Source organism: Cheilinus undulatus, linkage group 5 (assembly GCF_018320785.1).
Source record: "Cheilinus undulatus linkage group 5, ASM1832078v1, whole genome shotgun sequence".
NCBI classification, from domain to species: Eukaryota; Metazoa; Chordata; class Actinopteri; order Labriformes; family Labridae; genus Cheilinus; species Cheilinus undulatus.
The window spans coordinates 50884713-51028891 of NC_054869.1; the positions used below are offsets into that span (position 1 = coordinate 50884713).

The 144179-nt window shown below is 39.8% G+C and overlaps 1 protein-coding gene across 3 annotated transcripts; it reads right to left on the bottom strand.

Moving 5' to 3' along the window:
- Positions 1–2412: 2412 nt before the first annotated feature.
- tnc (tenascin C) lies at positions 2413–93479 on the bottom strand. 3 transcript variants are annotated; one of them, XM_041786605.1, is made up of 23 exons: positions 93357–93479; positions 58917–59483; positions 53929–55149; positions 52039–52302; positions 51832–51947; positions 51175–51328; positions 44283–44552; positions 43775–43960; positions 40996–41085; positions 37830–38093; positions 30975–31250; positions 23670–23942; positions 20256–20378; positions 16177–16320; positions 14687–14806; positions 13671–13814; positions 12196–12326; positions 11968–12100; positions 11573–11724; positions 9452–9548; positions 6249–6410; positions 5859–6022; positions 2413–3704 (listed from the first exon to the last, which is right to left on the bottom strand). In XM_041786605.1, exons 2-23 carry the CDS (start codon positions 59398–59400, stop codon positions 3594–3596), a joined length of 5079 nt encoding a protein of 1692 aa, XP_041642539.1. In that variant the 5' UTR covers positions 59401–59483; positions 93357–93479; the 3' UTR covers positions 2413–3593. The 3 variants fall into 3 exon arrangements, with proteins under 3 accessions (XP_041642539.1, XP_041642540.1, XP_041642541.1); XM_041786606.1 differs by lacking the exon at positions 23670–23942; XM_041786607.1 differs by lacking the exons at positions 23670–23942; positions 30975–31250.
- Between the last annotated feature and the right edge of the window lie 50700 nt (positions 93480–144179).

Sequence of the window (144179 nt, forward strand, 5' to 3'; positions counted from 1 at the left end):
TTCAGTGCTGCTCCTCAGAAGAAAGTAGTCCCCTGTTTCATCTTACTGTTGTGTACATCAGTGATACTCTACGCGTGGCTCTTGAGCCACACGTGGCTCTTTTGGGACTATTTGTGGCTCTTTAATGTGTTAGTTTATAATATTATGCCCCCAACAAACCTTAAAAAAGGGAAACGTTGACCCAAGTAATTTTCCATTGCAAGTCACAATCAGTTTGTTTCCCACACACATACAGTAGCCTTCAGTTATTACACTTAATTGTCAACTTGTATTTTTGTCTGTATATTTCCATTGCCCCCTATTTGCAATTTTTTGTGCCTTTTTTCTATTTTTGCCCATTTTAATCCATATTTACAGCATAAGCCATTTTTGGTGCCAATTTCTGCCCATTTTACCCCCCCCCCTTTTTTTTTTTTTACCTTTTTCATCAGTTTTCGCCAATGTTATCATGCATTTTCCCCATTTTTTGCCATTAGATGCCACTTTCCCCCCATTTTTTCTCACTGGTTTGCAGCAATGTTTTTGGAGCTTTTTGACCATTTTTGCCACCTGTAACTTTTTTTTGGTCACTTCTCACCAGTGTTAGTTTTGGCAGCTATTTCTAATTTAAGTCTTAGTTTTAGTCTTTAAATGAAATGCATTTTTGTTTTAGTCACATTTTAGTCATTTCTGTCCTTTTTAGTTTTAGTCTAGTTTTAATCGACAAAAGCCAAAAAACATTGTAGTCTAGTTTTAGTCCATAAAAGTCCTCACATCATAGTCTTTTAACCTTGCAAAGCAGATGGATACGCCCGTTTCCTTGTTTTTCACTGGCGAATCCATCTTGCAAAGCTCCCATCTGAACCGTTAGGGCCAGGTCAGAAAGTGACAGGACCAATCAGCGACGAGGGGCAGTACTTTCAGCCGCAGCAGAGTCGTGACGTAAGTGAGCAGCAGCAAGAGCTGGTGCAGTTATGGAGGAAGAGATTAGTGTGGATGCTGCTAAAGCGCCAGTTTTATCAGAACTTGACAACATTTCTTTGTTAAAAGAACAACAAAGAACAGCAGTGAGTTGTTTTCTTTTCAAAAACGACAAAAGTCGAGTACTGACACGTCTATAGTCACTGTTGTTCGCGTTCTCAGTACACAGTAACATTTTCAACTAAGTAGATGCCATTTCCTGTATTCTAGTGCATTTTAACACCACATTAGCACCAGATAATCAAAACTGGTTCTGTGAAATATAGTTCTGGCTCAATATAGATCAAAAAAAGGCCCAATATAAAAGTCATTGCAACAGTAGTGTTTTGCCAACCAGGAGGGCACTTAAGCACCCAAGAGGGCAGTTTATCACGTTTTAACCAGCCAAGAGGGCAATTAAGTGTTTTTTTTCACCCAAGAGGGCAGTTTAGTGTGTTTTGCCAAGGAGGAGGGTACTTTAACATACCTTTTTGCCACCAAAGTGGGAAATTTATCATATTTTCACCAGCCAAGGGGGCAGTTTAGTGTGTTTTTTCTACCCAAGAGGGCAGTTTAGTGTGTTTTGCCAATCAGGAGGGCACCTTAGCGTGTGTTTTGGCTCTCGAGGGCACTTTAACATGAGTTTTGACTCCCAAGAGGGCACTTTAGTACGTGTTTGGCTCCCAAAAGGGCACTTTAACACGCATTTAACACTGCCCCCCCCCCCCCACCCCCCACCCCCGCACACCACTGTTCTTAGCCCCTGTGATATTTTGTGTGAATTCTGAGCATTACTTCTGGATCCTGGATCTGAATCCTGATTGAGCAATTCAGAGATTTAAATGCACTGTTCTTAAAACCATAGAATGCTTTTTTGTGATGTTGCAGATATGTATTTTAAAACTCAGATCTGAATCAAATAAAACATTTTTTTAGCATGCTGACATAGATTAAAACATTGGTTCTGAAACCCCATTGGGGACTGCCATCCATCCACCCACCCTTGCTCTCTGGTTTCTGTAGCCTTTTCAGTGATTGCATGCCCTGTCCCAATCACCCAAACATTACACAGGTAAATACTTTTGCGCTTCCATAGAGCAAAAGTTGGAAAGGGTCCCAAAAACAACAACCCGTACTATCCCACTTTTGGCACCCGAGTGCAGGTCCTGAGTGTGAGAACAGTGTGAATGTGTGTGACCTGCTGTGCCAAAGCACTGAGTAGTCAGACGGCTAGCAAATCATTGATACCATTGATTATCAGCTCGTCTTCATCCCTGAAACTGAAAATAAAACACCTGAACCATTTAGTTTAAAACAAACTGTTTTATTGTAATACAGTCGACAGAGAAACACCTGCTGTTCATCCAGTTATAAACAAACAAAACAAAATAAACTTAACTTACACAGGCATTCTTTAAAAGGTCAGTGGTTTAGTATGCTGCTGTAGCAGGGTGGGGGTTTGGGTTGGGACGGGGGTGGGGGGTGGGGGGGGTAACAACATTTACTAGTTCTCTAGATTTGGCCTGATCAAACACGATCATCAACATAAGCATAGAGACCCTACAATGTCGAATAAAATTCAATTGGAATTGACCTTTTTTCATGTTTTGTGTCAACAACATATAACATTCTCTTGAACCACATATATGCACTGTATTCACATTTTGCAAAGAGAAAGGAGAAAATGTGATCACCTCATTTCATTATATACTTAACAACAGGTCCTGCCTTGGATTCATTAAAGAAAGAAAATAAATTGAAGCTTTTCTTTAATCTTCTTTAGCTTTTTTCTTTTTTTAAAACACAATACTGTGGCTTTAGCATGATGCTTTCAAGCACTCACATAATAAATGGAAACATTTTCCATCCACTTGGATGTGGGATGTGGCAGGTAAAATACTTTGTCATACAAGTTTCTTTTGTTGGTGTTGGCTTGTTCTGCAGGAGATGAGGAAACCTGGGAGGGATAAAGTGACAGACGAGTAAAGTTGCACAAAGACAAACAAATGGCATGTTAGATGGAGAAATCTGTCATCTGAGCAGTGCCATCTACAGAGTATCCCTTTTCAAATGTTTAATTCAGATACATGTACAGTTCTGTACAAGGAATAGAATTTCTATGACAATCCAGCTGAATTATCACTGTATTATCTGCTCAAGCAAAGAGGCCCTGAACCTAAACAAGACCAGATTGTTCTATAAACATCCTGTCCATTCTGTAAAACCCCAAACGTGGCTTGGATGTGAAATAGGGAACTGTATTAATTACTGTACACAACAAAATGCCCAAGCTCCACATTCTCCTCCCCACAAATGCTGCAACATAAGAGATGGAATCAGACTCAGGTGGGATGGGTTTGCTCTCTTTGGTGCGTGTAAAGAATCGGTGTGGGCTTGGTTTAAGTCCAGTTTGTAACATGCACATTGATTTCCGCACTTGTAGCATTTCCGCAACCGTATCACAGAGGGATGGGCTCATGGAGTCAATGCTGATCTGACAGTAAGTGGGAGGAGGGAAGGTGCGTTGGGCTCTTGGCAGTGGCTTTGGTCGCTGCAGGGTGTGTGGGTGTTGGAGTCGAGGTGGTTTATGGGGAGTCCAGACGGAGTAGTAGAAGTGTTGTTCTTGTTGTTCCTGTTGGTGATGATGGGTTTCTTTATGATCGTTTCCTTCTGCCTTCCAGGTTTCTGAAGTTGGATGGCCTGATCTTCATCTCAGCAAACTCGATTGAATGCTCGTGGCCTTTCCAGTGGAACCAGTTCACACCCTGGAGGAGGAGACAGGGAAATGACAGACGAATTAGAGACAGAGCCAGTGGCCAAAACGCATCAGAGAGGAAAATGCTGTAAGGATGTGAAAGTGTAGCGTCTAAAGAGGTTTTCACTTGAATCTGATTAATCTGACGTGCTAAATAGACTATTTCATATATCCATGTATAGGATATTCAGTCAGTTACAAATGTTTTTGGTATACAGGTGTTTATTTTATTTATGTGCATTGGAGCGACACAAAAAAAGCAGAAGAAAAAAGCCAAAATTGATCAATTGATTGATTGGTTGAATTAATATTTCTTCATTTAAAAACCATACATGCACTATGTTATCTCAAACAAAAATGCAACATTTTTTGGTAAAAAACTGTACATAAAGTTAAAATAATGAAAATAAACACTTGATAATAAAAATGTCTAAAAATTACAAAAACTAAAGAAATGCTGTAATTAATCATGATTAATCACAGCTGAGTGATGTGATTAACTAGATTAATTTTTTTAATCTATTAACAGGGGTCTTAAAAAGTCTTAAAAAGTCTAAAATCCAATAATTTGAATTTAAGGCCTAAAAAATGTCTAAAATTCTCTTAAAATCTCATCAAATCACTTAAATACGATTTTTAAAGGTCTTAAAAATGTATTATTAATGTATGATTACAACGGAATCGCGGAGTTGGCCAATAAAAACAGAATTTACAATTTAATGCGGAGATCGCGGAACTTGAATGAAATGCTGTGTTTTTTTAGAAAGAGGAACGTATATCCGAGGAATATGTCCCTGAGGGAACACTAAAGCAGGGCACAACTTGTCCCTCACTCACCCCGCCCCCTCCTACAATAACAGCATGTCAAAGCGGCTGCACGAAACACCCGCAAACATCACGTAGCCCCATACGGGCCCGTACCATTGGACTTAATGTTGAACCTTCAAGAAAACTCATCTGTGCTTTGAGTTATTTTACCTCACCACACCACCTGAGCGGTGTGCCTCACCTCACGCGAGGCACACCGCTCACCCTTAGGAGGCTCAAAATCAAGTCGGACGGATTCGAGATTTTATGAAGTCCTGCAGTCTAAATGATGTTAAATTCAAGTGACAGCTTAATAATTCATCCTGTAGATACTGTAGTTCCCTTTGGTTGCTTGACGTGCCAATACATGTCTGTATTAATGTAGCGCTCTGATATGAGGCAGATGGACAGCGAGGATGGAGAGAGATGAGGAGAGAACCGTTACAGTCAGGAGTAGAACAATGCAGCATCAAACTGCATGGACTGTTACAGACTGTGAGAGTAAAGAAAAGTTTAGGTAACAGGTTTACTATTAACCATTTAACTTTAATGTGACCTTCTTATTAAGTTACTATCACTCTGTGTTTGAGAGAACAGAAGGATTTCTTCATTTGCATTATAAATATCAGCTAGGATGTGATTATACACATGGATGTGTCTTAAAATGTTGGAAATATCTGACTGTTACACTGGTTATAATTATTTTATATCAGGGTTATCCAATCATCGGATTGTGGGCCAACTGTGACCCCATTCAATAAATTTAAGGTTATTTCTATTTAATTAGTAAACATTTGATTCATTCAAGACACTCTTTTTTCTGGTAAAATTAGTGGAAAGGTTAAAAACGGAATTCCAAAAAACATTATAATGGAAAAAACGGAATTTGGCAAAAAATAAAACAGATTTCATAGGGCCCTACATATGCTTTGCAAGTAATTCTGGACTTCTGATTTTCCTTCATGGCTTTTTTACTTTTTTGCCAGTATGGATGTGAAATGGGTCTTAAATGGTTTTTATTATGGGCTTTAAAAAAGTCTTAAAAAGTCTTAAATTTGACTTGTTGAAACCTGCAGAGATCCTGTATTTATAAAGCTGGTCTGTATTTAAACAGCAAGTCAATAACCATTAGTTAAGACAGTAGAAAAATCTAAAACTACACCAAAACAGTTTTGAATGTAAAATAATGGACTTTTAAGTGATAAAAGGGGTGTGATTAATCGTGATTAACTACAGAAATTCTGAGATAAACTGCAATTTTGAATTTTAATCCTTTGGCAGCCTTAACATTAAAAAATGCCTTCACCCTGATCTGTGAAACTCTCCCTTTTATGAAATGTGATGTATAAAACTGTACCTTGCTGTGACTGTTATCTCCATATCGTCCCATGAGATTGACACGGTGGCAGTTTTTATACCAGAAAGCTCCCTTGTAGGACAGGGCACAGTTGGTGACAGCGATGTCGTTGTCGTGGTCGTAGGTGGAGAATGGACGGCCATGATGGTAGGTCATTGAGTCGCCTGCAAAGACAGGGCAGAAAGAAAATTCAACAAATAAATCATGTGGTACTTTTTTACAGCTTTCAAGCTTACATTTAAAGGAAAATAGATTTGTGTAATTCATCAAAGCTGGATTTATTCAGGAAAAAATAACACATGTAGTCCCAAATTTCCTACTCAATTCATGAAAACTAAACAATAAGAAATTGTGTATTTTTCCTTGTAAAAGAAATCAATGTGAAGTGACCTGCTGTTCCGCTGTATCCTCCTACATGGACCTTGTAGCGTGTTCGTGGTTCAGACACAGAGAATTTGTCATACTGAGCGTAAGCTGTTTCTCCCTTATCTCTGAGGTCGACCCGCAGCTCATACTGGCCTCCAGCTGTTATCTTATGAAGGTTGGACAGACCTGAGAAAGGAGAGCAGTTATAAAAACAGGAGCCAAGCGTACATTTACACGTTATGATTACAGAACAAACAATTTAAAAAATGAAATAGTTTCAGTCCTGTTCTGAACAGTGTACTATGTCTGCCTTTGTCTACGAGCACGTGAAGCCAGCGGGTCAGAGGCCCCTAGGAAGACAGCAGTGTAGCTGCTGGTTTCATACCATTTTTTTAGGAGAAAGACCTTTTTTAATCTTAATTTATGACATTTTTTTATATTCTTTCAAAAATTATTAGAGGGCAATACACAAATTTGGTAAGAATGGTCCTCATTTATCAAACCAGTGCAGATTTTAGTGTAGAAGTTGTTTTACGACAAAGTCCACGTGCGTTTTATGAAACCTGCGTATCTGCCCAATAACAGTGTACGACTGAGCGTGTGTCCATAAATACGGCAGCTGAAAACAATCATCATTTAAAACTATAGACTGTAAAAAGAACTGGACAAAGCCTGTGTGACGTCAGCTGTCTGCTTACAATAGGCAGACTCAAACAGCTTTTGAAGCCAATCCACGGCCGCTTCCGTATTGAAATCCCTGTCTTAACCGAACTTTGGATCAACCTAACTGCAGACAAGCTCGACTTCCTGTCAGCTAGCAAGCATTCTGGTCTACAGAAACGTAGCTTCTGCCTGTCGAGCTATCTGTCAATCAGATGAGACGTGCCAATCAGTCCACAGTGAGGTTTTTCCTAACTATAATCTAAACTACTGTGATACAAAAAAATTAATTCCCCATACAGTGAGAGCACATGAAGACCTAAGCTAATGAGACACGTTTGGTTTTTTGAACCAGTTTGTTTCTTGTTTGGCGGCTTTTTAAAGAAGTCATGAACACTTTAAAGAAACCCTGCATGATCAGACAAGTTCATTTTGTTGAATAGATATTTGTATCTCTAGTGTGTATATTGAACTAAAAACTCACTAGATATCTGCATTTTGAGTAAATTGGAGTTTATAAACTCACCAGGAGGCCATCATGTTTTGGTCCATGCTGGTAGTGTGACATCACATCACAACGCTTCCTGTGCAGTAACCACTGTTTCAGACGTTTTTTCTGCTTGCAGCTGTTGCTGCCATAACAGCTTCATACCAGACACTAGTTTGCTGCGTGTTGGTTTTGTCTCCCTGCTGTCAAAGCTCTGTCATTCCTCCTAAGTTTTACTCAGTGAACCTCCCTACAAGTGACTGGATTCTGTGTATAGTGGAAGCATGCTGGGAGCTTTTCAAAATGAAAGCATTATGTACATACAAAGGGAGTTTCTCCAAAGAAATGCTAAACCGTGCTTTCATACTGTGATGACCTATACCTGAACAGGGTGTGCAGATGGTTGAGTGGTTTAAGGCGCTACCTATGTACTAGGCAGCCTGGGGCCCTTAACTGCATGTCTCTTCCCACTCTCTTGCTTGTTTCCGAGTCTATCCACTGCCTTTCCTCTGTCCAAAAAATGTATGAAAACGCCCAAAAATAAATAATAAAAAAAACCTTTACCTGAATGGTGTGGAAACAGAAAGCTGCATAAAGAGTAGACGTTTGGGGTGCAACTTTATTAAACAGATGCATTTTAGCTCATGGCCTTCATCTTGTTCATCACGAAATGGATTTCAAACATATTCTACTGATGTGGATTTAAATATTTGCTACAACATGGTACATATGGCTCTGTATTCATCATTTTCCTGTCTAGATGGACAGATAACTTCTCATTGTGCAAATATAAAATAGAAGAGACCTCAAATTTGCAGCCCTCTGAGATGCAGCCCTAACATTGGCTGCCAGTCTGAAACAGCGGTTACTGCATAGAAATGGCGAGGAGCGCTATGGCTAAGTGACATCACAGTACCAGTGCAGACCAAAACATGGCGGCCGGCCTCCTGGTGAGTTCATAAACTCCAAGTTACTTAAAATGCTTTTATCTAGTGAGTGTTTTGGTTCAATATAAGGTGCATAACAAATGTATTAGACCACCCTAACCCTAACCAAAGTAAGGTTTATGCCACAGCTGCCCTAAATTAACAGCATTGGTAATTACCAAAATCATTTTCTATGTTTCTGCAATGGTTAATACACCAGTATGTAGAAGCTCTTTAACCCAAATGATATTTTTAATGCTAAAATAGAATTATTATTGTTATCCATGAATTTTCAAATTTACTGATTTACAAAAAAAAAAAAAAAAAATAGTAAAGCACATTAATATTTCTTGATTAATATTCAAATTATAGTTATTTACTTGCATTCCTGAACAGAAAAAATGAGTGTTGAATTAGTGGTTTAATGTTATGCTTGATTCATTTCTGACTTCTCAGAGAAGCCCAGTGAATTCGGTTGAAATCTCTCATTCCTGTTCAAAACGGTTACACGTGGAGAGCTCACTGAAAATGAAAGAGTCAACATTAAAGCACTTCATGATGCTGGATGGTCTCTGTGACAGATATGACAGGTGGTCTAATAAATTTGTTAAGCACTGTACATACTAGAGATACAAATATCCAACAAGATGAACTTGTCTGATCATGCAGGGTTCCTTTTAACATTTTTTTCAGCTGAACACTGAGGTATCTGACTGAATTAAGATAAAACACATCAGTGCTGGTGTTATTTTTGACAGTTGCACCAAACTGAAAAAAAAATATGCATTTTACAACTTTTAATTAGCTCAAACCAACATCTGCTTTAAAAAATCTTGTCTGAGAAGGCAGTGCTTATGTGATGTACCGATGGTAGGTTTCTACTTTATCATCACATTTCTGAAGATCTCATGTAACAGTTATCTTTAAAGTAGGTTATCAGACACCTGATGACTTTGGTGAGGACTACCCCACCATCTTCATGTTAACTAATGTTTGAACAAGCTGTTTACCCCTGTTCTTCTGCTGGTCAACTACCAGTTACCATCTATGAGCTAGAAACCATGCTATTATTGTGTTCTCTACAGTGAAGTGCTGCATATTAACAGTTGAATACATAGATTACTTTGTGTGCGATGATGTTTGCTCATAATTACCCAGCCAGAACTCATCATTCATGTCACCAAAGCCAGCAGTGTAATTCTTCCAGTTGCGGAAAAACTCCAATTTCCCACTCTGACGTCTGAGGAAAACCTGCAGGTCAGAGGACAGAAGTGAGACATTTACCCACATTTATTTTCAAAAGCCAATGAACATCAAGCAAGCACTCTATTTCAACTGAAAAATCAAAAAATAATAGAAAACTTAATTTGTTTGTTAAGACTCAAATGTATTATACAGCAGCATTACCAAAGAAAAATCAATTTTTCATTTTCCATTTAGTCAGTATGAATTCATATTAAACTACATTTTGTCAAATGGTTATATTTTGCAAACTGCAGCTGTTTGCATAAAGTAACACTACTTTGAAAATATAAGTCAACATCCATCTATACACCCAGCAGACAGCAGCAATTTTATTCATTCAGACTTTTGGATAACAGACTATCTAAACTTCACTTAAACCTTATTTTGATACATGTGTGTTTAATTCATCATGGCTAAATGTGATCACAAGCTAATTACTAATGTGTGGGGCTTTGATAGGTGACTGTACAGTGGCCCAGCAGGTTCATTTTCTTTGCTCAGAAACAAATGTCTGCTGTGTCACTTTCCTTTCTATGACAGACATCGTTAAAACCAATGAGCCTCATTTAGCCATTCCTAAGACCCTCTTACACAGTTTTAAAGAAGATTCTGACATTCAGCAAAGTTTTCTTCTTTCTTTTTTGTTCTTAGTTATGAATAAAATCTCAGAGAACTCCAGAGAACTCTGACATTTGAATGCTGATATGTAAGGTTATACAGATAATCCTGAAATCATCAGCTCTCAGATGTGTTTTACATTAAGAATGGCAATAAAAGAGAATTTGAAATTCTAGTTTATTGCAGTTTTTTTTTAACATGAAGAAATACATATAAATTATATGCAAAATACACAACTTAAATATGGTCAGTTATTAATTAAACATGCAGTCTTTATTTTTAGCTGCAAAATATTAAGTTACGAATATAAATGTGGCACGTTTCAGAGTTTTATGGTTAGACACTTCTTTAAAGCAGTGGTTCTCAACCTTTTCAGCCCCGGACCCCCAAAATAAAGCTGCCAGAGACCGGGGACCCCAACTGTACCTGAAGGTGGCATTCAAGAATAGTCATGTGGAGACAAGGCCACCCATTAGGGGGGAAAACTGGGAGAGCTTTCTGGGGCCCAGCCAAACCGGGGTCCAGCAAAATCATGGTCCATTGTAAAGTTAAGCTGTGGTATTTTATATTTAACCTGAATAATAACCACTCTTATCAAAGACACAATTTTAATTCATTTGTGTAGTAAGGAGCCCTCTTAAAAATGTAAATCCTTTTGTTAAATACAGAAGTAGAATATGTTAAAAATACCTAAAATGGGTTAGTAATGGCAAAAAATAGATAAAAGTGGCAAAATACCAAAACAAATGGCAAAAATGGGTCAAAGTGGAAATAATGGGTACATTAAGTGGTAAAAGGGGGTTAAAAAGTGGCAAAAATTGGGATGAAAAATTGATATAAACCAGCAAAAAACGGTTAGCTGAGGCAGAAAAAGTCAGAAACTGGCAAAAATGGGCATATCACATTGTGAAATTTGTCTTAAAAAGTGGTAAAAGGGGTTAATCGCTGCAATAATGCGTCAACAGAGTCAACAATAGGCAGAGAGTGGCAAGATTTGGTTTAGAAGTGGCAAACACAGGCAGAAAAAAAGTGGTGGAAAGGGTTCAGACATGTTCTTATTTTTTTTAAGGCATCTGGAGACACCCTCTCAGTGTCTTGTGACCCCCAATGGGGTCCTGACCCCAAGGTTGAGAACTCCTGCTTTAAAACACTAAAAACCCATCTTCACACACAGATGTTCCATCATTTTAAACAGCCAGGTTTTAGAATTAATGTTAGTTTTAATAAATACTCACGATGAGAAAAAATAGATGAAAACAATTGGCAATAAGAATATTTAATGTAGGATGTAGATTACTCTTATTACTGAGCACGAATATGAAAAATCCGAGTAAGATCTCAGTGAATGATGTTATTAGACTCACTGTTAGTCTGTTAATATTTATTAGGATGCTTGCTGGCCGGTTACTTACGATCCATCCACCTCCATCCGTGGTCATGTCACAGTACACCTGAATGGGCTGGCTCTCATCTCCACCCACATAGATGGTATACACATCAGACGTGGTGTCACCATTCAGCAGGGCCTGAGAACAGTCTTTAGGATGTCTGTAGAGTACACCAGCTACACGAACACAAAGAAACACAACCATCAGTGCCCCAGAAAAGCCCAGCATGTAGTGAAAGACAGGTCATGGACCCCAGGCTGGGAACCAGTGGTCTACAATTTTCACTTCTTTAATAACTGAGCAACTTCCCATAAATGTTCCTTTTTTAAAACACATACAATTGAGATTTTTGATATATTTTCATTAAAACACACTAGGAACACACTGAAACCAGTCCCATGTTAGTATGGTCCACTTACTGGTAGTGAAAACAGTCGTGATGACTCGGCTTCTCTTTGGACCAGCAATAGCCTGCAGCTTGACAGAGTACTCTGTGGATGCGCTGAGCTGGGCCATGTTATAGGAGACTGCAGTAGGACTCAGGACCACCTCCTAGATTAAAGAGAAGCCCAAAGATTTTATTACCAAACAGAGTTCAGAATGGCTTGTACAAGCGTTTAATCAGATCTGTGGACTTCTGGACCCACCCGGACTGTGCCTTCTGCAGACTCAAAGCTGAGTATGTAGCCCGTGATGTCAGCGCGAGGAGGCTTCCAAGTCAGCAGACCGCTCTCAGTCTGGATGTTACTGGCTGCCAGGTCCTGTGGGGCGTCCACATCTGAAACACAGCAGCATTTTAGGTGATTTCATATGTTACAAAATCAGATATTTTGTCATTCCCTGTGAGCTGCTGCTCACATTCATTTAGGATGGCAGGATAGAGTTCTGTTAGACCAGTGTTACTCAACCCTGCTCAACCAAAGAGCCGAATTGTTGAAAAATACCTTTGCAAGAGCCACAATCTGAGTGGTGAAAGTGGCAAAAACTGGTTGAAGTAGCAATAAGTTAAAATTGTCCAAAAGTGGCAAAAACCTGGTAAAAAAATTAGAGAAAAAATGGGTGAAAACCAGTCAAGAGTTGCAAAAATGGGCAAAAAGGGAGGAAACAAGAAGTATTTAATGACAAAAGGTAGCTTTCATGGGTGAAACGTGGTGAAAGATGGTCCAAAAGTGGCAAAAACATGGCAAAAAAAGGAAACAAATGGTATTTTATAGCAAAATGTAGCTTAAATGGGCTAAAAATGGTGAAAAGGGCAAAATGTGAAAAAAGGGGCTGAAAGAAGAAACAAAAATGGGAAAAAGAGAGGAAACAAGTCATATTTAATGGCAAAGGCAGCTTAAATGGGTGAAAGTGGTGAAAAATGGTGAAAAGGGGCAAAAATGGGCAAAAATTGTCAGAAGGAAGTGTCAAAAATGGTCAAAAGAAGTTGGAAAAAAAGTGGTATTTAACAGCAAAGACAGCTAAATTTAATCAAAAAATGGCATAAATGGTACAATTAAGTTTGACAATAAAGCCTTCTGTATAAGTCTAGGAAACAAACTGATGAATGTGATTCATTTCTGAGGTCAAAGTTTCACTTTTCTAAGGTTTTCTTGGGAAATAATATTACAAATTAGGACACAAAACAGCCAAAAATCCTCACAAAAGAGACACACGTTGAGTATTACTGGGTTGGGGATAAGCTGCAATAAAAACAGCTAAGATCTGTGTGTTTTTTTTTTAAGTTTAACACACATTCAAGCCTGATAAAACTTTTTTTTTTTTAAATCTTTTTTTTTTAAATGAAACACACCTTATTATAGTGGCCTTCATGATAAACTTTACTCAGATGATCTTATTTGCCTTTAAAAATGTGCCGAACTATGATAAAAGTTAAGAGATGAGGGCATAAAGAGATAAATATCTACATGACTATCTTAACTGATGTTTATAATCATCAAAATAAGGTGTACAGACTCCATGATAATGGTTTTTTTTTTAATATTTCAAAAGCACTCAAATAAAGCAGACTTCAGAAACTGTACAACCTTAATTTGATGACTAGGTGTAGTTATTTTAGACGTCTGTAGAATCCCTCATGTACACAGTAATAACCGTGGCACTTTAAAGCAGGAGTCCTCACCAGTGGTGAACACAGTTGTAGTGGCTGCACTCTTGGCCAAGTCCCTCACAGCATAGACTTTAACTGTGTAGAAGGTTGCAGGGGTCAGAGAGCTCATTTCAAACTCCACCACGTTTCCTGAGACACGCTCCATCACTGGAGCCACTGGAACAAAACAATCAGACACACTGAGGATAAGCAGGATGAAAATGACTGAAACTTTTTTAACCCTCCTGTCGTGTTTCAGCCAACACTCATTATGTTCCCGGTCACATCTGACATTTACATTTTCTAAACTGTGGCACAAAATCACAACTTTTAGTTCCCAGTCAAAACTGACCAGTATGATTTACATAGTAAAAAATACAAGCCAAAATCTACACAGGAAAAACACAACTGTATTACTAAAGAGCAGAAGAAGCCGATGGGTCTCTCTTCTCTGCCTCTCCAGCTAACTTTTCTTCTTTGTGTGCTTGTTTTGCTGGCGTTTTCCTCTTCTTCGCTGGTTAATAGCAGTGAGAAAACATTCACACGACTGCTCACTATGAGGGTAAATACTTGTCACACTTGTTTGATTTTTTAAATGTTTCAGACGTATTCCTCGTGTGACTACGTGCACCAAATCCTGACCCTCAAACTGGGAACATTTTAAGACGAATACAAATCACTACTCATATCACTTAAAAAGCTCACAGAAAGCTCAGTGCACAAAAGTGTAGTCATCTTTAGCTTATGACATCAAAGATTTCATTATCTTAATGTTCCCTTTTTCTATTTTTATGGACTTTACTAGCGAAAAGCATGTTTTAAACAAGTTCTTTATGCTAACGCGGTAACTTTCAGTCTTTAATCCCAAAAAGAAGAAAGTTAACAAAAATACTTCAAGTTTAAAGTTGCACTTAAAAATGTGGCCAGTCACTGCCCTGCTTCATGTGATGTTCCTAATAGTTTTCAGTGCTTTTACCTTAACATTAGTACTCATTCATGTATCTGTGTGCTGTGTCTGTGTTAGATTTGCACGTGTTTAGATCGGGTACCTGAGTCGGCGCTGTACGTGATGACATATCCGTCCACTGTAGCGATGGCAGGCTGCCACAGCAGCAGAGCTTCCGTGTCGGTGATGTTTACTGCAGTCAGACCGCGGGGCTTATCCAGAGCTGGAACATGCACAGGGACACACATTTAGCTTTTAGCCTCATGGAAATTATAGAGCCAACAGAGCATTTTACCTTTCCCCAAAAAAGTACAAGTTCTCTAAAATAATTCTCTAAATCAGTGTTACTCAACCCTGCTCAACCAAAGAGCCAAACTGTTGAAAAATACCTTTACTTAAGCCTCATCTGAGTAGTGAGAAGGGGCAAAAATGGGTTAGAGTGGCAATAAAATAACTGAGAAGTGGCAACAATGGTAAAAAAAGTGACAAAAACTGGGTGAAAAGTAGCAAAAATTGGCTAAAGTGGCAATGGAAATAAGTTAAAGGTGGAAAAACAGTCAAGAATGGCAAAAGGTGGGCAAAAAGGAGCAAAAATTGGTTCAAAGAAGTTAAAGGTGGTAAAAGTGGCAAAAACTGGGTTAAAGTGGCAATAAAAATGAGTTAACATTTGTAACAATGGTCAATAGAAAATGGGTGAAATAGGGCAAATGTGGTCAAAAAGTGGCAAAATGACTGAAAAGTGTCAAAAATTGGTCAAAGTGGCAGTAAAACTAAGTTAGAGGGGGCAAAAAAATGGTCAAAAAAGTGACAAAGAATGGGTGTGAATTGACAAAAGGTGGCAAAAAACAGGTGAGAATGTGGCAAAATGGGTATAAAATGGCAAAAACTGGGTGAAAAGAAGCAAAAATTGGTTAAAGTGGCAATGAAAATAAGTTAAAGGTGGCAAAATGGTCAAAAAAGTGGCAAAAATGTGCAAAAGGAGCAAAAATGAGTTTAAAAAAAAAGTTGTAAAAGGTTAACTGGGTTAAAGTAGCAATAAAAATAAGTTAGAAAAAAGTCTAAACGAACATCCAAACCTAGGTGGGCAGGTGCTGAGCCAAAAAAGAGACTGACATGGAACAGAAAGACGACTCGCACACTGCTGGGCTCCAAAAATATAATTATTTACTGCACCAACGTGACGTTACGAGCCGAGTAGCTCTTCATCAGACTAAAGTGACAAGTGCAGAGCGCCTCATTATAAACAGGTGAAGGTAATCACATAGACAATCAAATGATCTGATTTAAGAATCATCACATGAACATGTTTCAAGGGCAAACAAAAAACCAGTCGACATACAACCCAGTGGTTATGTGCGATATTTACACTTTCAAATGCTCAAGATATAGTGCTTACTTGTTAACCTCATTATAGAGATAAGTAAAATGTAACAAGTCCTGCACATGTTACAAATGTGACTGCACATTTCACACAGGTAAACAGGCTAACATCTTACACTGCAGTCTCATAAAGCTGTGTAACCCAGCCAATGCACATCTGTACTGTTAGTCCTCATAATAACAAACATTTATGGTTGTATGAGGTTCACATACCTGTGGTGACGCTGTCCGATCCAGGCTCACTCTCCCTCTGACCTTTAACAGCAACCACGGTGACCTCATAGGTGACCCCAGGGGTCAGGTTGGGCAGCACAGTCTGAGACTCAGAGCCATCTACTGTTAGTGTCTTTGCAGTACCTGACAGACGACAAGAGAGAAGACTTAGGTGATTGTAACAAGAAAAAATACATTCTTTCAACAACGGGGTCAAAGTGTACAGAAATGTGATGCCGGGAGACCGTTAACTGCTATCTAAAAAGGATTTTTCAAGCTTTATGTTATGTTTTTAGTTGAGCGATAGGACAGAGGATAGAGTCTGAAACTGGGGAGGGAGAGAGGAAAAAGCCACAGGCTGCCTGTGAACCAATCCCCCACCGAAGGGTCAGCGCTCTTTTTTAACCCCACGTCCTCATATACCTGTTTGTTCAAATACATTTTTTCTCATGTGTTTGGCAGTTTATAATGGAAGTCATAAGATTAACTGGTTCACTGGTTTCAAAGCATTATGGTGCTTTTGATTTTAACAAGCATTTAAAAAAGGCTCAAAGATACATTATATTGCCAAAAGTATTCGCTCACCTGCCTTGACTCTCATATAAACTTAAGTGACATCTCATTCTTAATCCATAGGGTTTAATATGACGTCCATCCACCATCTTCACCTATAACAGCTTCAACTCTTCTGGGAAGGCTTTCCACAATGTTTAGAAGTTTGTTAATGGGAATTTTTGACCATTCTTCTAGAAATGCATTTGTCAGGTCACACACTGATGTTGGACGAGAAGGCCTGGCTCTCAGTCTCCACTCTAATTCATCCCAAAGGTGTTCTAGTGGGTTTAGGTCAGGACTCTGTGCAGGCCAGTCAAGTTCATCTACACCAAACTCTCTCATCCATGTCTTTATGGACCTTACTTTGTGCACTGGTGCACAGTCATGTTGGAACAGGAAGGGGCCATCCCCAAACTGTTCCCACAAAGAAGGGAGCATGGAATTGTCCAAAATCTCCTGGTATGCTGAAACATTCAGAGTTCCTTTCACTGGAACTAAGGGGCCAAGCCCAGCTCCTGAAAAACAAGCCCACACCATAATCCTCCCTCCACCAAACTTTACACTTGGCACAATGCAGTCAGACAAGTACCGTTCTCCTGGCAACCGCCAAACTCAGACTCCTCCATCAGATTGCCAGATGGAGAAGCGTGATTGGTCACTCCAGAGAACATGTCTCCACTGCTCTAGAGTCCAGTGGTGGCATGCTTTACACCACTGCATCCGACGCTTTGTATTGCACTTGGTGATTTATGGCTTGGATGCAGCTGCTCGGCCATGGGAACCCATTCCATGAAGCTCTCCACGCACTGTTCTTGAGCTAATCTGAAGGCCACATGAAGTTTGGAGGTCTGCGATTGACTCTGCAGAAAGTTGGCCACCTCTGCGCATCCGCTGACCCTGCTCTGTCATTTTACGTGGCCTACCACTTGGTGGCTGAGTTGCTGTCTTTCCCAACTGCTCCCACTTTGCTATAACACCACTGACAGTTGACTGTGGAATATTTAGGAGTGAGGAAATTTCACCACTGGACTTGTTGCACAGGTGGCATCCTATCACAGTACCACGCTGGAATTCACTGAGCTCCTGAGAGCGACCCATTCTTTCACAAATGTTTGTAGAAACAGACTGCATGCCTAGGCGCTTGATTTTTTTTTACACCTTTTTACACCTCTGTTTTAAGAGGCGCTAAAAATGAGAGGTAGGGTAAAAGTAAAAAAAAAAAAGTTTGCAAAATGGTTTAGGTTGTCAAAAGAAGTGGCACAAATGGGTAGCAAATTGGTTAAGTTGGTTAAAAATAACACAAATTAATAATTTCAACACCAATTTCAACCCAGTAATAGCTTGCCATGCTTTTCAGCTCTTAATGAGGTAACTGTGAGCCAGGATGCCAGCACCAATGCTACTGATCCAACACACATGCACTGATATCATCAATAAATCACATCTTGGGAGGTCCCATTCTCTGGGGTTTTTCAGGGGTCCAGCCAGATCTGTGGCCATGCCTGGTCAAAGTTCTTGCCATAAAGTTGTAGTAATAATAACTGCTCTAATTCAGGGGTTTTCAACCTTTCAGCCCGCAACCACCAAAACAAAAGTGTCAGAGATCGGGGACCCCCTCTGCACATTCAAGAGTAGTCATGTGGAGACAAGGCCGCCAATTAGGGGGAGAAAAATGGCCAAGCCAAACCAGGAGCAAGTAAATCATGGTCCATTGTAAAGTTAAGATGTGGTATTTTGTATTTAACATGAATCATAACCTATCTTATCCAAGAAACAAATATCTTTTTAATTCACTTTTACAGTAAGTAGCAGAATTAAAATACATTGGAAACTGGAGTTTAAAAGTTGCAGAAATGGGTTAGAAGAGCCAAAAAATGGATAAAAGTGGAAGTGGATATTAAGAGATAAAAGGGGATTAAAAAGGAGGATTAAAAAGGGGATTAAACAGTGGCTAAAATGGCATTAAAGTGGCAAAAACAGGAAATTTGGAGAAATGGGATGAAAAATTGATGTAAACTGGCAAAAAAGAGTTAGCTGAGACAGAAATAGGCAGAAACCAGTTACCACCTTTTTCTGCCTGCTTATGCCACTTCTAAACCAAATCTTGCCACTTTCTGCCTTATGTTGCCTCTGCTGACCCATTATTGCCTCTACCATGGCTCTAAAATGGGTCAATAATGGCAAAAAATGCAGGGAAGGGTGGTGAAATTAGAGTTTAAAAGTAGCAGAAATGGGTTAGAAGTGCCAAAATTTGGATAAAAGTGTCAGAAACATAACCAAATATGGCTAAAATGGGTTAAAGTGGCAAAAACGGACATATAAAGTGGTAAAAGGGGATTTGAAAAAAATGGCTGAAATTGTATTAAAGTATTAAAAACAGGTGGAAATTTGGTGAAATGGGATGAAAAATTGATATAAATTTGCAAAAAATGGTTGACTGAGGCAGAAAAAGGTAGAAAAGGGTTAAACTGGATAAAAATGGGCATTTTAATAGTAAAATCTGGCAAAAAAAAGTGGTAAAGAGGGGTTAATAGTGGCAATAATGTCAACAGAGCCAACAATATGCAGAGAGTGGCAAGAACAGGCAGAAAAAAAAGTGGTGGAAAGTGTTTAAAACTGAAAAAAAAAAACATGGTTTAAGTGGCAAAAATGTATTTAAAGTTGGCAAAATTGATGGGGAAAAAAGGGAAGACAATGGGTTGAAATCTGGTAAAACTGGTGTAAAGTGGCAACAGTATAAATTTAAAAAATATTCTTAGTTTTTTTAAGGCATCTGGAGACCCCCTCTTAGTGTCTCGCGCCCCAAACCTTGAGAACCAGTGCTCTAACTGTATGTTCTTGTTATTCTATTTTTTTTAATTCCCCTTGTGGGACTAATTGAGGTGTATCTTATTTTATTCCATCATTCATACCAATTAAGCCAAAAAAAATTAAGATCTGATTTTTGGTCCATATTTCCCAGCTATAGCAGAATCAACAGATGTGTTTTTAAACAAACAGCTGCTTACGTCTGGATGCTGGGGACCTCGATGACTCACTGATTTCTTGAGAACTTGATTACTGTATCATGATGGCAACTTAATTTATTAAAACTGAAAAAGCCTGATGTTTCAGGGCTCTTATTGTTATTTTTATTACTATTTTCATTACAGTTATTACTGCTGCTAATAATTCTTAATAATTCCTAAGCCCCTCATTAAATAGAAGTATCCATAACTCGTCACTAGGGGGCAGTATCAGCCAACAGTCAAAGCATAGAACCAGCTGAGTAGATAAAGCGGCACATGTCTATCCTGGGAAGGATCTCAATAACGACACGAGAATATGCAAATACTTAGCCCCACATCTACCTATCAGCAGAGATTAAAACTTTACATGTATTTTTTTTTTTAAGGAAATCACTGAGTTTAGAAGTTTGCTGTATTTCTGTAAATGTGGCTGTCTTCTGATTGAGTTTATCCTTTAGAGAACTTCATGGAGTTAAGTGACTGTGCAACAATAAAAGACCTTTGTGGGATACTTACCTCCATGAGCAGGCACATAGGTGACCCTGTAGCTGTCCACCCGGGCTCGTGGCACCACCCAGTGCACGGTGGCAGATGTGTCCGTGACATCAGAGAAGCGGATGCCTTTAGGCGGGCCGAGGTCTGGCACAAAAAAGAGGGAGGCAAGGACAGACAAAAAAAAAAAAAAAAAAAAAAGGTTTAGTCAACATGTGTACTTTCTTCTGAGCTGGTGAGGACTGCAGTGATGGGCATTTTATTTTCTGCTTTAGAGTGAAGCAGCAGACAAAAAGGCACACATATGTGGTTATTGCAGACAGGAGAGTTCCACCACTGAAAGGCACTGGTTTTAGGACAGAGCAGAGGGGAGAGAGAGCGTCAAAGAGAGAGGTAGACAGACAAAGGGGGCCAGGGGAGGCCCGGGCTCACAGACAGCGACCCTTCCCCGGCTAACAGCGAGCCACAGTATCTTGCGTGACAGACCTGAGGAGATTAACTTGCCCCCATTTCATGGCAACACAAAAGTGAAACATGCGCCACGCAACCCAAGAGTAAAGCCTTTGCCCCCAGGGAGGACAGGGGGCACAGCCATAGACACCCGTTCTATTGGACGCAGACAACACCCCCCCCCCACAACACATACACACATACACAAAAAATTACAAAGAGCCACTCTGACACATGGGGCCAGGCAGTCAAAAAAGACAACATTTGGAGGACGACTGGAAGACCACACAAAGAAAGGAGCAGGATGACGATCTGAGTGGAGGCTGATATGAGTTTTCAATGCCCTTCTGATAGCTCAGTCTGAGGCTGATATGATGCAGATTTTCAAACCCATGACAGTTCATCTTATGATAGAAAGTTAGCAGAAATGAGAGTTTGATTCAGCATTTTAATTTGAATCAAAATAAACTGAGAAAACAACGTCTTTTCTGTCTGCTTAGAGCATCTCTGCAGACAGCAGTGGTTCATGCCAAATAGTCTAGCAAAGCTCCTAACAGTACGATTGAGACGTGTCAGAGAAGGAAGACTGCTTTAACTTTTTATAAGCTATTTATCAGTGAATGTGAATTTAGGAAAGGCTTTGCTGTGTCTTTAATAGTCATCAGCTCTGCATTTTCATGGTTAAAGATAGATATCAATGCTTTTATGAGTCCAAATCCAAAAAAGCTGCAGCCAGTCTCCTCATGACCCAGACATTTAGACCAGTGGTTCTCACCGTTGGGGTCACAAGACACTGAGAGGGGGTCTCCTGATACCTTAAAAAATGAGGAAGATTTTTACATTTACATTCTTGTCAGTCAACCCGATGTCATCACTTTTTCCCCACCAATTTTGCTAACTTTAAATACATTTTTGACACTTAAAACCCATTTTTTGTCAGTTTAAACCATTTCCACCACTTTTTTTCTGCCTGTTTTTGCCACTTCTAAACCAAATCTAGCCACTCTCTGCCTATTGTTGGCTCTGCTGACACATTATTGCCATTATTATTGCCCTCTTTACTACTCTTTACACCACATTTGACAATTTGATATGCCCATTTTTGCCAGTTGAACCAATTTCTGCCTATTTCTGCCTCACTTAACCGTTTTTTTGCAAATTTATATCAATTTTTCATCCCATTTCATCAAATTTCCACCTGTTTTTACTACTTTAATGCGATTTCTTTTTTAATCCCCTTTTACCACTTAACCCTTTACCTTCTGAGCCGGCACCGGCGCTGCGTTTTATGTGTCTGGAGTATTATTACCGTGACTCTGTCAAAGTTTGTCAGATCAGAAAAATTTCAATGGTGTTGGAAAGCTGAGAATTGTGGGCATGCACACATATATTGTTCATTACAGTACCTGCAACCATATGACGTAGGCATTCATAGCAAAACACCGGAAGTATTACGAGACCGCTACACGGATTCTCAACACTGTAACTCCTTGAAAGTTTGCTCAATCTAAAAAAATTCCAACACTGACAGAGAGCTGAGAATCTGTGCTTTCAATTTTTTTCAATTTTTTTGCAATATAATGTGTGGTATATATATTATGGTAATGTCGAACAGCACCATGAAAATGGCAGCTTTGTCAGAAGACGAGTGAGAAAGGAGAGTGAAGGAAGAGAGTAAAAGGAGAGCGAGCGAGAGTGGTGTTTTGTTTTCAAAAAATAGCGTTAGATAGTGGCATTTGTGCGTGTCTGTCATGTGCAATAACAGTATATTACTTGAGAATGTTGACAATGCATTTTTCCACCTTTATTTGCACTATTTGTCACCTATGTATATAGTTATCTTTTGCACTGTGTTTTGCACATCCAGAGTCCTAGACTCAAAAAATGACTGCTGATTGTTCCAAACATGTATAGGTTCACATTTCAAATGTCCAATCAAAACTTCATGAGCAATAACAACATTTCTTCTCATAAAAGCCATGAAAGACAAATCTGTTTTTGTGTTTTTCTTCTTTTACACTGCTGACAATTTAGCCATTTTTGGTTATTGTTCCGCCACTTCTATCCAATTTTTGGCACCTCTAACCCACTTCTGCTACCTTTAAACTTCAATTTCACCACCTTTCCCTGCATTTTTTGCCATTATTAACCCATTTTAGAGCCATGGTAAAGGCAATAATGGGTCAGCAGAGGCAACAGAAGGCAGAAAGTGGCAAAAGCAGGCAGAAAAGGTGGTAGAAAGGGTTTTAAATGGACAAAAAAAGGGTTTTTATTTGCAAAAAAGTTCTAAAAATGGTGTTACGAGTGATGAAACGGGTTGATATTTGGAAAAACTGGTTTAAAGTGGCAACAGTGCAATTTTAAAAATATACATAGCTTTTTTTAAGACCCCCTCTCAGTGTCTCATGCCCCCCCCCAAAGTTGTGAACCACCGCTTTAAAGTAGTGATGCTTGAAACGTAGCTGCTTCATATCATTTATATCAAACCCATTTTTAAAAGAAGGGGGATCATCGGAAACCATATGTCAGCCATGTTCTGATGCAGCAGCAGTCTGTAGCCCTGGGATCAGCAGCATGTGGTCTCTCTGACTCCACAGTACCGGGTCCATCCTGTAAACCTGGTTTTGATGAAGGACCCCATGCTGCTTTCTGCTGGAACCACTCAAGAGCACCGATACAAAGGTTTGAAATACCGAACACCCAACAAACAGCTGTTGACACGAGGTAAACAATGAAGCCAGAACAGGACACCAGTGACTAACAGATAGACTTTGGGTTAACTCTCAGAAATTTAGACTGTTATGATTCTGTTACCAGGTTAGTCAACGAGACAGCTGGTATAAAGACAAATGTTAGCTCACATGTATTAAAGACCTTTGTCATGCTGTTACCATAGAGACATCCACATTTAACATTGACCACGTAGATAAGATCGCAGCAGTTAAGATGTCAGCTCATGTTTCTTGACTCCATCCTTTCACTGTGTACCTGTTCTGACCTGCTCCATTACAGACTTGGAGCGTTTCCCCAAAATGAGCCCAAAGATCTCCACTCTGTACTCCGTGTCCTCGCTGAGATCTGTGACAGCTGTGCTTCGCTCCTCCCCACCCAGCACCAGCTCTCTCGGTTGGCCTGGGCCCTCGGTCTCGCTGACCATTATGACAAAAGTGTCAAAGGCGTCCTCTTCAGCCGTCCAAGACAGCCTAAAGCTGTCCGGGGTGATGTCGGAGACTAGGAGAGCCTGCACCAATGGTTCAGCCTCTGAGCAACAAGGAAAAGTGCTTTGACATTTAAGGAATCTGAAGAGTTTATCAGTCAATATGTAAATACCAGCATTAGTCGTTTAAACGAAGAGTTTGCAGGACAGAAAGCAAAGAGTTTTACTGCATTCTTAAGAAAAAATTCAGAGGAAATGAACAGTAGGAAACATGCTTAAAGCAAAAAACAAACAAAAAATCATATCTTGTATAGAGTAGTAGCTGTTTCAATCACAATGTTAGAGAGTAAAAAGATATCTTGTTCTAAAGGACTGGGTGCTCCTGTCTGTTGTACTGGAAATTCATAAATCCAGGTCTAATTATGACAAGAAGCCTTTTTGCTTATTCAGCAATAAATGCCAAGCAAACAACTTCTGGATATTACCGTTTAGATTATTCAGTATCAGAACTTTCTGGGTTAACTATTGATTAATCTTTTTAAAAGCACAATTCATAACTGATTTTAACACTAGAATCGCCATGGATCTCTACATACCTAAAACAGTCAACGGGTCAAATTTACCTGTCGTTTAAGTGCTTTGATTTTCATATATAGCGCTGATCGAGGACTGTTAGTTAACCACTGACACTGAACAGCTTTTCAACCACAGATAGCCAACTAGATCACTGTTGGAAGATAATCCGTCATCTAGAAAATCGTCTTTGGACTGATTGCTAATCCTTAAACTTTCTCATCACCGTATTCTTCTTCATTAAAAGCACTGAGATTACCTTTTGACATTTATCAATGGTAAATGTCTTTTTTCCCAGTTGTATCCATGTTAAAGGTTGATCTATTGATTTCTGATTAGGCATGGTTGCAATAGAGAGAGGATATTTCCATTGCGGCATCTATTTATTGCTGGTATGAAATAAAACAGTAGGAAAATCAAGGCTTTCTTATGGGGTAAATTTGAACTGCATGGTGGTTCTAGATATATATCCATAGCAAAATGTAGGTTTAGATTATTTTTTATGACCCCAGGTGCTATTTGACAGACTTTTAGGAAAAGTCAAAGACTGATAGTCTTTAAAACTGTACCCACATCAAGTAAGATACAATTAAAGAACAGAAATTTAAGTTATATTTTTAACTTTTTAGGTCATTATTTTGAATTTTAGCTCATATTCTGACATTTTCAACTCGTAACTTCGGCTTTTTAATCCCATACTTTGACCTATTAGACTCACAATTCAAAATTTCAAGTCACATTTTGACTTTTAAACTCATGATTTAACTTTTTCTCCTATTTTGACATAAAAAATTCTTTATTTAACTTTTTATATCATATTTTGACCATTTAGATTCACAATTTAAAATTTAAAGTCCTATTTTACCTTTTCAACTCATTATCTTGGCTTTTAAATCCCATATTTTGTCCTTTTAAAATCATGATTTCATTTTTTTCTCATATTTTGACATTTATAATTTCTTAATTTTGACTTTTTCTATCATATTTTGACTGTTTAGATTCACAATTTTAAATTTAAGTCATATTTTAACTTTATTTTTTTCATTTATTTGAATTTTATCTCATATTTTGACATTTTCAACTCGTATCTTTGCCTTTTAATCCCATATTTTGACCTATCAGACTCACAGTTCAAAATTTCAAGTCACTTGTTGAATTTTAAACTCATGATTTATTTTTTTTTTCATATTTTGAAATTCAAAATTCTTAATTTTGACTTTTTATATGATATTTTGACTGTTTAGATTCACAATTCTAAATTTAAGGTTTTTTTTTTGTTTGTTTGTTTTACTTTTTAAGGCATTATTTAGATTTTTAGCCCATATTTTTCATTTCATAACTTTGGCTTTTTAATCCCATATATTGACCTATCAGACTCACAGTTCAAAATTTCAAGATTTCGATTTTTTATCTCATAGTCTGACTTTCCAAACCTATGACATCAACTTTGCACTCATATCTTGCTTTTAAAGGCACTATTTATCTATTTTCAATATCGTGTTCTGACCTTTTGAACTTATAAGTTGGACTTTTATCCCAGATTTTGAGCTTTAAAACTTATCATTTTTACTTTTCTGACTTTCTAAATGATTTATCATCAGTGCTGTTTTTTTATATTTTATATTATGCATTTTCTGCATTTTTACACTAAGGGTCCTTTACTTCCTGTCCGGATTAACACCTGCTTTCATAGAGTGTTGCAGGGAGGACACGTTTTTGTAGGCCAGCCCAGACGTTAGCATTGCTCAGGATCCACTGGCTAAAAACCTTTATATTTCTGTGAGTTTTTGGATTATTGCTGAAAAAAAGATTAGTGGTTATCCAGAGAACTTTCACAAACTTCTTTTGTGAAGCCATGATACAGTCAGGGAAAGTAAAAAGCTAAAGTTAGGCTCTTGTCTACATTTGGGAAATGCAGAGATTCTAGAGAGTTCTTGCAGCTGCCTGTCCTGGAGTAGTTCTCAAAGTCAGTGCAGTCACATAACTAGTTGCATACAGATGGGAGTGCGTGCTGGAGAAGCTGGTGGTTAAGCAGTCATTAGCAGGAGGAGATGCTGACAGACAGCGTGAAACTACAGCTGCTGGAGAAAAAGAAAGGTCTGTTTCTCCAGAGGATGAGTCTGCTGAAGCTAATTAGCCAGTGAAGCTTCCGGTAGCATAGATGGATGCATGGACTGGACAGAGCTTTAAAAGCAGCCTTGGATAGAAGCAGATATAAGTGGGCTCAGGAAAGCCTCAATAAAGCCCAGCGCCACTGCTCATTAAAACACTACACCAAATGTGAGGGTCTCAGGGGTCCTTGAACTAGCCTGAAACCCCCTTTTATATTGTGAGGAAAAAACGCATGAGGCATTTGTTTCGAGAAGAAGCGGTGGAAATGAGAAGCAGAGCAGACAAATCCGAGGGAGCTGTCACTCTTCATTAGCCGCCGGGCAGCTTTAGCTGGTCAGTGGAAGAGAGGGAGGGCCGCATCCATCAGCTAACATGTGCTAGCTTGCTACTGATTTCACCCTCCCTCCACCACCGTCCCATATCCCTCCACAACCCCCAAGGCCTGAGGGGAACACAATCCCCACTCACAAAAGCGAGCCTGTTACTGGAGGAGGTAAGCGACGGCGCCAGCTAACCTGCTGAAAATGGGGTCTGCAAGCAGAGCAGCTTCCAGTCTCGCCTGATAACTTTACGAGAGCAGCTTGTGGTCACATGAATCACAGCTGAGTTGAGCTTGTTCTGGGCACTGTCCACATTTCTTTGTGGTTCCATCAGTCAGTCGCTGTATTTAACTCCCTCTCAAAGTTTCCTCGCTCCTCTTTGAGACTTTATTTTTCCTACCTTCCTCCAGTAGAGTGACAAAAACCACCATGCATAGCATAATCAAATTAGTCAGCGCTTGTATTCACAAGTTTGGATGTTTTATTTATCAACTGATGCTAATGAAATATGTTAAGATGGTTTCACTAGTCATTAGCATGCAGACAATGGGCCGTGTTGAGCTCATGCCATTTTCTGCGTGGCCCCAGAAGCCCCTGGCACCCTAGCACCAGAGCCCAGGGGCAATGGCAGCATGAGAATGAAGAGCGGTCCAGGCTCGGGGGAAGTGGGGATGCATACAGAAGAGAGGCCTCACACAAACTGACAAAAGCGCCTCAGGGATTTTTTTGTCCTCTGTCAGTCCTCCCATCTTTCTTCCGCTTGACTGATCCTCATCAGTGAAATGCTGAATGATAATTTGGAAAAGTTGCACTCATAAAAAAATGTCAGCTGACCTAAAACTGGTTATTTTTGACCTTCTGCTGCAGTCAAACAGTTTCATAAGGTCACAGTGAGGATATCATCCTTAAAAAGGATTCTGTTTTGGTTACGCTGAGGATGCTCAGAGGCATCATTACAAGCATTTCACTGTTTATGGCCTTTTTATTAGGCATGCACCATAACTGACAGTATGCTAAAAGCTGATAATGACCAGGATTGGAGAAGAGGGTGGAACCAGCACACCTGTTGTGCCCCAGTTACAGAGCACACTGACCTGTTTTATGTGTTTCTGCTTGTTCACAAAATAAACCAGGTGCTCCTTCAGGCTGGACTCGTACCAGCAAAAAGACTGACAGCTTCAAGGTAGATCTGCCAGAGGACTTTAAGAGATTGAATAGGTTTGTGTGTCAGCTGTGACAAGCTCTGGTCCATTTCACCATCCCCAGCATGAAAAGGAAGGATGTGTGTAGTTTGGATAGCTGGGCAGGGGGGGATGTCATTGGCAGGTTTAGATTGTGTACACTGTCTAATCGGTTTACAACACTGAAAATAACATCAACCACAATGGCTGACAGATAGGTAGTCTTTGTGTGTGACTTTGACAAATGTTCTCTCAGTGCTAGTACTCAGAAAATATGAGCTTAGATTTGTGTTGATCATGTAGACCAGTGTTACTCAACCCTGCTCAACCAAAGAGCCAAACTGTTGTAACATACCTACAAGAGCCGCATCTAAGTGGTGAAAGGTGGCAAAAATGGGTTAAAGTGACAATAAAAAATAACTGAAATGTGGCAACAATGGTTAAAAAAGTGGCAAAAAATGGGTAAAAAGCTGCAAAAATGGGTTAAAGTAGCAATAAAAATGAGTTAAAGGTGGCAAAAATGGTCAAAGGAGTAGCAAAAGATGGGCAAAAAGGAGCAAAAGTGGGTTTAAAAAGAAGTTAAAGGTGGCAAAAACTGGTCAAAAAGTGGCAAAAATGGGTTAAAGTGGCAATGGAAATTTAACATTGGGAACAATAGCCAATAAAAATTGGTGAAAAGGGGCAAAAGTGGCAAAAATTGTCAAATGGTAGGAAAAGAAACATGAAAAGGGGCAAATATGGTTAAAAAAGTGGAAAATTGGGTGAAAAGGGGGCATTATGGATTAAAGTGGCAATAAAAATAAGGTAAATGTGGCAAAAATGGTCAAAAGAGTGGCAAAAGATGGGCAAAAAGGAGCAAAAGTGGGTTTAAAAGAAGTTAATGGTGGCAAAAAGTGGCAAAAATGGTTTAAAGTGGCAAAAAAGATAAGTTAAGTTGGCAACAATGGTCAATAAAAAAACAGGTGAAAAGGGTTAAAGAAGCAAAAAAAAATAAGTTAAAGGGGGCAAAAAATTGTCAAAAAAAGACAAAGAATGGGTGAGAATTGACAGAAAATGAGGCAAAAATGAGCATAAAGTAGCAAAGAGTGGCAAAAAAATGGGGGCAAAAGTGGCATTCAATGGCAAAAGGCAGCTTAAATGGATAAAAAGTGGCAAAAATGGAAAGGGGGGGTGCAAATAACATAAAGCAGTATAAAAGTCAGAAATGGATAAAAAAAAAAAAAGGTAGCAAAAAATCTTTAAAAGGGGCAAAAAATTGCAAATAAGGGTAGTTGAAATATACAGACAAAAAATAAAGTTTGACAATTAAAGCCTACTGCCAAACTTATTTATGTGACTTGCATTGGGTCATTCCTGAGGTCAAACTTTCCTTTTTAAAGGTTTTCTTGGGAAGTAATGTTTCAAATTAAGAAGTTAAAGAGCCACGAATCATCACAGAAGAGCCACATGTTGATTATCACTGATGTAGATGACCAAAGCAAGGCTTCGTTCTTAAGCATGGAGTAATGATGCACTAGCTGTCCAACCTTGCATTTGTGTACACGGCCTTCTGATGGCACACATTATTAACTAAAAGTCACGTGTGTCACTGGAAGACATCTCTAAAGTCCACACAAGAAAGCTCACACTGTACACAACTGACCTGATGTGTGGGATGTAAACTACAAGCATTGTAAAACTCAAAGTGTTACTGTTAATTCTGGGGTCACAGTAGATTAAATGTTTATTGTCAGTGGTAGTAAAATCAGCTCAGGCAACTGATGACCATTGTCAGAAGAAGTTGTGATCATGTTAACTGGTGACTTTCAGCCTTTCCGCATCCACAGACGATAAAGTTACAGCCACTGTTGAAAATGAAAAGTACTGCACTCTATGCAGTCACAGTGGTAAATCATACAGACCATATCAGATCATACCAGTCATGTACATACCGTAACCTGCATCCTCTCTGTGATAAAGAGATGTGACGGTATTTCTAAAGTTGGGCTGTATAAGGTTCTTGGCAGTAGTAGTGGCATTAGCCTCCAGACATTTCAGTGTGTGTTACCCTTTAAGGCTGAACAAACTAGGGGCACCAACCAGGAAGCTAGGCCATACAGATGGGTATAGATGCTCTGCATGATTTAGAAAGTTTTGGGTAAATATGGGCCTTAAGACTAACCTTGCAAAGCAGATGGATACACCCGTTTCCTTGTTTCTCACTCTGAATCCATCTTGCAAGTTTATAGTGCAGGAAATGCAAGAGTAGATTCAAATGGTTTCACATTTGTTTGTGCACTTTTTCTCTAGATTGTTCTCAGAGGAATTAAACTTCTGTTGAAACTCATTGCATTGGGAGCTTTCCTCCAAAAACGTACTTAAAAGGAAAATTCTAACAGTGAAAAAAGCAAGTGTTTATAGAACATCTACTAGACTCCATGTTACTTTAACAACCCAGTCCCATGGCAGTTCCTGAAATTGTGTGAATATAATGGAAATTTTAAAAGTGGAATCTTGCACAGTAAGATGTACTGTATGTGTTAAATCTCAAACAGATGTGTTTCAGATTTTCCTGCAGATACATACTCTTTTCAGTAAGCACGTCTGTGGTGATGCCATAAGTTAACAGCTTGGCAGCCGTAAAAAATTTTCTGTTCTGCCATTTTGAGTGTTCACATATGAAACCAAAGCTGCTGCTGGCGAAACTTATCCAAAGTAGACTAAGCCGATCTGTGCTGAGATGGATTTGTGTTATGATAAAATGGGGGTCTTCTGCATGTTAATATTTTGGAACTTATTAGCAAACTGCCATGTGACAAAGTTGCACTTATACACAGTGCAGAGCATGGCTGATTAAATAAAGCAACATCATTTGGAAAGGTTAAAGAGAAAACTGGTTATTCCACTTGGTTCAGCAGAGGAAGAAGGAACAGAGGAAAGGATGAGGCCCAGGTGTTGACGGCGTTGATACCTGTGATGGTGTCTGCAAACACAGGGTCTAAGAGGGCCCCCCTGTACTGCCCGTACAGATTGGCCCTGTACCAGGTGGTGGGGAAGAGGCCAGAGACGGCAAGGCTGCGAGCGCTGGCGGGCACTGTGTGGTTTTGCCACTCAGCACCCGTCTCTGCATCAGTAACCTCGATCAAAAAGGCTTCGAAAGCCCCGTCCTCAGCAGACCAAGTCAGGAGGAAGCTATCCCACGATACATCGCTGACTGTGACATTGGTCACCACAGGCTTCTCCTCCTCTGGGTGGTGACAAACACATCAACATGGAGTTACAAAGACTGGAACGACATACACAATGAAGACAAAAGGCTGGACTGAAACCATCACTGAATGATGGCAGCAGGGTTAATAAAACAGAATCAGCATCTTGTATCAGTCTAATCTTAAAAAAAAAAACATTCACACATCAAGAACACTCTTGTGACAAAATGTGAAACATAGAAAACAAACAAGACAAAGATTGTGCTCTAGAGGTTGAGTCCTCGCTGACACTGATGATCTCTCATTTGGATTTCAAACGTATAATTTTGCTGTCATGAGGGAGAAAAGAAGAAAGGCTTTCACTTTGTCTGGAGTGGAAATATTCCCTTATTTCCACTACAAAAGGCTAGAGGGGGAAACAAGCTCATTATTAAATACGCCTATAGCAATCTCCTCTGTATTTCCATATAAGTGGGAAGACTTAAAGGTAGAAACAGCAGGCAGACATGCTGATGCAGCTCGTGCACATTAATGGCTGTGAATGAGCCATTAACATTTGAAGCCACAGCGTAGCCCGGCCAGGATGGCAGAAGTACGCCGTCCACTTCAAACCTACAGGAAGCCACGTGCAGCAGTCTGTAAATGGAATCCATTCACTGTGCAAGCATTCAAAGAGCAGATTAGAAAGAGATGGAGATAGATGGTGCAGGTAAACATCAAGGCCTCCATTATCCTCTATTCCCTGTGTGGCAGAGTGGAGCACAAATGGGATGCTAGACAATGGAAATGTAATGGGAAAAAGAGGGTGGGGGGGGTGCTGGAATCAGCTGATCATCATAGGTGAAGCTGACATTGACAAGGATAATGCATTTACAGCACGATGATGTGTGATGAGTTTCTGCCCCTGTAGTGTGGTGAGAATCTGAGTCAGCATTGTGTTTAGAGCAGCAAGTCCAAAAGCTGAGATAAGCTGTTCTCTTCATTGTTGTAATGATAGGATACTGAAGTAAAACTACTTTAAATCCAGCTGTTTAAAAGGTAAGAAGAATTCACTGCCAGTAAACAATGAGCTAATGTGTAGATGTTGAGTAACAGCTCATTAGATTAAGTCTGGACTTTAAAGATGGCATACACGCTGTGAAAAAGAATTTGCCCCTTATATTCAAGAGTACCTGGATGCAGCCGAGGACCTCCCCTTCACACTGGAAGTCAGAAAATCGGCGCCATATCTCGTCTTTAAACACCGGAAGTCACTTGAACTTAGGGCTAAATGATTTGCAAAATAATCTAATTGCTTGTTCTCCAACTCTACTATCAGTTTGACAGAAGTATAACAAACCCACCTTTGTTTTTAGTGGACTGTAGCTGTGCTAGCTTCTTTCATTGTTGTTCAGAGCGTTTAGCTAAAGGGCAGAGGTATAAGAGGCTGCTATGGTTAGACGCTACCGCATGCTGTTAGTGAACCTAACTTTTCAGCTCGTCTTCGTGCTGGCTGTCACATGCAGTGGAAGATGAATGCCAAGACGGATCAAATGGTTTCCTCAGATATCAGTTTCTCATTCTGATAACTGTCATTTGATACACACTGATTTAACAGCAGGGCATTCATCTCAGGATGTGACTCAAGCATCTCATCCAGCCAGCATCTGTGCTTTTGTGTACCGCTGCCCAGATTGAGTCAGTGCATGCACCACAATGACCTTGCTTTTAACATACATGTGGGTTTTTTTCCAGGAAAATCAACGGCTCATGCAAGGTCATCTTAAGTCAATGCTTAAAATTTTTTTTTTTTTTAGATTTATTTTGGGCTTTTTAGTGCCTTTATGTCACAGAGGAGGACAGTGGATAGAGTTGAAAATGGGATGAGAGTGGGGAGAGACATGTGACAAAGGGCAGCAGACCGGATTCGGATCCAGGCCGTCCACATACATGGTTCATGGGCCTTAGACCGCCCGATGTTCAGAAATCTAAATTTGCTGAAAGAGTGCAGCAAATATTAAACACCAGAGTTAACAATCTAAGTTGTTACCAAATCCAGGTGTCTGTTGTTCTGTTTCTGCTCTCCAGACAGCAAAGACCAGTGATTTTCAAATGCACACCTGACATTAAGCCAAAATCTCAAGGTACATCATCTTCACATCAATGCAAAATTAAGTTAAATTTTCTTTTAGTATTTTTAGTTAATGTGTAGTTTTAGTAAGAATGCATGGTTGTTCAAATTCCATTTAAGAACCACTGAAGTATACAAACACATAGCGAATATTTATATTTTTGCAGTATACATTTTGGCCAAATCAGCTATTTTCAAAGTTGTTTGTTAAAGCAAGCTGGTTTTAAAAAAAATAAAAATAAAAATAAAAATAAAAATTTTTTTTGTCCCTGTGATAAAGTCATTTTTACATCAAACTATCCAAACAGCATGCTTATGAAACAGAGGTACAGCCAGAAAACACCAAAAAACTAAAGAAAATGTTGTTTTCTTAGAGGCTGACCATTTTTTTATACCTGTAAAGTTATAGTAATCACACATAGATGCACAAATTGCAAAGACACACCTAGACTCAGGGCACACTGAGAACCTCTGACATGGATCATGGACAATATTCCCACATTTTTGTAATGTCTTATTTGGGGTTGGAAACTCAGATGTAGTTATATCAAAATTTCAGGTTGTTAATCAAATAAAAATCAAGATGCTGGGAAGACATAACCTTGCAAAGCAGATGGATACGCCCGTTTACGTTTTTCTCATTGGTGAATCCATCTTGCAAAGCTCCCGTCTGAACCGTTTGGGCCCGGTTAGAAAGTGACAGGACCAATCAGCATAGAGGGGCAGTGCTGTCGGGCGTGGCAGAGTCGGAACGTAAGCAAGCAGCAAGAAGAGGCCGGTGCAATCATGGCAGAAGAGATTAGCGTGGATGCTGCTAAAGCACCAGTTCAATCAAAACTTGATGACATTTCTTTGTTAAAAGAATAACAAAGAACAGCAGTGAGTTGTTTTCAAAAATGACAAAAGTCATGTACTGACATGTCTACAGTCGCCATGGTTCCCGGTATGCAGTTCTCTAGGGAGTTTACACCTCAGTAACGGATATGACGTCACGTGTTTGTTGCTCTGATTGGCCCGTAAAGATATGACCGACAGAACGTTCATCCAATCAGCCTCCGAGTTTTTTTTTTCAAAGCCTCTGCCTTTTCCCAAACGCTAACTATAGGAGGTTTTCCAGATGGATGTGTGAAACAAATTCAGCTGGAGTGTCAGTTTAGTATGGCACGGCTAAGCAACACCAGCTGATGATGTCAGCACTGTGGAAGAGGAGCGGTTCATTGATGTCACTTCAGATTCAGCCCTGCAGCTTTAGATCAAGTCCAAACACTGTCTGCATTTTGGATTGGAGTGGAAAAGGAGAGCCCTGGACTCACTCCTCCCTTTTGCAACATCCTACCCATGTGTGTCTGCAGCTGCCTCAGTCAAGACTAAAAATCAAATCAAAGGCGGACATTTATGTCAATGAACTGAGAGTGAGAGTCTTGCAGCTGCACCCATGATTTAAGAATATCTAATAGCACTATATAATCTCACAGAAGTAACTGAAGTAACTTCAGGACTGGGAGTATTAATCTGAAAAGATGGTCATTAAGTTTTTATTTTCGTGGAATCTTCAGAGAATCTGAGGTTTGCTCTTTTAACAATGATGGTTCTTGTTGATATAGTCATTGGGGGTGTGGGGGCCTGAAAGTATTTCTGTCTGTCAAAAAGGGGGGCCCAACAGAAAAAGTTTGGGAACCACTGTTTTAGATGAAACAACAAAACAGAGACAGTTGTCAAATATGACTTTTATATGATGCACAACCTGGAATATGGCAGCTGCACATTATGATACAGTAATTTTGAGTTTCCTGCCCTGAGTGTGACATCTAGGACTATGGCTGACAGGAAAATAGTCTGTAAGTGAAAGTGATACTCTATGATGTCACTCCCCATTTGTCATTTTTCATATTATTACATTTTTTTCTCCCATTTTTTTCTTGTTTTCTTGACAAGAAACAACCTTAGTTGATTAATTTTTTTTCAGGGCAACAACAAACTTCACCTTCCACCTGACATCTCTCCTTCCATCCCTCCAGTAAAACCAGTATGATCTGTGTGCTCTGTGACAGGAGATGATAAAGAGTGAAGATTGGCCGGGCTGGTGGGGGATTAGAGGGCTGCTGATTTTGGGGGACAATGTTTTAACAGGAGTCCCAGCATGTGGCCTTTTATCTGACAGGCCCACGGTTCATCGTGGTCAAATCACACAAAACCAGAGGGGAGCAGGGCTCACGCCAACAATTATCACATGAATGAACATTGTGGAGGGCGCACACATGTCCATACCCCCCCGGATTCACTCTGATTCTTTTTCACCCCTCAGTCTCACACGATCACACAGACAATTCGACATTAGGTGTAGACAAATTTCCTTGTGCAATCATCTACCCACACACAGACACACACTCTCACACACTGACACCAACACATGCAGTTAGAAGTCTGTTCTGCTCTTGTTGGCAGAATAAAGCCAAAAAAAAAATGCAGCACAAAGCAGTTTTCTGCACTGCTCACCAATTTCCCCCTCATGCCATATCGATTTTTGCCAGTAGCCATGCGTTTAATGGGCACTCGTTGCATAACTTGGAGATTTGCTTGTAAAATGTTTGTCTTGGAGTCTCCCTGACCGCAGCAAGAAAAATATGCCACAATCACCTCATTTGTCTTTTCTTGTTTTAGTTTAAAAAAATGGGAGAAATTAAAAAAAACTCATGCTATAATTGAGCCTTGGGGAAGGAGGGGAGGGGGAATAAGATGGAGTGACTTACATTGAGAGGGTAACAATGAATTCAATTCATTGCCGTGGTTTGGCTGCAGTACTGAAGGACAAAAAAATGAACCTTTGGTTAATGAGTACCTCTCTTATTCCCTCAGCCTGAGCCACCAGCTAGACCCTCTGTGGAAACAGTGGGTTACATTCAGAAAAGTTTCTGTTCCAGTTATACTGTAAAGGGGACCCCCATTGTACCTGAAGGTGGTTGAACACAGCCATGCACAATCAAGAATAGTCATGTGCAGACATGGGGGGGGTAAATGGGAGGGATGTACCGATCCACTTTTTTCCAGTTCCGATTCCAATAAATATGTATACTGACACTGATTCCGATAAACAGTGTTTTACAAATTTATTGGACCACCTGTCATATTTGTCTCAAAGCTCATCCAGCATCATGAAGTGCTTTAATGCGGACTCTTTTATTTTCAGTCAGCTCTCCACGTTTTACCATTTTGAACAGGAATGAGGAATTTCAAACTGGATTCACCCAAATATGAGCTGGCTCACTGGGATTCTCTGAGAAGTCAGAAATAAATCAAGCATAACATTCAACCACTAAAACTCATTTTCTGTTCAGGAATGCAATCAAATAACTATAATTTGACATATTCATCAAGAAATATTAATGTGCTTTACTATTTTTGCAGTTTTTTTGTAAATCAGTAAATTTGAAAATTCATGGATAACAATAATAATTTTATTTTAGCATTAAAAATATCATTTGGGTTAAAGAGCTTCTACATATTGGTGTATTAACCATTGCAGAAACATAAAAAATGATTTTGGTAATTATCAATGCTGTTAATTTAGGGCAGCTGTGGCATAAACCTTAACTTGGTTAGGGTTAGGGTGGTCTAATAAATTTGTTTAGCACTGTACTTCTCTTCCCTGAGATCACAGACAATCCCATTTTCTTAAAACAAGCTTGATGTTATATGAAGTTGTGTCTACAGCTGCGGTTGCCAACCTTTTTTTCCACTAATCTAAGATGAGGTGAGGACGTCCCAGGACCCACGTGAAAAAAGTGTTGTAATGCTGTCAAAAAACATCAATCTGAATTGTTTTTATCCTTTATAGAAGAAAAATGTATGCCAAAACATCTTTGTATGAACTACTAAGTGTTTTATCATGATTTTAGATGGTATCAGTGAACCTTATTTTAACAACCTCAAATCAGACAGAACCTGCAGACCACTGTTTTACACTCAGGTAGTCTGTGGTAAGTTTACCCTGGATTGTCATGACTTCACGTACACTATTAAAGAAATCAAGAGGATTTTTACTTCCAAAACCACCCTGTTGAACTCAATGGTAAAGAGAATAGAAAAAGAAGAACCTGAAGCTTGAGTTTCCAGAGGAAATCCTCTGGATAGCACACCTTCAATAGTCTGTATGCAGAGAGCTTTCCTTTCAAAGAAACTGGTTTAACTAATAATAGTCCCTGACCATGGATGGAGGCACAGGTAACTAAAACAGCATTTCTGGGAAACTAAAACTATCTGCATCACTACCTCTAAAAGTGAGCAAGGGAAAAAGATGTTGTACTTTGCATGAGTCACTGAACTAAATGGGAATATTCTAACATGTGCAGACTTAGAGCATCTGTAAAAAGTTTGTACAAGGTTGGAAATAATACCAAGCCAGTAACCGTAATCCTTTCCTCCCAAATACTAGAGACATAATAATATTTTAAACAAGTCCCATGGCTTTAAACAAAACATTTTAGACGCTAGGTGTGCTTTCACTGACCTGTGGGGGCTGAGATTGAGGTGGGTGCACTGGTCCTGCGGCCCCTCTCAGCAGTGATGCTAATGGTGTACAACATGCCGGGTGTAAGGCTCCTCAAAGTGTGAGACTCAGAACTGCCAGGGACCACTTCCTCATCCCTGTGGCCGTCAGCTGACACATAAACCAATCTGTAGGAGTCCAGTTTGGCTAGGGGGCGCTTCCACTCCAACATCATGGTGGTCTCTGTCACCTCTGCAACAGTCAGGTCCTTGGGAGCATCCAGCGCTAATGGGAGCAGCAGGGGAGAAAGGAGGGGGTGGTCATGAGGTTGGAAAAGATTCAGATTATACAAAACAATAGTTTGAATTCTTTATTCTTATTCTTTATTAAAGGAAAACTGAGCAAAAGGAAAGAAAATATTCTAAATCTTTCAGTCATATCTGGATTTTTTTTGCATGCATATTTTTTTTTACTTATTTTTACTTTTTACTTGTGTTTTTATCGTTGCTTGTCGCTGTTGTAAGGACGAGAAGCCACTATCATTTCTCTGTGTTCACAAGGGAGTGGCAAAACTGTAATTCTTTAACATTTTCTTGATTTCAAATCCTGCTACTATAAAAGGAGTCTGTCTGTCTGTCTTGATTTGCCCGCCACACCGGTGCTCCAATTGGGTGTACTGGTTCAAAAATGGCGCCATAATACAAAAAATCAGTATGTACTAATTTTTGATAAACCCCAAAATTGTTTTGCCAGTTTGCACCCCTCCCCATCCCCCGTTATTTGCCCTGATCTATGACATGCTGACATAAGGTGACATATTACATCACTTCCTGTTTGTAAAGTTGCTGTGATCAAGCTAAAGTTAAAAAGCTTACACTGTTCTACTTTTTATCACTGATTTTTTTTTTTTAAGATTTTTTTTGGGCATTTTTGTGCCTTTATTTTGATAGTGGAGGTCAGTGAGTCAGAAACAAGGATGAGAGCAGGAGAGAGACATGCGGTAAGGGGCTTCAGGCTGGATTTGAACCCAGGCATGTCCGTGTACATGGGGCGTGCCTTAAACCACGAGGCCACCTGCGCCCCCCAGAATTATGATTTTTTTCAAAATATTTTTTCAGAAGAGACAATAAGCATAAATTTCTATGCGTGACACAGAGTATGGCTTTAGATGCCACAGTTTAGAAGCACAGTATGAAAAGTCCAATACTAGGGGACTATCAAAACAAAAGATGATCGTTAGGGTCGGGGAATCATGGGAGTCTTTCTCCGTTACTCCATAACAGTGTGGCCCCACTAGACAGTTCCAAACTAGGTAGAGATGAGCTTCTTAGCTCCGCCCTTTTCTCCTTACTGATGAACTGAGAACTCTGTCAGATTAACTACACTCCAGAGCTGAGCAGGCGTTTGATACTACTTAATTGGAAATTGTCCTGTGGGGCCACACCGTTATGGGGTTGTGTGTGGGTTCAACTCAGCAGTGGGAGCTTTGGTGACAGAGAATAATCATGGTCTGTAACACCACATTATGTAATAACGCCACATTATGTAATAACCCTAACCATAGGACTTAGTGTGGGCTCAAGGTATGCCCTATCCAACTACCTTGCCCTAACTTTAACTGCTTAGTGACTTATGCCTAAACCTAACCCCCCTTCAGGTTTCTAGACTAAACATCTAACCTTAACCCTAGGACTTAAGGTGGGCTCCAGGGTATACCCTACTACCTTGTCCTAACCCTAACCGCTTAGTGGCTTATAAAATGCAGCGTTATTACATAATGAATTGAAAATGTATTAAATTGTTACACAATGCAGCGTTATTACATAATGTGGCGCTACATGGTCCATCACATATAAGCAGCACAAAACATCAATGGGATACACCAGGGGTGTCAAACTCAAGGCCCGCAAGATGATCTCATATTTCTGTTATAACTGGCCCATCAGTCTGAGGTCTGCAGATTTCCTCAAGTATAAAAATGTAAACTTATCATTGATGATTTAAAATATCCTTTTCAAGTCATAAAATCTGAAAAAGTAAGGAGTAAAAATAATTAGATAAGAAGGCAGGAATGTGGGAAAAGAAAATAATTTGTGTTTTAATTTCACATTTTCACTTTGCATCTCAAACTTTAGATTTTGATTTTTTATTTCATTTTTTTGAGCATTTCAACTCATAATTTTGACTTCTTGTATATTTTGAGCTTTAAGATTCATAATTCCACATTTTAAGTGATATTTTGACCTTTTTAACCAAGTATTTTGTGTTTTATCTCATATTTTAAACTCAAACTTTGACTTTATAATCCCATAGCTTGACTTTTCATACTCACAATCTAATAATTTGAATCATATATTGACTTTTAATTTCATGATGACAATTTTTTTTTTTTTTTTAGCAGATGGCATTTTTGCTTTCCCTCATCAAATACACAATCCAACAACTCCAAAACGCTATCGTGGACAAGTTGTGATTTGCACAGTCACCACGCTATGAAATAATAACCTATAAGTATGTAACATTATGTCACATGAAGCAAATACTCAGAACTATTTCTTGAGTAATCCACTGGGCGGAGTAACACAGTGCAGCAGCCATGTCTGGAGTGTAGTTCCGGCTTTGCATTCAACTTTAAAACATCTCCGTCTAGTAATGTTCCATGATTATTTCATAGCGGGGTGAATGTGCAGGTCACAACTTGTCCACGAGAGTGTTTTGGAGTTGTTGGATTGTGTATTTGATGAGTTTGATGACGGAAAGCAAAAATTCTGTCTGCTAACATAGTGTTCACGGTGCATCTGGCATAACAGTCCCCCCGATCTAGAAACAGCTTGCACCGACAACTAAAAGAAACGGACCTATTACTAAGACTATAGGAATTATGGCAATGGGCGAATTTGCCAAAATGTTGAAGTATCCCTTTAAAGCAGTTTTTAATGTAACATCTAGGACCCTCTCAGCACATGTTTTTCATGTCATGATACCCACCATGACAACACACTTCCTGTAACTACACTATAAAGATAAGGGATTTATCTGGCTCTGAAAGTTACTGGGAATATTTCAGTTAATGTAAAAACTCAAAACATATATTAAGATTTTTAAGTCATTTTTACTTTTTTTTTTTTGACGTTTCAGATTGAAAACTCTTCATACTGACTCACATCTGAAAGTGAAAGCATCTTACCTGTCACTGCGTTGGTGGTTGTCGGAAGACTCTCTCGCTCATCCTTCACTGCTGTCACACCCATGCCATACTCTGTTCCCGGCCTCAGACCTGCATAACCAGGCAGATAGAGGAATTAAAAGCTAGGTCATGTTTAGTGTGTCACCATGAACGATGGGGAGGCTCTGTTGTCAAGTGACCAGCTGTTTTGACTAATGGCTAGGATGCCTGTGGCACGCATAAAAACGCTCTCATGTGGCTGATTGCACAATAGATTGCAGCCTAATTGTATTTCATGGTAAGCCTGTGCTCACTGTGTGTTGTATTTCCATTGATGGCTCTATAGGGCCCTTGTCGCGGAGCAGGAACACTACTTGCTATGATACAGCAGGCTCTGGAGGCCCTCTGGTCTCCACAATTAAGCCCTCTCTCAGCCTGATTGCCTCTAATTCCTTTATTAACTCCCACAGAGGTCATCACACACAGAGTCTTGCAGCATGAAATTACACCTAATGCCCAGGAAACTCATTATCAATAAAATCATGAGCGTGAAGGCAATTACAGATAATAACTGTGTGAAAGAAGTGCTGAGGTGTGTGGGGCGGAGGGAGACGTCGGCTGAATGGACACAGAGCTTTATTTTCATGAGATGGGCCCCCCAAGGACAAAGAATTGGTCCAGACAAAGACACTATGAGGACGTTTTTTTGGAAGCTTTTTTTTTCTGTGATGCCTAATCCTACCATGCTGCAGAACACAGCGTCGAAAGAAACGGGATAAAAAAAAAAAAAAACATCCGCCTCAAAGCATGGCTTTATAATGTCAGCGGAGCAGATAGATGAAACACACCCGCCTTTCTCCCTTAAACAAGATCTCACAGTGAAACAAGTGGCAGTGTTATTCAATTTAAAGTCTGAATGCCAAACCCCCCTGGGTGGTTTTCTCATAAAGTGGCTCTTTTGTTGACGAGCAAACATTTCACAACACTAAACAAAGGCAACCCATTTTGGAAATGAGCAGGCTGAGTATAACACTGACCATTTAGGCACAACAAACACTTGCGCACAGAATTAAGAGAATAAACACTTCACACTGTAGTTTTTTTCCCACAGACGCTTTTCAGCTGTGTCATTTGGATGCAAAGTGGTAAAGTGCCGGTGTGAACCCAAGCAGACAAAAGCATGAACACTCTGAGTATGTCCGCTATGAAGCAGACTAATGGTTTCCACTTAGCAAGACTTGGTTGTATTTAACTCTACTTCTAACTATTGTGGTCTGGACCTAAATGGTCCTGGCATGGTACGGGGCTGCGGGGTTAAAAATTAGTTAAACTAGAGCAACTGAAGTATCCCTAAAGTCCTAACACTCAAATATAAAAACAATCCTGTATCACATTCAAAGAGATTAGGGATGTTCAGATATCATTTTTTCCTTCCCGATAGGATTCCGATACCAAGGTGTTGGGTGTCGGCCGCTACTGAGTACTGATCCAATACCAGTGTGAACTTTCTGAACTAACAGTGCAGACTAGCAAATTATTTAAGACCTATATTTGACTCAGAACATGGCTCAACAAATCAGATCATAATGTACAGCATCTCTGTGACCTTAAAGTTGTTTTTCTGCTGGTTATTGAGTGTTACTGCTAAATATCAAAATAAAATAATACAAGGGGCTGCATCACAGGCTCTCTCTATCTCTCTCTTTATATCGTGCTCTATCCAGGCTGCATGATGTGATTACAGAACAGCCTGCAACTGACTGACAGACCCTCAGAAAGAGTAAATCTGGTGGTTAGCATTTGCATTAGCAGCGAGCTAGTGGTAATAAACGATCGTAATTTGATTAAATGGATAAAAAAAGATGTTCAATGTCGCAATTACTGGTGTGGATCTAATAATTAAAGTCCCCAAAAGTCACAGGAGTTCCAGGCTTGCTGAAAATGCTGCTGCAAAGGATTCAAGTGCACCAATGGGAAGGAACAACGCCTAGCTTCAAGAGGAAAAACAAGTAAGAGGCAACGATTTCTGGTTCAAAAGTTATTTAACTTTTGTTAAACTGTGTCACTTCTTGTAATGTATGACAGCGCCGGGCTGGAAGGCATTTTAATGATCACTTTCAGAGAAAAACTGTCACACAGACAGCATTCTTTGCTGCTGCAGTGGGTCCTTCTTCACTGCTCTGAAATGGTAGCCCATGCATGCAGTGCTTACTTGCAGCGAAGAAGAATTGATAGCCGGTTTACAGCGCTAACACGTAGCATGGCTAAAGGTAGCAAAATATCAAGCTTAACTAAACGGTGCATAAACTTGTGTACTCACCGATAACAATACCTGCATTTTAATTAGTATCAGACATATTTCCCATACTGGTATCAGAATTGGAACAACCATGTCAAAGACTTTAATTATAATGGACTCACTGGTGACCTCATGAAGAGATATTATAATCACCAGTGAGTCCATTATAATTAAATACACTATTTCCTTTGTTTATGACCCTAATGCAGAAGTGGAGAAATTCATGAACAACTTTCTAACTTTTTTAACAAAAACTTAACATTGCAGGCTGTTTTAAAAAACTCAAGAACCACTGATAAATGATACTGATTTAATCCATCAGCAAACGAAAGACCGTTGGCTATTGAAGCTTAATACTTTATACATAAACTAGTAGTTTTATCAATTATTTTCACTGGCAATTGACCATGGTACAAGCAGGTTAATGCCCTTTGAGGTGTCCAGTTATGAGGGATTAATGAACTTCACAGAGGCATGTGATATATACACGTTTTTTTTTACCTGTGATCTTGGCCTGGGTGATGTCCCTTGGTCCTGGTGGGAACAGCAGCTCTCCATGTTCGCCTCCAGACAGAGGGCCGTATTTAATGCGGTAGTTTTCTACGTGAGCCTGGCTGTTCTTCCACTCCAGGGTGATGCTCTCATCTGTCAGCTCCACTGTCTGCAGGTCCGTGGGGGCATCAAGGTCTAAAACACAGGAACTGACTTTAGATATATCCCTAAACCTGCAGGCATGAACCTAGAGTAGTTCTTTTCTGAGATTTCATCACTTATTTATTCTTGGGAGCACATGTGGTCCCACACACATCCAGGGTATCCTCCCTTGTAAATGCAAAGCCATATATAGTGTGTGTGGTCCAGCCCCCCACCCCCAGCTGACACACAGCTCATTAAACCTGCTATAATGATGGTTGGGACTGTTTTTCATCCAGGAAGAGGGTTGTAATATTTGATGTAAAATTCAGGTAGATGTAATTTTTCCCTCGAGCACAGCACTAAATCTTATTACCTGTGAGGAATGACTCATAGACGGGAGTGCTGGTCCGTTCTCCTCTACGAGCGGTCAGAGACACCTCATACTGGGTGTCGGGGTTAAGGCCACCCAGGTGGTACTGGGTGTCAGTAGATGACAGTTCCACTATGTTACGATCAGCAGGGTTAGAGCTGGGACCATATGCAACGCTGACCCCGTCCACCTCAGCCACAGGCTGGAACCATGTCACCAGCGCCGTGGTGTCAGTCACATCACGCACGTTCACCTGGCTGGGGGCATCGATCCCTGCAAATGTAAGAAAACAAAGCTGGCTGTTAAAGGAGCATACGAACAACTCAGCAACAAAAGCAGCCAGGCTGCAGGCCACTCTGCCTTTGGAACATTTCATATAAAACTCCCCACTAAGAGGGCATAAGATTCAGCTTTCCTGCTGTTAATGTCTGCTTTAAACTGTGTATGAGTCTTTAAGGATGATGATTTACAGTTGCACCACTAGGAACAGCAGTTCCAGCAGAAATAATGGGGAATAATTATTAATAAGTTCATTAATGCCCCATGTTTGATACTTTATTTTACCTCTCAATTTCCTATTAGACATTAACAGATTGTGATACTTCAACATGTTGCTATTACACCTTTGTACTTGTTTGTTTTTGCTACTCTGCTATTTTGCCTCCTAGTGGTTTCACATTGCATCATGACACTGGGGAAGCTGAGGTAGCTCAGCATGTGAACACACAGCACATGTACACCGCCACAGGCTTGCACGGCACTGTTCAGCTCCTACGTCACAGATTGTCACTATCTTCGCCCCCATCATGCCTCAGTCACCACCTTTGCATGCTGCTTCCATGTGCAACACATTGAAGATGAGGTGAACACTAGAAGGGCCAGAATTACAAACCTACTAGAAAGACTCCATCTCATACTATAGATACCCAATACAAACAGAAATACATTTATTGTGTTGGGATATCCTTTTTATAATTAATACAAAAATGCACACTTCAACTAGATCATGTAGACACACAGCAAACTGTAATCATTTTATATAAAACACCTGTGTTTGCAATACAGAATAAGAAAAACAACTGCTTTTATCTGGTTTGATGATTAAACATTCAGTTTGATCCCCCTTTACACTTAAATAGTAATATCCAACTATCATTCATAAAAATATTCATTGAAAATATATTTTAGGAGTGATATTGTTGTCCTGATCACCTCAGGGTTTGAGTGTGACGTTTCTGATTAATACTGCCATTCTGTAACCACCTACTTTCATTAATTTTACCAATATTTTCACTCTTACAGCACAGAGATATTTCCTCAGTTTTTGTTAAAAAAAAAAAAAGCAACGGTCAACAACACTTTCTGGGGTTTTCTATGCAGGAGGAATCATTTCTTTAGCCTTAAAAACAACATTCTGAGTGAAAATATAGACACTTGAGGGAAAAGTCAGGCACCAGCAGTGTTGTAACTTTCAATTCAGCAAAGTTTTACGTGTTATAAATGTGAAAACAGTCATAATATCTGCCATAGTCTTACTAGTGTTGCCCCATAGATATCAAGCTTTCCAGTGTGAAAATGTAAGCACTAACACAACACAAGCAAGAGATGGTGTTTGTCTAACTTCTGACTGACTTCTTCTTTGCTTTAAGTGAAAATAGTAATTGAAAGATGGGCAAAAATATATATTAGAGATATTCTTATGATCAGATTTTTCAAATCAGTATTTTCCAAAGTGATCTGCTGTGTTTATGTCCAGTCCATGTTTGTCACTATCTCCACTGGCAGATCAGGGGTGTAAAAACTCTGTCCCAATATTCTACTTCTACTTGTGACACTGCTGGGGAGGTGTAACATGGGTGTAAATATTTCTCAATATTTTGGCAAAGTTTTGACTATTAAGTTTAACCTCACCTGCTATTTAAAGAAAACTTAATGAGTCCTTTATGGCAGTGGTTCTCAACCTGGGGGTCAGGTCAGGACCCCATCAGGGGCGTGAAACACTAAGGGGGGTTGCCAGATGCTTTAAAAAAATGGAAGATGCTGCTGAAGTGATTTTTTCTCACCCAGTTTCGTTACGGTTATTTGCCACTTTTCATCAGTTTTGCACAATTTGGACCCATTTTTGCCACCTTGCTCCATTTTTTGCCAGATTTTAACCCATTTTCATCCCTTTTAAGCAATAATTTTTGCCACTTTTAACTCATTTTTGCCACTCTTAACCCATTTTATCAATTTTAAACCCTTTACACCATTTTTCACTACCTATTATACCACTTCTAAACCAATTCTCGCCACCAAAATTTCACCGTTTAATATTCCCATTTTAACCAGTTTAACCCATTTCTGCTAATTTCTGCCAATTTATCTGCCCCAGTTAAGCCATTTTTGCCAGTTTAATGAATGTTTTCCTATCAGTGTCTAATACTGCTGCATAGGGGTTTACCTCAGTTAACTGGAAGCCTGGTGCCTCTGATTCAGAGTTCTTTGTATGACCATGTGGGACACTGAGATGCACAGTGAAATGTTAGTATTTCACAACATCAGTATCACAAGACACAGGCTTCAAATTCAGAATAAGACTGGCTAGAAATGCATGCATGTTGTTATTTCAGCAAAGTTGATGAGAAAGATCACAGTCGTCCCGCCTATATGAGGTCATTTTGACAGTTTACAGTTGAAACCCAGGGGCCATGACGGGCACCTTTTCACTAATAAAACTGATTAGTCACATGCAAGCAACTCCAGGAAAAGTCAGCCCTCTGTGCAGACTTGATAAAACACCAAATCTGCATTTCAGCTTAACACTGTTGTGTCGTCTGGCTGAGAGGCTGACAGGGTTTCTACGGGTGTCATGATACCGTTCCCCTGGGAGGCTGGTGTCCCTCTGAGCCTGACTGGTGCCTCCCACACATGCCGGGTTCAGCTGGGGGCGGAGAAGTGGAGTGGAGAGGGACTTGCCTCACAGTGAGGCCCCTGAGCATGCAAATCCCACAACATGATCTCACAAGCTAGAGTAAAGTGAGACTTCGGGAGAGCCTAAGTGACACAGTGAACTCTAAACCTTCTAATCCAGTAGTGACACGTGGATGCTAAGGACTGTAGAAAGTTTTGGAGTGACGTTACCCTGAAGCGGTCTTCTGCAGACAGTAGTCTGCGGTGGCAGCCATTCTGGAAACGCTGTCTCAGAATAACTTTCAGTCAACATGATAACACACAAGGAGATGGATCAGAGGTTTACCTTTAACCCTCTAACACAGGGGTGTCAAACTCAAGGCCCTGGGCCAAATCTGGCCCTTGGTGCAGTTTTACCCGGCCCCCAGGATCACATCCTATTTTAGTTAGAACTGACCCGCAGGTCTCAGGTCTGCAGATTCCCAACAGTATAGAATTGTAAATTTAACCTTGAGTATTTAAAATATCCATTAAGTCATAAAAATGTGAAAAAGTACAGAATAAAAATAATAAAAATAATAATAATAATATCTCAAAATTCTGACTTAAACTTAGCATGTTGACTTTTTATCTCATACTGTGAACTTTTAGATTACAATTTAAAATTTCAAGACCATGATTTCAAATTTAATCTCATATTTTGCCCATTAAAATGCCTAACTTTGACTTTTAAGCCTATATTTTGACTTTTTAAACTCACAGTTAAGAACTTCATCTCATATTTTAACCTTTAAGATTCGCAATCTTAAATTTCAAGTTATATTTTGACCTTTTAAACTCATTATTTTTTATTTAATCTCATAATTTGACCTTTTAAACTCGTGACTTTACTTTCTATCTCATATATTTGCCTTTTGAAAACATTATTTTGACTTATGATTTTGTGTTCTGACCCTTTTCACTAATTATTTTGACTTTTTATCTCAGAATTTGAGCTTTTAAACTTATCATTTGACCTGTTTTTAATCTCAAAATCCTTTATCATCAGTTTTTCTCCCCCTTAATTAACTTCCTGTGAACATGAGGTTTACAGGTTATGGTTAAATGTTGACCCTGTTGGGCCCTCATGTTAGACCTAAATTCAGATTTCGGCCCTTGCTGTGGTTTATTTGACACTCAGTTACAAAATAAAAAAAAATTATCCCTTTAGTTTAACTGTATAAAAACAGTTTCATAAAAATGCCAAAAATACCAAGTCCAACTTTGTACTCAACACACCTTTCCTTTAAGTGATCTTTAGATGGTCTATTCTCACTGCTGTCTGCACAAAATACACAAAGGTGACGATACATCACTGTTAACATTGCACGCATACTTCTGTATACTCCATGATCATTAATTTAAGCTAATGCTGACGGTAACAAACCATTGAATCTGCTTCGCTGATAGAGTTTTCCAGGGGTAACAGCCAGCTCAGTTTGAGAGCCGATGTAGCTCTCAGTCTACGGAGCCAGCTCCTGAGGCTTACTTTGACAGAAAATACACATTTCACCAATAAAACAAGAGCATCACTCATGCCTAAAACACACTTTTAATAGTCAAGCGGTTTGTGGTGGACAGTAGAAGTCCAGAATTTAGGCCTATCTTTTTTATTGATCCCCAGCTCCCTCCTCAGAGTGCCAACGGCCTTTGGCATTTACAGCCTGAACAGACAATATAGATATCTTATAACGTGCCAATAGAGCTGGAATTCATATCTCCTTTTATTACCCTTGCTAAATCACAACAATGCAATGAAATTTAATGAGATAATCAGTCAGGGTTGACATGTTAGGCTGTTTCCAATACTCCGCTGGGAGCTGTAAGATGAATTACCCTGATATAAATATGGTGTTGAGCTGCTTTTGCGTTTAGCAGCTCTAAGGGAAATTTTATTTGAGAAAATCTATTAAAAATTCCTAAAGAAATGATTCTTTCAATCTGCAGCACAGGGCCACAAGAGTGAAAAAAACTAGATTATTCTCCTATAAATGTTTTTTTGAATGTAAAGAGGATAAATGCAAGGTTGAGACAACCAAAACCTTTTGTTACCAGTAGCATCATTAATTTAAAGGATCTGTTCTCATTTCAACTGCTATTGGGTTCCTTGTTTTGTCATAAATCAGGTCTATTCAACCAATCTGCCAAGAGAGTCCCTGGAAGTGAATTGATTTATTGACAGAAGTGTATTCATCTCTACTGGAAGCTCAAACTATTGGACCTACTCCCTGTTGATGACATGATGACACATATCTGGTTGTATGAGGATTAAAACATTGACAGCTTTACAGCTCTGTAAATGCCATACATACTTGAAGCTCTATTTATGGTACGCATGCTAATAGTGAAATGCAAAGGCAGATAATAACTTGATTTCTTGCTGTAAATTTATGCACACAAACTTCCAGCTTAAAGTCAGAGACTATGGAGCATGTGCAGAATGAGGAAGAAAGTTTGGGAGAGACTGAGGTGTTTTCACACAGGAGTAAATCTATCTCAAGCTGCAAAATCTAGGTTTTCTTTCTTTTTTTAACTCTATAGTAAAGCATAATAAACCTCCTCTCCCGACAACCTAAAAATAATAACTACAAACTTTTTGTTTTTTGTAGAAAACAAACTGAATTTTCTGATGGGGGACTTTGGCAATGCCTATTATTCTGATAACATTTTACAACAAAGTACTCAAAACTGACATAGTAAGTAGGAAATGAACAACTAACTGCTAGTTAAGTAAGGGTTAATGCCTGATGAGCTGTCCAGTTATCAGGGATTAATGGACGGCGTGGAGGCCAGAGTGAGGGCGCAGAGAGGAGGCAACCTCTGCCACTTTTAATCCATTTTTGCTGCATTAAGCCCATTTTTGCCACTTCTTTTTACAACTTTTTAATTATTTTTGCCAATTTTGTCAGATTTTTGCCACTTTTTCCCCAATTCACGCAATTATTTTCCCCCACGCTTGCCCATTTTTCCCTCCTTTTTGCTGCTTTCTGCCCATTTTAGTCCATTTTCACTTGTTTTTTGCCACATTTTTGCTGCGATTTGATCATTTGCCACCTGTAACCCCATTTTTGCCTCTAATAACTGCAGATGACAGTGGATGGAATCAGAAAAAGGAATGAGAGAGTTGGGGAGAGACATGTGGGAAAGTGCCACAGGAAGGATTCAAACCCAAGCCAACTGCGCACACTGGGCACTCAAACAACCAGGCCCCGTAACTCCATTTTTTTTTTTTGTCATTTCTCACTCATTTTTTGCCACTTTCTGCCATTTTTGCCACATTTCTCCCAAGTTTTTATCACTTTTCACCCAGTTTTTGCCATCTTGTACCTATTTTGCCCCTTATCACCAGTTTTTGGTGCCTTTAACCTATTTCACCCCTTTTCACATCTTAGATTGTGGCTCTTGCAAAGGTATTTTTCAACAATTTGGCTCTTTGGTTGAGCAGGGTTGAGTGACACTGCATTAGAGTGATGGTATGTTGGGCTACTAGGATAGATGAGGAAATGTACTTTGATATTTTGAGATGCCAGCAAGTTAATCTGATCAATACACCCATTTGTCTGACACCAAAATATACACAATGTGCTTGTAGACATCCCTCAGAGAGTGGTAGTCACCCATGCTAACTAGCAGACCAATCACAGGGCTTGCAGCCTTTGCTGACTCAACACACCTTTTTCAGAGGAAACAAATCAGGTTATAAGTGCTGAGTTCTGCAAATGTTGGACTTGTGGAGATTCCTACATAAGTATAAACCAGGCTAAACTAACAGATCATTCTTTTCTTGGTTAATCTTTTCTTTACCTCATAACTACGCCAGTTTTAGTGCGGTAAAAGTACAGTTAGTTACTTGTTTTTCACTCTAAAGTGAACTAATGCACAAACGGCCTAGTGAAATTAAGGCATAGCAACTAGCCTGAAAGATAAAACTAAGCCGGTGAGGAATGGGAATGTGTAAACTTACTTGTGATGACGTTTTTGGAGGCAGGCTTTCCAAGCTTGTTATTCTTCACCACCTGCAGTTTGACCTCGTACTCCTGGCCAGGGCCCAGGCCCGACTGCTCAAAGGTGGTCTCTGGACGGCCCAAGGAGTTAAGAATCTCACCATCCTCCTCTTTCTGCCAGCACCCAAAAAAACATCAGTCATCAACCACTACAAAGGGCAGACCTGGCATCATGCATGGAGTGGGAAGGAAAAAACAGTCAAATCATACATAGTGGTGCTCCGGGTGTTGTGTCGGTGCAAAGGATGATGGGGGGAGGGGGGTCTCAGTTTCACAGAGTGTGACTTTAAGAAGTTCCAAGTAGGACTGTTTGGAAAAGTTTCTATGCACTCTTAAAAAGGACAAGAATAAATGGAATAACATTGGCTCAATGCTTTGTTGTCGTTGGAGCAACAGTTCCAACTCTGTTTTTGCAAACTGGCCCAGCACAATGTTTTTCCACTGCACACTCAGTCTGATCCTCATGTGTTCGCACAAAGCAGTGTCTGAATTTGACGTTGCCATGGGTCTTTTGTGGTTTTTACCAGAGGAAAAAATGGATAATGATTGAGGCTCTTTAGTTCAACTACCTTTTGAAATACAGAAGCTCTATTAAGGTATCTAGTTACAGAACTCACCGTGTTTCTGAAGATGAGGTTCCAGCCATCAAAGGAAATGTCCAATGGGTCCCATTGCACTTCAACTGATGTCTCTCGCACGGACTTAAACTTGAGTCCCTCGGGCTCAGGCAGATCTAGGAGGGCACAGAATGAAACTCTCAGAACTATATATCTGGATGCATGCACTGCTTTTGTTGTCGAGGCTGACAGAGAGGATTAACATACGTGTAGCCACCCTGGCACTGACAGGAATGCTCCTCTTGTTGTTTAGCACAGCATAGACACTGATCAGGTACTCCACACCAGGCTCAAGCTCTCGAATAGTGGCCTTCTTCTGGTCCCCAGACACCTGCATGTCCAGCTCCAGACCTCCAGGGGCCGTGGGCACGTAGGTGATCAGATACTCTGTCACGCGCATCTCATTCTCCCAGGACAGGTCGACAGTCTCTGGATTTACTTCCACCACTGTTAGATCCTTTGGAGGTGAGACTGGACGGGTAATGGAATAAGTGATTTGAAGCACTTTATGAAAGTACTGTTTAGTAACAATCGTGTTAATGGGTAACATTAAACATTACATATTTAAAGAGGTGTGCAGTCAGAAGGCACCATGGTTACAGCCATGGATGAAAGTATTGGCATCCCTGGAAATTACCCAGAAAATACACCATTTCTCCCAGAATTGTTGCAGTTACAAATGTTTTTGGTGTTTATTGCCTTTGTGTGCATTGGAACAACACAAAAAAGCAGAAGAAAAAAGACAAAATCAACATAATTTTATACAAAACTCAAAAAATGGGACGGACAAAATTATTGGCACCCTCAACTTAATATTTGGTTGCAAACCCTAGGGAAGAAATAACTGAAACAAATCGCTTCCTATAACCATCAACAAGCTTTTTACACCTCTCAACTAGAATTGTGGACCACTCTTCTTTTACAAACTGCTCCAGGTCTCTCAGGTTTGAAGGGTGCCTAATTGCAACAGCAATTTTGAGATCTCACCATCGGTGTTCAATGGGATTTAGATCTGGACTCCTTGCTGGCCACTTCAGAACTCTCAAGCGCTTTGTCTCCAACCATTTCTTGGGGCTCTTTGAGGTATGTTTGGGTTCATTGTCCTGCTGGAACACCCATGACCTCTGACGCAGACTCAGCTTTCTGACACTAGGCCCTTCTAAATCTTTTGATTGCCTCCAGATTTCATGATTCCTTGCACACAGTCAAGGCACCCAGTGCCAGAGGCAGCAAAACAACCCCAAAACATCTGTGAACCTCCACCATGTTTGACTGTAGGTACTGTGTTCTTTTCTTTGTAGGCCTCATTTTGTTTCCTGTAAACAGTAGAATGACGTGCTTTTCCAAAAAGCTCTATCTTAGTCTCATCTGTCCACAAAATGTTCTCCCTGAAGGACTGAGGCTTACTCTGGTACATTTTTGCAAACTCCAGTCTGGCTTTTTATGTCTCTTTGTCAGCAGTGGAGTTCTCCTCGGTCTCCTGCCATAGCGCTTCATCTCATTCAGATGACCATGTACGGTCCCAGCTGACACTTTTGCACCCTGAGTCTGCAGGACAGCCTGGATTTGTGTGGAAGATGACTGAGGATGTTAATCCATTATCCAACTATCCTGCGTTGCATTCTTTTGTCAATTTTTCTCTTCCGTCCACGTTCAGGGAGATTAGCCACAGTTCCATGGGTTATAAACTTCTTGATTATATTAAGCACAGTGGACAAAGGAATTTCAGGATCTATGGAGATGGTCTTTAAACTTGAGATTGTTCATATTATTCCACAATTTTGCTTCTTAAGTCCTCAGACAATTCTGGGCTCTCCTTAAAATGATTCACCCACAGTTTTTAAAAGGGTGTCAATATTTTGTCCAACCCATTTTGTGAGTTTTGTGTAAAATCATGTCATTTTTGGCTTTTTTCTTCTGCTTTTTGTTGTGTTCTTCCAATGCACATAAAGGAAATAAACATGTTTATACCAAAAACATTTGTAATTGATAAAATTTCTGGGAGAAATGTTGTATTTTCTGGGAAAATTCCAGGGGTGCCGATACTTTCGTCCATGACTGTGTATGCCTTCACAAACTAAAAGTATGCTCTCTTACCTCCAGAGCAGTCCTCTCCAATGAATCCTTCATCGCACACACACACCCCATTTTCACAGCGGCCCTGGTTGTGGCAGTCATCTGGGCAGGTCAGTAGGGAGCAGTCCGGCCCGGTGAAACCCTCATAGCAAACACATTTACCATCGACACAGTAACCTCTGTCTAGACAGTTCTTGGGACACGTCTTCTCACTGCAGTCCTCACCAGTGAAACCCTTATGGCAAACACACTGCCCATTCACACAGTGACCACGGTCCAAGCAGTCATTGGGACAGGTCAGCTCTCCACAGTCTTTCCCAGTGAAACCAACGAAGCAAATGCATTTGCCATCCACACACTCTCCACGTCCCATGCAGTCTTTTGGACAGGTCTTGATGCTACAGTCCTCCCCGGCATAGCCTCGGTCACATACGCACTGTCCGTTTACACAGCGGCCGCGACCTTGGCAGTTGTTGGGGCAGGAGAGCTCGCTGCAGTCTTCACCTTGGTATCCTACATCGCATACACATTCTCCATTTATGCACTGGCCCCTGTTGCTGCAGTTGTCAGGGCAAGAGAGTATGGAGCAATCATCACCCTCAAATCCTGGATCGCAGATGCACTTTCCATTGAAGCAATGACCCCTCTCATTGCAGTTGTTGGGACAAGTGAGTTTTGAGCAGTCCTCTCCACTGTAGCCGGTTTGACACACACACAGGCCATTCACACACATGCCGCGGTTGTTACAGTTGCCAGGACAGGTAATCTCTCCACAGTCTTCACCAGTGAAGCCTTCGTCACAGTAGCAGGTTCCGTTGACACAGCGCCCTCGGTCATAGCAATCGTTTGGACAGATGAGCTCGGAGCAGTCGAAACCTGTCCAAGGCTCGTCACAGACGCACTCGTCATCCACGCAGCGGCCGCGGCCTAGGCAGTTGTTGAGGCAGTTGGTCTGGGTGCAGTCTTCACCAAGGAAGCCGTCCTCACAGAGACACGACCCATCAACACAGTGGCCATAGTCGCCACAGTCCAGCAGGCAGAGCTCGATGCCGCAGTCGTCCCCACCGAAGCCATCGAAGCACTCACACTTACCGTCGACACAGCGGCCCTGGTCCTGGCAGTCGTTGGGGCATTCGGGTTCAGTGCAGTTGGGGCCCTTCCATCCAGGCTCACAAACACAGCTGCAGGTGTCAGTGCTCCAGTTCCCACGGCCGTTACAGAATGGTTTAGTGGAGACTTCACCTGGAAGGAGAGGAGAAATGTTGAAACTTTTCCAAAAAGAGAAAAATATTTAGTGAAACAGCCAGAAACATTCATTCTCAAACTCTTGTAAGAGCTACATCAATAGCACTTTACAGTAAGATACACCAACATCGGTGTAGTCACTCAACTGAGTCACTAATAACTGCTACACTATATTGCCAAAAGTATTCACTCACCCATCCTAATAATTGAAATCAGGTGTTCCAATCACTTCCATGGCCACAGGTGTATAAAATCAAGCACCTAAGCATGCAGACTGTTTCTACAAACATCTGTGAAAGAATGGCTCGCTCTCAGGAGCTCAGTGAATTCCAGCGTGGTACTGTGATAGGATGCCACCTGTGCAACAAGTCCAGTGGTGAAATTTCCTGGCTCCTAAATATTCCACAGTCAACTGTCAGTGGTATTATAATAAAGTGGAAGCCATTGGGAATGACAGCAACTCAGCCACCAAGTGGTAGGCCACTTAAAATGATGGAGAGGGGTCAGCAGATGCTGAGGCGCATAGTGCACAGAGGTGGCCAACTAGGTCACCAACTTTCTGCAGAGTCAATCGCTACAGACCTCCACACTTCATGTGGCCTTCAGATTAGCTCAAGAACAGTGCATAGAGAGCTTTATGTAATGGGTTTCCATGGCCGAGCAGCTGCATCCAAGCCATACATTACAAAGTGCAATGCAAAGCACCGGATGCAGTGGTGTAAAGCACACCGCCACTGGACTCTAGAGCAGTGGAGACGCCTTCTCTGGAGAGACAAATCACACTTCTCCATCTGGCAATCTGATGGATGAGTCTGGGTTTGGCGGTTGCCAGGAGAACGGTACTTGTCTGACTGCATTGTGCCAAGTGTAAAGTTTGGTGGAGGGGGGATTATTGTGTAGGCTTGTTTTTCAGGAGCTGGGCTTGGCCCCTTAGTTCTAGTCAAAGGAACTCTGAATGTTTCAGCATACCAAGAGATTTTGGACAATTCCATGCTCCCAACTTTGTGGTAACAGTTGGGGATGGCCCCTTCCTGTTCCAACATGACTGTGCACCAGTGCACAAAGGAAGGTCCATAAAGACATGGATGAGAGAGTTTGGTGTGGATGAACTTGACTGGCCTGCACAGAGTCCTGACCTCAACCCGATAGAACACCTTTGAGATGAATTAAAGCGGAGACTGAGAGCCAGGCCTTCTCGTCCAACATCAGTGTGTGAGCTCACAAATGCGCTTCTGGAAGAATGGTGAAAAATTCCCATAAACACTCTCCTAAACCTTGTGGAAAGGCTTCCCAGAAGAGTTGAAGCTGTTATAACTTCAAAGGGTGGACCGACATCATATTAAACCCTATGGATTAAGAATGGGATGCCACTTAAGTTCATATGCAAGTCAAGGCAGGTGAACAAATATTTTTGGCAATATAGTGCAGTTAACCTGGGGCAAGAATGAATAACAGCAAAGTTACTTGGTAACCAATTAGGAATAACTGCTAGTTAACCACTTGTTAAAAGGTTGATGCTGTGAACTCCACTTTAAATTCTTAATGTTTATTTACTTGAAAAAGGTTAGATAAGGTACTCAGTTTGTTGTGTAATCATAGGAGATCTAACTGCTAGTTAAACATTAGTTCATGGGTGGATAACTTTTACTGGACACTGGACCTTTACACAATATAGAATCATCTCAAATTTCTCATTTGGTTCCCCTACTGTTAAGTTATAATTAGTTGTATACCAGTTTTAATATAAGCTAGCTCACAGTTACTAATTTGTTTCCTGATTAACTAACAACAGCTAGCAATGGACACTAAAGGGACACGGCCCAAAAAAAGAGGCGGCAAGCAACTTAAACAAATCAATTAATTCAATTCATTAAGGGCATTTATACACTGTAAAAAATGTGCGAAGGTGATTTAATGTAGACAAGTCCTGCAGCCTGTAAATCCTGGTTTTGTTTGGAAGGGAAATAAACAAATAGCCTGTATTCAATCCCACAGATACTGGCTGTTTTTCATTTTATCTCTTAAAGCAGGGGTTCTCAACCTTTTCAGCCTGCGACCCCCAAAATAAAGGTGCCAGTGACCGGGGACCCCCACTGTACCTGAAGATGGCATGACACAGCCATGAACTTTCTAAAATAGTCATGTGGAGACAAGGCCACACATTAGTGGGGATAAAGGGGGAGGTTTCTGGGGCCCACCCAAACTGGGGGCCAGCAAAATTATGGTCCGTTGTAAAGTTAAGTTGTGGTATTTTATTTAACCTGAATAATAACCACTCTTACCAAAGAAACACATTTTCATTCATTTGTGTAGTAAGCAGCCCTCTTAAAAATGTAAATCTTTTTGTTGAAAACAGAATTAAAATAGATTAAAAATAGCTAAAATGGGTTAATAATGGCAAAAAATGGTGGGAAAGGTGGTGAAATTGGATTTTAAAAGTAGCAGAAATGGGTTAAAAATGCCAAAAACAAGATGAAAGTGGCGCTCCAGTAGTCAAGTGGTCAAGGTGTGCGCCATATATGCAGGCTACCCGGGTTCGAATCCGGCCTGTGGCACTATTTCCTGCATGTCTCTCGCCGCTCTCTTCCCTGTTTCCAACTCTATCCACTGTCCTATAAAATAATGGCAAAAAGGTCAAAAATAAATCTTAAAAAAAAAAAAAACAAGATAAAAGTGGCAAAATAACAAAAAAAAAGAGAAAAATGGGTTGAAGTGGCATAAATGGGTGGAAATTTGGTGGACAGAGATGAAAATTGATATAAACTGGCAAAAAGGGGTTAGCTGAGGCAGAAAAAGTCAGAAACTGGCAAAACTTGGCATATCAAATTGTAAAATGTGGCTTAAAAAGTGGTAAAAGGGGTTAATAGTTGCAATAATGTGTCAACAGAGCCAACAATAGGCAGAGGGTTGCAAGATTTGGTTCAGGAGTGGCAAAAACACGCAGAAAAAACGTGTGGAAAGGGTTTAAAATTGACAAAAATGGATTCTAAGTTGCAAAAATGTGTTAAAAAATGATAACACTGGTGGGGAAAGGTGATGGTTATAATTTGGCAAAATTGGTGTAAAGTGGCACCAGTGTAATTTTAAAAATATTCTTAGTTTTTCTAAGGTATCTGGAAACCCCCTCTGTGTCTCACGACCCCCAACGTTGACAACCCCTATCTTAAAGTAGTTATTTTTAAAAAGGCAGCTAAACTGCTTCAGTTAAGTTATACATTTTCCAATTCAAAAAGAGAGACTAATCTGTTTTTGTAATTTCTTATTTTGTACTGGATTCTGTTATTTCCATTTTGTTTTTAAAAAGGACCCAATAAAGAAAGTTCAAATTTGTTTATGTGATTCTATACATACAATTTTATTAAAATTAATGCCAAATAATTGTGATGATCATGAAATCGAGATTATTTCTTAGACTAAAAACTGTGACACCAAAATGTATAATCTTTGCATCCCGACACAGTCGTTGTATAATGATACGAAGAAAGTCACTCTACAATAAAAAAGCAACTCTGACATGTATGTAAAAAACAGCCAGTTAGCTGATATTGGGCTTAAAGATCATTTACCAGGGGCAGATTTAGAAAAAAGTTTTGCAGCATTTTCCATTAATGAAACCTGATTTTATTCATGACCTTTTACTTTCAAGCATTTTAAAAATGCATTTGACTTGAGTTAGCTACATGCGTGGTGAACTGTAAACACAATGCCATTGTAAGACATTTAATCAGTGCTCAACAGCATATAGAGTAAAAGTATAGACTTACCTGTAACTGGAGCCCCGCAGCAGCCAGAGCCACTGCTGCACTGCTCTCTCAGACTAGACAGCTCAGACTCCAGCATCTCCAGCCTGTTCAAGATATCCTTGATGTCTGGAAGCTGGTTGTCACATCCACAAGCCTGCTTGGGAATACTGATCCGGTGTGTGAAAACAATCTGATTCTCTCCATCCTCCGTGTTTTCGATGTGCTCGGTGTTCTGCATGCCCATCGGAGCGCTCTTGTGTTTGAGCTCAGTGCCTCCGGGGGAGTCGAGGTCCACGGAGCAGAGGGATGAGGAGGGCACGTTGATGTTATAGACGTGGTTGAATACTACTGGCTGGTCCGGGTTGGGCAGGGTGAGGTTCTCCTGCGTCTTCTTGGGTATCAGAGCCTCTCTACGGTGGCGGATGATCTTTTTTACCAGACCAGCACTGGAGAGCTCGAGGAGCAGGGAGGTCAGGCAGACTAGGAGCAAGCCTTTCATCCACATGATGACACCCTGATGCTGCAGCTTCTGGTGGGTGTGCAGAGGAGAGTATATTCAGGTGTCAAACAGGCGTGCCTTTTTCAGTCCTGGAGTAATTAAAGCACAGACAGAAGGAGAAAATGAAAAATTAGGAATATACATCCGAGATATAGAATTCCTTAGCGTCTCTACATGTGAAACATACACAAAGCCATTCATGCAGAGTTTAAGGATGTTAAAAATAGGATGCAATGGCCAAACATCGGTTTTGTTTTAAAGTTAGCCCAGAGGGATAACCACTAGAATTGGCTCATGAGATGTGCGTATCAGTGTATGAGATGCAGCAGACTGAAACACACGGTTAAGTCGAAGTACAAGGCGTGCTCTGGGCCAGACCAAAACATGGCGGCCTCCTGGTGAGTTTATAAACTCAAATGTACTCAAATGCAGATTTTTAGTGAATCTTTTTTATTCAATATTCATATGAGAGATACGAATATCTATCCAGTAAGGTGAATTTGTCTGATCATGCAGGGTTCCTTTTAATAGTCACACTAAGAACTATTTCAAATTGACTTTAAATCTTAAAATGTTCATACGAAGAGGATCTAAGACCATTTATGCAGAGTCATACAATCACAAGTTTTTACGCTCTCGTGAGGAGGTTTTTCAGACATTTCGAAATAAAAATATATCGCAAAAGTGCAATGGAAACACTTTTTCCACATTTGCAGGTCTCAGGACGCGACGTATGGTGTCACGTGACCAGTTCACTACGAGACAACATGACGCAATACGTGTGTACCCGTGTGGACTTAAAATCATATTTAAACCCTTATTCGTGGCCTTTGCCATGCATACGGACTTTGCCTCTGAACTATCATCCGTCACCTTTGCGAACCATGGCGACTGTAGACATGTCAGTACTCGACTTTTGTATTATTGAAAAGAAAACAACCCACTGCTGTTCTTTGTTCTTTTAACAAAGAAATGTCATCAAGTTCTGATGAAACTGGCGCTTTAGAAGCATCCACACTAAGCTCATAACTGCAATGGCCTATGTCACAACTCCGCCACGCCTGAAAGTACTGCCCCTCGTCGCTGATTGGTCCTGTCACTTTCTAACCGGGCCCAAACGGTTCAGACAGGAGCTTCGCCAGTGAGAAACATTGAAATGGGCGTATCCATCTGCTTTCCAAAGTTACCTTTTCCGTGAGTGGGCGTATCTGCAGACTTAGGCCGGCCACACACAAGACGATTTTTTAATCTGAAATGATTTTAAAACCGTGGGAGACCACAGACTGCAGGACAATTTCCAAAGATTTTTCATCTTTAATCCTCTGAATGCACAAACTAGACGACTTAGCCAGAATGTCAGATCACTGGAGACCACGCACCTGCTGACCTGCGTACAACCCTGCGTGATCACGTGACTTCAGAGTTTCTGTAACAACACCCCAAAATGTTCACATCATAATCCAGGAGTACTTTTTAATCTAATGTTCTAAACCAGGGGTGTCAAACTCAAGGCCTGGGGGCCAAATCTGGCCCTTGGTGCAGCTTTACCCGGCCAGCAGCATCACATCATATTTTAGTTAGAACTGGCCCGCAGGTCTCAGGTCTGCAGATTTCCTCCAGTATAGAAATGTAAATTTAACCTTGAATATTTAAAATATCGTGTGTTAAGTCATAAAAATGTGAAAAAGAACAGAAAAAAGATAATAAGGTAGAAATTAAGGAATTAGGGAGACATGTATTTGTGTTTTCATTTTAAATTTTCAATTTGTATTTCATAATTCTGACTTAAACTCAGCATGTTGACTTTTTATCTCATACTGTGAACTTTTAGATTACAATTTTATATTTCAAAATCATGATTTATAATTTAATCTTATATTTTGCCTTTTTAAACTCCTAACTTTGACTTTTAAGCCAATATTTTGACTTTTAAACTCACAATTTAGAATTTCATCTCATATTTTCACCTTTTAGATTCGCATCTTAAATTTAAAGTTATATTTTGACCTTTTAAACTCATGATTTTGTATTTTATCTCATATTTCAACCTTTTAAACTCATGATTTTGTATTTTATCTCGTGTTTTGACCTTTAAAACTAATTATTTTTATTTTCTCTCATATTTCAACCTTTTAAACTCATTGTTTTGTATTTTATCTCATATTTCAACCTTTTAAACTCATGATTTTGTATTTTATCTCATATTTCAACCTTTTAAACTCACAATTTTGTATTTTATCTCATATTTCAACCTTTTAAACTCATTATTTTGTATTTTATCTCATATTTCAACCTTTTAAACTCATTATTTTGTATTTAATCTCATATTTCAACCTTTTAAACTCACGATTTTGTATTTTATCTCGTATTTTGACCTTTAAATCTCATTATTTTTTATTTTCTCTCATATTTCAACCTTTTCAACTAGTGATTTTTACTTTCTATTGCATATATATTTGCCTTTTGAAAACAGAAACATTTTGACTTATGATTTTGTGTTCAGAGCTTTTAAACTTATTTTTTGACTATTTATCTCAGAATTTGAGCCTTTAAACTTATCATTTGACCTGTTTTTAATCTCGAAATCCTTTATCATCAGTTTTTCTCCCCCTTAATTAACTTCCCGTGAATATGAGGTTTACAGGTTATGGTTAAATGTTGACCCTTTTGGCCTTCATGTCAGACCTAAATTCATTCCTGCTGTGGTTGCGTTTGACACCCCTGTTCTAAACTGAAGCTTATTTATAAAAAAAATGGCTCCTTTAGATTTGACTGACAGGGCGACTACACTAGAAATTTGACCTTTTGACAGTCAAAGAATGCTTGTAGATATTCCAATGTTAGCTTTTAGAGATTTTCAGGTATGCTCAGAAACTCCACAGAGTTTTTGTCTTTACTTTGTCACTACAGTGAAGTTAAAAACAAAATAAAATAAAAATAACTACGTAGACAGAAACAGGTCAAATCTTGGCGTATTTACAATCCCTTAAACCGGATGGAGCCCGATGAAGAGGAATTTTTTCTAACCTTGTTCAGTTACCCAGGAGGTCACATCTTGACAAAGGGTGAGTTCCTCAACTGATCAAAAACTGCTGTTACTGCAAGAGCAGCACAACCTTGGGGATCTTCAGTGATTTGTTGCTACCCACGGTGCATTGCCACAGACAGCCTCAGCAACACCTGCATGCTGAAACCTCCTCATTTCTAGTCCAGACCAGACCACAGCCAAGGCTGAAAGAATAATAACCCTGAATGGGTTGACCATCTGTGGGCCCGCCGTAAAGCACAGAGGTCTGCACAAACTTCTCACAAACTAGCGAGTCAGCATTCCTGGACTTCTCTCCTTACAGCAGCTGAGTTACCTTTTATTACTGAAACATGACTCTAATAGCATCTGCCACACACTTGACATGATTTTTAAAAAGGTCTGCAAGGAAATCATGCTGAGGTTGCTGCAACCTTAAAACCTAAAGTTTGACCCTTTTTAATAAAGTAACCAGTTCGATCAGTGTTACTCAACCCGGCTCAACCAAAGAGCCAAAAGAGCTTTGCCAGAGCCACAATCTAAGTAGTGAAAAGTGGCAAAAACAGGTTAAAGAGGTAATAAAAATGAGTTAAAGGTGGCAAAAAATGGGTGAAAAGGGGCAAAGTAGGCATAAAATGGCAAAAACTCGTGAGAAGTGACGAAAAATGTGTTGGCCTTACTTTGCAGAAATTTGTTCTCACTTAGACATTAATGGGTGTTTTTGCAAAAAGGAAAAAAGGAAATTGTCAAAAAAGTCGTTGACTGCTTCTTGTCTGCTTATTATTTTCTTACCCACTTCATTCAGTCCAGCAAACCCAGACAGCTCAGTTAGAGGAACATGTAACTATCATAATTAGAACAATGCATGCACAGTTCATGAGTGATGATTTTTCTTGAGCATGGATTTCCCGAACAAGTACTGAAACACCGAGTTTTTTCCCTGTAGAGCACTGGTTGCAAACCTTTTTCTTGGGGGGCTCCCTACTTGCATTAATAAAAGCCAAGCCCAACTTGGACCCTCTTGGATGAAGTACACACCGTTTGTAATTGTTTTCACTGACAACATAACAGGCCTATATAGACTTGTTCTTGACTAAACATCTATGTCCAAACCATCCATTATTACAGGAGTGTATCAGGGCCACTCTAGGAAAAAAGAAATGATAATTTCAAGGGGGAAAAAAACAGTTTAAAAATGTATTCAATTTATAAGAAAAAACGTAATTTTTATTACTCAAAAAACAGTAAATTTCCCTGAATCCTAAAGTAGAATTTTTAAGATTATAAAGTCAAAATCTGACTGCTGTTTTCAGTTTGGTTTCTCATAAATTTTTGATTTAACAGTGTTGTAATCATGATTTAAAAAATTTAAATTTCTGAGTTTCTAATGTTGAAATTTGAGACTTTTTAAACTCTGATTTTTTTTTTTTTATGTAAATTTCTGACTTTTGAAACTATGAAATGTTGTAAATATAAGACTTTATAATCTCAAAAATTTGGATTTTTTTCCCCAAAGAAATTTTGACCTTTTTGATTAGAAATCTAGAGACTCTCCTTATATTTTAATCTTGGTCACCATTGTAAGTCATGTTTCTTATCATGTTTTTTTTTTTAAATGAACATTTTATTTTGACAACTTCAGAGCAGACAGGGTCTTATACCACCCCCCAACCCCCATCCCGAGATCTTTGGCAGGCAGAAAAAGCGGTGGAAAGGGTTTAAAATGGACAAAAATAGGCGTTAAATTGCAAAAAAATGATGGGAAAATTGATGAAAATAGGTTAAAGTTGGTGTTAAGTGGCAACAGTGTAATTTAAAAAATATTCTTAATTTTTAAGGAATCTGAGGACCCCCTCTGCATGTCTCGAGACCCCCAAGGGGGTCCCAGGACCCCAGGTTGGGAACCACTGCCATAGAGGATTAGACTTTGTAACTTTGTAAATGTGATTTTTTAGGGTTTTTTTACATCCTGAAAGATAATGAGAAAGATAACTGAAAAACTTGTCAGAATTGGAGCTGAAATGAGGGGGAACATTTCTATCCTTAAGTCTATTTTAGTCTTGCCTGGATGGATCTTATATAAATCCACTCTACCTTTCCTTGTCAGAGGTGCTGACACCAATCATTTCCTACTTATAATAAAACCACTGTGTGCTTTGGCTGACTTCAAGGTTAACATTGGCTTTAAGCAGCCAACAAAAAAATGTCTGAATAAGCAGACATGAAAATCCATGACTGCAAGCACACATACTGTTTTGAATCCCTGTGGTGGAATATGTATGAAGGAGTTTAATTTTTCTGCTACACCTGACTTAGTCACATTGACGTGGGTGCATAAAAAACAGGGCATCTTTGCTGTCCATTTCCATACGGCAGGAACAGGGAGGCTGCCAGTCAGAAGGTAATATTCCAGGAAGAGGTTCTTGGTCTCCTCATCGCAGTCTGACATGTGATTAGGCGGGCTGACAGATGAGCTCAGCTCGCAGGGATCCCACGGTTTCACATCAACCCCCCCACCACCAAGCTCTCCCCAGCCCGCTGATGAGACAGGCAGGGATGAGCGCCTCCATGATGGGTAGACTGTAAAAGTGCTAATGTAGCTTGGTGATGGGAGCGCTGAGGATCTGGGCCCTCAGGGGTCCAACCACCCCCTTCCCCGTACACACACCAATACAGTCACACTGCTGTGCCCAAGCATCACAAACTAGGGATTAAATCAACAAAATAGCCAGAAAATTGCTTTGAGTTGCTGCTAAGGTTTTAGTTCTGGGCGGTTGGTTGGCTTTCTCACTTTGAAGGCTGGCTGCTCTCCACATGGACCTCTGAGCGAGGCGGCCCTGAGAGACCAAAGCAGGGCTTTGTGTGAGAATCCGTGGCCCTGGCAAAACTCAGCTTCATTCAAAAATAGATAAACAGAAAGGAGACTTTCACAGAGTTGGAGGAAGAGTCTGATTTTGATCTGCCATGTATTACCCTGATATAGGAAGCAGACAATCACGCTACATGAAAATGAGTGTGATCCTAAGAAACACTGAGCTGATCTATCTGCTATGACTTCCTTCATGAGCACCCTGTGGCTCTATGCTAATGCAGCTGGTAGCTGGCACAGTAGACAAGGCCTTGATACAATCTCACTGCTGCTGCTTTGTTACTTCTTTACTCGGTTTTGGTCTATAGTTAGCTTCTCAAACTGCTACAAAGCTTGCTGCAGCCATTGTGGCTAAATGTGGGCTGAATTTTACCAGGGAATGTTGGGCCATGTTTATACAACGATTTCAGCAGAAAAGCTGTCACCTTTTTACATGACAACAGAGTTTTGAGTGCCTAAAAATAGGAAGCTTTAAAACTTTTGAACTCTAACACTGTTTTTGTCCCAGTGCAAACTGGCGGTATGCATTTCCTCAGAAAATGGAGACTTTTCACACATGTGCGTTATGGTTCCACTCCACATCCATGAGCGAGTATCTGAACAACAACAGTGGCAGATTCCCAAGTTCAGCTGGTGCCGCTCACCTCTGATCAATATTTACCCATCTTTAAGTTTAAGGTCACTCACCCCTCCTACTTGTCTGTCCACACAAACAGGTGTGCTTGTTTTTTGCAAGAGTACCTCGATGCAGACAAGATGGCCGACATACATCCAATCCATACCAGAAGTCTCAACCGGAAGTCTGTACTTCTAAGGTTAGGCTTAGGCATTAAAACCCGAGTGGTTAGGTTCAAGGTAAGTTAGTGGGGAAGGTGACATATTTGAGATCCAGCACCAAGGGTTAGGCTTAGGCGTGAAAAAGACTGACAAACACTGGCAGCTGAGTCCAACACAGAGAAGAAACTTCCACTTGGGACTTCCAGCATGGATTGGATGTATAGCAACGCCCATGTCGGCCATCTTGACTGCAGTCGGGTCCCTCTCATTTTTTGTACACTTACACCTCTCCACTCCAGAGAAGGAAACACACACGTACATGCATGTGTTGTTTCATTACAAAGTCGCAGTGCCAACTACTGGCCTGCGCATGTACAACAGCATTTTAAATCCTCTGCAAATCAGCATGCACAGCGGTTGTTGTCTAACCCAGTGGTTCTCAACATGGGGTTGAGACTCCCTTGGGAGTCACAAGTCACTGAAAGGGGGTCTCCAGATGACCAAATATTTTTTTCAATTACACTATTGCCACTTTGCGCAAATTTTTCCAAATTTTAAACAATTTTCATCACTTTTTTCCATCAATTTTAACACATTTTTGCCATTTAAATTCCATTATGCCATTTAAACACATTATTGTCTCTATTAACCACTTTTTACATCGATTGTTGCCCATTTTAACCACAAGTTGTCAAAAGAAGTGGCAAAATGGGTAGAAAAATTGGTTAACTTGGTTAAAAATTGCACAAATTAGTAACTTCAACACCAATTTCAACCCAATAATAGCTTGACATGCTTTTTAGCTCTTCATGAGGTAACTGTTAGCCAGGATGCTAGCACCAATGCTACTGATCCAACACACATGCACTGATACCATCAATAAATCCCAACTGGGGAGGTCCCACTCTCTGGGGATTTTCAGGGGTCCAGCCAGATCTGTGGGCAGGCCTGGTTACGGTACTTGCAACAAAGTTGTAGTAATAACGTGTTGTACAAATTCCCACGGCAGATGTAGACTTGCCTTAAGGCACCCTAGTGTGCCTTGCCACACCATTTAAGACATTGGTCTATACAGACCCACACTACGGCCCTGTCCACACAAAGACGAAAACGATATGTTGCCGTTTCATTTTGAAATTTTTTTCCGTAAAGACGGGATCTTTTTAGGAAATCCCCACGTAAACATGGAACCTCTAACCTTGGAAAGTATATGGATATGCCCGTTTCCGGGTTTCTCACTGGCGAATCCATCTTGCAAAGCTCCCATCTGAGCTGCGTATGCAAGCAGCAGCAAGAGGCTGGTGCAATTGTGGCAGAAGACATTTGGGTGGATGCTGCTAAAGCGCCAGTTTATCAGAACTTGACAACATTTCTTCATTGAAAGAAGAACAAAGAACAGCAGTGAGTTTTTTTCTTTTCAAAAATGACAAAAGTTGAACACTTACATGTCTATAGTCGCCATGTTTTGCGTTATTCCTCGGCAGCTGCGCATGTGTGACGTATTCGTTTCAAGAAAGATGTGGATAGCCATCCACACGGAGACGAAACAGTAGTGGTTTACGGATTTATGCACTCTGGAACCAGTTTCCAAAAGGTATTGTTTACAGTCACCCTAAACGCCATTTACGAGTGGATGAAATACGACAAAAAACTTTGCGTATACTCCTGAATTCATCTCCGTGTGGATGGGGCCTACATCCCCCCCGTAACTTTTACAAACTTGTGCAGACGCAGGTCAGCAGAAGGGTAGGAGCATTTTTTTTTACAGCATGAAAAGCTTTCAATGCTGCTTCTTGTTCTTTATTGTATGAAGAAATGTTGTCCAGTTCTGATAAAATTGCTGCTATACTCCACTAAGCTAACAGCGAGTAACACAGAAGTTGCTGTCGGCTCACAGTGCAACCTGCCTAAAAGCTTGTGCTCTCTCCTTCACACTGCTCCACACAGTAACACACACACACACAGACACATTAGCTCTTCCTGCTCTCTCACCAAACCTCTGACAGTCTTATGGCTGATTATAGAGTTATTAATGGATTTGAATGTCTGCCAGTCCAGCACTGATATTTCTGTCTCAGTCAGTCTCCTCGTTTAGCACCAATTCATACCCAAAGACAACACTTAACTTGTACTTCATCAGACTTTCTCCTATCAAAGATCCATATCTACCTAGTCAAAGTCTCGTCTTCCTCATTAAAACCCATAAAACAACAAATATCTGCAAAAGTAATACTAGTATTTTAATGCACCATATTAACACTGAGGTAAATACCTACGTCTTCTGTGGCTCTAGTTCTCTGAATGTTTCCTTTTAAAGTATGAAATAAAGACATGAAACAGCATTGGTTCAGGTCTAATAGTCTAGGCAGATAGAAACAGTGAAGTTAAGCAGTCCCATTACATAATCCTTGCAGACCTGATTTTCACATTAGTGTAATGTAGAAAACATTTCACCTCTAACCAGCTCAGGCAGCAGAGACAACTTCTTTCTTAGAGGAACAAGTGTTTCCAAGCTCATCTTCTCTTTTAGTTTGAAGTCCTCGATCGATCCAGAGAATGCTTCCTGTTAATTTACGTCTAACTAGTAGATCTGTCCTCACTGGTTCTCCTAACAACTACACCCAGTTCTGAGTCCGTTATCTAACAGTCTTTATCTATTCAGTTTTCATTTAATACGCAGTAAATGTAAGGACGTATCTACCTGTTCACTTGTGCTTATAGTTAATTTCTCTTTTGTTTCCTGGTTGACTTTAAATGAGTTCCTATTTCACGTTAGGGCTGGGCAGTTAATCGCAAAATAGATTAAATAACAATATGGCCTGCTGCAGTTTATAAATCGCTGAAGTTGCAATATTTCTTTAACTTGAAATTTGTCAAAATACCAGTATTCATTTGTTTTTTGCAGCAGCAGAGATTCATGTGTCAATACAGCAGTCCATGTAAATGACATACTTCTCCCTAATCCCTGCTTGCATCAGTGCTGATGCACCATGATGCTTCTACTGGCAAAGCTTTACCTCCTCCACCCCAGCCTACTCCTTTATAGCTTAGAGCTGATTGTACCCTCATATTCATGCAACTATGGATGTAATCATTTCAGTGTTTGATTACACATTGTTATAAATGTATATAAACTTAGCACAAAAAGTAAGGAGATTTGTGTTTGGTAGGTTTGGTAGAGACTTTGTTGTAACAGTGCTTCTTGGCAATAAATCTTATACCGCTGGTAAGCCTGTTTATTTCCCTTTTAAATCGCGCCACATTTGTAAGAAACATGCATTTGTGGGATGAGCAGCAGAGCTGAGTGTGTGGGTTGCGCCCATGGAAAATGTGCCATTTGTAATCGCAATACTGGGGAGAAAAATCACAGTTAGATTATTTTGGGAAATCGTTCAGCCTTAATTCACGTCCTTGTTAACTACAACTAGTTCTTCATTCTTGCCCTGTTAAACTAGCAGTTACTTATTCTTGACATTGTAACTGTAACAGCTTTAGTGAAGATTAACCAGAACTTGGTTCTGCTATCATTCTCTGGTTAACTAGCAGTTACTAATTAGTTAATGAGTAACTGTGCCATTTTAGATAAAGGTTAAATTAGAAGTTAGTGACTCATTTTTCCAGGTTAATTAGCCGTTAGGTACTTATTGAGTACCTGGTAACTGTACGGATTTTTGTATGCCTTCTTGTAAATTCTGTTGCTGGGCAACCAGAGCAGTAGGCAGCAGGAAAGATGCAATATTGAGATATATCTTTGAATTGTAATTGGCAATAAACGGTTCACTGAGGCAGAAATAGGCAGAAACTGGCTAAATGTCCATATCAAATTGTAAAATGTGGCTTAAAAAATTGGTAAAAGGGGTTAATAGTGGCAATAAGGGGTCAACACAGCCAACAATAGGCAGATAGTGGCAAGATTTGGTTTAGAAGTGGCAAAAACAGAGGAAAAAAGTGGTGTTAAAAGTTTAAAACTGACAAAAAATGGGTTTTAAGTTGCAAAAATTTGTTAAAATTGGTGGGAAAAAATGGGTTAAAATTTGGCAAAATTGGTGTCAAGTGGCAACAGTGTAATTCAAAAAGGGCATCTTGAGGCATCTGGAGCCCCCCTCTCAGTATCTCACGACCCCCAATGGGGTCCTGGCCCCAATGTTGAGAACCCCTGTAATATGGACATTTTTCATTTGCGTTTTAGAGTTTGCTGTGGACCAAGGCCACATTTGACCCCAGGCCACAGTTTGGACATCCCTCTTGTAAAGTGTTACCAAGGTCTTTCTGGTTGATCTTTTATTACCTAGCATTGATTTCATCTCCATTTGACGACACTGTTTCAGTGTACACATATAAATAGTTATTCCATGATTACTTTTCCCTGCACATTTCCTCTCATCTTTCAGAGTCTTACTTTTAGTCAGCTGAGAGGTTGATGAGTAGACTCTCTGTCTCAGGAGGTTTGCACACATACACATCCTCTGAAGTCTGGATTTCCTTCAAACTCAGCCAACACCTCGGGCTGACAAACTTAATCGTCACTGCGGTTCACCTTTGCTGAGTCTACCATATGGCAGGTCCAAGATAAATCAGAACGGAGAACTCTTAGTCTGCAGGCGTTCAGCACTGGTTATCTGTGCAGCCATTCTGTAGAGAAAAAGCAATTTGTTTGGCACAAAGACGGCGAGTGTTATCAGTCCATATGCGAGTAGTGTGTGGAGGTGTTATTTAAAGCAAACCAATATGGAGGAGCACTGAGTGTGTTTCATGAAGGGAAAGAGAGATTAGCTAACCATCAGAGGATGATGTGTACAGACAATGCACCATCCTTCTGATAACGACAACAAACAAACTGAATAATGAAGCAGCGTGCCCCACTTGGTGTGTAGAAGCTGTAAATATTCAATGGATACAACTACAACTCAAGTCCCAGGACTGCATGTTAAAGAGGTCTGATAGGATGCACATGCTTCTTTTCACTTCTGAAGAATTCATCATTCAGCTTGCTTAGTAGGTCATCCTTGACAAAAACTCAGCTTTCCATCCCAATGTGGGTCGCTGGAATAAGAACTGGATGAACGGTTACTGACTTTGGCTATTTTCACCTTGAAACGCTGTTGCACTCCAACAAGGAAATTTTTTCTAATCCTCTTTTAAAATGCAGAGTATGTAAATGCCATCGCCAGGAGAGTCTCAGTCAGACTAAACAAAAGATGACATCAAGTGTGGCTGCTACTCCACTCAGCAACACCCTCCTCCATTTCCTTGTTCTTGTTTTAGTTGAGGATTATTAAAACTCCACTTATGAGAAAAAGAAAATCAAAATAATAAAATGAAAATGGTCAAAATATCAGATAAAACTTCAAAATAATAAACGTAAAAGGTCAAAATATGAAATAAATGTCCAAATATTAGATTGAAGCCATAACTGTGCAATGAAGATTTTAAACTATGAAATGAAGAAACAAATGAATTTATTTTCCGACTTTTCTTTTTATTCAATTATTTTTCCTTTTTATTTGTTATCATCAGGGTTAAGTTTACATTTTTGCACTGGAAGACATCTGCAGACCTCATATTTTAGGACCAGTTATAATAAGTAGAGCCCGACCGATTGATCAGCGGGCTGATTATAGCGTATCACAGATGAAATATGTAGCCAATATGTAGCCGATGCATTAACTTTTTTGCTGCGCTGGGATTCTGCCGCTCTGCTCAGAATGTGTGTCCCGGCTGAACTCAGCCCGAGTGCCTGGCCCCTCCCCCTCAGACAGAAGCGTGTGCAGCAGCAGCTCTCCCCCACTCAGTGTTGAAAACTTAGTTGTATTTAGCGAGTTTTCAGACCCCACTAGCACCTCTTTTTTAAAAAAAAAAAAAAGCGACTAGCAACAAATCTACCGACTTTTTCTGGTGTTATTGGAGAGTTTAGAGACTCGTGAAAGCACGTATCGTTGTTGCTCTTCTCAGTGAGCAGCGGGTGCTGCCGTGGGCCCCTCCCCGTCCCTAAGCACTCACAGGCAGCCCAGTCCTAGCACTGCAGTCAGACTCACTCGGCTGCAGGTGAGAAGAGGACTAACGGCGAGAGAAACTGCATTTCTTTTTTTACTCCATGGTAAGCTGTGACTTTTTAAACAATATAACACTAGACTTTAGTGCCCCATGACAATAACGTCCTCGTGGAAACACGCTGTTAGGGCACGTCAAAGAGAGCATGCTAGTTTTTTTCTTTTTTTCACGTAAGTTTTAGAGAGTGTATCAAAGCGTTTTAATGTTGTCTAAGTTGCATCTTTGTGTAAAAAAAAAACAATGATAAATGCAACTGTTAATTCCCATGTCCACATCCCCAATTCCAAATACACATAAATTAAATCAATATTTTGTCTGGTTAACATATTTTTTATCTTCTTTCAAAATGCAGGACATTTGTAGGCATTAGCAGTGAGATCTATCCCTGTTATCTATCATGCAGCAGGCCACAGGGAGACAGGCCTGACAACAGAGTTGGCCCCAGAGAAGGGGCCCTCCACAATCGTGATTTAGCACCAGTATTAACTCATTTTAACCCCTTTTTGCCTCTGTAACCCAATTTTTGCCATTCTTTAACCTCTTTAAACTGCTTTTACTGCATGTTTTTATCCCCTTTGTGCCACTCTTATTTATTTTTGACACTTTTCTATGTTTTTGCCACTTTTTAATCTTTTCTTTACATTTTTTCAACAATAGTTGCAACTTTTAACCATTTTTTGCCACTTTTAACCCACTTTTGCTATTCTTTAACCCCCTTTTGCAACTTTCTTGCATATTAATTCCCTTGTGGGCCACTCTTGAACACCTTTTCACTAATTTACCAGGCTATTTTTGCTTTTACTTTTTTATTTTACTTTTTGCCTCTTTAACCCAATTTTTGTTTTTTGTTAACCCATTTAAACCACTTTTCCCACATGTTTTATCCTCCTTGTGCTAGTCTTTTATCCATTTTTGACACTTCTCTTCTATTTTTGCCCATTTTAACCATTTTTCATTACTTTTTTGAACTTTTTAAAAAAAATTTAACCAGTTTAGATACTTTTTGCCCCTTTTCCCCTCTTTAACCAGTTTTTGCCACATTTTACCCCTTTTCACCACTTTATCTGGTCATTTTTGCAGCACTTCTGCCAACCTTAACCCAAATTTTAAATATCTATTAATTATGACAGTAAATTTCTGCAGACATTTAAAGCCAAAGGATACTCTTAAAGCCACAGCATCTTCTTTTTCTACTTTTCTAAATTTAATGATCTTTCAGGGGCCGGAGAGGAAGCTTTGGGGGGCCTGATATGGCCCCTGAGCCGCCAGTTGATGATCAGTGATGTACAGTATATATCCTGTGTATATCAATGTTCTTATTTCATATATCGGTCGATATATCAGGTATCAGCTTTTTTTTAGTCCCCAGTATCGGTATCGGCATCGGCCCCAAAAATCTCATATCGGTCGGGCTCTAATCATAAGAATATCGTATAATCTTGTGGGTCGAGTGTAACTGTTCTAGGGGCCGGATTTGGCCCCCGAGCCCTGAGTTTGATACCCTGTTGTCCAGATGGATGTGAAAAATATGACATGCAATGGATGAAAGTCTACTTGGCGTGTCAGGATACATGGTTGAATACTGTTGGAAATATATACGATAATTTAAAACTCAATGGAAAAAATACATAATTTGGTTTAGTCATTTTAATGTAGCAATTTCAGTACGTATCGTGCCATTAAATAAATCTCCTCTACTGTAAAGAGCCTATAATCTAGCAGAAATGAAAGTGCTGATAAACATATTTATCACAATCAACCTGCCTGCAGGGGAAATGAAAGCTCCCACATACATCCTGAGCTCCAGCAGGTGAGTATTGATTTGGATCCTGTATCTCCACCAAGGTCATAGCTGGTGAGATAGCGAGCTGCTGAGGACAGCACAATGCCTGTGAGTTATCATCATCATCAAACAATGCAATGAATTTCCAGGAACAGCCATAGCTTGAGTTGACTGCTCCATGTAAGATCAATGCTTCAGTTGTTGCTGCTTCTCAGAAAAAGCTTTTTTAAAATACGACCACTTCAAACTATGAAAGGCACACGGTCTTCTCTTTAACGACCAGAGCAGTGACTGGTGTCCGAAACACAACTCACACACAAGAATGATGGCATAAAGTGCTCACTTATAGACTCGTGTGAAGTTGGAAAACAATAGTCTTAGAGGCACTGAGTTTCAGCTCTGTCGCGCAAGGAACAGAAATGAGCAGGTGGCAAGAGGCGAAGTGCAGGATTGGTTTGGATCCAGCAGTGACGTGGAAAGGCCGTGACATCAGGACATGCCTAAGTGGAGTAAAAAACACACCTCCGCTCAGTCTGCTCCTGTAAACACTGTCCAGCTTCTGTCCTGTCTGACAGATGGATCTTTCTAGGGCAAGTTGTGTTCAGCAGGTCAGCACATGCTTCAAAGAGCAACATGAGTGGCCATAAATTACCAACAGTTATGATATTTCCAAGAGTGTAATTGTGGATAACACACTCTTGAAGTTGGCAGCCTGAAGTTGTCAAATGATAAACCCAGAAAATGGTCCAGATAAGATGTTTCAGTGGTCATGAGTGGAATGGCATCTCTGGATGCTGTCTTAATGTAGAACAATGTCAAATTAAATAAAAACAAGTTATGTAAAATAAGTGACTGCACACATGGTCACCCTTCAAGTTGGTATTTAGTAGTCAACTTTGGCTGCAATCACAGCTCTGAGTCTGTGTGGATAGGTCTCAATCAGGCTCAAACATCTGGACTCAGTTTTACTCCATTCTTTACTAAACTTCTCAAGCTCTGTCAGGTTGCGCAGGTGTTACCAGCCCTTTTCAAGTCCAACCATAAATTCTCTCATGGATTGAGGTGTGGGCTTTGACTCGGCCACTCCAGAACATTCACCTTGTTGTCTTTGAACCATTTCTGTAGCTTCCTCTGTGTGCTTCGGATCATTGTCTAACCCTGGAAAAATAAGCTGTAGTTTTTGCATGAAATTTACCCTCTCCCTTTTTGAGCTTTCCAAGGTCAGGGCCAAGAAGCATCCCCACAGCATGATGCTGCCACCACTGTGCTTCATAGTGGGGATGGTGTGTTTGCGGTAGAGATGGGAATTCCAACTCGTTTTAGTGATGCGGATCAAAAAGAGATGGCTCCCAAACAGCTCTCCATTCGAGTACCAGCCAATTATAGCAACATCATAACATATGATTAATATTTGGGCAAACACCTTGTGGGTTAGATCAAACCTGCTCAGTGGCTGGGCTGTATGACACACCTGAAATAAAACATTGATGTTGCACCATCAAACATGAGGTGTGCCTGTGGCGGAGGATAAAATATCATCCCTACTAATCAATCAAATAACACAGAGACACACACAATCTATACTGAAATAAAAATTGGTAATGGTAATAATGATATGAAAAGGCTCTCAAACGTGATTATAATTCACGTTAAAGAGCCGGCTTTTTTAACCGTCTCATTCAAGAATGACCTATCACTAGTTTGCTGAGAGAAGGAGAACTCTACAGCAAACCAAATCCCAGGACTTGAATGAAACTTGTCATTGTTTTTGAGTTGTTACCCAACCAAACTAAAACTGAACTTAAAGGAAACTTTGGCTCACCAGACCATGCAACACTTGCAGAACGAACTAGGCCAGGGGCCCAGACAACAGTGGCATACAGGTGAGCTTACCCAGCTTGTGTTTCCATACTGAAAACCAGTCCTCTTTTCTTTCATCTTTTTTTAATACACTGGATGCTAGGGCTTTATTTTCTGGCATTGTTTATCTACCCGGGTTTAGTCCGTAACACCACACCCTGGCCTCACTACTGCCATTTTTTAAAATCAAGAAATCCCTTAAATAGAACCTGTCCGGGAAAAGTGAAGTAGGCTAAAAGATCTCAGAAAATATCAAACAATACCACAATCTCAAGAAAGAACAGATAAGAAACTAAGTCATTGGCATCTATCAGTCTGGAAAGGGTTACAAAAACATTTCTAAGGCATTGGGACTCCAGCTGACCAGTGTGAGAGCCATTTTCCACAAATGGCAAAAACTTGAAACAGTGATGAAAAGGGCCAAAATTGCTCCAAGAGTGCATTGATGACTAACCCAGGAGGTCACAAAAGAACCCAGAACAGCCTCTAAAGACCTGCAGGCCTCACTTGACTCAGTTATGGTCAGAGTTCATGACTCAACCATAAGAAAGACACTGGGCAAAAATGGCATCATGGGAGAGTTCCAAGGACAAAACCACTGCTGTCAAAAAAGGAACACAAAGGCTTGTCTCACATTTGACTTAAAACATCCTGATGATCCTCAAGACTTGAGGGAAAAACACCATACCAACAGTCAAACATCCTGGTGGCAGTGTGACGGTCTGGGGCTGCTTTGCTGCTTCAGGACCTGGATGACGAAGGGAGCCATGAATTCTGCGCACTACCAGAAAATCCAAAAGGAGAATGTCCAGCCATCAATTCACTCAAGCCTACTTTGATCCAAACACAGCAGTTGGTCACCTGGTCAGAGTCTGGACTTAAATCCTATTGAGATGCTGTTGCATGACCTAAAACAGGCCCCTCATACTAAAAAATCTCAAACATAGCTGAATTAAAACAATTCTACACAGAAGAGCAGACAGAAATTCCCCCACAATGATGTGAAAGACTCATTTCCAGTTATTGCAAACTAAGGGGGCAATGACTTTTGGATTTTTTTCCCTCTTAATAAATGAAATCCTCATTTAAAAACTGTGTTTTGTATTTGCTCTGTTATCATTGTCAAATATTAATATTTCTTTGTCTATCTGAAACATTGAAGTGAGACAGATATGCAAAAACATAAGAACTCAGGAAGGGGACTGATGCTTTTTTAATGACAACATATTCTTCAATACATTTTGGAAAGTACTAACCAACTGAAGGTCCCCTCAACATTTGCAGGGCTACCTAGATTACTGACCATATTTGAGAAACAGAGAGTACAAATGTGTTAATCTAAGATAAACAGAGATTCATACGGTCTGAAGTTGTGTGTCTGAAGCTGTCCTTTTCACACTAAGTGGGAATTATCTCCTGACTTTGCTGAGTGCTACAGAAGTTTTTCACATCTTTCTCTGTGCCGGTTTGATTAAACGGTTTTGTGTCAGTATCACTGCCTGCTGTTTAGAAGATCAAAGTTAGTAGAACTGGCTCCTCTTTTGATACACGACTCTGAGTCCTCAATAAACGCAGACTTTTTTCCAGAAGAGAGCATTTACTAATGAGTCGTAACAGTGCAAAGACAGAGTAGCTGGCAATAAAATCAACACAGTATATGAAAAACAGAGCTGTTAAGCAATAAGTCATTCAACTAGCAATTAATCACTGAATTTTGATCGTTAATTTTAATGTACCACCTTTCAGTCATGTTTCAAATTCAGTCATTTTACTTGTAAAAACAAACGTTTAAAGCTCATGTAGACGACCCAATTTAATGCAGTTCTTACCAGTGAATCCAATGAAGTCAAAGAGATGATGATGTCGACTTTCAGACTGATTATTCATTGGGTGCTGCTCTGCTACACAAGTCTGATCCAAAACCACGACCTAGAGCAGTGATACTCAACATGAGGCTCTTTTGTGAGGATCTGTGGCTCTTTTATTTCTTGATTACCTCCGCCAAGGAGGTTATGTGATCGGGTGGGTTTGTTCGTTGGTTTGTTCGTTGGTTAGTTTGTTTGTTAGCTAATTTGTTAGCAACATAACTCAAAAAGTCATGGACAGTTTTTCATGAAATTTTCAGGAAATGGCAGGAATGGCATAAGGAAGAACTGATTAGATTTTGGGACTGATCCGAATCACCGTCTGGATCCAGGAATTTTTTAAAGGATTCTTTACTATTGGGAGATAGGGCTAATGGCGGAGGTCACTGTTACCACTTTACACCAGGAGATGGTGAAATGGCAGAGGTCTGTGCTCTCCGCGTGCTTTTCTAGTTTGAAATATTATTCCCCCAGAAAACTTTAAATAAAGGGAAACTTTGACCTCAGAAATTATCCATTGCAAGTCACATTAATCAGTTTGTTTCCCACACTTATTAAGTTGGCTTTAATTGTCAACTTTTAAATTTGTCTGTATAGTTCCATTGCCCTTGTTTGCATTTTTTGCCACTTTTAATCCATTTTAACTGCTTTAAGCCCACTTTTGTCACTTCTTTTTGCCAATTTTTGACTATTTTATCCTGCTTTGTACTATTTGCATTTGTTCCCTTATTTTTGCCACTTTTTACCCATTTAAGCTGCCTTTTGCCAGTAAATGACACTTTTTTCCCATTTTTTTGCCACCCTTTGCCCATTGTAGTCACTTTCCACCATTTTTTGTACTGTTTTTACCACTTTCTGACCATTTTTGCCACCCATTACTCCTTTTCTGTTGCTTCTCACCCACATTTTGCCACTTTCTGCCCTTTTCTTTGTCACATTTTGTCACTTTTGACCCAGTTTTTGGCATCTAACGTATCTCTACTTTGCCCCTTTTCACCCTTTTTTTGCTGCTTTTTGACCATTTTGCCCCCTTAAACTTATTCTTATTGCCACTTTAACCAGTTTTTGCCACTTTTCACCACTTAGATTGTGGCTCTCTGAAAGGCATTTTTTTTTTACAATTTAGCTCTTTGGTTGAGCAGGGTTGAGTAACGCTGACTTAGGAGGAGATAGCTATAAAAATACGATGTTTTACACAGTGAAACATTAAGAAATGTGCAGAAGAGACTCCCTGACATTCATTGACTCCTGGTTGATCACAGCATTTATCCTGGCCACTCACTGCATGAGTTTAAGCTTGAATTTAGACCAGATTTATCCAGCCTGGTTTTGACTCTGATGAAGATGCAGTGAGTTAGTCCTCTGCACCGGATTCAGCTGCATAAGAGACTGCAGTTTCTTCTTTGGATTTGCCTGTGAGAAACTATCCATTGAAACATCCTTTGTTCATTGCTGGACCTCTCTGAGAGTATGGACCTCTACCTGTGGAGGGTCTGGAGTACAAGGGACTCCTTCTGCAAATGTTAGGACTAAAGCAACCCCTGATAAGTTACTCTCTTTCTTCAATGTAATCCATTTATGGGAAAAAAGAAAAACTCCTTTATTTCATTTTTTGTGTCCACAAAAAAAAAGAAAGAAGCATCCGCACTGTTTCTGTTTCTCTCCTACACTGTTAGCATGTTGCTGCATGCCAGTGGAACATAAACACCGCTGAGACAGCATGGAGTGTCGCTAGCTTAGTTAGCTAGTAGTGCGGCAGAGTGGACAGCATTACACTGTGGAACGACAAAAGCACTCGGAGAGCGCAGACCTCCACCATTAGCCCTATCTCCCAACAGTAAAGAATCCTTTAAAAAAATTCCTGGATCCAGACGGTGATCCGGATCAGTCCCAAAATCTAATCAGTTCTTCCTTATGCCATTTCTGCCATTTCCTGAAAATTTCCTGAAAATCCGTCCATGACTTTTTGAGGTATGTTGCTAACAAACAAACAAACCCACCTGATCACACAACCTCCTTGGTGGGGGTAACAATAAAACTGTTAGCATAATATACAGAGTGGGGGGTAAAACTATATAAACAGATTTAATATAAAAAAGCCTGTCTGTAAAAGTAGGTTTTAAGGAGTGATTTAAAAGAGAGCAAGGAATTAGCCAGCCTCAGTTCGTCAGATAAGGAGTTTAATAGTTGTGGAGCTCTTACAGAAAATGCTCTGTCACCCTTAGTGACAAGGCGAGCTGGCGGAACACGAAGGAGACTGCTACCTGAGGAACGAAGACAGCGGCTAGGCTCGTAGGGTGTTAGTAAACCTCTGATGTATGTTGGGAGTCTGTGCAATGCTTGAAAAGTAGTAAGTAAAAGTTTAACCCTTTACCTACTGAGTCTAAAAATGGCGATTTGGACATATTTTGTTGTTATGGCTGTAAAATAGTCAGGAAATGCCCTAAGTCTGAGAACTTTGGTCCCTTTTCCAAGGAGTACTTGAACTTGACTTTTCAACATCTGGTTAATGATTATTGCACATTATATGGAATTGTCAGCAGTTTCAAAGAAGAAAAATACAAAAACGGATTTGTTTTTCATGGCTCTTATGAAAAGAAAGTTTGTTATTGCTAATGAAGTTTTGATTTGATATTTGAAATGTGAACCTATACATGTTTGGAACAATCACCAGTCATTTTTGGAGTATAGGACTCTGGGTGTGTAAAACACAGTGCAAAAGATAACTATATACATAGCCGACAATTAGTGTAAATAAAGGTGGAAAAATGCATTCTCAACATTCTCAAGCAACGTATTGTTATTGCACATGACAGACACGCACAAATGCCACTATCTAACGCTATTTTTTGAAAACAAAACACCACTCTCGCTCACTCTCCTTTTACTCTCTTCCTTCACTCTCCCTTTCTCACTCGTCTTCTGCCAAAGCTGCCATGTTCACGGTGCTGTTCGACATTACCGTAATATATATACCACACATCATATATTGCCAGAAAGCACAGATTCTCAGCTCTCTGTCAGCGTTGGAATTTTTTGGATCGAGCAAACTTTCGAGGAGTTTCTGTGTTGAGAATCCATGTAGTGATCTTGCGATACTTCTGGTGTTTTGCTATGAATGCCCACGTCATATGGTTGTGAGTACTGTAATGAACCATATATGTGTGCATGCCCACAATTCTCAGCTTTCCAATGCCATTGGAATTTTTCTGATCTGACAAACTTTGACAGAGTTACGGTAATAATACTCCCGACATATAAAACACAGTGCTGGCTCAGAAGGTAAAGGGTTAAAATCAATCCTATACTTGGCCAGTAGCCAGTGGAGAGAAGCGAGAATGGGGGTGATGGTCATGTCTCTTGGAGTTTGTTTAGAGTCTGGCTGCTGAGTTTTGAATGAGTTGGAGACGAGAAATAGATTTTTTGGAGATTTCACAGTAAAGTGAGTTGCAGTCGAGACGTGAAGAAATGAAAGCATGGATAACTTTTTCAAGGTTTGGATAGGAGAGAATTTTTTTTTATTTTTGCAATGTTTCGGATCTGGAGAAAGCACAATTGAGTGACCTTGGTTATTTGGGTGTGAAAATTAAGCTCTGAGTCAAAGAATACACCCAAATTGCGAACGGTGGGTTTCAAATTTTCGGAGAGGTTGTTGAGTAAATGCATTTACTCAGCAAATGCATGCACTTCGGAGTAAATGCATTTTGATTAAACAATACTCTTTTTAATATGATTCTGCTTAAAGAAGCCATCTCTTTCCACTACTTGGCCTTTGCATTAAATCTGCAGAGCACCTCAGTACTCAGTCTCCTTATTTGCCAAATAGTTAAAAAAAAAAAAAAAAAGACTTGATGAGCAGAAATGAGATGGGGGAATACGCATTTTTCTGACGGATGAAAAGAAGACTGGTTTCATTCATCCACGCCTGCTCTCATTGGCTGTCTGCTGTGACCCCATTGGATCTGATGACACAGATAGTGGGGGAGTGGTGGGGGTTAGTGTGTTCATGGCTGATAAGGCAGACAGGGAGGCTGGATCTAAGATTCCGGCAGAAGCACTTACCGAGATACTCCAAGAGAGCACTCTGCCAGGGCTGAGCTGTATCACGCTCACGAAACCGCCAGAGTGATTTGGAGACGGAGTTGACATCTCTGACGGATACTGCCCCAAAAAACGATTTCTACAACCAAAACCAATTCCCACTTTGACACAGAGATAGGACAAAACAAATGTTGAGCACAAGCAGACAGCAGACAATTGTGTCTCAATTTAGTTTTCATTGCGTTTATCTTCAGCTTGCCATGACACCCATCAATATTCTTTATGGCTCTCCCCCCGTGCTGCCTCCATGTTGTGCTCTGGTTCTCGTTGGGTCCAGATGGAGAGGTTGGATGCTTCTCATTGTTCATGAGCTTTTTGACATGCTGGGTGCTTGTGACCTACTGTTTATTAGTCTAACCCCTGCGTGGTGTGAAAGCTTGGAAGCACATACATCTGCTGTTTTCTCTGGTAACCACACGGCCCATCATTCTACTTCCTCTCCTCAGCTTTCACACTGCATTGCAACCACTATAAAAATCTGACTTGAACCTGTCAGTGGCTGTGTCGTAATGCTACACAGAGGTATTGATGTCAATTTCAGGGACACGTCTAAACTTACCATGTAACTAACACCTTTCCTCTCAGGTAATCAGCTGTGAGATGTGAGCACGATCACCTTGAAACCTCAAGAGAGCTTTTGGTCCGCTTATTTTTCATGATGTCATTTTTTGTGAGCTTTGCAGCAGTCACAGTTCTGAAATTGATCTGTGGACCTGGGGTAGATAAGTTTGGAGTGGTGTTAGATAGCAAGATTTCATCAGGGTGAAATTCTACTGCAAAGACTAGACACACAGTAAATAATCATAATGTTCCAAATCAGGCCAGAGCCTCACACTTCAATCATAAATACCAATACTGACCAGGACTCTAACACCTAATTATTTTTAATAATGTTAAGCATGCCATAGTAAATTAGATTTAACCAAAGTTTAGATAAATAAATGAAAAAACAAGCTATTATTGTTATTTATTTTTATTATCATTTATTTTTATTGTTAATATTATTATTATTATTATTTCTTTTTTTATTATGATCATTTTTTATTGTTATTATTATTGTTGTTATTAATATTAATTTTTATTATTTGTATTATTATTATTATTATTATGAGTAGTATTAGTGGTGGTATAGTGAATCAAATGAATGCAAAAAATGCAAATAAATAATCGTGACTTTTAGATGTATTATTTAATATAGTGAGTGTGTTGCAGACAGCTAAATATGCTGCTTGCTTAAATTACAGGAGTGCATGTACAAAATGACTCACTAAAGTCAAATGCCCCAGAATGTTCACTTTTCAGGGGTTTTAATTTAGTTGCTTACTCTGTGAAACCTGACACACTGGATCGACTGTTTCATATTTCCATTGCATGGATATATATTTCACATTCATCTGGGAAAGCTACCACAGGAAGCGTTTGGGAAGGGCAGGACTTTTCAAGAAATTCTCAGAAGGTGATTGGATGAATGTTCTGTCTGACACATTCTGGATGGGCCAATCAAAGCAACAAGAGAAAATGAGATTGTATGCGCTTCTCCCTAGCTGATAGGCTAATGCTGCCATGTGGAGGTTCTCTGCAAATAAAATTAATGCTAAGGCCTAACAGGAAACATGCAAAAACATCTTCTCTGCCAAGACAAGCGCTCGGTGGGGCTCTATGCCCTTGTTTTAAAAACCAAATGTGGTCCAATTCAGATTAAACTGCTGTTTCCCTACAGTTGCATCCAAGCTTACTACTGCAGGAACAGCCATTAGACACACAAGGAAACCCCACCTGTAACAATTGTAATGTAACGACGAAGCAGACAGGCAGAAGTCCAAAAAACGTATTTTCCATCATGAAAAGCTTTCAGTGTGGCTCTTTGCTCTTATTTAAATTAAAAATTGTAATTCATTTCTGGCAAACTTGAACCGTGTCCCCATATAACTCACAAACATGTGCTGAAGCACGTTGGCAGAAGAGGGAAAACATCTTTTCCATCATGATAAGCTTATAAAGTTTATTTCATAAACATGGTCCAGTTCTGGTAAAAGGAAGCACAAAGAACAGCAGTGAGTTGTTTTCTTTTCAAAAATGACAACAGTCGTGTACTGACATGTCTAGTCGCCATGGACTCTCTGGAGCTTACTCCTCACACCTCGATAACAGCCACTTCACCTGTGTTGTTGCTCTGATTGACCCGTAAAGATGTGACAGACAGAATGTTCATCCAATCACCCTCCGAGTTTTTTTTTCAAAGACTCTGCTCTTTCCCAAACGCCGTCTATGAGTGGTTTACCAGATGTATGTGAGAAACCAGACTTGGACCATCTGGCGTGTCAGGTTATCTTGCCTTAGGACACATCGACATGTGACTGCAGGAGCTGGGGACTGAACCCACAACCTTTAGATTGAGGAATGACCAATTCTACCAACTGAGCCGACTGTCACCACAAATTATGTTTGTAATTCATAATTTGTACAGTCTTTAGCTAAGACTATTTTAATAGAAAACCTTAATTTTGAAAGGAAATAATCAACATTTGTAAGGCAACATTTGAATAACCAAAGAAAGATGAGCTAACTGCAAGTCAAAAGTGATCACAAGGATCACTTGCGACTTCTCCTCTAAGCTGTCAGCACGTTTTTAAACTGAAATAAAATATTCAGAGTAGAAGTGGCATCACAACCCAATCATGGCATGTGCTTACTGAGGATTCTCATTTTAGAACTTGGTAGGAACTATCATTATGTCTGTGCTCTCCCACGTTTTGAGACTGGTTAAGATTTGAAAATCATCCAGTGGAAATCCCAATTAGTAATCCAAAGCTCCAGTTTGTTTTTTCTTTGTCCCATTATAGTCCAAGTCCAAAATGCTGAGTGAACATACAAGAACCTCAGAAAGGTTTTTCAGGGACTGCATATTTCAGCACTTTACACAGGAGGTTTATTGGTTACTTCCATTCAAACAGGTTTTTTTTCTCTCCACTAGACATTGAAGTATGTTGGCTGTGGTACCCGGACATCTGTTTGTCCTTGTCTGTGATGAAAGCCTGAAGCGTGTTGCGTGTCCAAATTGGGAGTGCCTTCCATTCAAACACTTGTATGAGCCTAATGACCCCCGGCCCCGGTGGCGGCTCTTCATTGGCTTCCCCGTTTTTAACCATTTTCTCCAATTTAAATTGTCTGTCCCTCTCAAAAGGGCCCCCATCTTGTTCCAAGAACATTATGGCTCATGCATTCCAATGTGCAAGGTCACTAGTGGAGGCAAAGTGTCAGAGCAAAGAGTCTACCACATGTGCTCATCTATTGGATGCCTCCAATGGAGGGCTGGGCAATACAAAGGAATCCCGGATCCCACAGCTCCAACATTTCCACTGCTTTCCCGTAGCAGATTAGCATAGCAGGAACTTTAAAAACCATCTGGGATGCTTTAAAGGGGGTCTATGTTCTGTGGTGATGACTCAACTGAGAGGAACAGAGGGGAATACTGTGGCGACTGTTTGTAAGGGATTCATTCATTAGTGCAAATTCACAGCCTTATAAATAATTATTTTAGCACACCAGACAGTGAGAGAATGTCCTACTAGTTACTGACATATTCCTTAAATTGAGACTTGAATGTAATATTTAGAGCTCCCTTTCATAACTACATAGCCTTTTAAAAATAACTCAGTTAGGTTATACTCGTACAGACATTAAACTAAGCAGAAAATGATCAGCAAAACATGACTGGCATGGATTTTGTTGGTAGGCATGACTTAGCCTGCAGCCTGCACACATTAACCCTGAATTTTGCAAACTGGCAGATATATGCATTATGCCAGGAACCATGAAAAAGCTTTGCGGGTCCATACCACCAAATCAATTACTTTATGTAAAACATTTTATATAGTTAAAATAAAGAGGCAATTTTCAAAAGGTGTTCAAGGATTACCTCCATTAATCTCATCATTAATCTCAGCAACCCATATGTGGTATCTGGGATGAGCATGACCTTTCAAAAAACATCAAACACCATCCTGTCACATTCATTACTATTAGTCAGTCTAGTAGTAGGTTGTTGCTGCAGCAGAGTAAACTGCATAACACAATGCTTTGATTACTGTTGGCTTGCCTAAGCTGGACAGAAGAAAGCAGCAACATCTTTTCCACCAAGAAAACCCTTCAGTGCAGTCCTTTTTATCCTCTTTCAATTAAGAAATGTTGATCAGCTCTAGTGAAACTGCTGCTACCGCCAAGCGGCAACCTCCGGTCCTGAAAAATGAAGCCAATGTGGAAGTGCAAGAAATTGCAATACCGCGATTGCCACTCGAGGCTGGCTGCAGAAACACCGGAAGTCACATCTTGACGCATGTTCAACAGCCGATTTTTACACTAGAAATAAACTGGTTTACAGCCTGGTTCAAAAAACCAGACACGTCTCATTAGCTAGTGTCTTACTGTGCTCTCACTGTACAGGGGCTGAATTTTTTTGTTCCATGATCGTTTGGATTATATTTAGGAAAAACCTCACTTCATGCTGATTAGCGCATCTCATTTGATTGACAGATACCTTGACAGGCAGAGGCTATGTTTCTGTCAACCAGAATGCTAACTGGCTAGCTGTTAGGTTTATCCAAAGTTCGGGTGAGGCTGCAATTTCAATATGGAAGCCTCAGCAGATTGGCTTCAAGAGCTGTTTGAGTCTGCCTATTGTAAGCAGACGGCTGACGTCACACAGGGTTTGTCAAGTTCTTTCTATAGTCTATGGTTGTCACTTACCGTCATTAGCTGGGTTTCCATTACACTTGGAAATGCACAAAATCTAAATAGTGCAATTAAAAATTGGTAATGGAAACACCTGAATTTCGAAAAAACCCTAACATATTGCTAAAAAGTTTTTACGCTTTCATGAGGAGGTTTTTCAGGTGGTTTGATATAGAAATATATTGCAAAAGTGTAATGGAAACACTTTTTCCGCATTTACAAGTCACGGGGCGTGACGTGCGGTGTCACATCACCAGTCACTCCGAGACAACATGGTGTAGTATGTGTAGAGGCGAATCTTTTCTTAACATAATTCTTCTACCCTTATGCGTGGCTTTTGCCATACATACGGACTTTACCTCTGAACTTTCATCCGTTGCCTTCGTCTTTTGTTTAAAATTATCAAGGCAACCGCTGTAGATGTAACCAAAACCGTACCAACACGCAACAGGTTTTGAGCGTCAAGCTTCCCTGCAGCGGATTCATGCAAGATGAGATTTTATGAGAATTGCAAGGCCTATGCCCAAAACTCCCTTCAGTGGAAACGCATTCAAAGCGCAATTGTACTTAATCGAAATTTAAGAAATATTGCTTTTATTTTGCGAAAAACTGTAATGGAAACCCAGCTAGTGATATACGTTTTCAGTATAGCTACATCCCCATAGCTACCATCTGTTTCTCCTCAAATGATCCTGATTGGTCCAAACTGGGGACACAACACATTGAATCAAGCCAATCCATTGGCTTTGCAAGGATAAGAGAAAGTTAGTGTTACTCAGAAGAGTGGGAAATTCCTTTAAACTTCCCCAACACAGGTTTTAACATCTTTCCTTGTTCCCATATAACATTGTTGAGTCTGAAGGTCTACAGCTACAACTGTTGCATTAAGGTAGGGATAATTATTTAGCCCAGTGTCTCGAGACACTGAGACGGGGCCACCAGATGCCTTAAAAAAACTACAAATATTTTCAAAATCACACTGTTGTCACTTAACACCAATTGACTGTCAACCCCCTTTCATCACTTTTTAACACCAATTTTAGAACATTTTTTCCACTTTAAGCCCATTTTGCCATTTTAACCCTTTCTATCACCTTTTTCTGCCAGTTTCTGCCACTTCTAAACCAATTCTTTCCACTTTCTGCCTATATCGTTGCCTCTGTTGACCCATTATTGCCTCTATCAATCACTTTTTAAAAACTTTTTTTTTCCAATTTTAACTGCAGTTAACACATTTTTGCCAGTTTATATCAAATTTTCATCCCATTCCACCTAATTTCCACCATTTTTTGCACTTAAAAGCCATTTCGGCAATTTTTTAATCCCCTCTTACCACTTTTTATGCCTGTTTTTGTCACTTTAACCAAATACATTCTTTAGAAATCTAATTCCACCACCTTTTCCACCATATTTTGCCATTATTAACCAATCTGAGCATTTTTCAACTTATTTTAATTGTTTTCCACAAAATGTATTTTCATTTGAAGAAGGCCATTCACTGCACAAATGAATAAATAAAGACATTTGTTTCTTTGACAAGAGTGGTTATTATTCAGGTCAAATATAAAATATGGTTTTCACAGCTTAACTCCACAATGGACCATGGTTTTGCTAACCTCCATGGGCCCCCAGTTTGACTGCACCCAGAGACCTTCCCTTTATCCCCCCATTATGGGCAGCCTTGTCTGCACTATTCTTGAATGTTCATGGCTGTGTTCAACCACCTCCAGGTGAAATTAGGGTCCCCGGTCTCTGGTGCCTTTATAGTTACAACTCAAAATCTTTGAATTACTAAAAAATCATCTTCTCAATGTTTAAATTGCAATAAACCCTATTTTGATGGTTAATCCTGCAGTTATCTAGATAAAAAACAGCATCATAAGCTTATAATTCCAAACCAATTCACAGTCTTTACCCAGAAAGTTCCAGTATACTCCAAATTATTCTTCTTTGTTGTGTTTTGCTGCTCAGACTTGAACTGTTGTCTGGACAACACAACTCTGCCCCTCTGGTTTCTGATGGTACTGCAACACTTGGTATCCAGGAAACATATAGAAATATGAACTAAATGAAACTGAGAGACTCCATCTGTTATCTGCATGCATATCAAACATAGAGGATAAACAAGCCAAACAAGTATCTGCATAAACAGTAGGATTTATTCTGGAGTCCACAATTCTGTTTATATAACCAGACTTGATGCAGAGGTTCTCTAAGTTTAACACCCTCTTCTATCATTACACCCATTTTCAATGCCTCTATGTGTCTTTAGTTTCTGATATTCAAATTACTGAAAGACATCTGGAAAGTCAAAGTGAAACCATCTCATAAAAGCTTGAATACTGTAATATCAGGAGCCAGCAGGTTTATCACCAGAAACCAAGGCAGTAGCTACTGGGAGTTTTTGTATCGTCCTGAATTAAACATGACATCTAAAACATCTCTTCATCCCTCTGAATCTTGCTCAGTATGGTCATCTTGAATTAATGTTTGCTCTCAATCATCAGTGGAGGAGCTAAGTGGGGTTAAAGACAGTCACCCTCTCAGAGAGCTTTGTGGGACATCGAGCATTGAGGGGCAACAGCTGTCCAAACAAAGGCCCATTTCCCACTCATCGTTATGCCCAGTGTCACTGTCAGTGGCTAGTCATATGCGTAGCCAAAGCATCATGAAATATTTATAGACCAAGCCTTCACTGCCACCTACCATGGGACAACATGCCTGTCATGCAAAAGTGGCCATTATGTGATGCTTACTACTGTGTATGAGAGAAGAAGCTCATGTTGGAAATGTTCACGTCTGCAAGTCATGAAAATAAATCAAAATCAACAAAACTGTTCCCAGACAGTCTGCATGAGCATACAGTGATCGTAAATTCTTCTAAACACAGCCCACTCCCCTCATTACGTCCACATCTCCTCGTCATACACAATTACCATCCAGCAGACGCTGCCCTGGTATCCTGTGGGTCTCCTCCATCAAAGCCCACCCTATAGCTCCACACACCAACTTCTCTCTACATCTCTCCCTCCCTCTCAGATTTACATGTGGGTTCTGTTATCACAAGAACATGATTTTCCTCCAACAGCTTCAGGGGTATACAGTGTAATAAATCCTGCTTTGCTCTCCTAACTTACCTTCAAGAGCTTTCAGTGGAGGGTCCCACTGGGTCTCAAAGCAGGGTCTTGGAAAAGTAAGATTTGTTAGGGGAACCTAATGACAATTTCAAGCAGAAATGAGGGGAGAAAAGATAAACTTTTATTGATCCCACAGTGGGACAAGGTTCTGTACAGGACCTAAAGTAACAGTACAGTATGGTGCTCATTACAAATGCGTGGTTTAACCCAAAGCATCCTGAGCTGGCATCGATCTAAACCAGTGATAGTCAACGTCTGGCTCTTTTATATCGTAGTTAGGAATATTATTCCCTCAGAAATCCTCAGAAATTATCCGTTGCAAGTCACATTAATCAGTTTGAATCCAGAGTTGCTATTTTTTACCATTTTTATGCCACTTTTAATCAGTTTTTACCACTTTAAGCCCACTTTTGCCATTTCTTTTTGCCCATTTTTACTACTTCTATCCCATTTTTGCCACCAGTTTTTTGGCCTCTTATCCTGCTTTTTGCTATTTGCAATTTTTTCCCCTTTTTTTTTTTTTTTTGCCATTTTTTGCTCCTTTTTACTACTTCTATCCAATTTTTGCCACTAGTTTTTTTTTTGCCTCTTCTGTCCTGGTTTTTTGCTATTTAGAATATGTTACCCTTTTTGGACACTCTTTGCCCATTTAGGCCATTTTTTGCCATTAAATACCACGGTTTTCAGCATACCTGCCACTCTTTGCTGCTTTTTGACCATTTTTCTCACATTTTTGCCTATTTAAGTCACCTTTACGATCGTTTTTATGCCATGGTTTGCTGTTATTGGCAATTTTTTTCCCCTTTTTCTCGCCACTTTTTGCCCATTTTTACAACTTCTAGCCCATTTTTGCTACCAGTTTTTTGCCTCTTATCCTGCTTTTTGCTATTTTCAATTTTTTACTTTTTTTTGCCACTTTTTGCCCATTTAGGCTGTGTTTTGCCATTAAATGCCACTGTTTTAGCATTCTTGCAACTCTTTGCTGCTTTTTGACCATTTTTCTCACATTTTTGCCCATTTAAGTCACCTTTACACTCATTTTTATCACCATTATTTGCTGTTTTTTGGCAATTTTTTTGCCACCTGTAACTTCTCACTCTATTTTGCCACTTTTTTTCTCCCTGTTTTTCCACTTTTCACCCACTTTTAGCCATGTTATGCCTATTTTGCTAATTTTTTCCACTGTTTGACCATTATTTACCACCTTAAACTATTTTTATTGCCACTTTAATCAGTTTTTTCCACTTTTCACCACCTACATTATGGCTTTTACAAAGGCATTTTTCAATAATTAGGCTGTTTGGTTGAACAGGGTTGAGTAACGCTGCTCTAAACCTTCTGCTTCTGTAAGATACAGTGCCTGTTAACATCATTTTCTATAAGAGCAGACAGCCTCCTCTACTTTAGAAAGGTTATTTCACAACCAGTAATTTGAAACGCTGCTCCACCTACATGAAAGGTTAGAGTGACGGCAGTTAATAAATCTCAAAGTTTCCATCGTTTTTCGATTCTAAGCTGTCTCTGGATAGGTGGATGTGATGTTTTGGATAAAATCCTAATGGATCTGGATTTGGGGATGCTTGCTGATGCCACAGGAAAGTTTTTGTGGGAATATTATGACTAGGAGAGAACAGTAGAGCTTCCAACAGTAGGTTTAGTGACTCTATTTGTTTACCACCCATTCAAGTCATTAAGGACAAAGTTGTCCATTTCCAAAAAAAAAAATAAATATATATATATATATATATATATATATATATATATATATATATATATATATATACACACACACACACATTAATATTTTTTCTGCTTTTTTTGGTCAAATCTTTTGATAAACTTCAGTTCGAATCAAAACAATCGATTATTGACTTATTTTCATGATTTTAACCCTTTAAATGCCAGTTTGATTACAGGATGGTCATATTTTTTCTAAAATAACCACACACAACAGTAATTATTTTCCTGATAACTAATGTTGGTGGGGGGGTTTAAATCAGTCCTGGGTATGTCAAAGATTAGCCAAAATATTGACTTTGATGCATTATTAGTTTGTGTGTAGCATCTGATTTGATTTACCCTTTCAAGTCACTTGTGGCCGAAAAAGTCCCATTGACTCCCATTCAAACCACATTTTTTGATCTTTAAGTAATCAAAGTGGCATTTAAAGGGTTAAAATCCTCTAAATGATTGAATGTTTGGTAGTTTTGAGCACAGCTGAAGTTGTTTAAGAGATTTACGCAAAAAAAAGGAGAAAAAATATGAATCTGTTAAGTTTTTATAGCAGTTTTTTGGAAGTGGACATTTTTTGTCCCCAATGGCTTTAAAGGGTAGTAAATTTGTTTCAGTGATCACCTGACCAATTAGAGCAATTGAAATTTGAATTGTTGCGAAATTTAGACCATATGCACTAACACAGCCAAAATGGTGAGCAGAGAACAAGGAAAAATTTGCCCAAAAGGACAAAAAAATGTCCCTAGTGATGTCTAAAGGTTAAAAATAATCTTGTTTGTGAGTGAAAGATTAAAATGCATGATTACCGGTGCCCTCCTTGGGTTTCGCTGGTGAACTTTACAACCACTAATTGAATATAAAGTGGCAGTCTGCTAACTCAGTGGTATCCTCTTTTTTTAAATTGTGCTGCTAAAATGCTTTATTAGGCTGCTTTTCAGCTGGCTTATTAAAACTATATTATTCTGAGGAAAAACAATCAAAAATGTTTGACAGATAATGTGATAAATCAGCCATTGGCAACACTCCTATCTGCCATATGTGCTCTTAACATCATAATGAGCGAATATCAGCTTCTCTGCATGTTCCTCTCTTTGTGTAGCCTCTGTGGAGGACACAAGGACGGACAGACTGACCCAAAGAAAGGAGACTGGGGAGGACATGGAGATGAAGAGTCTGTGAGCATGTGTATGTGTCAGCGAGGCGGCTAGTTTTACAGGCAGCAGTGTGTAGGCTGGAGAGGAACCAACCAGCAGCATCTAATGCAGAGCAGCTGTCTGTCTCCTGGGTTACACAAGCCCTACTGTCTGCTGGCAACCATAAAGTGTACAGCTGGACCTACTCCGACAAGCACTACACACATATGCACACACTCCTCCTCTGCTATCCCATCAGATGAAAACTCAGCAGCTCTAATGCAACGAGAATAATTCAGCAGCTCATCACGGACCTCCATCCCTGCACACACCACTCTTTTTTTTTTAACCTGCTCTATTAAACAGAAATTTGCCAGCAAGAGGGAAAACTTCACAGTAAAACATAATTGGCATCCAGGTGTGTGCAGTAAAGATTCTCTTACGCTTGTAAACATGAGGATGAATTAAACCGGCTGCTTTGATGAATGGAAATGATTGTTTTATAGCATCGCCTACATTCTTCACCGAAGGTGAGAAAACAGCATCCTGCTCAGTCACAAATAAGCCAGGAAACACTCAATATCACAATCAATAAATAGGTACAATAAATAGGTTTGCTTCTATAAATGTGAACTCTTACATAGGAGTTTTAGGAAATAGTACAAGAATGCACACCTTTGCTGCATCCTGCATTTCTTAAGATGTTACTCGAAACAAAATCTACAAAAAGTTTGAATATCCATTCATTTCAGAGGAAAAGAAGCTGAGAAAATGTGCTAAAATAAGTTGTTGAGCCCTTCATTCAATTGTCTCTATTATCTTAATTGCATAAAGCAATCATCTCATTCATTCTGCTTCCATTCACACACTACATGCAGGTAAAGAAAGTGACTTACCGCTAACACAACGCTCACAGCCTTTCCACTGATTCAAAAAAAGAAGCAGGAGCAGAGTCGAGGGGAGCCTCGTCAGCCAGCCCTGACAAATGTTCTCACCGGTCTGTATCTCTCAGAGCGCTGACAGCTCTGTCATCTTCCCTCTCCTCTCTGTTCTCTTAGAGTGTTTACTCGAGTCTACCTAGAGAGCCGGCTGATGTTGTGCAGCCAGTGAGGAGAGAGAAGAGGAGGAGGAGGAGGAGGAGAGGGTGAGAATGACGGGAGGTAGAGAGACGAAGAGCAGCAGAGAGAGAGAGAGGAGAGGAGAGGGGGAGAGTGAGTGAAAGAGAGAATTCCCTTTCTCTTAAACAGTAGACCCTCTGCGGTCAGACTCCACTCCCACCTACTGCTCTCTTAAATGCCCCCCCACCCATTCACCCTCTCCACAGCATTGTAACTGAAAGCAAAGGAGCTGAAACGGGACGCCTCAAGGCTGGAGAGAAAGGGAGAGGGTGACTGAGAGAAAGAGAGTAGGAAGGGAAAATGGGGAGGAGGGGGTTGATGGAGGGGGGTTGTTGTACCATTAGCAGCAAATTGCAGCAGGCGAGCCAATGGAAAGTAAGATATGAATGAGCGGCGTCTGCATTAACATAGCATTTAAGAACTTAAAAGCAAGTCATTAAAGACAAACTCTGTGTTACTTGTGTGACTGATGAGATTACAGATCTGTGTAAACACTGGACAAGTGTTCTTCCCCTCTCTGAAAACTGATGTTAAAATCAAAGGCTTGAAATTTTCACTGTTGTTTTTGCATAAAAACTAAATCACAATGCAATGATACAACAGACTTTTCCAAAGCTTTGCTTGGCAAAGAGGCTAACATCTAAAGGTCCGGTCTAGCCAGCGTACACAGTCAGTGTACGTTTTGGCAGATCCATTTCCTGGTTGAAACCAGACTGAAAAAACCGTGAGAAACTCTCGTCATTCCGTTTTTCCATTCTTGAACGAAAATGAAAAAATGGAAAACAAGCCTTTTTCCATTTTGCTCTGCTCCTACACTGCATCCTGCTCTCTCTAACCCAGGGGTTCTCAACCTTTTCAGCCCACGACCCCCCAAATAAAGGTGACACAGACCGGGGACCCCCACTGTACCTGAAGGCGGCTGAACACAATCATGCATGTTCAAGAATGGTGGTTAAAATACATTAAAAAAAGGATAAAATTGGTTAATAATGGCAAGAAATGGTGGAAAAGATGGTGAAATTAGATTTTAAAAGTAGCAGAAATGGGTTTGAAATGACAAAAATTAGTTAAAAGTGGCAAAAAAACAACCACATAAATGGCAAAATTGGTAATTAAGTGGTAAAAGGGGATTCAAAAGTGACTGAAATGGTGTTAAAGAGGCAAAAATAGGTGGAAATTTGGTGAAATGGGATGAAAACTGATATAAACGGGCATAACAAGGCTTAGCTGATGCAGAAAAAGTCAGAAACCGGCAAAAATGGACATACCAGATTATGAAATGTGGCTTAAAAAGTGGTAAAAGGGGTTAATAGTGGCAATAATGGATCAACAGAGCCAACAATAGGCAGAGAGTTGCAAGATTTGGTTTAGAGGTGGCAAAAACATGCAGAAAAAAAGTGGTGGATTTTAGAATGGGTGTTAAGTTGCGAAAATCAGTTAAAATTGATCAAACTGGTGGGAAAAAGTGATGAAAACGTGTTAAAATTTGGCAAAAGTGGTGTAAGTGGCAACAGTGTAATTTAAAAAATGTTTTTTTTAAGGCATCTGGAGACCCCGTCAAAGTGTCTCGCAACTCCAAATGGGGTCCCGACCCCAATGTTGAGAACCCCTGCTCTAATCTACAGGAAGCTTTTGATATTGTACAGGAAACTTTATGTAAGTTAAAATTGGTTCTGAATCCTTACAAAATGAAAATCAGGATATTTCAAACTCAAAGATGAAGCCGCTGAACCGTCCCTCTGTCACCACATCTCAGGGTGGTGTGACTGAGTCTGTGTCTTCTTATAAATATCTTGGATTAGGATCGTTCCAAGAGGGTCTGGCTGCAGCCCTCGAGCAAACCTCTACGCTTGGGCGTTCGGCTGGAGACCTCTACGGTGGGGCAAAACCTCTTCGCTGGGGCGTGACATACATTGCCCAAGCCTACGCTGGGGTGTGCAGCATGTTAGCTGTTGTTAGCATGACCTAGCTGTTGTTAGCATGACTACAGCGCTGTGCTTATGACACATTAGCATAGCTATATTTGGGCGTGCAGCAGCACACCCCGACTTCACCCCAGCGTACGGGTCTACGCCGGACCGTGCAGTAGCAGATGCCGACCCATACGTAGAGGTTTGCCCGAGGGCTGCAGCCAGATGCCTCTCGGTCGTTCTGATTCCGATACCAGTATCGGAAATACGTCCGATACTGCTTAAAATGCAGGTAATAGTATCAGCGAGTACACGAGTTCATGCACCAATCCGATACCGTTTGGTTTAACTTCATAGTTTGCTTCGTTTAGCCATGCTAACGGTTAGCGCTATAAACGGGAAATCCATTCTTCTTCCCTGCCACTGTATGAACAAACATTTTTAGTGCAGCAAAGAAGAACCAAAGGACCCCCAACAGCAGCAACGAATGGAGGCTGTTTTTACAACGCCTTCCAAACTGACTCTGTCGTACAAGACAAGAAGCGACACAGTCAGCCAATAGCAGGCTGTTCCATAATCACTGCTGCACAAAATAGCAGAAAGGAGAGACAGTTCAATGCACTTGATGATTTATACAGCTGTAAACATTAAGTACATATCTGTATACAATTGTAAATATATGAGTTGTAAGTTTTATGTTGTATTTCAAAATGTGCAATAAAGTTTGCATTAAAAAAAGAGAGATAGAGAGAGCCTGTGATGCAGCCTCCTGTATTAATAATCAACAGGAAAACAACTTTAGGCTCACAGAGATGCTGTACATTATGATTCTATTAGTTGAGCCATGTTCTGAGTCAGATACAGGTCTAAAATAATTTGCTAGTCTGAACAGTCAGTTCAGAAAGTCCAGTCTGGTACCGGGTCAGTTCTCGGTATTGGCCGATACCCAACTCCTTGGTATCAGAATCATATCGGGAAGGAAAATATGGTATCAGAACATCCCTATCTTGGATTATTGATTGATTATTCTCTGTCTTTTAAACTTCATTTTGAGCAACTTGTAAATAAGTTAAAGCTATGATGCGGCTTCTACGTCAGAAATAAATCGTATTTTTCTTTTTCTGCAAAGAAAAGGCTTGTTGCTGCCACTTTTCTGCCTCTGATTGATCCCGGTGATGTTCTGAACAAGCATGCATCTTCTCGATGCCTTAAATCTTTAGATACTGTGTACCATGGGGCACTGAGGTTTATAAGAAGTCCTTAACTCATAGCAGTCTGTATAATCGAGTTGGTTGGCCTTCATTGTCCACTTGCAGGTTAATTCATTGGTATATCCTTATCTATACAGCGTTATTAAATCTGCTGCCATTTAAAAGTTCCAGTTCTTGAAGCTCCAGTCTTCGCTCTCTGTGCCCAGAGTCATCTTGAGATGGCTAAAGAGTTTCTGCTCTTGCAGCCTAGAATCTTCTGCAGGAAAATGCCTGTTTTGGGGGGCTTGTTTATTTTTTAAATAGTTTCAACAGTAGATTGAAGGCATTTGTGAAAGATGCATCAGGATGTAGGTGTTTTGATTGATGACTTTCTGATCTGTGATTGGTTGATCTGTGCTTTCCAGTGTTTTTATGCTTCATGTGTGTAACTCTGTGAGTGTGCTGCTGTTGCTTGTCTTGGCCAGGACACTCTTGTTAATGAGATTTGTAATCTCAGTGAGGCTTTCCTGGTTAAATAAATCTAAATAATAAATAAATATTTACACCTCAGTGCTCAGCACAATGAGAGTGCATGTCTTTTTTATTATAAGGGCTCACAATGGCTTGGCATGCTACAGTATTTCTAGTCATATTTGCAGATCTGTGTGCAGCACTGGTTACCAAAATATTCTTGTCTGAACACAGATGTTATTTTAAATATAATTCCAACTCTGAGTGGGTTGTTTCCATGTAGACCTGGCCTCAGAGGCTGTTTGCAGTTGTTGTGTTATCAGCTATTTGTTTTTGGACTACCATTTTTAAGACTTGGTCCAAATTCTTCATTTTTATTGCAAATTTCAGTGACCTAAAGCAGTGGTTCTCCACCATTTCAGCCCGCGACCCCCAAAATAAAGGCGCCAGAGACCGGGGACCCCCACTGTACCTGGAGATGGTTGAACACAGCCAGGAACATTCAAGAAAAGAATAGACAAGGCTACCCATAAGGGGGAGACAAGGGGGAGGTCTCTGGGACCCAGCCAATCTGGGGGTCCATGGAGGTCAGCAAAAGCATGGTCCATTGTGAAGTTAAGCTGTGAAAACCGTATTTAACATTTGACCTGAATAATAACCACTCTTATCAAAGAAACAAATATCTTTATTCATTTGTGCAGTGAATGGCCTTCTTTAAATGAAAATACATTTTGTTAAAAATATGATTAAAATTGGTTAAACATTGCTAAAATTGGTAAATAATGGCAAAAAATGGTGGAAAAGGTGGTGAGATTGGATTTCTAAAGAATATATTTGGGTTAAAGTGGTAAAAACAAAAAGTGGTAAGATGTGATTAAAAAGTGGCTGAAATGGCTTTTAAGTGCAAAAAAAATTAGTGGAAATTAGGTTCAATGGGATGAAAATTTGATATAAACTGTCAAAAATGGGTTAACTGTGATTAAAATGAGCATAAAGGTTTGTAAAAAGTGATTGATAGTGGCAATAATGGGTCAACAGAGGCAGCAATCGGAAGAAAGTGACAAGAATTGGTTTCGAAGTCGCAGAAACAAGCAGAAAAAGAGATGGAAGAAGTTTAAAATGGACAAAAATGGGTTTTAAGTGGCAAAAAAATTCTAAAATTTGCAAAATTGGTGTAAAAAAGTGATGAACAAGGGATGACATTTGGTCAAATTGGTGTAAAGTGGAAACAGTGTAATTCAAAAAATATTCTTAGTTCTTTTAAGGCATCTGGTGACCCCCTCTCCCAAGGTTGAGAACCACCTGCCTAAAGAATCACATCTATGTTTGAGGCACCTTGTTGTATTGTACCAGATCCTCTCCTTGGAAAAGACATCATCATTCTCTTATCTCGTCTGATGGAAACGCTAATGGAGGTCTTTCTGTAACAGCTTCATCCGTTTAACTGTTCTGCAACGACCACCAAGCAGAGTGATGGCACACTGGATCACACAGTTTTTTTAGAACCTCCCCATGACTTGAGATTGCTGCAGGAAGCAAAAGAACGCTGGTTGTAATTACCAGCCATTGTGCGCTAAAGAATACGATGTAAACAGTCAGGACGGCCTCAAATAAACACACAAACAAAGAGCTCAGGAGCCTCCTGTTCCATATGGCTCACATCGACCCTGAGTTCTGCAGGGAGAAAACCACAGACTTCAAAGGCCAGAGGAATTCTCATCAAAAGATCCTCCATGAGAGGCAGCCAGAAGGATGGTGTGACACTCATTAAGTCAGAATATGACCCCACACACTGATCATATGAGGTTTGCTGGTGGTGAAGATGGCCGAGAATGAAAAAGACTCCTACAAACACGACTATTTTCTTATTGATGTATGAGAACCTGAGCCAACATAGGAAGGTGCTGATGGTATGTGGGGACGTAAATTATTAATTTTGAAGGAAATAGTCTTCAAACCTTGAATCTCCTACGTTAATAAAGATTTGTGTGTAAATGAAGGTCCATCTGAACACTCAATGTTTTTACAAGCACAGTGAAGCCATGCTGTGGTTAAAGCACCAGATTAGGATATTGAACTGCTCTACTGTCCTTCTTCCAACATAAAAACACCAGAGGAAAATTGGGTATTGATGAAGGGATGTCAGACTTCTCCAGGATAGATGGCAATATGCCCCTTTCACCAGGCTACTACAGACCAGTGTTTTTCCAACCATCAGGGTCTTTGTCAATATTTGCAATGTTGAAAAAAAACAAGATCTTTGGCGCCCCCTGGGGGGATCCCAGAACCCAGGTTGGAAACTAATGCTAAAGGCCGTTGTTACTCAACCAAAAAGCCAAATTGTTAAATATTCCCACAATCTAAGGCTACGTTCACACTGCAGTTAAAAGTGACCTGAATTTGTTTTTTTTTTGCTCACATGTGACTCATATCTGATTTTTTTCTGACAGTGTGAACAGTGCAAGTCACATTGAATCTGACCTTTTTGAACCAGATTCAGGCCACTTTTGTATGTGGTTCTGAATCAGATCCGTATCTGATCTTTAGAAGGTGACAGCAGTGTGAACAGGCAAACAAAAAAATCTGATCTGAGAAAAGATCAGAATTGAGCATTAAGGCCTGCAGTGTGAACATAAAGTGAAGGAAAAAGTGGTGAAAAAAATGAGAGGGATCTGGATGCATTGAACGACCTCCACTTCACACTGGAAGTCGGACGAGTCCCACATTATTTCTTCTTGTAATACCGGAAGTCACTTAAACTGAATGTCTTCTTTGTTGTGTTCATCGTGCATCGCCACCATGTTAATATAGGCAAGTTCGTCACATAAGGAAATACAAGTAGACAAAAAATATGTGACTTTTCAGACTAACAAGCACAGCAATTACATTATATTAATTTTACTAAATCGATGTATGATCCAAATTCAAGCATCACTTTGCATAATATGCGACGGGATATTGGCTGGCTGGACGCTGGCATCACCGCCATGTTGCCAGAGGCAAGTCCACTACGTCCTTCAATACAGTAGACAAGGATTGTGCACACTGTCGAAATAAAAAGCTCAAACAACAAGATTACATGGATTTTAATGAATCATTTCATAAATGATCCATATTAAGATAATAACTGATAGTGAAACATAAGTATATATAAATTAGTCGTAAATCATTTTTCGTGCACAGTCCAATTTGGCGGAAGTGGTTGAAAATAATGGGTTAAAGTGGCAGTAAAAATAAGTTAAAGCTAGCAAAAAGTGGAAAAAATGGGCGAGAAGATAATGAGTTACAGGTGGCAAAAATTGTCAAAAAGCTGCAAAAATGGCAAAAATGAGTGAAAAGAAACTAAAATGGGTGAAAAGCAGCAAAGAGTTGCAAAAATGGGGACAAAGTGGCATTTAATGGTAAAGGGAGGCTTAAAGGGGCGAAAGGTGGCAAAAATGCATGGAGAAAAAACTGCAAACTGCAAAAAGCAGAATAAAAGTGCAAAACACTTGAGTAAAAGGGAAAAAAGTGGCAAAAATTGGTGGAAAGTGGCAAAAAGAAGTGGCAATAAAAGGGAAAAGAGGGGCAAAATTGCAAATAAGGGCAATGGAAATTTACAGAAAAAAATCAATTAGGTTTGGCAATAGAAGCTTACTGTTTAAGTGTGGGAAACAAACTGATTAATGTGACTTGCAATGGAAAATTTCTGAGATTAAAGTTTCTCCCTTTTTGAGGTTTTCTGGGGATAAATATTTCAGACACAAAAAGACACAAAAGAGCCACATGTGGCTCTGGAGCCATGCATTGAGTATCACTGCTAAAGCCGCCTGGTTGACTGTGAAGCTAGCAAGCGGCTAACCATCTGAATGGTGAAATGGTAGCTTCTACATGCTGTATGCTTTTCCTGTGGAACTAATATGAAGGTTATCCCCTAGCATGGTGATATAAGAGGGCAGATAGAAAGACTTCTGCCATGTTTACTATTTATGTTTGGCCTCTGGAGGCTTCAGAGCATGTCCAGAATGCCTAGTTTAGTTTGAGTTAATCATTCTCCAGTCGCAGTATCTCAGCGTGTTAGTTTAACTTTGAGAAACTCAGTACGATTTCAGTCACGCCAACATGTTTGCATACATTCTGAAGGTCCATCTTTAGTTGGACTTACACAATAATTCAACTTTTTTTTAACTGCATGTACATGGACTGTGTGTGTGCTGAGGGTTCTTAAAAAAAAGGAGCTCAGCAGAGCAAATGATCCTCAGCTTGTCGCTGACAGCCGGTAGCTAGTCGGGCAGAAAAGATCCTCTTTAATCCCATATACAGCACAATGGCACATATGTAGCACGGCTATCTGGTGATAAAAAGCAAATTCAATGACTTGAGGGGCCTTAAATTCATTTTCATCCGCGCTCCCTGGGGAGAGGGAGGAAATCTATACAGTCGGGGGGCATAGATCTTTTTAATGACTTCTGGCTGTAATGATATCATTTAGATGAGATGATGGGTTGAAAGCTTGGCTATGTATAGCACCTGTTTTAAATGACTGTAAATGCAGATTCCCTGCATCTCTCCATCTGTTCCTCTTCTCACCTTCCTGTCACACTCTTCCTCTCCCTCTCTCTTTTTTCTCTTTACTTCCTTCACAGCCTCGCCAGGTTTTGCAGAGAATTGCTGTGGGAGTTCTCCACCTCCCTGTTTGTAAAGGCGTACCTGTTCACCGACTTTCAGAGCAAGTGAACTGAGCAGGTTTGATTTCCCAGATGACATCCCATACGTGCATCCTCGCCTGTCATCCAATTTCTGCCGCTCAGGAACCAGACGTCTGCTTGAGGGAGCCCATTTTATTTCCATTAGAGCAACAACAATGTTCACTTTTATCGACCGTCATTTCACATATGCACAGACGGAGAAATTCAACAATAATATGCCAAGCAAAAAGAGAGAACTGCTCTCACTCGCACTGACTGGTACCATGCTGATGTTGCATAAGGCTGGAAAAATCACCAGGGACTGCAAATGACCCGGCTATTTTGAAAATGTGGTTTCAACAGAACATCCTACTTGCCATTTAATTCATGTGCAGCAATGGGTAATAGTATTAATCATGATGGAAAACACAGCAGCTTATTTGTAGTACTGATACTCACAGTGTACGTCAGTGGCACCACCACAGGTCCGTCTGTATTCTCATGAAGCACCCTGTGCATAGTGGAAACCTGTCTTTAAGGTTCAAATCTGCACATACACTATACCTGGTAACTGGGCGAGTGAGAGAGAGAGAGAGAGAGAAAGAAAAAAGCTAGCGCACTGATGCCATCCATACAGCACCGAACCTCATATTAATCAAACACAGTCAGCTGAATAATGGGAGCATTGTACTGTAGGATTATATACCATCAAAGCTAGTGGCCAAGAAGTGTCACACAAATGCATGTTCAAAAAGCTTTGCAGTACCAGGAGAAAGCTCCATGCATGATCAGAAAAGATGGATGCAAATAGCTACAACACAAACATAAACATGCACAGCATGAATGCATGTTTGAAGCACTTTGCAGACAGAAACACAAATAGCTTCACGACGGAAATAGTTGTTCCATTTACCTCAGAAGTCAGATGTTGGAGCTAGAGATGACGTCACAATCAAGTTGAACATGTTCCAGTTACTACAAGTTGGTAACTGGAGGTTAACCTGACACGCCAGATGGATGTGTTTCACACATCCATCTGGGAAAGCTTCAATAGGAAATGTCTGAGAAAAGGCAGAGGCATTGAAAAAAACTCAGAGTGTGATTGGATGAACATTCTGTCTGTCACATCTCTACAGGCCACTCAGAGCAACAAAACACAGGGCGTAGCAACTATTGTGCTGCGCATGCACAGGAATAACATGAAACATGGCGACTGTAGACATGTAAGTACTCGACTTTTGTCGTTTTTGAAAAGAAAACAACTCACTGCTGTTCTTTGTTCTTCTTTAAATGAAGAAATGTCATCAAGATCTGATAAAACTGGCGCTTTAGCAGCATCCACGCTAATCTCTTCCATCATAATTGCACCGGCCTCTTGTTGCTGCTCGTTTACATCACGAATCCGCCTCGCCTGAAAGTACTGCACCTGGACGCTGATTGTTCCCGGCACTTTCTAACCGGGCCCACATGGTTCAGATGGGAGGTTAACAAGATGGATTTGCCAGTGAAAAACAAGGAAATGGGCGTATCCATCTGCTTTGCAAGGTTAACTGGAGGTACTGAAGTAGCTCTGAAGTAACTCAAAATTTCCACGCTCCAAGGTTAACTAGAACGTAGCATAAATCTGGTGAAAATGTTTCTGACAGACGATTGTTGTGGACAGTCTCCAAACATTATGTAAGGTTTATATCAGGTATCATAAATGTCTTTCACAAGTCTTTATGTTGTTATTTAAAGCCACTGACAAGTCTGGAATTACTTTAAATATCTGAAAATGAGATGTTTATCTAGATCAGTGGTTCTCAACCTTGGGGTCAGGACCCCCTTGGGGGTTGCAAGACACCAAGAGGGGGTCTCCAGATGCTCTAAAAAAAATTATGAATATTTTTAAATTACACTGTTTCCCCTTTGCACTGGTTATTTTTCAGGTTAAATATAAAATATGGATATCACAGCTTAACTTTACAATGGACCACAATTTTGCTGACCTCCATGGGCCCCCAGTTTGGCTGGGTCCCAGAGACCTCCCCCTTGTCTCCCCCTTATGGGTAGCCTTGTCTGCACATGACTATTCTTAGGCCCCGTCCATATGGAGATGAATTCAAGTGTATACGCAAAAGTTTTTTGTCATATTTGCATTTCATCCACACGGAAATGGCGATTTGGGTGACTGTAAATGATACTTTTTGAATATGGGTCCCAGAGGGCATATATCTGTAAACGACTACCGTTTCATCCGTTTCATAGCCGTGTGGACGGCTACCCGCATCTTTCAAAACAATAATAGCGGACTACACGGTTATGTTCCTGCTGCAGAAGCTACCGAGCTTGTTTTGGCTTTTACAGAAAAATCTGATGCTCCTTTACCATCACCGCGAAATGCACACACCATATGTTCTTAAATCCAATGCGGAGAACAACCAGAAGGGCAATTAGAAGAAAGTTTGTGTCAGTTTTCTGTGATGTTCTTCTCTTTTGGTGCATTTCCGTGGCAGCAACACAGCGCCACATACAGGCTTGGCATATGCACTACTGTGTTTTCAGTCGTTTCCAGTGGTTTCCTGAAACGATCCCATCTTTACGGAAAGCTTTTTCGAAACGAAATGGCAATATATCGTTTCCGTCTCCATGTGGACAGGGCCTAAATTGTGCGTGGCTGTGTGTTCAACCACCTTCAGGGGCAGTGGGGGTCCCCAGTCTCTGGCACCTTTATTTTCGGGATCATGGGCTGAAAAGGTTGAGAACCACTGATCTAGATTATGCAAGTGTAGCAATTTGTTGTTTTAGGAAGTGCTTCTTTTGATTATCACATGAATTACGTCAAAGAATAGCAGATCAGTGCTGGTCTCGACTAGTCTTTCGTGGCAGATGGATACGCCTGTTTCCGTGTTTCTCACTGGCAAATCCATCTTGCAAAGCTCCCGTCTAAAAACTACTAAAACTAAAGAAATGAGCATAGTGATATGATTAACTTGATTAATTTTTTTTAACAATTAACAGCACTAGTTTTAATATGGACAAAGACAGTTTTTTAGAATGGATGTATGTGCACACAGTGTTGAAAATGGTCTTTAAAAAATACCTGACCAGGCAAAGTTCAACACCCCTTTTAGCTCCTCAGCTGTAATAAAGTCGATGTCAACAATTAAAAACAGGATTAGCCGTTGTTTTCATAGGATGTAAGTGCTTGCAGGATTATGGTTGGCTGCAGAAAAACTTAATCTAGAGGCAGCATGAGGAAAAGTGAGGCAAAGGTTGCCTGGAGCACTTATAATAAGGTCTTCTTGCCACTGCATAATTGGTGGCGTCTAACTTGAAGGAATGGGAAGGGACTTGGTGGGAAGAGAGACAACTACTGTCAATGACAGGGAGACCTAATTATACTATGGAGCCCCTGCAGCCATGAAGGATGTCAAAGCGGGCAGCAATAAGGAAGCCGATGGGGAAGACACACCACTCGCCATGGGTGTGTGAGAGCTCGCAGGTGACCTGGAAAGACCTGTTTACCTCATTAAAAATAAATCACAAGGTAATAAGGGCTCTGCTCCAGTCCCCCTCCCCACCCTCCCAAAGTCTGTCCTTCATCCATTATGCAGTAGTGAGGTGGGACAGTGTGGGTGAAGTCCTTAGGGAGGGTCACTTGGGCAGAAACACGCTCCACCTTCTCCCTCAATATCTGAAGCCCCTGCCTCTGTAATTAAATAATAATAGAATAACATATTGATAAGAAGTGTAATGCAGGCGATGCACACTGAGCTGGAGAGTCCAAGTTGAAGCAGCCATGGGTAAAAAGCCTGTGGCCAGGATAAGTTAAACAAGAGAGAAATGGCCTATTAGAAGTCATCCATAATTCATAAGTCAGGGAAAAGATGAGCCCCACAATAGCTTTCATGAGACCAGAGGCACAGAGAAGCCGAGCGTTTGGGGTCTGCTTTCCAGCATGTTTGAATAGAAATATGCCAACATTTGTAAAAGAGATTGTCTCATCTAAGATGTGCTGTTTGGAGGTCACAGACAGATCTGAAGGTCACTCCTTAAATTAAAATTATGCATCTTTTTGAAATGGTGTGTTTATTTCTCTGTGAAGGTAAGATGAGAAGATAAATATTAAACCCTGAGTGTACAGAGCTGGTGTCAGATGTATCATACTGAATTAAGGGAGAGGGCTCGGCTAACCTGACTGTCTTCTAAAGCAGTGGTTCTCAAATGGTGTGGCGAGGCACACTAGTGTGCCTTGAGGCAAGTCTAGTTGTGCCGTGGGAATTTGTACAACCATACGTTATTACTTCAACTTTATTGCAAGTACTGAAAAACCCCGAGAATGGGCCCTCCCCAATTGTGATTTCAGTGCACAAATGTTGGATTGGTAGCATTGGTGCTAGCATCCTGGCTAACAGTTACCTCATTAAGAGCTGAAAATCATGGCAAGCTATTAATAGGTGGAAATTTGTGTTAAAATCATCAATTCATGCAACTTTTAACCAAGTTGACAATTTTTTCTACCCATTTTTACCACTTTTTTGACACTTCAAGTGATCAATCTGCTGCTTTGTAGCATTTTGACCACTTCTTATTACTACTTTTGACCCATTTTTACCTCATTTTTTGAACTTTTGGCCACATTTAACTCATTTTAGTACCCTTTAGCCCATTTTTTGCTATTGTTTGGACATTTTTTTGCCCCTTTATAATCCCTTTTAAAAACTTTTAAACCACTTTTATTTCCACTTTAAGTCATTTTTGCCACTTTTCTGCCATTTGTAACCTATTTTGCCACCTTTTGGACACTTTCAACCCATTTTTGACACATTTTTCCAGTTTTCACCCACTGTAGCCTTTGTTTGGTCACCTTCTTTACCCAAATTTGCCCTTTTTTATAACCTTTTTACAACATTTTTGAGACATAACATTTTTTGCCACTTTTAACCTGTTTTTGCCCCCCCCCCCCCCCTTTTGCCAATTTCTGCCCATTTTTACTCTGTTTTGCCACTTATTGCCCAATTTTTCCACGTTTTTTCATCACTTTTAACTTATTTTTGCCACTTTCCAGGCACCTGTTGCCAACTCCATGATTCCTCAGTTGGCTGGGAACTGTGCCCTGGTATGATTTTGAAGCCAAGCCTCTTGTGTTAAACTGCCAGGAAAAGTTTGAATAACTGTCAAAAACTTTTTAAAAAGATTAAGGGAGGGGCTAACGTTCTCTAGAAATTGACATCAAGATTTGACGTCATCTTGCTGATAACCTACTTTAGAAATGTAAGGCTTGGGTTAAATTATTTTAAATAAATCATGTTCTACATCAAACTTTGATAGGATTCTCATGGTTTTAGCCGAGGTCTTAAAATACAGTCAGTTAACATTTGCTGGTGAATTGACTAGGCCATCTACCTGTACTACTTGCCTTGTCTCTGCGTGAAATCACCAGGACAGAATGGAGATATTGATGGAAGTATGGTCATCTTCTCTACAGTAGGTGGTGACGTGGCCCCAGTTAGCTAATCAGTCCTACTTTAACTGTGCTAACATGTTAACAACCAGATCATTGGCTGTTTATCAGCCTAGTGAATTTTGTACAAGCTAAACACTTTACTTTTGGCACAAATATGATGCATGATATCACTCTTGCATATAGTAATATCAGAAGGCTAACATTGATGCTAGATCTGTAAGCATGCCTAAGATTCAGCCAAAATCTCAGGACACGTTAACCTTGCAAAGCAGATAGATTCGCCTGTTTCCATGTTTCTCACTGGTGAATCCATCTTGGAATTCTCCCATATGAACAGTTTGGGCCCACTTGAAATTTTTGGTGAAACTGAACAAAACAGCAGCTGAATCTTTTGGAACATTACCTGAGGGGGAACACTGCCCGTCACGTGCACGCGTGTTTGAATGGAACAAAAGATTTAGTAAAGGCAGAGAGGATGTCAAAGACGACAAACATTCTGGGCACCCATGACCATCAGAAACTTCTGAAATATTCAACAAACCGAACAAATGGTTAGAAATGATCGATGACTCAGTATGAGAATGAGAGTATGACAAATCTCCATTGATAAAGAGACAGTTTTTTTAAGATTCATTTATGGGCCTTTTTCATGCCTTTATTAGATAGAGGAAGGACAGTGGATAGATTCGGAAACAGGGATGTGTTTTAAATTGAAGAAAACTCAAGAATTTGCAACTAAGGCCCTGTCCACATGGAGACGAAAACGATATATTGCCATTTTGTGTTGAAAAAGTTTTCCGTAAAGATGGGATAGTTTCAGGAAATATCCGTGCAAGCATGAAACCACTGGAAACGACTGAAAACGCTGCAGTGCATTTGCCAAGCCTGTATGTGGCGCTGTGTTGCTGCCACGGAAATGCACCAAAAGAGAAGAAGAACATCACAGAAAACTGACACAAACTTTCTTCTAGTTGCCCTTCTGGTTGTTCTCCGGGTTGAATTTAAGAACATTTGGTGTGTGCGTCTCGCGGTGATGGTAAAGGAGCATCAAATTTTGCTGTAAAAGCCAAAACAAGCTCAGTAGCTTCTGCAGCACGAACACAACCATGTAGTCCACTATTATTGTTTTGGCTGGACCCACGCAGGTGCCTTCACGGAGCTACACTGTGTGTGACATAATCGTTTCAAGAAAGATGTGGGTAGCCGTCCACACGGAGACGAAATGGTAGTCGTTTACGGATTTATGCACTCTGGGACCTGTTTTCAAAAAGTATCCTTTACAGTCACCCAAAACGCCGTTTCTGTGTGGATAAAACGCTAATATGACAAAAACTTTTGCGTATAAGCCTGAATTTGTCTCCCTATGGACGGAGCCGAAGGCACCAAGCAGAGTTTGTGATTGTTTACAACACTGGTGATTAGTGAGAGGTCATGAAAAGGTAACTGAATTCCACAGAGCACAAAAGCTCAGTTACATGCTAATTCATGCTGCCTCATCTCAGTGGAAAAGTTCATTTTACCTCTGTAGCATCAGCCATGGTAGTCTAGTATCACCCTGCTGGGATTCTACTCTGCTCTAATGAAATAAAGAATCTGCTGGACTCATGGAATAGTCTGGAGGAGGTACTCATACAAAGTAATATGAAAAATAAAATATTTACTTAGTAACCAAAGCCAGTGCAACCAACAGCCAGAGTCTCACTACATCTGCTAATGTACTGAGCTGATGGACAAACTGGATAAACAACAAACTCCTCCTAAAAATGAAAGCTATCATCAAACAAGCTTGTATATTATTTTACCTTTGAGAAAGTCAGTCACGCTGCCTCCATGTGTCTCCAGTTAATAACAAGTCAGGCCCCACACAGTCTGCAACAGAAAGTAAGAAAAGACTGTTATTACGGACGTGAAATCAGATTGTCTGCACAGTGTGTCCATGAAATAAAGAGTTTATTCACTTATTTCTGAGCATGCTCAGAGCACGCGAGGAGGCTGACGTCTCAGACCACACACAGCAACAACTGCTTCGCCCATCTGCATTAACGACCAATAAACGTCCTTAACACAGTGTCAGTACCTTGTTTCTTTGCTGTGGTCCCTGACCTTTGACCCTATATTCATTCCCCGCCAACCTTTTGTGTTGCTACAGTTGGCACTGTCTTCCGTCCATGCTGGCTACATGTGACAGCTGCTTCAGTCATCTGAGCTACCAGAGCTCAGGCGGTACTTTTACTACGGAACTGTTTCATAAACTGTCCAGAGCAAGGTTTGTAGACAGGATCACACTGAGATGTAGCATCTCAGGCAATAAAAACCCGCCCTTCATTACTCCAAGATTCTCTTACATGATAATCATCCTCTTTAGGATCGATGGACTGCTTCTCCTTTTAACATCACATCCTTCTGTGAAACAAAAATTCATTCATTCATTTTCTACACCGCCTATCCCGACAGAACCACACTGAAAGCTTATAACGATAAAAAAAATGTTATAGCTCTTCTCTAGACCTGCTTTAGCAAAGGTTTGTGATAGTTATGGGTGGGCTTTGGTTGTACTATGAGCCTGTGAGGCTGCTGGTGGAGCAATTAGCTCAGCTGCAGCCACAGCGGTAGTTTGATCCGAACTACGCCACATTCTCTCTCAAAACAAGAGCAAAGAATAGCGTGGAAAGCTTTTCATAGCGGAAAAGATGTTTCCACCCTTATCCCGAAATTCAGGTTGAGTCTGCCATACTTATGGGTGGGGTTAAGTTGTAGTGTAGGCCAACTGCAGTGACTGCAATAGTGAAGCTGTTAGCTCAGATGTAGCTTTAGCGACCGGTTTAATCAGATTTGGACAGCATTTCTTTGTTGAAAGAGGAATAGAGAACCATACTGAAAGCTTTTCTTGGCAGGGAAGGTGTTTTGCACTCCTCCTGACCGACCTTGGCATGAGTTTTATCCACCAACAAGTGCCACCATTCATACACTATGAAAGCACCCTACTGCTGAGCTCACACTGTTTACCAGAGCTGCACATGCCCACTACTGTATTTGGTCTTGTTGCTCTGATTGGCCTGTTATGAATGTGACAGGCAATCAGACGGCTCATATTGGATATATCCCAGATGTAATGGATATAGGAAACAGTCTATCTGGCATGTCAGGTGCAAAAATATTACTTTTTTTTTGTGTTTTTCTTATTGAAAAAAAATCAAAAGTTCTAATGACAAAAAGACCATAAAAAAACATAAAAAATGTTTAAAAATTATAATAAACTTTATATCTATGGATAGATCTGAAGTTGTTGAAAAGATCTAATGCAGTTTAAGTTAAAAAAAATTATGTATTATAGTTTTATTCCACTTTTATGAGACGGTCCATTTGTGTACACAAGGTGAATGAGTGTATGTTAATTTTAAGGTATGCAGAGGGTTAAGGGCAGCTGACAGCTATGAAAGACCGTGTGACTGCTTGGAAATACAGCTGACATGAGGAAATAGACCACAGCAGGGCTGACATGGGTAAGCACACCATATCACTGGTGGCAACTGTTGATAGTTCTGCCACTATTAAAGCAAGTGATGATCACCACAGGAAACATAACCCAGTGTCTGCCAGTGGGAGTTTGGAAGATGGTTCACAGGCAGGTAACACGGTATCACACACCTTGATTCACATTAACCTTTTACCATTTAAAAAATGTGCATTTTATCAGTAGCAGTTTATTAATTTGTTTAAAATCAGTCATATCAAGTGTCTGGCTGCAGAAAAATCCACCACTACAACAGGATTAGATAAGGTAATGCAGTTTGTTTATCAGTTAGGTTAATCAGGGGTGTCGAACTCCGGATTCTGAATTTCAGTCTAATTTGACAGTCTGACAGGCTCCACATTTAACCACACTTGTCAACTTTATTTTCAACAGTAATAAATTATGGGGGGAAAGTTAGCACTGATGATAAATGATTTTGAGATCAAAAGAAGTCAAAATGATAAGTTTAAAGGCTCAAAATCTGAGATAAATAGTCAAACTTTTTAGTTCAAAAGGTCAAAAACACAAAGTTAAGTGTCAAAATGATGTTTTAAAAAATGAAAATATGAAAAAAAGTCAGAATTATGTTTTAAAGGTTAAAATATGTGATAAAATTTTAAATTGTGAAGTTTTAAGGTGAAAATGTGGGATTAAAATCCCAAGTTAGGAGTTGAAAAGGTCAAAACATGACATAAAATTAAAAAATAATGAGTTAAAAAAATTTAAATATGACTTAAAATTTAAAAATGTGACCTAAAAAGTAAAAAAAATGACATAAGTCAAATCCATAAATTTGAAAAGGCAAAATTTGAGAACTTATATGAAAATAGTAAGTTTAATTCATTATTGTGAGATGCAAAATTTAAAAAAACGACATGAATACACATTTTCTTTACTACATCCTAATATTTTATGTAATTATTTTTTTAGCCTTTGTTTTGTCCATTTTTTATGATGAGGATTTTTTAAATCATCAAGGTTCAGTTTACATTTTTGTACTGGAAATCTGCAGACCTTAGTGGGCCACTTATAACACAAATATGATATGATCTTGCAAGCTGGATTTGGCCCCTGGGCCTTGAATTTGACACCCCTGAATTAAATGGAAATATGATGTACTAGTAGATGAGCCATTGATGCAGAAGAAGGAGAAATTATTTCCTAGTGCAGGGGTTCTCAACTTTTTCAGCCTGGGACCCCCAAAATAATGGTGCCAGAGACCGGGGACCCCCACTGTACCGGAAGGTGGTTGAACAGCCAGGAACATTCAAGAACAGTTGTGTGCGGAGAAGGTTGTCCATAAGGGGGGAGAAAGGGGGAAGTCTCTGGGACCCAGCCAAACTGGGGGACCATGGGGGTCAGTAAAACGATGGTCCATTGTGAAGTTAAGCTGTGAAAACCATATTTTATATTTGACCTGAATAATAGCCACTCTTATCAAAGAAACAGATGTCTTTATTTAATCATTTAGCCTTCTTTAGACGAAAAAACTTTTATTAAAAACATAATTAAAATGGGTTAAAATGGATAAAATTGGTTAATAATGGCAAAAAATGGTGGAAAAGGTGGTGAAATTGGATTTTAAAGAACATATATGGGTTAAAAGTGGCAAAAATTAGATAAAAGTGACAAAAAAGAAACAAAAAATGGATTAAAGTGGCAAAAATTGCCAGAAAAAGTGGTAAAGGGGGCTTGAAAAGTGGCTGAAATGGCTTTAAATTGCAAAAAAAAGAAGAAAAAAAAGGTGTAAATGAGGTGGAATGGGATGAAAATTGATATAAACTGGCAAGAATGGATTAACTGAGGTTAGAAAGGGCAAAAAGGCGTTGACAGAGGCAATAATAGGTTAACAGAGGCAACAACAGGTGTGAAGTGGCAAGATTTGGTTTAGAAGTGTCATAAACAGGAAGAAAAGATTGTTGGAAAGGGTCTGAAATGGGAAAAAATGGGTTTTATGTAGCAAAATGTGTTAAAATTGGCAAAATCAGTGGGAAATAGTGATAAAAATAAACAGGTTAGAAAAATTGGTGTAAAGTGGAAACAGTGTAATTTAAAAAATATTCTCAGTTTTTTTAAGACATCTGGTGACCCCCTCTCAGTGTCTCTCGACCCCCCATGGGGTCTCAACCCTGAGGTTGAGAACCACTGTCCTAGTGTACTGAACAGCTTTTTACTTTACTCATTAGTGCTTTTTCTGCTGAAATGTTCAGATGTTCAGCCGCGTGCCATGCCTGACTTCACTGGGAATTCATTTCATACACTGGTAATTGGGGATTTTTCTTTTATATCACCCTGATATTAAACTGAACTGTTGTAAAGGACCTGTTTAATGTGAACGCTACAGTAGGATGCTATTTACATGATGGTTTGTAATTTCATGCAAACCCTGTTTTGCATTAGCACAGTTATCTCTGGAAACCTCTCATTTTCAGCTCACAATCCTGCACGTCTCACTTCTAAACTGAACACATATCAACCCACACCATATTTTTATATTTTGTAATATGTAACAGCATGTATGCCTCCTGAGACTTGGTCCTTATCTCTTCTATTTTAAGCTGTGCAGAGCAGCCCCTATAGAACAGTATGGCAGATCCCACCCGTTGTCTCCTAGCTGAACCCCGGCTCATATTAAACACCACACAGGTGGAGACGGATACACAGCTACCGCGTATGTCAGCCTGCACTGCTTTGTAGATTACCATGTCGGCTGGTTCAGAGTATTCCAACAAGCCTATAAAGCCTGAGCTACAGTGATATAGCTTATGGTTTAAAAGTGATGTGATTTGTGCCACAAACCATAACAGACGCATAAGCTGCAGGATTCAATCTGACAACAAGGATCCAGAGTTGATATTTCACTATCAAGAGCAGGTTGTTATGCTGCAGCAAAAAAGGATTTAAATTCTTGTTTTTTGCTTTCTCAGCAAATCAACACAGAGCACAAACACCAATCAGAGTTTGCCATGATGTCTGAGAGAGCATGACCCTGAGATTTTAGAAAACAAGTCTGAATGGAGAAGTCAGAGGAAAGGTTGAGAGCTCATCTTCCTTTTTTAGTAGCCCAGAAGAAATATTTATTCATGCTGCAGTGGCAGTGTATAAAAACTACAGTACATGTACACTATATTGCCAAAAGTATTCGCTCACCTGCCTTGACTCGCATATAAACTTAAGTGATATCCTATTCTTAATCCATAGGGTTTAGTATGACGTCGGTCCACCCTTTGCAGCTATAACAGCTTCGGCTCTTCTGGGAAGGCTTTCTACAAGGTTTAGGAGTGTGTTCATGGGAATTTTTGACCATTCTTCCAGAAACACATTTGTGAGGTCACACGCTGATGTTGGACGAGAAGGCCTGGCTCTCAGTCTCCGCTCTAATTCATCCCAAAGGTGTTCTATCGGGTTGAGGTCAGGACATTGTGCAGGCCAGTCAAGTTCATCCACACCAAACTCTCTCATCCATGCTTTTATGGACCTTGCTTGTTGGAACAGGAAGGGGCAATCCCCAAACTGTTCCCACAAAGTTGGGAGCATGGAATTGTCCAAAATCTCTTGGTACGCTGAAGAACTCAGAGTTCCTTTCACTGGAACTAAGGGGCCAAGCAATGATCGTCAGCTCACATAAACCCATATTTCATTCACAAAAGAAAATAAACAACATATCAGCCGTTAAAATAGAGACATTTTACCATTTCTTGGAACACACTGACTCATTTTTCAATTTTTCAATTTCAATTTTCAATCAAAAAAGTAGGGACAGGGAAACAAAAGACTGGAAAAGTAAGTGGTATGAATGAAAAACAGCATGAGGAGGACTTTGCAACTAATTAGGTCAGTGGCATGACTGGGTATAAAAGTTCATTTTAGAGAGTAGAGATCAGCAAAAACTATGCCTAAAAACTGTGGAACAATGTCAGACAAATGTTTCTCAATGGAAAATTGCAAAGACTTAGAATATCCCACCATCTACAGTCTATAATACCAGCAAAAGATTCATACAACCGTGTAATAAAGTGAAAGTTGTCCTAACTGACATGTGGCTAGCTGTATTAGCTTGCTGTGAATGCATACTGACACAGCTGTAGGTTGTTTTGATGACCATGTTGTTAAATGACGGTGTTCTCTATAATGAAATGCATTGAGTTCTTGCATCTTTCATTGCTATGAGCTAAAGGAGGGAAAACATGTCCACAATAATTGGCGCCTCCTTCTTCACAAATTGCAGATATGTGGAGGGGAGGACATCCTCACAGACACTATAGTCCTAGATAGAGACCCGTCACAGCGCAGCGCCATTCAAGCCCAGCATCTCTTTATGGTGGCTTTACCACAGTCTGTCTGGGCAAAGGGTTCAGGCCTGTGTCTTTTCCTCTTTTGTCTGCTCTCCTGGGGGACATGAATAGGAGGTTGGGGCCTGAACAAAAGGCAGATCATGGGTCTATTGGGGGGGACAAATGAGCTTAGTTTGGGTAATGGCAGCCAAAAGGGAAGGGAGGTCTGGGGAAGTATTGAGGCTCACCTAGAACCGGAACGGGAGGGGAGATGAGTTCCCTGGGATGAACAGCTGAGATCCTCCTTCCCACACTACACATGCTCCGTCACTATGTGACAACAACAAGGCCTGCACTCTCTACAGGCGGAGGAAGAGAGCAAAACAGAGGGGAAGGGAGAGGGAACACCAGCTGATTGCATGCGTCTCCATGGTAACGGACTGTGTTGATTTGTGATGCTGGGCAGAAACAAAGAGGGTGAACTGTGACCCCTGGCACGAGATCAGCAAAACAAAATCTTTAGACAAAAATATTTCAGGTATTTTAACTGAGGTAGGCACACTTTATCAAAATGTAACTAAGATGCTATTTCAATGGCAGTTAATGACTTACATCTGTTAATTAACTGATCTTAATATTAACATTAATGTTGACCTGTAAGTTTAGAAATAAAACAAAAACACGCAGTCATTAAGGCTGAGAGACATTAACTCATTTATCAGAGGGGTCATTGTATTTTCAGGCAGATCCATTTATGCTTGAAACCAGACTGAAAAACTGGAGAAACTCTCGTTATTCCATTTTTCTGTTTTTCACCAAAAGTGGAAAAAATGGAAAAAACAAGTTGTTTTTCCATTTTTTCATTATGGTCAGAAAAACAGAAAAACAAATAAGAACATTTTGAAAAAGGGGTCTAATTTTGTTTTGTCAATTCTGTCATTTTGTTTTCTTCATTTAATGAAACACTTGAGGAAAAGGAAATCATGTTCTTATTTGTTTTTCTGTTTTTCTGACCAAAATAATAATGATTAAAAAAAACAGCAAAAGGGCTCATTTTTCCGTTTTTTTCCATTTTTGGTTAAAAATGGAAAAAACGGAATAACAAGAGCTTCTCCATTTTTTTGAGTCTGGTTTCATCATCATCATCATGAGTACTTCATACTTGTGTGTCGGTGCGTTCTGGTAACGTGCTCAAACAGAAGTGCAAATGTCCAACCCAGCAGGGTTTGGATCCGTCTTCTTTCTCAGGTAAACAGAGCGTGTGTAATCCAGAGCTGCTGCACAAAATCCTGCGATGAAAATGGCGCCACATAGTGACAAGAAATTCTATATTTTTGATCGACTTCCTTTTTCTTTACTTGACGTGATCCAAGTAAATTCAAGTAAAGAAAATTATCAGTTGTAGGTTTCAACAATGTTTCATCAAATTAAGTCTGTCAAAAATGTACAGTGGCTTGCAAAATTATTCAAACCCCTTTTGCTTTTCCACATTTCTTCACGTTAAAACCACAAACCTAAATATATTTTATTGTAATTTTGTATGATAGTTGAACACAAAGTAGTCCATAATTGTTAAGTGGAAAGAAAATTATACATGGCTTTCAAAATTTTTTACAAATGAAAATCTGAAAAGTGTGGAAAGTTATTTTTGTTGTAGCGTGAAGAAATGTGGAAAAGTTTAAGGGGTATACATACTTTAGCTAGCCACTGTAATTTCAAGGATCAACACTGTACTGTCTATCTCAACACTAATATTAAATCTAATCAAATATGCATGGATGTTTGTGTTTAAGAAAGCATTATAAAGATATTCATGAGAGGAGAAAGCAGGCACCAAGCAGGCATACCTATTAGTGGTGCTACCCTGAAAACAGATGCAACAATCAGAGATTCTTCTGCTTTTTAACACAAGCTGATTTTTAAAAGCTTCATATTCTGATATGTGTATCTTCCCCACTCCAGCTTGTGAACAAAAAAAAATAAACCAGACTTTTTTTCTGGCTCAGGATAAGACCAGACCTTTTTCCATTTAAAGAAGATGGAGTTCAGATATCGTAAATGTCACCTTATCACAAATGCCATTTGATTTCCAGCCTCCACACGCCTCTGCTGCTCCACGCTTTTTATATTGTCATTGTAAAAAAAAAACCCTCAGCCCTGCAAGCCCAATACAGACCCCCCCACATACAGACCCCCCCCCCCATCCCACTAAGAGCTCTAAGAGCAAATCTCATTGCAGACCAGAGCAGATATGAACAAAATATTGACTGTTTATATTAAAACTAGAGGAAAAGGACTGACAGTCTAAACCAGGTATCATATCCTGGAGGTCATGGTTCAACTCATTACATGGTTTATCTCTTCTGTATGATAAGATCTACATCATCATGACTTTAAAGTAAAACAGTAGCCCTGATGTTGCTGGAAATGCTGTTTTACACCGTCAGGTGTTTTTCAAGTTTCTTAATACTTAAACATTATTCTAACATATGAATCCATCCATTTCCATCCATTTTTTTTGCTTATCCTGTTGGGGGTTGTGGGGGTGCTGGAGCCTATCCCAGCTGTCATTGGGCGAGAGGCAGGGTACACCCTGGACTGGTCGCCAGGCGATCACAGGGCTGACATACAGAGACAGACAACCAGGCACACTCACACTCATGGCCAACTTAGAGTCTCCAGTTAACCTAAGGGACATGATGGCAAAGCCAGAAAACCCAGAGATGCACAGGGAGAACATGCAAACCCCACACAATAAGGCCCTGACTGCGACGCGAACCAGCAACCTTCTTGCTGTGAGGCAAGAGCGCTAACCCCTGCACCGTCTTACAGCCCTAACCATATAAATAAATGAATAATAAAACTAAAATCAGGATCTACGTAAATATCTTAATTTTCTGTACTTTCTGCAGTTATTTTAAGGATTTCCAAAGACAGAATTTCCTGAACCCTAGTGTTCACGTTACACATGAATTTCTTTATATATAAGGTAAAATTATCCTGCTGTTTTTTAAAGAGCAGAAACAACTCATTCAGTGTTTTAGTCTCGATTTCAGTTAGCTACTCTGCAAGAGTCTGACTGGAAAGATACGTCTATACTTCAGTAAAGTGTGGACATGATGTGTATAAATATAGACACACGTGGCTTAACTGTGGAAGAAGTAGCCTACTGTTCAAGACTGATTTGGCTCTCAAATGTTTGATACTAAACCCAAGGCTAGAGTTTACTACTTGTAAAGTTGTACAGGTTATTTAAAAAGAAGCTCAAAGCTATCAAGGCCAAGGGCGCTTTTGTGCCAGGCATTAAAAAACTTAACTTTACTGTCATAGTGTGTTTTATTGTTGGCTGTAATAAGGATTAAAAATCATGTAAGTGCTGGCCTCTCAGCAGAAGAAGAACTGTAAAAATGAAGGTGGTTTGATTTAATTTGAAAAACTATTCTCAAGTACTCGCCTTTTTATTTAGCAGAGAGAGAAAAGGATCCTAAACCCTGTATTTGTGTGGTTAGATGGAGAAAACAGAGACAACTGTGAGAACATAAGGCCTCCTGTACTTGTCCAGTGGTTCTCAACCTTGGGGTCGGACCCCCTTGGGGGTCGCAAGACACTAAGAGGGGGTCCCCTGATTGCTTTAAAATGATCAATTGCAAATCACTATAATCAGTTTATTTTTCATGCTTATAGGCTTTTCTTGTAAACTTAATTGTCAACCTTTATTTTTGTCTTCCTTTGTCCTTATTTGCATTTGTTTACACCTTTTTCCTTTTTTTTGCCACTTTTAATCAATTTTTACTTCTCTTTGTCTATTTTACACTTTCCTCTTGGTTTTTGCAATCTTTTGCCCCTTTTGTTGCCATGTTTTGCCACTTTTGCCCATTGAAGCTGACTTTTGCCATAGAATGCCACTTTTTTTCACATTTTGCCCCTTTTTTCCTGCCTTTTGCCCATTTTTCCCATCTATTTGCTGATTTTTGCCCATTGTAGTCACTTATCACTTATTTTTTGGCATGTTTTTGCTTCATTTTTACCATTTTTACCAGTTGTAATTCTTTGTTTTTTGTCACTTTTCACCCATTTTTAGCCAATCTTTGCAAATTTATCCCATTTAACACCTATTTTTGTCCATTTAAAACCCTTTCCACCACTTATTCCACCTGTTTTAACCATTTCTAAACCATTTTTTCCCACTCAAGCCTAGTTGCCTCTGTTGACCCATTATTGCCACTATTAACCTCTTTTTACACCCAATTTTTCCCACTTTACCTGCATTTCACTAGCTGATATGCCAATTTTTGCCAGTTTAACCAGTTTCTGCGTAGATCTGCCATTTTTTCTTTTTCAGTTAACCTTTTTTTGCCAGTTTATATCAATTTTTCATCCCATTTCACCAAATTTCCATCCATTCTTGCCAATTTAAAGTCACTTCAGCCACTTTTTAACTTTCTTTTACCACTATTTATGCCCATTTTTGCCACTTTAACCAATTTTTGCCATGTTTAAGTAATTTTTTGTCATTTTTATCTAATTTTTGCTACTTTAACCCATTTCTGCTACTTTAAAAACTCAATCTCACCCCTTTTTCTACCATATTTTTTTAATCATTATTAACCCATTTGAGCTTTTTTTTTTTTTTACCCATCTTAATTCTTTTTTTAACAAGAGGGATTTACATTTTTTAAGAACTATTAAGACTACAAGACTATTTATTAAACACATGGTTTAAAAAAGATATTTGTTTCTTTGTTATGAGTGGTTATTTTTTCAGGATAAATATAAAATATGGATATCACAGCTTAACTTTACAATGGACCTCAATTTTGCTCCATTTGCCCCCAGTTTGTCTGGGCCCCAGAAAGCTCTCCCATTTACCCTCCTTATGGACGACTATTCTTGAATTTGCATGGCTGTGCTCCACCACCTTCAGGTACAGCGAGGGTCTCTGGCACCTTTATTTTGGGGGTGGCGGGCTGAAAAGGTTGAGAAGCCCTGCTGTAGAGTTCCTCATTGAAAACAAGACGTAAACAGCAGAGATGATCCAGGCTGCAGCACTGTCCTCTATTCATTATATAAAGTTAAGTTAACCTGAACCTAAACCTCCGTCATCATCAAGGTTGTACTTGTCACAGAGTTGACCATTAAAGTTGCTGGTGATTATTAAGCAATTTAAGGTGAAGATTTGAAGGAAATTTGAAGGAAGATTGATTTAGTTTTATTTGATGAGCTGCTTCCTATTTAACCCTTTAGAATGACTTGTTCTATTTGATGATAATTGATGCTCTCTTACTGTCCTGCACCCATGAGTGACACCTAATAGCACCTTGTTAAACAGAGGGAAACGCGGTCTAGCGGCGGCTCTAATGATTTTGGCGATGTGACTGATGACTAAAGGTGACCCCTGGCTACGGGGCCGGCTGACAGGCTGACAGGTGACGTGTGAAGCGACAGCAGATGAGCTGCTGAATAATGGGCCCTTGTCAGATCCTTTTTCCTTCTCCTTAGAAGAGTGAGCACACAAAGCAGCGCAGCCTGGACTCTCATGATTGATGCCCTGCTCAGGACTGCGCTCTGATAGGCTGTTGGTGGTCCCTGATTCTGAATGAAATGTAGCTCTTGTTGCTTGTCACAAAACCACTCAGACATCTTAATTTTCCGTGGGGGCAAAAGCCTATAAAAGGCATGTTTAGTAAATCTGTTGATCTGTTGGGGAAATCATGATTTAACTAGAACAAAATTGCAATTTCAGCTGAAATTGGATGGGGATACTGAGGAATGAATTGTGAAAGAACTGCTGAAAATAGCCCAAAAGCACAAAAATAGCTGAAAATAGCATAAAAATTGCAAAAAATGACATAAAAGTCACTGAAAATGGCATTCGGAAGCTAAATAAAGGATAAAAATAGCTCAAAGTAGCCTAAAAATAGCTGAAAATAGCCTAAAAATAGCCGAAAAGTGCCTAAAATTGCTGAAAGTAGGTTAATAGCCGAAAGTAGCCTCAAAATTGCTGAAAATAGCATAAAAATAGCTAAAAAGAGCCTAAAAGTAGCAGAAGGTGGCCTTCAGAAGCTAAATATAGAATACAATAGCTGAAAGTAGCCTAAGAATAGCTGAAAATAGCCTACAGATAGCTGAAAATAGCTAAAAGCAGCAGAAAATGGCATTCAATGGCTGAAAAAGGATAAAAAATAGTTTAAAATAGCATGAAATAGCTGAAAATAGTCTAAAAATAGCCGAAAAGTGCCTAAGATTGCTGAAAATAGGTTAATAATAGCTGAAAGTAGCCTCAAAATTGCCAAAAATAGCATAAAAATAGCTGAAAAGAGCCTAATAATAGCAGAAAATGGCATTCAGTGGCTGAAAAAGGATAAAAATTGCTTAAAATAGCATGAAAATAGCTGAAAATAGCCTAAGAATAGCTGAAAGGTGCCTAAGATTGCTGAAAATAGGTTAATAATAGCTGAAATCTGCCTCAAAATTGCTGGAAATAGCATAAAAATAGCTGAAAAGAGCCTAAAAGTAGCAGAAAATGGCATTTAATGTCTGAAAAGGCATAAAAATAGCTTAAAATAGCTGAAAATAGCTGAAAATAATGGAAAACAGCTGAAAATAGTACCAGAACCTGAAGAGTTTGATAGTAGAATGGTGAAAACAGCCCAAGAAATGCCAAAGTTATGAGGAGTTGAATAAAGTGCATTTTTTTTTCAGAAAACCCCCATTCATTTGAATGGGAAAAATTTTGCAGAAAAAAAGTTAAATATTTTTAAAACTATAAAAGTTAAAAATGAGAAAAGTGATAGTCATCATGTCCTACAAAAAGCTGAATAGAATGATATTAGAATGATGAGTATAGCTCAAAGAGTGAAAGAGGAGATAGGGCCAAAAAAAATGTACGGAAAAAAAGAAAAAAGCCGACGCGACTATCAATTGTGTGGATGCTTACTCAGCATCCCCACTAATGAATTTGACTGAGGCGGTTCTCTTAAAAATTCAGGATGGAAGCTGATAACTTTCACAGCTCATCTCCACTTTTTATAATGTATTTATATAAACCCAGCAGTAAAGCAGAGGGAGGAAGACTTGTTGTTCCTGCTCTGACTGACCATCCTTATTCTTGCCTTTACATAACCACCACTTTTCTCGGTGCTTGCATCAAGCAGGGAATAATCCCAGCATGAGCCAGACCTTGTAACATTTCAGCGCTGTCTTATTTGCAGCTGTCTGCCAGAAAAGGGAGCCCTTTCCTCTTAAGAAAACTCAGTTCATCATAACAGTGCAGCAGCTGTGATGAGAGAGGTGAAAGGTGAGGGCAGACAGGTCAGTGGGAGCATAAGGTCTGGCAGACAATGGACTGGAGAGCTCGGCCTTAGGAGGCAGCTTTGGACAAATCACATTAGGCAGCTGTGAAGAGGTTTGGAGTAGTTTCTACACTGATGAGATGTTCTCCATCAGTTTCAAGGACAGCTCATGAGGATGTTGTTCCATGTGTCACCATTGTGCTTTTCAGAGGCAGATGTTCTTAAAGAATTCACTCATGCTAATTAGATGTTCATTAGCCATATTCTAAACTCCATATTCTACAGCAGGGTGTCAAACTTAAGGCTTGGGGGCCAAATCTGGTCTGTGGTACAGTTATGCCCGGTCTGCAACGTCATATCATATTTATATTATAACTGGCCCACCAGTAAGAGGTCTGCAGATTTCCACCAGTATAAAAATGATTAAGATTTGAAATATCCTTAGTCACAAAAATTAAAAAAAAAAAAAAAAGAAAAGAAAAGAAAAGATCAAAAAAAATAAGTTAAAAAGTCAGAAATGTGGGTGAAAAAGTATTTATTTTTATTTTATATTTTTTTAATTTTTCAATCTCACAGTTACAACTTCAACTTTTGATTTTGAGTTTTATTTCATATTTTGACCTTTTAACTCCTAACTTTGACTTTTAATCCTGTACTTTTACCTTTTTTTAACTCATATTTTGACCTATAAAACTCATTATTTTGGATTTTTTTCCCCCTATATTTTGTCCTTTAAAAATAATGATTTTGTTTTTTGTCTTATATTTTGTTCTTTAAAACATTTGATTTTGACTTAACCCCATATTTTGACCTATAGAACTCTTTATTTTTTATCGTATATTTTAAACTTATGATTCTGAGTTTTATTTAATATTTTGAACTTTGAAAATCATGATTTTGAATTTTATCTCACGTCTTGACCTTTTCAACTCCTAACTTTGACTTGTAATCCCATATTTTTACCTTTTAATCCCATATTTTGACCTGTTAATCTTATAATTTTGATTTTTTTACTATATTTTGTCCTGTAAATATCATGATTTTGACTTTTATTCCCATATTTTGACCTATAAAACTCGTAATTTTTATTTCTAATACTTTGTCCTTTAAAACACATGATGTTGAATTTTATCTCAAATTTTGACCATTAGATCTCATGTTTTTAAATCTCTCTCACATATTTTAACCATTTAGATTCACATTTTTAAATTTTGAGCCATATTTTCAGCATTTAAACTCATGATTTTAAATTTTATCTAATTTTTTGACCTTTTCAACTCCTTACCTTGTCTTTTAATTCCATATTTTTACCTTTAAGACTCAAGATTTTGGTATTTTACTCATATATTGGCCTTTAAAACCCATGAATTGAAATTTTATCTCATATTTTGACCTTTTTAATCTTGGTTTCAATTTTCTATTTCACATTTTTGCCTTTTAAAAACATTATTTTTACTTTTTTTAATCTCAAAATCATTTATCATCAGTACTAAGATATTTTCCCCACAATTCATTACTGGTGAAAATCAGGTTGACAGTTTATGGTTAAATGATGACCTTGTTGACCTGAATTCAGAATCCAGCCCCTGTTGTGATGGAGTTTGAAACCCCTGAGTGTGGTGTGTTAAATGTTTTAGATGTGTCTGTTGTTTCCTGTTGTTCAGTGATCACTGCTGGGATTCCTTTGCATATGTTTCCGGTAAATTATTGTTGTTTTGATAATAAACACTTCTGCACCATGGGTGAAGATATCCACTAAGTTGGTCGCATCCACACTGTGGGGTATGGTCAACAATAAATGACAGAGTGCAGACTGTCAATTCATTCACTCTATTTCTGCATGTGTCTTTTCTCTCCATGGTTACCATTAAAAACAACTTTGTTGTGTCTTTTCTCTCCATGGTTACCATTAAAAACAACTTTGTTGTGTCTTTTCTCTCCATGGTTACCATTAAAAACAACTTTGTTGTGTCTTTTCTCTCCATGGTTACCATTAAAAACAATTTTGTTGTGTCTTTTCTCTCCATGGTTACCATTAAAAACAACTTTGTTGCGTCTTTTTCTCCATGGTTACCATTAAAAACAACTTTGCCACAGCGTTCATGGTGAGATGGTGAAGTATGGAGAGTGCTTTGCACTCTGTGTGGGCGGGGCCTTAGCTATGGAGATATTTCATCTATCCTCCTCTTAAGTTCTACACTGACTGGTGAGAGGAGCCTCTGCAGATCATTAGTATGCTAATGATGAAGGTGGTCCGATGGGAGTCATTAGCTGAGTGGTTGACCTAGATCCACCTGAAGTCGTTAACACTCTCAGTCATCTGTGAGAGTTTTTAGGGTCACGTGGTTCAAGGTGAGGATGGAGCTTAAGCTGTTTTAAAAAATACTATTGTATGTTAGTGACAAGCAGTGTTATAGGCCACCAACTCTTATTAGTCTTTTTCAGTCAAACTTAGGCCAATTTTTGCTGATCTTTTTACACATTGCATCCACATGGGTTTGATATTGGTGTCCCAATGTGTGAATTCACATTGCATAACTGTAGAACGCCAAGAGGAAGCAAGAGTGTAGTGACTGAGGAAGGATGTCCACAAGTACTCTTAACTTCTTTTTAGGAAAATTCTCCCTTTTTGATCATAAGTGTGAATTATTGTTTGGATTTTTGCTTTAGGACAATGTAAAGTCAATCAGATCGGACAGTAGGGATTGGACTGTGGACGGCATCAATGAGGGATCAAAACGCTGCATGGTCAGCTCTAGACCTCCCTCTCAAACAGGTAGCTCAGTTGTGGTGGAAAAGCAAATCCTCTGCTGTGCAGAGTCAAACCAAGTAGAGCCGAGCTGCTCCATGCAATGGAAAAGCCCCAGTAGGCCACTATCTAAGACTCCGATGGGCCAAGGCACAGCTAAGCTTCTGTCTGTAGAACCCTCAGGTGTTCTGAAAGTACGTTGTGTGTTCTGTGGTCTTCTTGGCCTCTATAAGTGGAATTACTGTAAAAAGTGAAGAGATATTGTATGATACTATGGCTTCGTGGGGATGTACCAGAAGCTTGTCTACCTTGCTTAAAAAGTCCAGAGGGTATTTTGTATCACATGGATTGCTGGAAAGCATAGCAGCAAAGAAAGCAGCCAGAGCTGGTGCTGCTGTGTATTTCCAGAAGTCCATAAATACAAAAAGGGCTTTTCCAGCATACAGACATATTGTCTGTATGCTGTCAATAACTTGTCCCTTTCCCTGTAAGTGCAGATAATCAATAAGCTTTTTGGATTTTTGTTTGAGTGCTTTGGACTTGGATGAATGCTGAGAACGATGACAGCCTTGGGATGTTAATCTATGCTATGTCACAAGGGTGGCAGATTCACTATATTGACAAAAGGGTTGGCTCACCTGCCTTGACTCGCATATGAACTTAAGTGACATCCCATTCTTAATCCATAGGTTTTAATATGACGTCGGTCCACCCTCTGCAGCTATAACAGCTTCAACTCTTCTGGGAAGGCTTTCCACAAGGTTTTAGGAGTGTGTTTATGGGAATTTTTGACCATTCTTCCAGAAACACATTTGTGAGGTCACACACTGATGTTGGATGAGAAGGCCTGGCTCTCAGTCTCTGCTCTAACTCATCCCAAAGGTGTTCGATGGGGTTGAGGTCAGGACTCTGTGCAGGCCAGTCAAGTTGATCCACACCAAACTCTCTCATCCATGTCTTTATGGACCTTGCTTTGTGCACTGGTGCACAGTCATGTCTTAATTTGAAATATTATTCCTCCGGAAAACTACAAAAAAAGGAAACTTTGACCTCACAAGTATCCATTGCAATCTGTTCCCCACATTTCTACAGTAGGCTTTAAGAGTCAACCTTTATTTTTTGTCTATATATTCTATTGCCGTTATTTGCAATCTTTTGCATGTTTTTTACCTTTTATGCCTCTTTTATCCTGCTTTTCATAATTTGCATATTTTCCTTTGTTTCCCCCTTTTGCCCATTTAAGGTGCCTCTTGCCATTACATGCCACTTTTTCCCCATTTTCCCCCACCTTTTTGCTGCTTTTTGCCAATTTTAGTTATTTTTCACTCATTTTTTACCACCTTATTGCTGCTTTTGCCAATTTTAGTAATTTTTCACTAATTCTTTACCACCTTATTGCTGCTTTTGCCAATTTAAGTTATTTTTCACTCATTTTTTACCACCTTATTGCTGCTTTTGCCAATTTTAGTAATTTTTCACTAATTTTTTACCACCTTTTTGCTGCTTTTTGCCAATTTTAGTTATTTTTCACTCGTTTTTTACCACCTTTTTGCTGCTTTTTGCCAATTTTAGTTATTTTTCACTCATTTTTTACCACCTTGTTGCTGCTTTTGCCAATTTTAGTAATTTTTCACTAATTTTTTACCACCTTATTGCTGCTTTTGCCAATTTTAGTTATTTTTCACTCATTTTTTACCACCTTATTGCTGCTTTTGCCAATTTGAGTAATTTTTCACTAATTTTTTACCACCTTTTTGCTGCTTTTTGCCAATTTTAGTTATTTTTCACTTGTTTTTTACCACCTTTTTGCTGCTTTTTGCCAATTTTAGTTATTTTTCACTCATTTTTTACCACCTTGTTGCTGCTTTTACCAATTTTTAGTTATTTTTCACTAATTTTTTACCACCTTATTGCTGCTTTTGCCTATTTTAGTTATTTTTCACTCATTTTTTACCAGCTTGGCAGCTTTTTGCCAATTTTAGTCACTTTCACTTATTTCCCTCCCCCTTTTTAATGCTTTTTGCCAATTTTAGTCATTTTTAGTCACTTTTTCACTCATTTTCGTCCCCCTTTTCCTCCCCCTTTTGGATGCTTTTTGCCAATTTTAGTCACTTTTCAATTTTTTCCTCCCCCTTTTTGATGCTTTTTGCCAATTTTAGTCACTTTTCACTAAATTTTTGCTGCTTTTTAACCAATATTGCCGCTTCTAAGTCATTTTTTCCATTTCTTGCCCATTTCTGCCACTTTTTCTACACATTTTTTGTCTCTTTTCACCCAGTTTTTGCCATTCTCTGCCTATTTCACCCCTGTTCACCCATTTTTGGCCACTTTTTTGCAGCTTTTCCCCCTATTTTGCCAGCTTTAACTTATTTTTTTGCCACTTTCACCCACTTTTCACCTCTTGGATTGTGGCTCTTGTGAAGGTATTTTTCAATAATTTGTCTCTTTGGTTGAGCGGGGTTGAGTAATACTGCTCTAAGCCCATTACCTGCTATGTTTAAAGTGGTAGTGTTTGGGTTCATGCTCAAACATGAGGCCAACTTTAACTTCTTCATGTTTCCTTCATACAATTGAAATGCAGGTTAAATTGTTGCCTTTGCCTTATAGAAGTGTATAGCACTCTCTTTCCTTTCTCAGCATGTTCGTCTGCAAAAAACACTGTTAATGATTCATCTCCTGTGCAGACATGAAGACATGGAGGTACAGAGGCGGGGAGGGAAGGATGGAGGGAAATGGGGACTACTAAGTGTTTATTAATGATAAACTAGCTTCAGAGACTCCAGAGGGCTCAGCGATCTCCCAAGGTGTAGAGTCTGCTCTATTTATTCTCACAACCTGTCAGCCATTTGAAACAAAGAGAAAATATATCTGGAGCCCTGCTGTTCTCACTTATAGAGCATTGCTAACATCTCACCAACATGAATTACGTCTAAATTTACCCCAGAGCTTTTCTGTAATGATGGCAGGTTGGCTAGAATTCTAATGGATTCACATTATAGATGTAAACATGGAATGACAAAGAAGATGGATGCAGGCGTTCAGTTATAATGGTGAGGTTACCCAGTGTAATAATGAAGCTCGGAAAAGAGCCGTCACGCATTCATTCAGTTAACACAAGTTTTGTTCAAAGCAGGAATTCTGAGCTGTGATTGAAGGAACACACATATCAGTATCATTTTAATACTTTCAGGTGATCCATTTCATCCTCTGTCCTTGACCAGAACAACAAGCAGAAGGTCCAGACATGGCTGACACACTGATAAGGACTAATGATGCAGACCTCTTAGGACAGGAAAGTGAATGGAGTTTGTGTTTAAAATGGGTCAGAAGTGGCAAAAATAGGCAAAAAGTGGCAAAGTGGGTGAGAATTGGTTAAAAAAAATGAGTTACAGGTGGCAAAAATGGTCCAAAAGTGACAAAAGCATGGCAAAAAATGAGTGAAAAGTGACTAAAATGGGCAAAAATCAGCAAAAAGATGGGAAAATGGGAAAAATAAAAAAATATATCAACGCAAAATGGGAAATAGGTGGCATTTAGATGCAAATGGCAGCTTAAATAGGCAAAAAGTGGCAAAAAAAGGCGAGAAAAGGGGCAAAGGTGTTCTGTGGGGTTGAGGTCAGGACTCTGTGCAGGCCAGTCAAGTTGATCCACACCAAACTCTCTCATCCATGTCTTTATGGACCTTGCTTTGTGCACTGGTGCACAGTCATGTTGGAACAGGAAGGGGCCGTCCCCAAACTGTTGATTTTATACACCTGTGGCCATGGAAGTGATTGGAACACCTGATTTCAATTATTAGGATGGGTGAGTGAATACTTTTGGCAATATAGTGTATCATGGTAGACATGTGTGCTTATCAGCTGAACTAAAAAAAAGTGTCTGTTTGATGATAAGTGGCGACCTTCTTTACTGCTGTTCTAGCTCTCATGTACCAGCCCTGTGCTTGTCTCTCTTCTCCGGGCAAACCCTCAGAAATGTTTGTTATTCTGTCCCTCTCACAGCTCACCCTTGTCTGACCTGGATCTCTGTAGCTATACTGCACATCTGTATGCCACCAGCACTGCCAGCCTGAAACACAGTCGAACAGCCTGAAAGGAACACAAAGAATAGCTGAAGGTTTCTGTACTACTCGTTCAGGGTAATAATCACACTCTGCTGAGATGCACTCTTTGGAACAGCAGCGGGGAATGTAATGGCTTCCATGTGCATGTGTAACATGCGCCTCTGCTGCTGCTCTTCAAGGCTCTTTGAACACTCATTAGTCTCAGCCATGTTTTGTCTCCTTTTCTTTACATTTGAACCCCCTTTACATGACTACTGTGCATGTAGACTTTACTTGCATGAAGGATATGTCCATAGCTGTCTTTACATTCCTCCACTCGGTGTGTGTGGGTGTGTGTGTGTGTGTGTGCAAGTCTGCTCTGCTGAGAGTGAAGCCTTAGCCTCGGTACCAGCAGCCTATAATTACAGAGGCAGCTTCAGTGTGAGAGCAGAGAGCCTGCTGGGTAATTGCCACTAAGAGCAAGAAAGGAAGTATGGCTCCTTTACGTCCAGCACTTATTCAGATGGATCAGCTCTGCCATCGAGAAAAGTGAGCAGAAAAAGAATAAACTGCAGCACCATGAGACTGATTGTATTCTGATGGCAGAAAAGTCATCAACTCTGTAAGAACACAGAACCAAATTCTTAATGACACTGCTGCTATATGGTTTATATAGGAGACTGAATCTTCTGTTCTGTAGGGGGCAAAATAAATAAGAGCTGTCTGAGTTATTAAAACACTTGTAAAATGATCAGATTAAGCTGTCTGTGAAGGTTCTTACTCCTCTCATGTGCTGACCACATTAAAGCTTTATAGATGCCTACATTTGACTTCAAATGTGTAGAAACTAACACACACTAAAGATTGTCTAATAGGCCGTTTCTACTGAATGGTCAAGTTCAGTTTGGTACGGCAAAGCGCACATTTTCTTGCATTTCCATAGAACAAAAGTTGGAAAGGGTCACAAAAAAAAAACAACCTATAGCTCACTCATTTTTCGGCACCCTTCCAAAGAGGTACTAATCTTACCTATCCGTCCCAAAAGGTTGAGCCACACACACAATAGGGTTTGCACTGACGAGACATCAGCCCATGACATGACCGCTCGGCTCCGGTCTGCAAAACGCGGAAGTCTGCTCTGTGAGAAGCAGGCAAAGATGTGAGAAAAACAGACTAATGTCTGTTTAATTCGGGGATATCTAAACTCGACAGAGATCCACACTGTTTCCGAGTCTGTGGACACTGATATGTGGCCACAAATCAAGTTTCCTGATGTTTATCTGGACCTGATTTAAGAACACAAAGCAGGGCCTGAAGACTCACATCAGCCTAGTCTATCGGCGATGGATGTGAAACTAAATTAATGCTTAAGTTTGTGAAAACGAAGCTTTAAGTCAGTTGATTCTCTGTATGGTAGATCAGTGGTTGTCAACCTTGGGGTCAGGACCCCCTTGGGGGTCGCAGAACACTGAAAGGGGGTCTCCAGATGCCCTAAAAAAAAACTACAAACATTTTTTTAAATTACACTGTTGCCACTTAACATCAAATCTGTCAATTTTGTTTTACACCCTTTTCATCATTTTTCCTGTCAGTTTTAACACATTTGTGTCATTTAACACCTATTTTTGTCAATTTTAAACTCTTTCTACCAATTTTTTTTCCTGCCTGTTTTTGCCACTTAAGCTAAAAATTGCCTCTATTGTCCTATTATTGCCACTATTAACCCCTTTTTACACCCATTCTTAACCACATTTCACCATTTGATATGCGCAATTTTGGAAGTTTAACCAATTTCTGCCGATATCTGCCTATTTTTTCTTTCTCAGTTAACTCTTTTTTGCTGGTTAATATCAATGTTTCATCCCAATTTACCAAATTTCCACCCATTTTTGCCAATTTAAAGCCATGTCAACCACAATTTAACTCCTTTTTACTGCTATTTATGCCCATTTTTGCCACTTCCAACCCATTTCTGCTACTTTTAAAAATTCAACTTCACCTCCTTTTCTAACATTTTTTTGCTATGATTAACCGAGTTAAGCAACTTTTCATTCTTTTTTGACAAAAGGGATTTACATTTATATTACTACATAAAGATATTTTTTTCTTTGATAAGAGTGGTTATTATTCAGGTTAATATAAAATATGTAACCTTGCAAAGCAGATAGATATGTCCGTTTCCTTGTTTTTCACTGGTGAATCCATTTGCAAAGCTCCCACCTGAACTGTTTGGGCCCGGTTAGAAAGTGACAGGACCAATCAGCGACGAGGGGCAGTACTTTCAGGTGCAGCAGAGTCGTGATGTAAACAAGCAGCAGCAAGAGCTGGTGCAGTTATGGAGGAGGAGATTAGCGTGGATGCTGCTAAAGCGCCAGTTTTATCAGAATTTGATGACATTTCTTTGTTAAAAGAAGAACAAAGAACAGCAGTGAGTTTCTTTAAAAAACAACAAAAGTCAAGTACTTACATGCCTATAGTCGCCTTGTTTTGTGTTATTCCTCAGTAGCTGTGCACGCGTAGCTCGATAGCGGCTACGTCATATGTTTTGTTGCTCTGATTGGCCCGTAGAGATGTGATAAACAGAACATTCATCCAATCACACGCCAAGTTTTTTTCAAATCCTCTGCCTTTTCTCAAACGTCTCTTATCGAAGCTTTCACACATCCATCTGGTGTTTCAGGTTATAAAATATGGTTTTCACAGCTTAACTTTACAATGGACCATGGTTTTGCTGAACTCTATGGGCCCCAGTTTGGCTGGCTCTTTACCCCCCCTTAATGGATGCCCTTGTCTGCACATGACTATTCTGAACTGTGCATGGCTATATTCAACCACCTTCAGGTACAGTGGGGGTCCCCGGTCTCTGGCACCTTTATTTTGGGGGTCACGGGCTGAAAAGATTGAGAACCCCTGTTGTAGATAGTTATCCATCTACTTCTTACTTTAGGTAACCTGTAGAAACGTCGCTCTGCTGAAGGTACACATAAAACTTCAGGCTGCAGCCTATTTTAAAATAAGATCAGTGCATCCAGGATTTCTGACTTAATCTAGTTTGATTTTAACACCAGTTAAACCTTTAGTTTATTTTTAATGACGCAAATTCTCATGTTATACTTGTTACATTTACATTATGTTGTATAAACTGTTGTAGACTAGATATATTCACATATTAACGTACCGTTACGACACAACGTTTCTGCACATGTATTCCAACAGCTGAGGATCTGTACTGACAGCAGTAACACGATTAAGTTGTAGGACATTTTTTAAAAAACACTTTCAGCTGAAATAAAGCTGCTTATACTGATTTCTGTCACTTATCCTTTCTACAACTCAGCAGCCAGACCAGACTCATGCTGCATCTCTTTACAGCCCGCCCACCAAGCGAGGGCACGGGTGTCTCTGGAAACGTTAACTATTTTGGGGTTTGATCAAACCGGACCACCTAGTGGAAACGTGACACATTAGCACAGCTTGGGGACGGTTCAGGGTGTATATAGTTACAGTATGATCAGCATAGGCAACATGGAAAAAAGGCAGGGTGGAGGTATGCTGGCATGGCGATGGTGGGTGGGGACTCTACAGGTGAGGGTCCACCTGCAGTGTCTTTGCCTATCGCTGAAATGTCTGTATGCCTCTGGATGCAAGTGGGGGGACTTAGTTGCACCAATGGCAGATCAGAAAGCTGCCTGAAATCTGGTATTACTAATAATTACCACTACTATTGTTATTATTAGTACACCATTTATCATCACTAATGATCATTGTTATCATATTATATTTTATTAGATTTCATTGAGATCTATGGGGGGGGCATTCGTTTATTTGTTTGTTTTGCTCTGTTTTGTTTTATTTTAATTGATATGCCTTTACTTGTATCATTCAGTTGTTACTACAATGAGCTGCATATCTTTGAAAATGATGATAAAAAATTTGATTGCAAAAAACCCAACATACTTCCTCTATATTTTCATGAACTTGCTAATGTCCAAGCAAATTACCTAATAAAGAAAAAGCAATGTATCCCAACATTTCGAGCACATGTAATGCCCTCATATGTGTATGCTAGGTCTGAGGAGGTTAATGACCAAAAACCCAGATATATTTCCCATATTTTTACATGCACAAATACTGTGTTTAAAAGTCAAGTAGTTTCTGTTTTCTTTCTTTTTCTTCTTCAAAAACCTGTCAGTCAATGCATGAAAATTGTTAGGAATTGCCATTTCATAGTTTGTACAATTAGGTAAGGGGGTCAAGAAAATACTTAGGTGCCAGACTTTTTTGCACCACTTTAAAATAATTTATGTATCATTTGTGTGTCTTAAAATCTGTTCTAGTGTTATTCAGTTGCATTTTGACACAGTGATTTTAATTTGACAGCATATGTCAGTTACTTCAGCCTGCCAGAATAAGTCAAACAAATATAACCCAGAATATGATGAACCTCTCAGACACATGGTCCTGCAGCAAAGTGGTGACCCCATTTTGTTTTGAAGTGATCTTAATTTTATTCATAAAGGGGTCAGGGAGACGTCAATTCATGGAGCCGGGACGAAGGGTACATGTCACAGTCGTACCTTCTGCTGCTCACAGTGAAGCAGAGAGGAGGGAGATGCAGGCTGAGATCATGCAGAAGCATGCATGTAGGCTGATGGCATACAGGGAAATTAATGATGATACTGTTTAACATTTTTTCTATTAACAATTGATGTAAAAAAAAAAAAAGTTTCGCTCATGATTCCATTATTCCAGCAGGTAAACTTCTCGTATCAATATGCTAGCTTGTTTTCTGAATAGCCCAGGCTTTAGTTGTGGTACTATTTCTAAATCAGTGCTAAGAGTGTGTATTAAAAATCATTCCCACGTTCTTCTCTCTACAGAACCACATCTGACCATGAATGATTAAAAAAGCCTACAAATGTGCAGGCAGATCAGAGGTTAACAGCAGTGAATCATGGTGAAAACTAAGATGTCAACTCTCTAACGTAGAAATCAAAGTGCTTGTTAAGACAGCATGCTCAGACAAAACAAATGTTTGCTGCTGCAGGAAGGCTGCAAACAAAAGAAGATTCAAACACCACATCACTGCTGTTCTCACGCTGCCCCAGCAGTGCCTGGGGCCAGTGCCAGTTTTAATGTTTATGGGAACCACTCTGATTTAATAAGAGCCCCCTTAATATGACTGATAATAAGATTGTGTTATGATTGTTTTAGATCTCTATTTAATAAATCCAAACAGGTGACGAGGAAGGCTGTGAGGAGAAGGTCGAGTGTGTGAAGCAGCCGTCGTGGTGTTTCTGACTGCTCTGAAGCATTTGGTGCTCTGTGCTCTCTTGTGTCCAGCAGGTGACTTTGATATTTTGCTCCTGCATCTAAACTTCCTCAGTCCATCACTGCTTTTTGGTATTTCTGTGGATTTCTACATCAGATGACTCAGTTTAGGTACAGATTAATCATCTGCCCTCTGATGAACTGCTGATGAAATATGTATAGCAGGCTTTTTAAAATATGCCTATTTTAATATCAAAAGTAGGATTTGCCTCGCTGGGTCAAAATATCAATTTTTGATGTGTACGATGACGTGGATCTGTCCATTAAGTAGTCTACTTAGTAAAACTGAATGTGTCAGAGGTATAAACAACCAGTCTGGCTTTACCTCACTGTCTGTGGCAGCTCAGAGTTTACTGACTTTGCTTTCTTGTATTCTACGATCAGGTTTGTTTATCTGGGCTTCCAAATCCTGCCTCTTCAGGGAAAGTCAGCAATTTCTAATGAGGGAAATATACAGTCAGTCAACAAATTCTACATTCTCCTGTAAGCAGTGTTAATTTTGGCAGCTATTTTTAATTTTAGTCTTAGTTTTAGTCTTTCGATAAAATGCAGTCACATTTTAGTCATCTCTATGATTTTTAGTTTTAGTCTAGTTTTAGTTGAAAAAAAACTCAAAACATTTTAGTGAAGTTTCAGTCCATAAAAAGTCCCCACATTTTAGGCTGTTTTCACACCTGAAAGTCCGGACCAAGGTCCATGTTTTTGTTACATTGTATACATTTGATTCGGTCTTTTTGGGTTCAAACTGTCATTATTGCAAACGGACTAACGGACTTTACATGACAAACCTATGTGATATCGTCATCAACTACATGGTAGTTGCGAAAAAAAGTGAAAACTTGAAGAGCCGTACATAAGGCTGGTTCGAGTTCGTCTCATGAGTTTTATCATTAGATGACAACTTTATTGTCGTTGACAGGAAAGGAAAAGAAAGTATGCAATCCTGCCAGCCATTGCAACACCGATGGTACGTAGGTATGTGTTGTAAAACTTGAAAAGATGAGCTGTCAATAGTGAGGTTTAACTTTATCTACAATTTTATGAAATTTTTCGTTCTTGGACAATCTCCATTTAACATAATAACAGACACTTCTACTCCTCGTGTAACGTAAAGCAGCTACCGTAAACCCACCCTGTCCAGGCTGCTGCTTGATTTGGGTAGCATGAGATTGTTGTGGGCTCTTCTGCGGCTCATTTTGTTATGGTGATGGATTTCCTTTGCCGGTAGTCATGTCGTAATTTCCTTTCATTGATGCGAAGGTTGAACCTTTCAAAATAATGCTTTCACACTGGGCATGAACCAGACCGTGGTTCCGTTTGGTCCGGACCGAGACCACCTCTTTAGGTCAGACCAAGGTCCGGCTGTGTGGTCCGGACCACGGTCCAGGGGAGGTTTCACACCTATCATTTTGGTTCTGACCAATCAGAAAAGTCTGAAAGTCCGGACCAAATGACATAGATGTGAAAGCCCTCTTAGTCTTCTGGTACCAGATCTGGTATCAAATCAAGGTAGTGTGTTCTCTGCTCTCTGCCAAACCTGGGGTCCCTGCTTTCTGCAGCTGAGAGGTAGAATAGACACAGCTGTATTACATTGCTTTTTGACAGATTTACCCACAGTGGAGAAATATCACAGATTTTGAATGTCCATTGAAAACTACATTACATTTCAGTCTAGTTTTATTCATCTTGACAAAGACTAAACTTATTTTTTGTCAGTTTTAGTCATCACAGATCTATTTTTGTTGTTTTAGTCTAGTTTTTGTCATGGAAAAATAGGCTGTCGACCAACATTTTTAGTCATAGTTTTAGTCGACGAAATTAACACTGTAAGGCTTTGAGATGAAGTTAAAATTCTACCTGATAACCTCAGATCTAAAACTGTGTGCAGACCCTACTCTTGAGAGCCTGAGAGGCAGAACCTCTCTTCAAGTCCCTTTTAGATAGATAGATAGATAGATAGATAGATAGATAGATAGATAGATAGATAGATAGATAGATAGATAGATAGATAGATAGTAGTTTATTGTCATTGCATTGTAAAAACACAACATAATTAAGTTTGGCAGTCTCCTCTGTAGCAGCAAACACAGTTGTCCAAGCGGTGGTTAGAAATCTGCAGCCTCACGTCATCCATCCTGCTGGCGAGGGAGCGGAGAAAGATGCTTGTTTGCCCCTCTTCCGCCTTCTCGCATTTTATGAATCACCCTTATTACTTAATGCAGGTTCATTGTAGTAAACAAAGTAATGTCTGTGCATGCATCAGTGCGGTACTAAATAAACTGTCCCAGTCGCTGTAGTGGATGCATACTACCCCCCTACCCCCCCAATAAAAAAAGAAGCTGCACAACAAATGCCAATGAACATGTTCCACATATGGTTTGACTTAGACTTTGTAACATCCTGACTGGGACTTGTCCACTTGGTGTGGCCCCTTCAAAGCATGCTGGACAGTTATTACAGCACAGGGTGATAAACACACACACAGAGAGACACACATGCATGCTCCACAAGCCAGTAAAAGGTCAGACATCCTTTAGGCTGGCTGACTCTTGCAGCCCATCTAAGAGAGCTGACAGTTTACTGCAAGTGGGTTTTCCTTTCCAAATGTACAACCAGAGCCGACTGTTCATTGTGACAATGTAAGGGACTTTATAACTAATAGTTATTTTACTTCTCTCTATTTCATTGCCACCCCGGCTGCTAATGCACTGCACTGTTCTTGTTTCTGTTTTCTATCAATCAATCAAAGCTGGTACTGCTAATTTTTCACATATTGCTACACCATTAAAACAGTTTAAGAAATTTCCTACAAAATGGGACAGAAGTTTATTGTCACAAATGTCATATATTTGTCTTTCATTTGTTGTTTTGTTGTTGTTGGTATAGTCTTTATTCTAATATCAATAATAAACACTGGTCTATTATAATAGGGCAGAAGTCTTTGTTAAAAGACCATAACACATAGAACAGTCTAGACCTGCCCTCTTTGTAAAGTGTCTTGAGATAACTTTGGTTATGAATTGGTGCTGCACAAACAAAGATTGATTGATTGATTGATAGATAATGGACAGATAGTCATAAAGAATAAGTCTAGCCATCTGAAGAATGTTCGTTTTGATATTGTGAAGGCAGAAAACACCCTTTCAACTGATAAACAGCTGAAATAGGTCACTGACTCCTCTGAGACTTGTATTTTTAACATTACAGACCATCTCAAACAGGCCAAAATAGAAAGAAGGGTATGTTTTAATTTTTTGACAGAAAATATTTGTGCTCCAAGCCCAAAATGTTTTTTATTGTTCATTGCAATAAAGCTATTATCATTTCAAATATGTGGGAAAACACTGTGAAGATTGCAGATTGATTGAAAGCTCCTGCTGAAACGTGCATTTTAATGCAGAAATATTGATTGAAAAATGACTTATGAGGTGAATACAAAATAGTTTCAGCTGAATGTCAATACTACTGCCAATACAGCTCTGTTATTAAAGAAGGACTCAAGGGATTTAGCTCTGCATGTAAATAAAGATGAGACCTTTCATAAGAATGGAGACTGAAGTAGAAGTGGACAGTCACTGAAGGTCAAATTCTGTGATGTTACAACCCACAGTTCCCAGCTGTAATCCTGTACGTTCAGTGCTTTGGCTGCAGGTTTGAATATTGCTCTTCCATTAAAAACAAAACTGTGACAACAGAAGGCTCTGTTTCATTTTTCATTCCTGTCTTTCTTTCTGATCGTGAATTTCCTTTTTGACTGTGCCTGCTCATAAACAAAAAGTAAATAAAACATAACGTGATGTTTTTAACTGAAGCATCACAACCCAGACTTATCACAATTCTTTTTGAGAACAATTCATTTGAGTAACTGACTAGAAAATCCATCTTTACATCCATCATCAATCCATCCATCCATCCATCCATCCATCCATCCATCCATCCAGCCCTCCATCCATCCATCCGTCGAGCCATCCATCCACCTGTAATCCATCTATCCATCCAACCTTTCTTCCACCCATCCATCCATCCATCCATCCATCCATCTGACCCAGAAATCATCAAGAGTTTAATCCCACTGAAAATATGAATGTGTAACCACAGTTAGAGAAATGCTAATTATGACCTGGTGCAGCATCAGCAGGGTGAAAACATCAAATTATCACATGTCAGATAGAGAAAGACTTTCAGGAGTTTAAGACTGAAAGCACTAATTGTGTGCAAGACATCAAGTTTCTGCAAAGGGCTGCATTTGAAAGGCCTTTTCTACATGAAGGACTTGTTCATGGTCCATAATCCTATAAGGCAGTATATATAGGAGCAGACTGTAGTGTATGTTCCATAAAACATGTAAGGGAGCACATGAACACACACATCTGTGAGGAAACCCCTCTTGGGGGCTAATTTGCACCGGCACACAAACACTCAGCTGGCTTTGTCTCAAGTTACCAGCAGAAACCGTTGAGCTGCGTGAGCAATAAAACAACACAGAGTGACCTCCATCCTTCCTGCTCTGACCCTGAACCATTTCACCAAACTGCCTGGACATCAGGACCTTCAGTACGGACGGCAGTAAATCGTTTTCTATGGCTCTGCCCTGAAAAGACAGACAAGGCACTGAAACAAAGATCCTCACAGGTAAGGCCAATGCCTGGTGAAGATGAAGGAGATCAGGTTCAGCGCCCGTATGAGGGATTTATGAGGGACGCTGATGTGAATGTAAAACACTGGAGGAAGCCCACGGCTCCTCTCAAATTTCAGCAGCACTTTAAGAACAGCTGCAAACACAGATCCATGACTCCACTGACTTTTCTCACTCTCCACATCCAGACATCTTCATCTGACTATTATACAGTAAGTCATTATTTAAAGGGGGTTCACACTTCAAACTCGTGTAGGCACTTACAGATCTGCCAGTGAATAGATTTAATCAGTCATGTCCCTGACATAATGCCAGGTTTTGAATCTACTACAAGTTAAATGAGTTTAAAATAAGACTAACAATGAACCAAATCTGAAGGGAGACAAGGCTGATGGGGAGTATGAGCACTGACATCACATTCTGTTTGTACCTTGAAGTAGATTTTAAGAAAATAAGTGCAGTATTTTTCAAATAAGGCTGTAGGACATGCTGTTTAAGCTTTTCACTGTTGTTAGATTTCATACAGCACATTTTTGATCTCTTTTGGATTTTAAGTAGAGATACCCAACTGGTCAGGGAGCAGTCATTATGGTCTGATTGTCATCAGAAAGTGTGATCAGAAGACTGAAATCTGCAGATGGATGGGTGGATGGATGGGTGGATGGATGGATGGATGGATGCATGGATGGACATGTGGAAGGATAAACAGGTGGATGGATAGCTGGAAGGATGGATGGATGGATGGATGGACGGATGGATGGATAAATAGCTGGGCAGAAGGAAGGATGGATGATAGATAGATGGATGGACAGGTGGATGGATAAACAGGTGGATGATAGCAGGACGGATGGATGGATGGATGGATACTTAAAGTCATCCATCTTCAAAACTGATCACCTGTAGAACATAGTCTTATGGCTAAGAGAAGCACTGTGTTGACAGCGTAGTGTAACTATATAAGATTAGTAAACTGCCAGCCACTAAACATGAACCACATCAGTGTAAATCATGTTGTCTTTGACTCTTGGTTTCTTAAAACTTTTCTCTCATCTCCTTGACAGCTGATCTGCTGCTGCTGTCTCAGACACTGATGCTGCAGGGGGTGTACGGCTCATTAGCTGGGCTGTTAGCATTAGCAGCGCTAGCTCTTATCATTGGTAATGTTTACAGTGTTGAGCCTGACACACTTACTGTATGTACTGCCTAAACCAGTGATACTCAACATGTGGCTCTGGAGCCACATGTGGTTCTTTTGTTTTGATTTGTGGCTCTTTTATGTCTTATATTTGAAATGTTATTCCCCCAGAAAACATTTAAAAAAGGAAACTTTGACCTGAGAAATTATCCATTGCAAGTAGCATTACTCAGTTTGTTTCCCACACTCATACAGTAGGCTTTGATTGTCAACCTCTATTTTTTGTCTGTCTCCATTTCTCTTATTTGCAATTTTTGCCACTTTCCAATCAATCCTGCTTTTAGCCCATTTTTGCTGTTTTGTTTTGCCACTTTCTGACATTTTTTGCCACATTTATACCATTTGTTCCATTTTCACCACTTTCACCTCTTTTATCCTGCTTTTTGCAATTTGCATTTTTCCCCCTTTTGCCCATTTAAGCGGCCTCTTGCCCTTAAATTTCACTTTTACCCATTTACGACCATTTTCCCATGCCCATTAAACACTCTTCACTCATTTTTGCCACATGTAACTATTTTTTGTGACTTCTTACCAATTTATGCCACTTTTTGCCATTTTACTGTAAATCAAGATTTGATTCTATTTTATTCTGGTGGTCATGCCTTATTTCTTATAATGTGATCATTTCAGGATCTGCTCCAGTCTGTTGTGCATTAATGGACTGCATGTTATTTTTTGGTATTTAAAAGCTTGAGAAAATGTGCTCAAATATGCATTTAGCATATTTCTAGCATTTGTTTTTTAATCAGGGTTTGTACTCTTTGAAGGACTTGAAGAAGAAACAGAAGACTGTGTGCAGGTAAACATGCTTTTTTAAACCTAACTGCTGGATTGAGAGAAGCTGTTAGACGTTTTACTACTCCATCAAGCTTGGTCCTTCTTTAATCTCTATTATTTGCGATTTCTGCTGTGACCTGGTGTTTTTAAATTCACAGCTGCAGGCTACCTGTAAGCAATGCTGTGTTTTCTTTAACATTATTTTTTCTTTCCTCAGGCAAGCAGCTTGGCAAGAAAACACCAACAAGAGTCATGAACTGAAAACTTACTTCAGTAAATGTTTGATATGATGTAAGGGATGGCTGGATGGACAAAAGCTGGCAGGCTTGGATGCACTAACACAGTCAGCTGACATTGTGCATGAATAACCTCTGGATCTCTGAACCAATCAGTGGTTATTAAATTAGGCTTTACATGCATTGCCTTCTTTGTGAAGCTGACTTTGATCTGTACTCTGTTCTATCATTTATTCTACTGACACTATGGACTGGGCAAGAGAAGCAGAAAACTGCAGCAAAATCAGGTATAGCATGAAACCAGCAGGGATTTGCTGAATCCAAATATTTTCAGCAGATCAGCGAAGTAGAGAGAGGCTGCAATGGGCTTTGGAGCCTCGCAGCACGATCTCACCCCACTGGGCCACAGCAACAGTTGAAAGCATAAACTCGAGCAAACTTCTGCAAAACCCTGCAGACCCAGAACTTTCCCTAAACTGCAGCACATTAAAGACAGCACAGTGATGTCCTTACATCACCGACTCTCTGCTTAAATTATCCTTCAATAATCGTGCCTTTCCATGTGTAGTTCTCTTATATATGCTTCAACCAAGTCTGCATATTTGGAGTGAAGACAAGTATCTTACGCTTTTTCATCACTGTGAGCCCAGGAGGGTCGGGTATCACTGCGGCTCCTGTTGTGTGATTGGCAAGCACTGCTGCTTCTGTATTCTCATTGCATGGCTGACTGGTGTGATCTGTGGTGTTAAACAGAATAAGGTCTTTACATTGACATGCCAGGAGGGTCCCAGGACTGAATGGATGAAGACCAGTGGTTTCCTTGCTGTGATTTCCCCTCTTATACCATATAGCCATGGTAATTCCTGAGGAGGGGTAACACAAAGAGTTGAGTGTGTGAATGTCTAGGTGGAGAAAAGAGGGAGAGAAATAACCCTGCTGTAGCCAAGACAGCACACTGGAGTCAAACCTAAATACAGACGCTCCGACTAAATAGATGCTAAAATGATTTAATGCCTCACAATACAAATACTGGACTTTGGAGGGCTCCAAGGCCCTCTTGCCTGAAGCCTCCAGGGTGTCTAGAAACACCCCTGCATGTATGTTAATGCACACAGGCATAGTTTTAATTTTTAGTTATGAAAAACTACTCTAATGTGTATTTTTTACACTTTTCTCAGTATGTAACATAGTATTACAAGTTTTCAATGAAAATAATGTTGAACTGTAATCCATTTTTAGACTTACTTTTGGCTGCATTAACATACTTCAATGCCAAAGCTGATAGCAAATTATTTTTAAAATAACATAAGACTCAGTCCAATATTTACTGTTCTCTTCACTTTACTGTGGTCTCCACCAACTCCCCAGAACCAGAGCTGGCTTTTTTTGTTGTTGCATATGACCCTACATTCACCAAGTAGCTAATGGCATTGTCAGTCTCTCAACTGCAGGGGCTAACAGGCTAACAGTGAAAATTGCACTCAAAATGCAAACAGCTTAAATATTTGTAGTGTGACAGCTGCTCCACCTGTGAGGACTTCATCACAGGACACATCACAATCTGATCTGAAGACACTTATCTATAGAAATACTTTAGGACTACATGAACATCTTAAACTGGATACTACAGACGCACTGAAGCGAGCTTAGAGCTGATCTCTACCTATCTGGTTCCATGACAGCCAGATAGAAACGGGCTCCTGGGTCAAATAGCTGTGAGCATCGAGCCATGCCTGATTGAGGGGCTCTTCAAGGGCCAAGCAAAAAGCCTTTTTCCAGAGCTGATCCTCAGTGATGATGTGTAAGCTTGAGCTGAGATAGATCATCTTGCATCTCCCCACTGCCCTCCAACAATAAGACTGGATCATCGATTCAGGCCCCATCCTTATGCATGTACAGAGAAAATATTTATAAAAGTAAGCAATCTAAAAGGTGGCACAAGAGCTGAAACAATGTGGCATGTTGTATTCCCACCTTCACATACCTACTCATCTTTTCTTCCATCATACTGAGAATAAAAGAAGTGACTGAGGACTTGCCTTTCAGCCCTCTCCCCTGAAATTCTCACACATTTATAGCAGAAAATTCCCTCTGGACTTGCACTTGGCTCCAATAGCCCACCTGTCTGAAACATTTATGGACATATGAAGGTGTTTCATCCCTAAAGCTACTATTGTACCAGAGCCACGCTGACCATCAATCCAACAGCAAACCAAAATACAGTCTCATAATAGCCGTCTGAATGATCTGTATTCAGCTTTTTGAGTTACTAAGATGAACATCTTAGAGCAGGGAGTGTCATAAAAAAATGAAGCATGCGTCACAGCTCCCATATACAGTAAGTCTTACAAATATGGTTCAGATGTATGTTATAGCCCTTTAGGAACATAGTCAGTAATCTGCTGCTGCTGCTGGACCAGTCGCAGCTTCCAGTTTATCATCTTATAGTCGTCTGGGCCTTCAGGGGCTGACGAAGGCAAATGATCTGCTGAAATGACTCAAATAAAGAGACTTGAGCTTGTGCAGGACTCTTCTAGTCTTCTGAGTACTAAAGGCACTTTCTCACCGCAGGTCAGCATTCACACACTAATGGCAGAGCGGCTATGGATCAGTGGTGACTCCCAATAATATGCTCCAATTCACACACTATCAATGCAGCAGTGACAGCAAACTGGAGCTAAGACATGACCGCAGGAGCCGGGGATCAAACCCATGACCTTCTTCTGGTTATCAGACAAACAACTCTGCAGCCACAATCAACCCACAAATCTACAGCATATTCAAAAATACAAATTCCTTTTTCACAGCGTGATAGAAACAGTGGATAAACCCAGTATCACTTTAACTGCCGACAAGCAAAAATTAAGT

Coding starts and splice junctions, on each gene's coding strand:
- tnc (XM_041786605.1), bottom strand. CDS start 59,400: ATGTGGATGAAAGGCTTGCTCCTAGTCTGCCTGACCTCCCTGCTCCTC. Junction 43,961..44,282: donor CTATGAGTCATTCCTCACAG/GTAATAAGATTT, acceptor CCTGTGTTTTAG/ACCTTGATGCCCCCACGGAC. Junction 11,725..11,967: donor CACGACTGTTTTCACTACCA/GTAAGTGGACCA, acceptor GTGTTCGTGTAG/CTGGTGTACTCTACAGACAT.